The 144,179-nt window shown below is 39.6% G+C and overlaps 1 protein-coding gene and 1 long non-coding RNA gene across 3 annotated transcripts; one reads left to right on the top strand and one right to left on the bottom strand.

Annotated features, from left to right (window-relative positions):
• Positions 1-34,120: 34,120 nt before the first annotated feature.
• On the bottom strand, positions 34,121-35,242 carry LOC132510876 (uncharacterized). Its single transcript, XR_009537452.1, has 2 exons — positions 35,051-35,242; positions 34,121-34,912 (listed from the first exon to the last, which is right to left on the bottom strand). It is a non-coding gene; the product is annotated as an uncharacterized LOC132510876 (long non-coding RNA).
• Positions 35,243-36,146: 904 nt separating this feature from the next.
• PRRX1 (paired related homeobox 1) lies at positions 36,147-110,509 on the top strand. 2 transcript variants are annotated; one of them, XM_060133335.1, is made up of 5 exons: positions 36,150-37,411; positions 92,531-92,706; positions 97,421-97,602; positions 101,374-101,445; positions 107,171-107,308. In XM_060133335.1, the coding sequence occupies exons 1-4, from the start codon at positions 37,171-37,173 to the stop codon at positions 101,426-101,428; spliced, it is 654 nt and encodes a 217-aa protein (XP_059989318.1). In that variant the 5' UTR covers positions 36,150-37,170; the 3' UTR covers positions 101,429-101,445; positions 107,171-107,308. The 2 variants fall into 2 exon arrangements, with proteins under 2 accessions (XP_059989309.1, XP_059989318.1); XM_060133326.1 differs by lacking the exon at positions 101,374-101,445 and having other exon boundaries at positions 36,147-37,411; positions 107,171-110,509.
• Positions 110,510-144,179: the final 33,670 nt, after the last annotated feature.

Below are 144,179 nucleotides of genomic sequence, written 5' to 3'. Positions count from 1 at the left end.
TTTGGGTATATTTCTGCATAATATAAAATATTTAATATTAAACCATATGATATATGATATTTTGTCATTCAAATATTTAAAGTTTAAATTAAAATTTTAATTTTAAATTAAAAATAAAAGTTTAATTTTCATATTACCAAAATGTCTTTTATACTGCTGAGTCTCTTCTGCTCCTTGATTGTACTTGTTGTGTACTAGATTTTCTTGCCATATTTTATTTTTTTTTACTTATTTAAGGTTTTAATCCATATGGAATTAATTTTTTCATAAAATAGATTTCAGTTTTATTTTTTTTAAATGGGTAGCTTTCTGTGCCAGCACTATTTATTAAATAATTCAGTATTTTTCTTCTTTTCATATATCAAATCATGTATTTTCTGGGACTCTTTATTTTGTTCTATTGATATATTTGTTTCTTCCTATGCCTATAACAATACTAATGCAATTTCAACTGTTTACTAATATATTCTGATAGTAAGGCAAGTCCCTATTCACTATTCACCTTTATCAAAATTTGCTTGGCTATTCTCAAAAATGTTTGCTTCCTTATAAACTTTAAAGTCTTTTTATCCATTTTCCCCAAGCCTCTGCAAGGATTAAAACCGAGATTATTTTAAATTTAAACAATAATTTTTGGAAAATTGACACTTTTATTATATCAGATCTTTCCATCAAGGAATGTGGAAAACTTTCTAAAAATGGCTAGTTAAAAGTTAGTTATGGGGCTTCCTTGGTGGCGCAGTGGTTGAGAGTCCGCCTGCCGAGGCAGGGGACACGGGTTCGTTCCCTGGTCCGGGAAGATCCCACATGCCGCGGAGCGGCTGGCCCCGTGAGCCATGACCGCTGAGCCTGTGCGTCTGGAGCCTGTGTTCCGCAACAGGAGAGGCCACAACAGTGAGAGGCCCGCGTACCGCAAAAAAAAAAAGAAAAAAAAAGTTAGTTATGAATCCATCTGTTCCTGGTACTGTTTTTAATGGTTAAGTCTTTAATCTTTCGACAATCTCTTCTGTGATAATTGATCCATTGCAGTTTTCCTGGATCTTCTTTGATAATTTTGTTAGGAAATTCTTCTTTTCCTGACTTCAAATTTGTTGTTAAAAGTTTTATGTAATATTCTTTTATAAGTTTTTCATCTTTTATGAACCTGTGATGTCTCTTTTTAAATTCCTGCAGTTTTGTGAGAAATTTTAATCACATTACTATTTTTTTTCTTTTTAAAAATCCTATCGGGTTTATGTCTTTTCTCATCAGTCCTTTTAATTGAAGATTAGACCTTTATTTGAACTTGAGGGAAATCTAATATTTGTTTCATTGCTTCACCTCCTTTTGCGATTTCTTCTTCTAGAACTTCTTTCATATATGGGGTTCCTGCTCTATCCTCCAAGTTTCTGTGTGTGTGTTTTCCATATTTATGAAATATTATGTTGTGCTTTAAGATATTACTTTTATTTGACATCTCAGGCCACTAATTTGAGTCTAGGTGGTAGCCAACAATTCCATCAACTCATTTACTGAATTGATTAGCTCAGAAATTATGATTTCACATACAGGAAGTATTTCGGAACTGCATTTGAATCTTTATGAATTGTCATCTGTCTCCTTCAGCAGCTGTGTGAGTGTTTTGTGCATTATGATCTATCTTCTTTTTGTAGATTGTTGGGCTGTCCTCAACTGATCACTTTTCATTATGAGCTCATATGAGCTCATTGTCTAGTTATTGGATTATCTCAAGTTGTCTATAGGTTCTTGCATTGTGGAAGGTGAAGCAGACTTTACAAACAAGAGGCTGACTCTTATTGAAGGACTGTATAAAAATCTTCCTGCTTCCAGCTATCCTCTCTCTCTTCTAATCCCAGGTATAAAGAGATTTCAACCTTTTCTTTGCTTCTCCTTAGCTCTTCAAGGCCAGAAGACCAGGCACATTCACTGATACTAATGCCAAACTTCTTCCAAGGATCCATACTGTTTTAGAAACAGGTGCTTTCCAGGTTTCTCAGTCTTCATCCTGGAGATCTCCAGGCTTTCCAAGACCATATAGAAAAAGCCCTATACAACATTTCTCCTCTGGGTGTCCCATAGAGTTTGAGTTTCACTGGAACATGAGTATATACTAATCAGCTTCAGTGGTCTGGAGGCTCAGAAAGCAGACCAGACAAAGTTGAAATAACAGGGAAAAAAGATACGTTCAGGGGGACTTCCCTGGTGGTCCAGTGGTTAAGACTCCATGCTTCTGGGCTTCCCTGGTGGCGCAGTGGTTGAGAATCTGCCTGCCAATGCAGGGGACACGGGTTCGAGCCCTGGTCTGGGAGGATCCCACATGCCACGGAGCAACTGGGCCCGCGAGCCACAACTACTGAGCTCCGCAACAAGAGAGGCCGCGATAATGAGAGGCCCACGCACCGCGATGAAGAGTGGCCCCCGCTTGCCACAACTAGAGAAAGCCCTCACACAGAAGCGAAGATCCAACACAGCCATAAATAAATAAATAAATAAATAAAAAGACTCCATGCTTCCACTGCAGGGGGACACGGGTTCAATCTCTGGTCTGGGAACTAAGATCCTGCATGCCACAAGATCCCTCATGCTGCATGGCATGGCCAGAAAAAAAAAAAAAAAAAAAAGATACATTCAGGTTACCACCTTCCTAGAAACTTCCCACTATTTTCTATAGAAATTATGGAAATTGAGAGAACACAGTGACAGAGTGATGAGGACTGTGAAAAACTGGGCACTCCACTCAATTATTGCCAACTAGGAAAGAAAACCCTGTGTTGCCAAATCTCCCCATTTTTTTTCAAAAGCAGTCATAAATCCAGAATTTTATGTAATATCTTCCCATTTCAAAATATCAATGACTTGTTAAAATTTATTTTGTAAATACTTTGTGAGCCAAAACAAGTATGTCTGTAAGTTGAATTTAGCCTATAGGCTCTGAGGTTAGGATCTCTGGAGTAGATGGTACTCTGGACAACAGATGGGTATCTCTGACTTTGAAGTTCTGCATCATGGAGGGAAACTGTCATGCCTTCTCTTGAGGCAAGCTCCTTGAGGCAGATCCACATTCTCTACTTAGTTTTGCATCCCCCAAGGTTCCAAGTACAGCATAAGGTATGCACAGGACATTTCATACATGTTTATGGAATGAAGAAAGACAACTCTCGATGCCATCGTCAGAGACTAATGGATCATTGCTCTGGCTTTTGTAAAAATAAACAGTACTGCAGTTACGGAAGCTGCTAATGTGACAACTGAAAACGTAAAAGGGATGAGGCATGGGGTCATGAAAAACAAATTCCCTGAAATTCCTTTTCAGGTAAGTTGGATGTACAATGACAAGTTTTATACAAGACCAGAATATTTTCAACTGTCCAACTTTTCCATGTCAAAGAGTTAGCTGGGCAATGCTTAATGAATGAGGAAGACAGAAAGTTTTGTCCCAACCATGTGGATGTGAAGATTTCATACAATCACCTTAATGCAAAGCTTTGTCTAGTAAGGCAGTCTGAGGATGAATTCGGAACACGGATTTTCATTATTTTTCTATTTGCCATGCTTCTCTATGAGACCTTTGTAAGGAAAGGAAAACAAGAAAATCATTGTTCTATATTATACAAGCATGGAGTCTGAATATATATATTATATAATGCTGAATTATATAATGCTGAAGCAATGGTTGTCTGAGATGAGAACTCAAACATGATTTTAAACTTGGAGGGAGAAAGACCCAAAATCCAAGTTTTGAATTGCAAATCTACTTAATCTTTGATTGGGCTCTGATGGTCCACTCACAATAGTGCTTCTTCTATTAACCTGAGACCTATTCCCAATTACAACCTGCTTTTGGTGTTCCTGGATGACATCAAGATGTGTGGGATTAATAGACAGTAACAGGCACACTGCGGAACAATTGTAGCAAAACACCACATTCCCTCAAGAGCATGGAGGGTGATTTCCTGGGTCAAAATATTAATGTCTAGACTTCCAAGGCTGTTATTATTATTCTGGAAAAAAAATAAAAAGCATCATTCTACTGAGTCAACAGACCATCCTGGATTTATCATTGAACTCATCTCATTTTACTCTCTAATTTAAAATTTCTTTGTTTCTCTCTGACAGTTTGAAAACATACTATTAACCTCAAAGAGTATTGGGTCCACTTATACATGATAGAAATATACTGTGTATAATAATATTACACATTTATTTATAATCTGTCTACTTTCAAAGAAAGGATTTGAGGTGGGCTATTCAGAGTAAATGAAAGAGATTCAATCAGCCCTTTCTGTCTGGGAATTTGAGAATCTAAGTGTACCCCCAAAATGCCAAATATGGCAATTTTCTCCAGGACTGTCACATTGCCCTACTTCCAAAGATATGACACCCAAAGAGTTCACAGCTGCGCTGTCACCACAAGTTTAAATTTGACACTGGTGATATCAAAACCATGGAAAATAATTTTTAAAAAATATCACAGCTGAGTTTATGGATTACTTAAGTTGTCATTAAGAAATAAGCTCCACGGAGTTTGATAGAGACTACTGACATTAAAGGATGCTCAGGGCTTCCCTGGTGGTGCAGTGGTTGAGAGTCCACCTGCTGATGCAGGGGACACGGGTTCGTGCCCCGGTCCGGGAAGATCCCACATACCGCGAAGCAACTGCGCCCGTGAGCCATGGCCGCTGAGCCTGCGCGTCTGGAGCCTGTGCTCCGCAACGGGAGAGGCCACAACAGTGAGAGGCCCGCGTAACGCAAAAAAAAAAAAAAAAAAAAGGTTTTCAGTGAAGGAAATTTATTAAAGAATCAGCTGTGTAAAATGCTGTGCTAGGCCTTCCACATCCATTATCTCATTTAACTTCAAAATAACCCCAATCAACTAAGTATTATTATTTTTCTTATTCGGTATATCAGCAACAAATTTCAAAGAGGTTAAATACCTTCCCCAACAGCTGGTAAGTGACAGAATGAGGAAGCTTACTCATGTCTACCTGATTCCAACGCTTCATGTGCTCTTTCCATTACAACTGGAATGTTTGGAATTCAGATTAAATTCCATTTTTGGCCTGGATTAAAGATCTGCTCTGTGGCATCTCTCAGGAGTCAAATATAATAGAGGCTAATGAAAACAGCTGATTCACCTAACAAAGCATAACACACCACAGAAGCAAGGGACAGGGTCTTACTCTTGGAACAAAATCATGGCAAGACTGAAAGCCTTCTCAGCCATTCCCTCTCAGAGAAGCCACGATAGCTAAAAGTCTACTATGAGTGTTTCTTCCTTATGCCCTTTTTTTTTTTTTAAAAGAAACTATTTCTCTGGAATACAGGAAAGGTTTATACATGAAATAAATTCATATCCAGGTATTTTGTGACTAATCGGATATGCCTTCTTATGAGAGGAGAGAAAAGGCAGTCAACACATTTTTGGTGTGTGGAAGGCAGCAGGGCTGAAAAAAAGAATGGAAATCTGGAAATGAGAGAATGCTCCCTATTTTGTCTCCTGCTTAGGTCAAATGCTAGACATAGTACTTGGGAAAAAAGGAGAAAATAAGATTCTGGTGTATCTTTCTTGCATAATCTAGAAGCTTGCAATGGGCCTGAAATTTGTAGCCATGTTCTTAAAGTGAAGGAAGTCTGCCTGAAGATATTCATAACTTTTTATTCTATTTTAGTGACCCCTGATTATGTGTATCATTTTACAGGTCAAGAACTGGCATCAAGGTCTTTTCTGAACTATTTGCTTTTATAATTTTCATAATCCTATACATGAAAGGTACACTTTGAAAAAGTTAGGAAGAGATTTCTTTACCTTATCTTTGTGAATTTGACCTTTGATTATCATTAAGTTTGAACCACAAATTATGGATTTGACTAAGACCAGTCCTAGTTAGCAAATTGTGCAAAACCATAGAGAAAAAAAAAAAACTTAGTGATTTATTCTGTCTCATTGACTTTCCTGCTTGACTGAATATTAGAAAGTATAATGCAACTAAATATAGAATGTACCTCAGAACATAAGGGTTGAAAGACAAGAGCCAAACTCCAAGCACCGCCTATAGTTGGCAACACACAAAGTTCCGTTTTTAAACAACTTTTTTCAAAGCTTCTAAAAAATTATTCTGCTCTTCAGAAAACACTGCCTAGCCCTGTCACATTGAGACAAGCCTGTGGAGTTGGCAGCCATCTTGTGCAGTGAAAGACAAAGTATCTGGCTCTGAGCCAAGGAAAGCCAAAGTGATCAATATTACATTCTGAAAGCACCAATGGACCCTTTGTCCCAGGACTAACTCTTCCGGGAGATGTGCCAGAAGATTCACGTGTGCACATATGTGCACACATGCAGTAACATGATGATTCAGGAAATCTAGTCATATGGGAAGATCAAAAGCACAGCAGGATATTCCTGTGACTCTGGCATTGGTCAGCAATACTTCAATGTCCACATCCAAATATGAAGGCAGCTTAAAGAGTCTACAGATGGAAGATTAACAGAAACTTGAAAAAATGTACTAAGGCAGCTTATTTTTTTTCCCGTTGTCCTTCCACCTACCATGAGCAGCCCTGGTACATTGTCAATCACTCCCTCACACCACTTTGAAGTATGACTCTGTCCCTGAATCCTACAGAGTAGATGCCAGCCTGGCCTCATCTCACCTCTTTAAGCCTCTGCCCTTCAGCACACTCACAAGTGTTTGGAACATATATTGGGGATGGAAAGGAATATGATCCCAGCCCCAAGTCCAGACGGCTACTAGAACACGTCATGTGTCTGGCACTGAAAAAGATCACATTGCCAATTTAAAACTAGAGAAATGATCTCAGTTTTGAGGGGAAAGAAAAAAGAAAGTCCATGTGGCTGATGAGAGAACAATGAAAAGATACCTCACACACACAAAGATCATTTATCTAAAAATCAAGGCCATATTTGGGATCAGAAAAAAATAGACTTAGTGGATAACATTAATACAAGGGCCTAATGAGGCACTCTTGCTACTGTTGTCCTTACAAATAAATTTTAAGAACACATTGAGCCAGGGAGGAAATTGGTATTCAATTTAGAACTTTTTCATACGTTTAATATCTGCCTCTCTCATCATGTTTGCAATTTTTACAGTCTTTGTTATGAATAGCTTCTCATCACATTTCTATGAGGGAGATCATCATAATTACAACCTTATGTTACGGGAGAGCAGAAAGAAGTGACTTGGCAAAGGTCATGTGGCAACGCAGTGTCCTAGACAGGAAGGGAACTGATATATCTGGAAACCATTGTGAGCTGTGCATTCCAGTGTGCCTGGCAGAAAACAAGGCTCAGGTTGCCCTAGCCAAAGCCCTGAGCTTATTCAGAGACATGCGTGCTTGATGTGGATGTGATGTCTCTAAGAAGAAGAAATCAAGCTTTACTAGTAATAAATTGAGCAAAATCATGTTGGAAGCAATTTCCAAAATTACTGTTACTGCTAGGAGCGCTGGGAGTAAGATAGGGAAAGAATGAGCTGCCTTTTACTACTGGAGCATTTGATTTGGCATTTAAATTGCTACAAAATATGCTCTTAGCTAACAACCTATCATTTGCAAAAGCATATTAATTCTTTTAAGGATGGTATCTCTTTCACGAGATGCTCCAGGAGGCTACGTCCTTGTGTTCTTGGATGGTATTGTATAGCCCACGTGGCGATGGGACAAACCAACACTTCTATCCTAGGATGCTGCTTTGCAGTAGGAACTAGGTGTTTAAATAATTTTAGAAATAAAATATCATGAAGTTCATAATTTCTGAACACTGAATGAGCCTTCTTTCAGAACTTTTCCAAACTGATCACTGTTCTTTTTCCACCAGAGTTAAAAAAAACACTCTATCTCCCATTACAACATAGAAGAGAGTAAGACTGAAAACTCAAATGAGAGAAATGACGGAGTGTTGTAGTCAGTATTTTTCAGAAACTGCCTGTTACCAGGTAAGCAAATATCCTTCTGTAGTTGTTTTTAAAACACTGTACTTACTATGTGCACTTTGAAATAAATGGAGAAATTGAGAATTTTCTGTAATTAATATTGAAATTCTGATGTATAGAAGTAAACATTTAAATCATAAGGTAAAGGACTAAAACTTCATTGGATACAGAAGAAGTCTATTAAATGAGAATATGACCCAAACTGGACAAGGACAGACACATATCCCACAGCCATATTTGAACAAGTGGCTTTCCCCAATTATTCCACAGAGAAATTAAATGTTAATATACCATATAGTTTATGTTTCAAATGTTTTAAAGTGATTATTAAATATTTCAAACAGCACAGATGAAATGGTGTATTATCACCAGCTACATTTTTCAAACCTTACTCTCTTGTCATATTTGCTCCAGATCTAATTTTTTTACAAGGAGACATGGCAGGTACATTTGAAGCTCACAACGGAACACCACTCTCCACCCTCACCACTGCATTTAATTTCCTCTCCTCTGTCTGCACCAGTAATTGGAAACTGGTGTGTATTTGTGTTTGTTGTTGTTGTTTTCATACTGCATTATATGTGGTTATATCAAAACCCATTATGCAGCATAATTTTGCACATTTAAAATTTTTACCCGAATGGTATAATGTTGTTCACATTCTTTTCTACTTGTTTTCACCTTCCACATTGTTTTCACCTTCCACATTGTTTTCAACATTTATTCAAGTTGATGTATATATATGTGTGTGTGTGTGTGTGTGTGTGTGTGTATATAGTTTAATCATTATAATCACTAAAGTTGGTCTACCTGTGTGTGTAAGTTGGGGAGAATACTATTTAATAACAGTTCACTTCATTGATTTTCATTTTTATTGTACTTTTTTTTTTTTTTTTTTTTTTGCGGTACGCGGGCCTCTCACTGCTGTGGCCTCTCCCATTGCGGGGCACAGGCTCCGGGCGCGCAGGCCCAGCGGCCATTGCTCACGGGCCCAGCCACTCCCCGGCATGTGGGATCTTCCCAGACTGGGGCACGAACCCGTGTCCCCTGCATCAGCAGGCGGACTCTCAACCACTGCGCCACCAGGGAAGCCCTGTTGTTTTATTTTACATTTCCTCGGTTATAGTGAGATTGATCTCATTTTCTGTGGTATTCCTATTCATAGCCTTTGCTCATTTTCCCAGTGGGTTCTTTGACTTTTTAAATTAATTTGTAAGAGTTCTTAAAATGTTATAGATACTAATTCTTTGACAATTATATGCCTTGCAAATAATTTATATTATGCCTCTTTCTACAACTATTTATGTATTTCTGTATTTAATGTCAAGCCCCATCTCTATTCTTTGACAGCTCCATTCACCATACACAGTTAATGACCCCAAAGAAATTTTACAGTAACTTCACTTTGCTTGCCTATCAACCCCATTCTTGTTCAATTCCAGATACAGTTTGCTTCTGACGCTTGACTCCGTTTCCTTTCATTGGCCCCAAATCTGATCTTTCGTATGACATTTAAACTTAGAGGTTTTGATACTCTGTGCTCCCTTAAACTCTTGCCAAGCACTCAGCCTTGGTCATCTCAGCTCTTTTCTTCCTGATGCAGATTTTCTGGATTTGTATAACTCATGTACCATGTTCTCATGATGGTAGATCCTTTGGTCTAGCATTAAATTTCCTAACAAATGCTAAATCTTCATCAACCTGATTTGTTTTCTTCAGGCATATATCACTGTCCTAAATCATCTTGTCCATGTCCAGAATCAAAGCAATACCACTGCTTCTTTATTATCTGTTTCATGCTCTCTACCCTCCTACCACTATGTAAGCTCCATGAGATCAAGGATTTCATCTTTTCACCATAGTATTCTCAATACTTTTAGAATGAATGAATGAATCCAGGTGTTCTTTGCACAACCTCTGAACTTTGGAAAGCTAATTCTAGCACAAGTCTTTCTAATTAAAGTTCTATACCATTCTCACACCATAATATACAACTGAAGAGATGAATAAATGAATAGAAGAATGAATGAAGTAATTTCAAAACTGCTTTCCTCCCAATATTCCCTATTTTCAGAATGGAGTCATCATCTCCTTTTATTTTTCTAGTCCAAGAACCTCAGAGTCATCCTAAATCTTTCTCTTCTCCTTGCTCTAGCATACCCAATTCTGTCAGTTCTACTTTCTGAATATTTGCCCTTCCTCCCCATCTCCATGACCATTGCCCTAGTTTATCTCCATCCTCTTCATCTTCTACATGTCTATCAGAGGGATAATTCTAAACACAAGTGCTATTATGTTATACTTCTGCCCAGCTCTGCCACTGAGCTGCACGACCTTGGGCAAGTAACTTAACCATGCTGTACCTTACAGAGGATTGTTGTGGGGCTTAAATGAATTAATATAATGAATAATAATAACATTTAGAACAGAGCCTGGGATATGGTGACAGTCAATATATGTTACTAAGTATTATTTTATTAGAACTTAGTATTCTTCAATGAACTTGCATTGCTTATAGGAAAACAAAAATATGTCACAGCACAAAACAACATTTTTGCCAGGCATGTAAGACCTTTACTATTTGACCCTGCCCACTGCTCTCTATTCACTTCCCTCTCTTCTCACTCTAAATTCTAGTAATACCAAATCACTTTGCATTCTCTATACATAACATGCTTCTTTATAACATTGCACACACTGGTGTCATCCTTTTCAAAGTTCTCTTACCATTTAAGTCTCAGCTTTAATGCTGTGTCCTCTGATGAACCTTGCCAGACATATCTTGATAAAAGTCAGGTGCTTCCCTGGAAGTACCACTTAACATTGTGTATATGCCACTTACAGCTATTATCTTACTGTATTATTAAATTTTAAGTAGTATTTCTGAATCTTCAGTAAACTGTATACTTCTTTGGGGCATAAATAGTTCATTTAATCTTTTTTTCCTTTTTCCTAGTACCAGGGTCTGGCATTTAGTACATATCCAGCAATTATTTATTGAACAGATATATGAATTACCTGGAATGGCCTATATTATTGATAGGGGAATAACATTTTGAATAAAGGAAAACCCCACCATTATTATTCATGAGTCTCTGCTGAGAAAAACTCCAATTCTGCATATTTAGTGATTTAAGTATGTAAGCTCATCCTTTGAAGAATCTCATAGCTTGTGATCTATTTTACCTTCATATATTCCTTCTCTAACACTCTTCCTTTCTTTATGTAGATACAAGTTTCTGACCTGCATCATTTTCCTTCTTTCTGAAGAATTTCTTTAATATTTCTTGCAGTGCAGGTGTCCTGACAACAAATTCCCTCAATTTTTGTTTGTCTGAGAAAATCTTTATTTGTCTTTCACTTTTGAAGGATAATTTCACTGAATAAAGAATTCTATTTTGGTGGATTTTTCTTTCAACACATTAAGTATTTCACTCTACTCTTTTGCTTACATGACTTCTGAAAGTAAGTCTGATGCAGTTTCTATCCTTGCTGTTCTGTAGGTAAGGTGTTTAAACTCTGGTTTCTTTCAAGATTTTTCTCTTTGTCTTTGATTGTCTGCCATTTCAATATTGTGTACCTATGTGTAGATTTTTTATTTTATCCTACTTGGTATTTTATGAGCTTTCTGGATCTGTGTTTGGTGTCTATCACTAATTTTAGACAATTCCCAGTCATTATTGCTCCAAATATTTCATCTGTTCCTTTCTCTTTATTTTCTTTCTGATAGTCTCATTGTATGCATATTATACCTTTTGTAACTGTCCCGAAGTTCTTGAGTATTCTGTTTGGTATCATTCCATTCTTTTCATTCCTTTTTCTCTTTGCATTTCAGTTTAGAAGTTTCTATTAATGTTTCTTCAAGCTCTCTGATTCTTTCTTCAGTTGTGTCCAGTCTATTGAGGAGCCCATCAGAGGCACCTTTCATTCCTGCTACAGTGTTTTTGATTTCTGGTATGTCCTTTTGATTCTTTCCTAGAATTTCCACCTCCCTGATTACATCACCCATCTGTTCTTGCAATCACCCACCTTTTTCTTTAGGGCATTTTTCTTAGCACATTAATCATAGTTGTTTTAAAGTTTCAGCCTAATAATTCCAACATTCATGTCATACGTGACTCCGGTTCTGATGCTTGCTCTGTCTCTTCAAACTGTACTTTTTGTCTTTTAGTATGCCTTATAACTTTTTATTGAAAGCTAGAAATGGTGTACTGGGTAAAAGAAACTGAGGAAAGTAGGCCTTTTTGTGAGGTTTTATGTTTATCACACTAGGAGTTAGGCTGTGTTTACTGTTTGCTGTAGCTGTAGATGTCAGAGGCTAAAATTTCCTATGGTGGACTTACAGTTGTCTTCCCTGTTGTCTTTGGGTTTCCTTAGAGATATCAATTTTTTTTTTTAATGTCTACTGCTTCTCAGTAGAACTACAGGGGATACGCTGATACTTCCAAGAAGAAATGGCTGAGTGGTGCTCAGGAAGATAGAAGCACAGGTAATCTCACCAAGAAAGGGTTCCATGCTCCAAATATGTATGGCAGGAATCTACTGGTATTGAAAGGGTCATGCAGGCAGCAGACATTTAAATGGCTATCAATGTGGCAGAAAGACTGAAGACCACATGCCCCCTACCCAATATCTTCACCCTATGTAAAATCTACAAACTGTGACATAACCCAGGATGGAGAAGTCCAGGAAAGCCTAATGCTTATGTTTTCTGCCTTATGGGTTGAAGGCTTAAAATATTAATTATGTTAATTTATGATTGGGAAAACCCATTTATGATTAAAAACTCTCCAGAAAGTGGATAGAGAGGGAACATACCTCAACATAATAAGAGTCATATATGACAAACCCACAGCTAATGTTATAGTCAATGGTGAAAAGCTGAAAGCATATCCTCTAAGATCAGGAAAAAGACAAGGATGTGCACTCTTGCCATTATTATTTAACATAGTTTTGGAAGTCCTAGCCATGGCAATCAGAGGAGAAAAAGAAATAAAAGGAATCCAAATTGGAAAAGAAGTAAAACTGTCACTGTTTGCAGATGAAATAATACTATACATAGAAAATCCTAAAGATGGTACCAGAAAACAACTAGACTTCATCAGTGAATTCAGTAAAGTTGCAGGATACAAAATTAATACACAGAAATATGTTGCATTTCTATACACTAATCATGAAAGATCAGAGAGAGAAATTAAGGAAACAATCCCATTTACCATTGCATCAGAAAGAATAAAATACCTAGAAATAAACCTGGGAGGCAAAAGACCTGTACTCCAAAAACTATAAGATGCTGATGAAAGAAATAGAAGATGACACAAACAGAAGGAAGGATATACCATGTTCATGGACTGGAAGAATCAATTGTCAAAGTGACTATACTACCCAAGGTAATCTACGGATTCAATGAAATCCTTATCAAATTACCAATGGCATTTTTTGCAGATGTAGAACAAAAAAAAAATCTTAAAATTTGTATGGAAATACAAAAGATCCTGAATAGCCAAAGCAATCTTGAGGAAAAAAAAAAAAAAAGGAGCTGGGGGAGTAAGGCTCCCTGACTTCAGATTATACTTTAAAGCTATAGTAATCAAAGCAGTATGGTACTGGCACAAAGACAGACTTATAGATCAATGAAACAGGATAGAAAGCCCAGAAATAAACCCATACATGTATGGCCAATTAATCTATGACAAAGGAGGCAAGAATATACAGTGGAGAAAAGACAGTGTCTTCAATAAATGGTGCTGGGAAAAATGGACAGCCATATGTAAAAGAATGAAATTAGAACATTCTCTAACACCATACACAAAAATAAACTCAAAATGGATTAAAGACCTCAATGTAAGACCAGATACTATAAAATTCTTAGAGAAAAACATAGAACACTCTTTGACATAAATTGCAGCAATACTTTTTTGGATCCACCTCCTAGAGTAATGAAAACAAAAATAAACAAATGGGACCTAATTAAACTTAAAAGCTTTTGCACAGCAAAGGAAACTATAAACAACAAAAAGACAACCCACAGAATGGGGGAAAATATTTGTGAACAATACGACCAACAAGGGATTAATCTCCAAAATATACAAACAGCTCATGCAGCTCAATATCAAAAAACAAACAACCCAATCAAACAATGGGCAGATCTAAATAGACATTTCTCCAAAGAAGACATACAGAAGGCCAAGAGGCACATGAAAAGATGCTCAACATCACTAATTATTAGAGAAATGCAAATCAAAACTACAATGAGGTATCACCTCACACCAGTCAGAATGGCTATCATCAAAAAGTCTACAAACAATAAATGCTGTAGAGGGTGTGGAGAAAAGAGAACCCTCCTACATTGTTGGTAGGAATGTAAATTGGCATAGCTACTATGGAGAACAGTATGGAGTTTCCTTAAAAAAACTAAAAATAGAGCTACTGTATAATCCAGCAATCCCACTCCTGGGCACATATGTGGAGAAAACCATAACTCAAAAAGATACATGCACCCCATGTTCATTGCAGTGCTATTTACAATAGCCAAGACATGGAAGCAACTTAAATGTTCATTGACAAAGGAATGGATAAAGAAGATGTGGTACATATATACAATGGAATATTACTCAGCCATTAAAAAGAATAAAATAATGCCAGTTGCAGCAAAATGGATGGACCTAGAGATTATCATACTAAGTGATGTAAATCAGACAAAGACAAATATCATATGATATCACTTACATGTGGAATCTAAAAAATGATACAAATGAACTTATTTACAAAAAAGAAACAGACTCACAGACTTAAAAAACAAACTTATGGTTACCAAAGCAGAAAGATTGGGGGGGGAGAGATAAATTAGGAGGTTGGAATTAACATATACATACTACTGTATATAAAATAGATAATCAATAAGGATCTACTGTATAGCACAGGGAACTCTACTCAATACTCTATAATAATCTATATGGGAAAAGAATCTGAAAAAGAATAGATATGTATATGTAAAATTGAATCACTCTGCTGTATACCTGAAACTAACACAACATTGTAAATCAACTATACTCCAATATGAAATGAAAATTAAATTTTAAAACTTTTTTTAAAATTACAATGGGGGGGCTTCCCTGGTGGCGCAGTGGTTGAGGGTCCGCCTGCCGATGCAGGGGACACGGGTTCATGCCCCGGTCCGGGAGGATCCCACATGCCGCGGAGCAGCTGGGCCCGTGGGCCATGGCCGCTGAGCCTGCATGTCCGGAGCCTGTGCTCCGCAACGGGAGGGGCCACAGCAGTGAGAGGCCTGCGTACCGCAAAAAAAAAAAAAAAAAAAAAGTTAACAATGGAGAAAACATTTCTTTCCAACCTGAATTTGTAGACATATTCACATTTTTATTAGATCCCTATGCTCTTCTTTAAAACAGAGGGTACATACCTACATTCAAATGATTTCAGAAAGTTTCTCCAATTCTCTTTTAATAGGATTCATCTTCCAGAAAATTAATAAATATGGAACACAGAAGACTTAGGCAAACTAGACTTTATTGTTGTAAAAACCACTTTGGATTAAACCCAATCTAAATAACTCAGTATGAAACTAAACAGGAACAAGATAGAACAACAAAATTACAACAAATAAGAAACTCAGAAGGGTCAAAAATGCTAATATTTACCAGTATTATGAGCTCCTAATTATTAATTGTGTCACAACTTAGCCTTGTGACACCTCATTACTACTGTAGTCCTCTTACTGTCCAATGTTCCTGCCCCTTCAAATTCTCTTGTCCCAAACATTACAGCTGCTATGGGCATCACATAAAAATTTGCTGCAATCATTGGCACTTCAGTTTAGTAATTATTCTAACTTTTTTCTATCATCCTGGACTCTTTGAACTCCCTCACAAATTGGTTCTCTTAAATCTCCAGTCTCCCTTGCCTTTGGATCTGGGATTGCTCATCTGTTGATAACCCAACCTCAGACCATCCTGATTGTTATGGGTTAATTTTATTTCTCTGCTTCCCCTCCCCACCAAAGATATGTTGGAGTCCTATCCCCCAGTACCTCAGACTATGACCTTATTTGGAGATAGAGTCTTAACAGAGGTAATCAAGTCAAAATGACTGGTGTTCAATGTGACTGGTGTCCCTATAAAAAAGGGAGATCTGGATGCAGAGACAGAAACATACAGAAAGATGATGTGAAGAGACACAGGGAGAAGATGGCCATCTCTAAGCCAAAGAGAAAGCCCTGGAACAGATCCTTCCTCACAGCCCTTGAAAGGAATCAATCATGATGACACCTTGAGTTCAGACCTCTAGCCTCTAGAACTGCGAGATGACAAATTTCTGTTGTTTAAGCCACCCAATTTGTGGTACTTTATTATGGCAGCCCTAGCAAACTGATACACTGATCCTCATCTGACATCACCTTGGATGCTGCTTCTGATCATTGTTCTTTGGCTCCAGGCACAGAAACCAAATGCAGGATGTCCCACCGCATAAAACACAGCAGCAAAACAATATTCCTTATGCTCCCTATCAGGAGAAGTAAACATAGCCACACCTTGAGCTTCAAGAACATTTTTCTTTATGCCTATATATGAGTAATAATTATCAGTCTCTTTCAAAACACATAATTCACTGTTGTATTTACTAGCCAATGTTGTTAAAGATATTGTTCACCACATCACCCATATCCTTACATGGAATCCTGTGTGAGAAACTTGTTCTGAAATTCAGTGTTTCACAATTTGGCAATGTCTATGAAAATTAGAAATGTAATGATAATCTATGACTAAGAAATTCCACAAGGCCCTGAAGGTGGTTACAAGCTTGGATTGTCTAAAGATCAGGAAAAAGGCCAGTCTTAATCTTTAGGTGCTTCAAGATGTGGATCTTTCTGAGACAGTTTGTTCTTCAACTTAGTGAATAATCAAGAGTAGAATAGAGTGAGAAATATCCCTAAAACATCAAATATTTTCTGTTTGACCCTCCTGGATCCTTGGAATTTGGGACATTTAGAATGAGGATTTCAGTTCATCATAGATCTTGCCCATACCATGTAGCTGTGACTGTTCACTTTGTGGATCCTCAGACACAGATCCTCAGAGTAAGAATAATGATATTGATATGAATCAGGTTACAGGGCCACAATACCCATCAGGTGTGTCTTTTAAAGTAGCTCTATAGTGTAGCTAAGACAGCACTCAAACTGTACATAAAACAGTAATGATAGACTGCTTATAAAGTATTAATACAAAAGCTTAGAAACCTTATATGCTCAGAAGAAACAAACACTTTGCACCTGCTCCTGTAATCCTTACATAAGGGAAGGAAGAGCTGTAATTTAGACTGTTTTGTGGTTTCTTTGTCTTCTCTCTGCCCCAAAGAAAACAAATACACACACAGCTGTTATAGCACTTGCTTTCTGCTCCAGAAGAGCATAAGTATGGAGTAGAAATCTTGACTGCTTGCAGACATTGCCTAATAACTAAAAAGTGACAAACACAGCAGGTCTCTCCTGGTTCCAGTAAGGAGGCAGTAATTCATTATAAAAGCAACTCTGCAGCTGCAGTGATGGCTGTTTTATGCTCATTTGTGCACCAGAGTCGGTCCACGCATAACTGTGTAAGTTTAAAGCTGAGGAAGTAACATCACTACTGTGGGCCTGGAGGTAGAAAGCACTATGATGATCCCAAATCAAAAGAGGAAAGTGACCAGTCCTACTGAGACAGAACCAGTTTCCCAAGCTTGGTCCCATCAAGGCCAAGAATGACTCCAGTTGAGAGGTAGTGACCCGAGATTAGGTCAGTGCAGTTTTTAAAAATATATATTTTATTTTTTACATTTCACAAACAAAAAATTTGTGAATTCCAGACCATGTACAATTTAAACCTTTTCAAAGGGCCATGAAGTTGCAATACAGTAAGGTGCTTGACTGAGGTTGGTGATGTCAGTGAATTTAACCCTTATTTTTGACTATTATTTCCTGTAGTAGTTATCGGTGGTATTGGTCAAAGATGTTATTTTTTAAAATCCCATTGATTATAGAGAGATGGAATGTCCTTCAAATTTCCCTTTGGAAAGCTCTTACTTTTTCTTCCTACTATAAAGTAAATAATCTTGTGATAATTTTTAAGAAGAATCATTTGGCATAATATGAAGATATCAATCACAAGTGCTATGAAGCATTTCAGAAAAGCTCACTCATTCATTCATTCATCCAACCAGCTCTGATTAATTGCTGAGGTGACTTTGAAACTGACAGCTGAAGAAAGAGCAAAAGCTAATCTTAAGCAAAGTAGGTGTGATGACCATTAGAGACAAGGAAATGGCCTAGGTGAAGAGAGGGGTAGGAGGTAAAGTTAATCCATTTAATGAAGGGAAGTGTGCTAAACCTTGGGAGAATAGAGATAAGGACAAATCCCAGTGGGAGCTTACATTCCAGTAGAGGGAAATAGATATGTGAACTAATAAAAGTAATAGAACGTGATCAATTTTATGATGAGGTGAACGATGGTTCAGCAGGGTCCAAAGATAAGAGTGGTTAACTCTACCAGGCTTTCTGTAATGCTTGAGCTGAGTCATGAAATATGGCGATATACTCCCCAGACTTTTCAGAGAATGACAAATGCTCTAGACAGAGAAAACTGAAAATGTGAAGGCAGAAGTTGAAATAGCTTGATACATTCAGGTTGCTGAAGCTTGCTCCATTTGGAATAAGGGTTCATTCATATACTCATTCGTTAAACAAGTTCCTTAGAATAGTGAACGAGATGTGTTCAGCCTACGCCTGCATGGAGACTACTTTATAGTGATGGAGGCAGATTTTTTAAGTACGAGGGAAATAAATATATAATTACAAATTTTAAGTGTTTGTAAAGAAAAAAGTGAGAGCTAAGATAGATATAGAGAAAGAGACATGAGGAGGAATAGAAATATTCTTTAAAGTCTAGGAAGTGCTCTTGTGAGAGGTGACTTTTAAAATGACATTGAAGAATGAACAAAAGCTAATCTTAAGTAAAGTAAGTGTGATGACCATTAGAGACAAGTAAACGGCATAGGTCCCGATATGTGAAGAGAAGGGTGGGAGGTAAGGTTAATCTAGTTAATGGAAGGAAGTGCATGCCATCACTATGCTAAGGTGTTTAATCTCGCTCTTGTAGGCAATACAGAACCACTGGATAATGTTGAAAGAGACAAATACCATCATATTTGCATTTTAAGAAATCTACTTTCTTGGCAGGGTAGACAGGTATTGTCCATAAAGTAACCAGTTAGGAAATTGCTACAGTGGTCCAGTCAACGGAAGAAGGATTGCTGGAAGTGAAGTTAAGGAAGGAAAATAGAAGGTGCATATAAAACAAGCCCACATTTACACAAATAGTAGTGAAATTCAGGAAATTTAAGGCAAAGGGAAGATCAAAAAACCAGAGGAAAACTCAGTGGATGTTGCTTTTCATGAGACTTCTTTAGGGCCTCCTTTCTGACTCCAAGTATTCTTTCTCCTTGGTATCGAGTTTGCCTACTCAGCCTGCCTTGTTTACCAGAAGTCTATATAATTTTCTAAATATTTTGAAGTTATAGTTTTAATTATGCCTAGATTATATATTTTAACAAATTTAAAATTTTAATTTTCTATTAGTTGTAGTTTATTTTTATACTTTTCAAAAGGTAGTTTCTAACTTTATTATATTATTGTCATAAAAGACTTGTTTTATTTCTGCTTTTCTGTGGCATTCTTTTTGTCATAAACTACAGTAATAATCGGCACTTGATTGTGATAACCGCAATCAGTTCAACTCTTCTTTGTTTAATCAATCACAGAGGCCAATCTTTGACTGCCTAAGATTTATGTCTTCTGTTAACAGAATCCTGTACACTCGTTAACAAGTTAGTTCACTCCTGCCTGAGATACAGAGGCAACTAAATTCAAAAAATATAATATCAGGCAACATTGTGTCTGCCTTCAGTGTCTGTAAGTTTCAGCAAGTATATTTTGGGTACTCGAAGTTTTATCACTACCATCAAAGAGAATTAAGAATTGTAACCTGACTCTATTCATTCAACAATGTTCGACCGTTAAACTTTATTAGTCAAACTTCTTTCAGTATACTATATAGTTGAGTTTCTTCCCACTTGGGAAAAGGGAGAACAGTGTCAGCTGGGCATAGGGTGAAATGTACAGGGTATCAATGACTGAATGGATCACCAAGCACTACCTGAAATATGCTTCTCTAGGCCTGTGTATGTGTGCATGTATTTGTGTGCACTTCCAAATATATTCCAAAGTATTCAGTGTTAGTAATACTATTTAATTTGTACTGATTTTAAGGATGATAAAGCAACATTGTCCTACAGCCTCTAAAGATTCTTCTTTAATTCATAAATTGTATTATAGTTCCCCATCTGGTTTTCCTTCAGTCTGAATGGCTTATTGGAATAGACTCTACATTTTAGACATGTCCTTGGAAAACCTATGTTCTATCAGTGAAAATCCTGAGAAGTAATAATAGCAAGAAACTTGATTGTATCTCTTGCTTCAGTTTTCCAAAAGAAAGCCAATTATATCAATTTAATTATCTTTCTTGTTCTTTTACCCTAACATGTCTACAGTTGTGTGTTCCTTCTTGGTGTTTCCATTGTAGCTTATGCATCTAAAATAGGGATAATGAATTTTTAAATATTATGTAATAGTTTTATAATATGTTATAAAACTACAAATATATAATCTATTTTAAATGTCATAAGAAAATAAATACACATAATATATAATAAACATTAAAATATAAACCTTTTTCCCCCTATTTCCATTAACTTTCTATTTATTTGGAAATATCCATCTGCTGGAAATGGCAAATAGAAATGGAAAATAAAAGAGTAGTGGATATTCAACTACTGACTACCAAAATGGGATTTTTGAGTCATTTTTTTATGACAGTATTCTTAGAAGCCAAGCATTGTGGAAAGAAAAAATAAATCTCTAATTTTTTTCTACTCTTTTTAAAACATCAAGAAGCAGGACAGGCTGACCTGAATATCAAATTCCAATGGGTAGAGAGAATTCAGAAGACATATATCCTTTCCATACAGGAAAGTGAGCAAATTCTACTTCTTCTAGCCTAAAAGTTATGGGAAGAAAAGTTTAAAAGACATGGGAGGAGGTTCAGTTCCTCAGTCATTCTCCCCCACAAAGTACTCCCCTCCATTTCCCACCAACTCCAAGAGATTTTCCCCCTTCTTCCTATTTGCAACTCTTGAAAGAGATGATCTCACAGGGTGCTGTCTTGTACCAAAACAAAAACAAAAATAAAGAACAAACAAACCACACACACAAAAACAAAAAACAATGGAAAGGCTTGGTTTGCTTATAAGACTTGAGCTAGCCCTCTAAATACTCCATCAACTCCTTTAGTGTGTGAAAAAGATCCAGAAATTTGCATGCAAGGGGAGGGGAGGTAAGGAAAGCAGTTGAGCCATTGGGCTTATATGGTATTGCTGTGACAAGGGATGAGAGGACTTAACCAAAAGGATCCTAATCCTAGGAAGCTGAACACAGTGAGCTAAAACCGAGAGGGTTGTGCAATGCTAGAGTCAAACTGGAGCTGAATGAGCCAGGGTGGACCACTGCGGCCTAACCAGCTATGAGAAGCAAAAGCACACCTTCATCAATAATACCTGTGAAAGGGAGGCCAGGAATAAATTCCAACCAGAAGCTTTGTCATACAGGACCTAGAAATCAACACAGGGCCATAGATCTTATTTGTGGATCTTAGACTCTCTCTTTCCAGCCTCTTTGAGACTTGAAACCCCTTCCTAACATTCTCAGATGCTAACCTAGAAGAAAGCCAGGGGAATGGAAAACAAGCTGAAAGATTGAGCATTAACATCCTCAAGGATAACGAATTATCTTTGAGAAACTATTAAATCCCCAAGAGTCTGAGATACCATTACTTATTGAATTTAAGCTTTTCTTTTGGTCCTACTGGATGAAGGACTAGGGGAATAGATCAATTTTAGAAATTAAAGAAATTACTTTTTTCAGTTTGAAAAATATAGTGTTCAATCATCAACTCTGCCACACAAAACATTTTCTTAATATCTGTTTATCTCCCCTCTTAGATAGTGAGTGTATTGTGGGAAGACCTGTTTTGTTGTTTGGTCTTTTTAAATCTTCAGGGTTAGTAGGCACTCAGCGCATGTTAAGTGAGTAAATTAGTGAATGAATGAGTATCTAGTGCAGAAAGGCCTGGGGGATTGTTTTACAAGTACCCATTTTCCTGGTTAGGATTTGAGGTAAACAGGCATGAAAAGTGCAATGAAGACAGACATCTTGTTGAGAAGTGAAGTTCTGGACGAAGAGATGAATCTTCAAATATAGAAAATCAAGCCTTACAAGGGTTACTGTGTTGAATTCTATTTGACCTTTAATCCCAAATGCCATTGAAAGCAACATAAGCAAAAAAAGAATGTTGGAATCTTCACTTCATGTGCTGTCTGACTCACTATTTATACTTTTTATTTGATCTTCAATAAGGCTCCCCTTACCTCATACATGAGTTATGGGTTCAAGGTTTTTATTAGTCTTCTTGCTGCAGCAGGGTGCAGTAGCTGAAATTCTTCTTCAACCTGTACAAGTACAGATTCATTTTTCAATTGAAGCTGTTATCTCCAGAAAGAACATATTTCACCAACACAATCCAAGGGCAGAGTCATAATAACAAGTCTTCCCTATGGTCTAAGAATAGGAATCTGGCTCCTGGCAGCTGAAGAGCATGCTGATGACAATATACACCCTGATGTGACATGGCAAAGGAATCTTTCACTGCAAACAAAAACATGGCACCTTTCAAAAATGGGGTGGGTGTGAATGTAGAGAAAAAATAATCTAAGTATGACTATCCTTTGATTTATAGGATATCTAAGCATACATTTCATAATTCTTTCTTTTCCATTGTTCTGCCAAGCCTGAATGCTACAATACAACTTCTCTCTTAACTCCATCCCCAGAAAAAAAAAGCAAAGACAGGGCCCTAAACATTCAGTGGTATCTTATTTGGGAATATGGACACTTTGGTGAGACAGGCAAAGGGACTGGCAAAGACTTTCTCTTCTTCTTCATGATATTTCTAGTTTTTCAGTTGCCACTGTGGTGTAGGGCGACTCAGGAGGGTAAATTGAAGGCTAAAGGTAGGGAAACAGAGGGAGTCTTGGAACTAACTTTATACTAAATCTTACATTTACAGTTTCAGACCATTGAACTGGCATTTCTTTATGTCACTGATGCACACCTGCACAACACACCATTTAGCAAGGTAGTTAAGGGCACATGCCTGACTGTCAGAGAGAACCAGATACTAATCATGTCTGGGTGACTCTCCTGGGAAAATTACTTAATTTTGGTTTCCTTATCTGTAAAAGGAGAGAGTAAAACCTAACTTCCAGGGTTATTATAAAGATTAAATGAGATAATGGGTACAAAACACTTTGCACAGTGTTTGGCACATAGTAAATATTCATGAAATAGTAGCAGTTATTACTATTATTACAGTTCTGAGGTTATGAAGTTGAGATCATCATGAACACCTGTAGAGCTAGGAGAAAATTGTCATGTCCTTATATACTTCAGACATCTGTTTTCAGTGCTATATACTTGGTATATCATTTAATTGAACACGTAAAAGCATAGTTAAGATTTTGCTAAATATCAGAAGGCAATTTGTGAAAATATTTAATGCTTCTTAGACCAAGTGATATTTTAAGCATTTTTTTCTCATGCTGCTACTTATTCTTACAGAAATTCTCTGTGGAAGACAAATGGTAAATGAGTGGCAAGAAATGGGCCTCCAATCCCTTGCTTGAATTATAGTTTCTGTAAGAAACGTAATATGATATGTCTTCAGCTTGTGACATGGAAATGGAGGGAACCAACTTTTTAAAAAATGTATGGAACAAACTAAATGTGCTCTTTGTGGCTGGCATTTTTCCATCAACATTATATTTGTGGACCCATCCATATTGTTGCATGAAGTATTTAATTCTATAAATATAGCAATTTATTTATCCATGATATTGTTGTTGAGTATTTGGGTTATTTGCTCTCTGAGTCTGTCATAAATAGTACTGTTATACTTTTTAAAAATATTTCTTTGGGTACATGTTCATATGTTGAACCATCCTTGCATTCTAGGAATAAATCCCACTTGGTCCTCATGTACAATCCTTTTGATATGCTGCTGAATTTGATTTGCTAGTATTTTATTGAGAATTGTTTATTCATGTTCATAAGATATATTTGTCTGTAGTTTTCTCTTCTCATAGTATCTTTGTCTGGCTTTTGGTATGTTGTGTTTTCACTTTCATTCATCTCTATTTTCTAATTTCCTTTGTGGTTTTGTCTTTGATCCACTGTTTGTGATTCAAAGAGTGTGTTGTTTAATTTCCACAAATTTGTGAATTTTCAAGTCTTACTTCTGCTGTTGATTTCATCCTGTAGTAGTGAGAGAATATAATTTAAATAATATTTGTCTTTTTAAATCGATTGAAACTAACCTGAAAAATGCCCCAGGTGCACTTGAGGAGAATGCATATGCTGTTATAGTTAAGTAGAGTGTTCTGTATGTCTGTCAGATCTTGTTGGTTTATTGTGATAAGTCCTCTATTTCCTTTCTTATCTTCTCTCTGGTTGTTCTATCTATTATTGAGAGTGGAGTACTGAAGTCTCCTCCTATTATTGTACAGCTGTCTGTTTCTCCCTTCAATTCCATCAGTTATTGCTTCATATATTTTGCATGTCTGTAATTAGGTATGCAAATGTTTATAATATTTACATATTCTTGGTGTACTGAAACTTTCATTAATATATAGTGTTCTTCTTTGTCTCTTTTAACTTATTTTGATTTAAAGTCTATTTTTTCTGATATTAGTACAGCTACCCTTGCTGTCTTTTGGTTACTATTTGCATGGAATGTCCTTTTCCTTCCTTTCACTTTCAACCTATTTGTGTCTTTGGAAAGTGAGTCTCTTATAGATGGCATATAGCTGGATCATGTAGTTTTATCCTTTCTGTCAATCTCTGTCTTTTTATTAGAGTGTTTAGTACATTTACATTTAAAGTAGTTGCTGATAAGGAGGGGCTTACTTCTGTCACTTTGCTATTTGTTTTCTGTATTCCTTACAGCTTTTTTGTTCCTCATTTCCTGCATTACTGTTTTCTTTTGTGTTTAGTTGATATTTTGTAGTGAGACATTTAAATTTCTTTCTCATTTCCTTTTGTGTATATTCTATAGTTATTTTCTCTGTGGTGACCATGGGGATTGTATTTAACATCCTAAAGTTACAACACCTTAATTTGAATTTATACCAGCTTAAATTTGATAACATACAAAAACTCTGCTGTTTACAGCTCTGTCACTACCTGTTCCAGTTGCTGATGTCACGAAATTACATCTTTCATATTATATGCTCCAAAGCCTAAACTAATAATTCTTTCAAATGCATTCATCTCTTAAATTATGGATAAGGCAACATGTAGATTTACAAACCAAAGTTACAATAATACTAACTATTAGACAATAGTTAAAAATATATTAGTCTCTTAAATCATGTGGAATAGAGAGTGGAGTTACAAACCATTGTTATAATACTACCTTTTATAATCACCATGTATTTAACTTTATCAAGATCTTTATTTCTTCACATGGCTTCAATTTATTGTCTAATTTCCTTTCATTTCACTTTTCCTTTGAGCATTTCTTACAGGGAAGTTCCAGTGGTAAAGACATTTCTTAATTTTTATTTATCTGGGAATGTCTTAATGTATCCCTCACTATGAAGGACAGTTTTGCTGGATATAGGATTCTTGGTCGATAGTTCATTTTTCCTTTGAGTGCTTTGAATATATTGTCTTCTGGCCCCCAAAATTTCTTATGAGAAAATCTTCTGATCATCTTATTGAGTATCCCTTGTATATAATGAATCTCTTCTTGTTGTTTTCAATATTCTCTGTTTATCTTTGGCTTTCAAAAGTTTGATTATAATGTGCCTCAGTGTGGATCTCTTTGAGTTTATCTTACTTGGAGTTTGTTGAATTTCTTGGATGTTTATATTCATGTCTTCCCTCAGATTCGGGAAGCTCTTTGCCATTATTTCTTCCAATATCCTCTTTGCCCATTTCTTTCTCTTCTCTTTCTGAAACTCTAACACTGAATAAATGGTCTGCTTGGTAGTGTCACTTAGGCTCTATTCAGTTTTCTTCAATCTTTTTTCTTTCTATTCCTCACATTTGGTAATTTCCATTGTCCTGTCTTTAAGTTTGCTGATTCTTTCTTCTGCCTGCTCAAATATGCCTTTGAATCCTTCTAGTGAATTTTTCATTTCAGTTATTATACTTTTCAGCTCCAGGATTTCTTTTTGGTTTCTTTTTATGTTTTCTATCTCTTTATTGGTATTTTCATTTTGTTTATACATCATTTTCTTGAGCATATCTAAGACAGTTATTTTAATTTCTTTACCCAGGTAATCTTCCATCAGGTATTTTAAAGGAACACTTTCTGATTATTTATCTTTTACTTTGAATAGGCCATACTTTCTTGTTTCTTTGTTTGCCTTATGACTTTTTGTTGAAAACTTGATGTTTGAATCTAATAAGGTGAAAACTCTGGAAATCAGATTCTCCCTTTTCCCTAGGGTTTGCTGGTTTTCATGATTGTATGTATGTATATGTTTCTTTGTTCGTTTATTTATTTATTTGGGGCAATCTCTGTTCTAAGGATCAGCCTGAGGTGTAAACCTAAAATCTCCTCAGGTCTTTTCTGAGCCTTCACCTTTCCCATGCATGGTCACTTTCTAATTTTCCCTGTATGTGCACTTGCTTGTGAATGCCTTAGGCTTTAGTGTTTGTCTCCCAAAAGGGAAAAAAGAAAAAATGAAGTGGGGAGAAAGGGCACTGGCCATTTAATTCCCTTAGAATCACTTTCACTTGAGGGGAGGAGCTTGAACAATGGGGGAAATGTTACAACAATTACCATCCTCCTTTTTGCACTTCTGAGATCAGAATCAGTGATCAGCAATTAGAGCGCTGATTCCTGATATTTGGAGAGTAGGGTCCTTTTTGCCTACCCTGGCTTCCACAAGTTGTGTGTTGTGTGTAGCTGCTCCAGCAATGTGTGCACAGCTGCGTGCCACAGGGCTGAGGCTAAGGTATGAGTAGTAGTTGCTACTGTGCTAAGAGCTAAAATTGACTGAAATCAACCTCAATTTACTGTCCAAACCTTCCCCTGAAACTTGCAAGCCTTCAATATACTCCAGAGTTTTAAATTAATTATATTAGACAGATTCTGCCAGCAAAATTGTTGTCAAGGTGGAGAGACAGTTTCTTGGTGCTTTCTACTCCCCCATTTCCCCAGAATTCTCTCTACTTCTCATTATTTTTCTCCTCCATACTTAAGTCTGGATATTTTCTTCTGATCTATTTTTCAGCTATTTCTCTCTTAAGCTGTATCAAATATCCAGTTAAACTCATCCACTGAATTTTTTAGTTCACCTGTTGCATTTTTTAGTTCTATAAATTCCACTTGATTCTTATAGTTTCAGTAGTGGAATATTATATTGTTTATTGTTAATTTTAAGTCCATGTCTGCTATGTCCAATACCCGGGACACCTATTTCTGTTGTGCATGTTTTCTCTTGGTCTTGTTTCTTAATATGTCTGGGTTTTTTTTTTTGTTTTTGCAGTATGCGGGCCTCTCACTGTTGTGGCCTCTCCCGTTGCGGAGCACAGGCTCCGGACGCACAGACCCAGCAGCCATGGCTCATGGGCCCAGCCGCTCCGTGGCATGTGGGATCTTCCCGGACCGGGGCACGAACCTGTGTCCCCTGCATCGGCAGGCGGACTCTCATCCACTGTGCCACCAGGGAAGCCCTGTTTTTTTTTTTAACTAAAATGCTGGGCATTTTATATGAAAATTATAGTGACTCTGGGTGTTATATTCCTCCAGAGAGGATTCAACCTATTTTAAAAGGCAAGAGAGAGGCAAATCAGCTCAATTTAATCTAGGACTGAAGTCAGTCTTTGGTAAGGTTCAGTCTTCATCTAAGTTTCTTGCATTCTTAGGGATGTAGCTTTCTATGTTTCCTAACACAGGGCCCGAAGTGTTCTTGTGGATTCTCCTCCTTGATATGTCATAGACTTCAATTTTGGTCTTCCTGGCCCTTTTGGGTTGCCAAAACTGCTGATCTGCTTTTTATTCACATTATGTTATACTGAGCCTTTTGCCTTGTGCAACTTAATTAGCAAACACCTTGAGGGAAAAATGGTATTACTGTTCTTATTTGTCTCAGCCTCACTTTTCTATGAAATCTCAGTTGCCCCAAACTCTAATTTGTCTTTCTCCATGGCCATACAAATGCATAAAGCTCTGCTGGATTATCTGTTTCTTAGCAGGTACATTTTTTTCCTTTTCTTTTCTTTTCTTTTCAAGTCTCTTGGTCCAGTCCAAAATGTGGCAGAAAGTGGCAGACTACCCAACAATTAAGGAGGAATAGAGAAAGTTTGATTTACTTCCAAAAGCATTCTTCTCTGGAACACGATTTTCAAGTCCTGACTGCCTTGGAAGCTCTTTGATATTTGGGGTGAGGAGGATATAAATATTTCAGATTTTCTAGTTGCTCTTAGAGGGAGCATTGCTGTTCTGCTACAAGCTACTATATAATAAACAAAAGTGGAAATTTTGAACTTTTATTGAGTATTTACTATTTGCCAAGCACTCTATTAGATCCTTACTATGTTATGCTACTTTTTTCTTTTCAGCAGTACCTTAGATGCTGAGACTCAGATATTGAGACTCAAAGGGACTGCATAACTTGCTCAAAGTTTCTAAGAGGCAGAATCAAGAAATATACTTCCAAGGTTTTTAAAGCTTCTACTCTTTCCATCATACTAAACTCAACATGGAATATAATAGACTATCTGGTAATGGTTACAGGTTAATGGTAGACTCCTGCTTTATGCCATTTGGTCCAAAATAACATAAAATTGGATATCTGAAATCCTGTATCATAATTTTCATAAGGAAAGCAAGACACCCAACAGTAATGAAAATTAGAGAGATCACTAAATCTTACCCTTCAAATTTTGAAGGAAATAATTCAAACTTCTGGCTTAAAGGAGCAGAAGATGCTCAAAAGAAAAATTACAAAAAGAGGAAAAGATAAAAGGTGAGTGGCAAAAGGAAGTTTTGTTTTGTTTTTAAATCATGTTTGTTGGTGAAAAGTGGTTCTGGTGTTTTAAATGCAGAGCTGGACACCAGGTTTATGAAAAGCAAAGCTGTATTTGTATAAAAGAGGTGAATGGTGACTTAACAAAGTGTTGAAGTATTAGGTTCATGATCTGCAAAGTGTTGAAACACTACATTATTTTAGACTTTAAAAAAATCAGTTTTCTAACTTCCGTTATGTAAATACTTCCTTCTTATCTGTAGTGATGAAAAGCAAGAAAAGAATGACAGGAAAATGTGACAACTGGAGGTAATAATCACTGCAACTGGTATTATACATACACATTATCTCACAGCATCCTTTTGAGACAGGCAAGAAAAAAATGTCACTGAAATTTGTTACCACTATTTACTGTGGAGCAAAACTTGAAGTAAGGTATATCTGGATGTGTTCAACATGACAGATAAAAAATTTTTATCTAACCAAACAATAATATACCTAACCAAACAAGTGTAAATAGACAATAGAAGGTGCAACCAGCTTAGTTTTTGACCTATGAGCTAGTACTATAGGAAAAGTGGAGAACTGGGGGACAAGAAGTGAGAGACCTGTTTAGAAAATTAGAGATTTATGGAAGGACTCAGGAGAGGAAAGCAGGTGGAGAATTGGTTGTGCTTGGCTCCAGATTTATGAGAGCAGCAAGTCCAAAAAGGTAATCTTAAGTGTCATGCCCACTGGGTAAGCACTAAAGTCAGCTGAAGAGCCTCATAAGTTTTAAATTGGCCAAATTTACCCAGGCCCAAGGCGTATTGTATCTATCCTGTAAGATTCCACCCCACTTTTGCTTGGCTTAGAAACAGAGCTCTAGGGCCCCAACGTTTAGGAACTTGCAGAGGCAATAAGCCAGCCTGGGACCTCAGCTCTGGTGTCTTACATAGGGCCAAGAATCCAATGAGCATGCAGGTTCTCTAACTATCAGAGTGTGGTAAAAAAAAAAAAAAAAAAAAAAAAAATCCACCAGGCTTGAGCATTTCCAGCACAGTATTGAAGGGTCAGCAATGGTTTCCCTGGCAGTGCTGTGTGCTGCTGTTTGCCTAGAACCACTCCCAGTTTTATGCTTCTCAGTCACATGCATTTGCCCAGGAGTTTTCTAAAATAGGAAAACAGCAAGAATTTAACATCCTATTTTTCCATGGAACTCAAAGGAATCTGTAACCAGGGCCATCTGAAGAAGGGAATTAACAGAGTAGAGGAAGGGAATTTACATTTGTTAAATGATGATTATGATAAGGCAATTTTTATGTTTTTGTTTTTTTTCTTTCTTAATCCTCCCAACAGCCATTTGTGGTTTGTCTGAATCTGCCTGGTGAGTAAGGCTTGAGTTCCTCAGGACAGAGAAGGTATGGCGTCTGCACATTCATATTTCCTCTGAGGGCGTTTGGCAAGTCATCCTGACTACTAATTGTTATTATGTTAATATAATGTGAACACACTCTAATATTATAGCTACACACTCCCACGTAATGTTGCCTATTCATTTGCTCCAGTGTTAATTAATCTTCAGTTGCAATTCAACAAGCACTTATTGACTTAGTGACAGGATTGATGCTAGTTAGATAACACAGGCAGAATTTAGTGGTTACCTGGATAAGCTGGAGGTCACGTCAAAGAGGGAGGAATTTGGGGTAACTCCTAGGTTTCCTACTGGGGAAAAAGGCGGAGCATGGGAAGATTAGGTTGAGTTCAGTTTTGGACATGCTGAGTTTAAGGTTCCTTAATGAAGTGCATGTCCATCAAGAAAATAGCTATTTTTTTTCCAGGGTTTACTGTACGGTAAGCACTGTGTTAATGGCTTGCATGCATTCTCATTTAGTTCTCATGAATATATGTGGTAGGAGCATGGTTTATCTCATTGGAAAGATGAGTAAACTGAGGCATAGGGAGGTAAGTAACTTGCCCAGTTTGCCCAAGGTGACAGTGAGTAGGTGGTAAAGCTTAAGATTTAGATATTAGACTCATTGATGAACAAGTGGTAGTTGACCCATGAAAGTATATGAGATCTTTTAGTAACGACCTGTTTACTGGAAAGGACAGTGAGGATGAGGGACAGAACTCTGGATAATATCAATATTTAAGGAGTAAGCTGATGAAAAGGAACACTCTACGAAGGCCAAGAAGAAGTGGTCATTGAAACAGAGAACCAGGAGAAGAAATTTCAAAAAGAGAGTGCTCAATACTGTCAATTAGAGCGAAGGCACTTGGCAAAGGAAAGTCTGAGAGTACTCATTGCATTTGCCAATGTGCAGGTCCCCGGTGTCTTCAGTAGCACGTGCAAAGTCAGTGTCCAGTGGTTTGAGGAGGAGACAGCTCTAAGTGAAACTGCACTAGGTCCTACGTGAATATGTTGGCCCTCCCAAACTGCAACAAAATGAACCTATTACCAGCTTGCTACCTGGAAATGTGTTTTTAGTCCTACTTCCTTTGATTACTGCAAAATGCCAAAATAATCCAATAGGGCTATTGGATGGAGGTGGGCGTGGGTAGAGAGCATTCACCCATGCATAGGAGAAATGTTCCTGAGATGCCACTTATGATAAGAAGAACCAGAACGGGGAGGGCAAAGGAGAGTTTTTCTCAAGTCTGGCATAAAATCTCCTCGGAAACACTAAAATATGAGAACCCTGAAGAATCTATCTTGCATTTTACTCTTTTCCCCTTTTTTATTGCTAATGAATATATACTAGAATGTCAACCATGAGCAGGAAAGCATTTCCACCCCTATAGCATGTTATTTGCATGAGGGTGGTATTGTCTTGTTTACATGTCATGGAACCTACGACCTGTCACACGTGATTATCATGTCAGCTTATTAACATGTCAGAGAGTACAACTCCTGGCTTCCACCTCAGAGGGGAAACTGCTTAGGGTGTGTGGGGGGGGGCATTCTGCTAGCCAGATGAGGCAGAGTTCTGCTAGCTTCCAGTGCCAGGGAAATCCTGGACAATAATCAATACCAAACCTAACTATGAATAGGACCACACAAGGGCACATAACTGGGAACCAAACCTCCTTCCTACTTTGGTCTGATCTCTTGGCAAGTTTCCTTGCTAGTCCGAGCTTTGCTCCCACTTACTTGGGGAGGAATCTAGACACAGGAGTTATTTTTAAAAAGGATAGGGCAGAAGGAAGGGTTGGAAAGCCACTCGCAGATCCTGGAGGGATCATGAAGAAGAGGGTTCTGGTTAATTACATGATCCAGGGCTTCACATTTTAATAATCATTGATTGATGGATGGAAGTCAAAGAAAAAGCCAGGGAAAGATCTACACACGTTTAGAGATTTTGAGTTAGAAATGCTCTCCTTCTAACTTTTCCCAAAAGGAAGTCACATGGTGAAAACAAAGTAGTGATTAGGTAACTAAACAGGCCACAGCATTCTCTGAGGACTTCTAAGTTCCCAGGCCAGGCCTGCCGCTTGCCTGGGAGATGAGCATGTGCTCCCGGCCACAGCTTCTCCTCCCCTGACATCTTTCTGCCAGATGGTCATTCTCTAATTCTAGAGGTGCTTGGCCCTCCTGGTTCCTGCAACCTGAGCCGAGAGAACTTTGATCCACCAATTTCCCCCTCCCTCCACCCCTCTGGCGAGCAGGGCCTGGCGCCTGGACGCAGGGAGAGGCCAGGCGTGGAGACCCTTGGCACTCTGCGAAGGAGCTCCGTGGCCCGCCTCTGTGTGCCCGAGGTACAGCGTCTGCGCTGGCTCCGAGGGTTCCGCGTCAGCCTTCTCCCGCCTGGCCAGCTGGCAGCACGAACCGACGCCTTTCACCATTTACCGGGTGAATGCGCTCCTTGCTCATGAATCTCCCTGTAGGGTTATCCGGCTGGTTTTTAATTACAGTCCAGAATCTCAACAAATTACAAATGTTTTGTGTAAACATAATAAGGGTGTGGATCCAATCCACTAGCAATTGTTAATAGAAAAAAATAAAAACTAAAAAACTCCACAAAGACCTAAACAAGAAAAAATATCAATTCTGCAGGGTCTATGCCTCCAGGATTTGCTTTCTTGGGGACCCTCCCAGAGCGTCCTCCCAACTCACCCCGCCGCCCCAGCTCCCTGCGGTGAGAACTACGGATACCCTGGGAAGGAATGGCCTTCTGGAGCGGTGAAGAGTCCCCGGAGCCTTTTCCGCAGGATTCCAAAATAAGCATGCCGGGACTGCCAGAGGGGCCCTGCCGCCTGTCTCCAGACCCTGTCTCAAGCTGGCATCTCCCTTCCCTTGGACACCCCGGGAGTCTGCCCCCTAGTTCCAACTTCTTCTGGGCTTGGAGGACACTCTGTCAGCCCTTCTCCTGCCACGTAGTCCTCAAATGCCACCCCTGGAGGGGGACTCCGGGGCCTCAGGACTCTAGCGCAGCGCCGAGAGCTGCGCTGTGGCAGCTGGGCCAACCCCACACAGTCTGCTGGTATTTGCACTCTCACTCCAGAAGACATTTTGGGAAAATATTGTGCATAGAAATTTATAGATGTATATATGTGTACATATACACACATATATATGCATGTATATGTAATTTGGTCGACAAATGCTAAGCAAATGTGCCCGGTGTTTTTGTTGAAACCGTTAGCATCTTAGTTGGTATTGGTATAATTGATATTATTATGAGTATGACAAGTGGATGATGTAAAGGGAGCGCCCGATCCCCTTGGAAAACACAGCGGAACACAAGTGGAGACATCTGATTGTTTCCAACTGCCCGTAACTCCCCTGTCACTACCTCTCAGTCACTAACCAGGCTGACGGCACACTCTGGACAAGGCAACTTCCTCCGAAGGGCGATCTCCCCTCATATGACTGAGATCAATGTGTCTTCAGGGGAAGCGGCAAGTCCTGGGGGTGTCAGAAGCCCCTAGTCCCTTATCCAGACCTTTGTCACAAAAGGCAGTTCGGTTGGTATCAAGGACGAAAAGAAACATTAAAATACAACTGTGTAATGAGGGTGGAGAAGGAGGGAAAGGCTAGGGCCTGCTCCATTTCTGGGAAGATTCGAAGAGGCTGACTCGGCAGCGGGGACATTCCCAGCCGTGCCTCGCGGGGCGTGGAGAGAAGGGAGAAACGGCCGGCCCCTCAGCCCTTTCACCTAAGCTCATGCAGCGGGACGCCGGCTGAAAACCTCTCTATGCGATTAAGTCACGTCCATTCCAGCCGGTGGCACTGACACATGTGCGCTCGGCTTAGGCGCGCGCAACCAACGGTTTTGGAAATCTCCGCGCAAGGCACCCGCCTGCAACGCTCCCACTCCGGCGGGCCCACCTGGGAGCTCGGCCGTCTCCCACCGGCATCCCGCTAGCCCTGCCGCGCAGCTCGCCCCAGCCCAGACGCGGACAGATGTTTACTGCTTAGAGCCCCGACCACTGGGGAGACGGAGCGACGGGCTCTGCGCACCACGCGGCGCTGGCTGGGCTCTGGGGCTCCCGGTCCGGGTGCGAGCGGGCCGCGGGGGAGGGCGAAGGGATGGAAAGAGGAGGGAGGGAGTGGGTGGGCTAATGATGAAAAAGTCTCCTCCATCCCGGCTCCTTAATTAAATGCATGGAAAGAACCGAGGCGAGCACATCTGGTTTCAATCTGCAGCCCTTTGATGGCATCAAATGTTCTTTTCCTAGATCAGGGCTGGAAGTTCTGGGCTAACTGTGGCCGTTTGGAGCCCAGAAACCATTTACACACACTCGGACCCTTCTTTCTCTCCAGTCGAGCCTCTGGGCTATAGGAGAAAAAGGGGAAAAAAGAAAAAAGAAAAAAAAAAGTTTAGTAATCAAGGGAGTGAGGGAATATGTGTGTATGTGTGTGTGTGTTTAACGAACATAAAACGCCACAAATAAACACTTAATATTTTACTTACTAGTCATATAGTAACTCATTTCTAATGAGACTATTAAAGCTGTACCAAATTCCAACAGGTCATGAAAAAATCGCTCAGCACCTCTCTGTCCTCTGTCAAGTTAGGGCTCAGCATTAGAACGACAAAGCATTATCCGTAGACTTAGATGGGGGTTCGTCCACCCCTCTCCGTCCTTCCTCCCTCCTCCACCCCCAGGGCAGCCGGACTGTACCCTGAACCTCCGCTGGAGCCTCCGCCCGCAGCTGGCTCTAGGAGTGCCCCTGCTTCCTCCGCATCTGGGCAGCGCGACCCTCTCGGCTTAGCGTCGTAGCCTGGGGAAGCGACCTTGGCCGCACCAAAGAGGTTACGAAATTGGCCAGCGTGGGGGGAAGGGGAGCAATTATGACAAACTCCTAGAGTCCTTTCTTCCAGCTAAATAAATATGTAAATTTCCTACTGCCTGGCCCCGGGATTCCTAGCGGCGCGGAAAGACTCGAATCGATTCAGTGCCTTCTAGATCTCCCCCAACCTGCCTTCAGTCCACGGAGGAAGCGTGGGAGAGCCTTCCATTATGATCACTCCTGTCATTTTATTACATTATTTAATAGGCTGCCTCTACAGGGCCAAATGCAGCCTTAATATGCTTGCTGTCTCCCTTGTTCTCAGACGCTCTTCCAGCCCCACCACCCAAAAATTGTTAGAACAGCAGGAAACGTAAAAAAAAAAAAAAAAAAGGCAGAGGGAGAAGAAAATTTGATTGAGATAGTTGTGGATTTTTTCCAACAAGTTTCCCCGCAGCTGTTATCAAAACATGCAAATGAGATTTTCCAACAGGATCTTAAACAAATCTGGAGGAGTTAATGCCGAAGCAAAATAATCAGCCCGTTTGAAGTGACTATGGGTTTCAGTTTGTCTTTTCTCCCCGTGATACTATTGCAGGGGAATGATAATTAGACCTTTACTTAAAAAATCTGAAGGGGCTCTCGCGCTTTCTTTTCCCTCCCTTTTCTCCCCCTCCTCCCTCTCTCCCTCTCTCGCTCCCTCCCTCTCTCCTTCTCTCTTGCTCAGAAGTTGGCAAAGGGGGTTTTCTTAATCAGACTGTTTTTTTGGTCCGAGGGAAAGGAGGAAGAAGGAGATTGTGATGGAGAAAAGGGGTCTGTAAAACGTCAGGCACCACACAAAGGCTTTGCCACGTAATTACAGGCTCCTATTAAGTCGAGATCTGCCCTCCCAGGGGTCTCCAATTTTCTTGTATTCCCTACAAAGCCTCCTCTGCATGCCAGTTTGTGCCTTTTGAAGTGCCAGAGAGCTTCTTGATCCAACTGAGAAGGAAAAAGGAGCTCAGCAAGAAGAGGGGGAGAGGGAGAAGGGAACGGGGAAACCCACCACCACCCTCCTTCGGACTCTTGGAGCCCTTTTTTTTTTTTTTTTTCCTTACGAAAAGTAAAGTGAGAATCCTGCTCTCCAATACATCTGCAAGACATCACCCTCTCCTCCTGAAACTTTAGTCACTCCTGAGAATCCACAGGAGTGCAGAGAGGGGGAACACGTTTTCTTGAAGATGTTTTAAAGCTGGAACAAGCCTTCTTCTGTTGGTGCTTGAACTCTTGCCTGGGAATAACTTTTTTAACCTTAAAAAAAAAACCCACTTTGATTCTTCTCTCCCACCCCTTCTTCTCTGTTCTTCTGTTTGCCTAACTCCCCCGCCCTGCTGGCCTCCCCTTTCCTCTCTCCCCCTTATTATTATTTTTAGTGTGTGCGCGTGGACGCTTTTGGAGAGCTGGAAGGGATTTTTTTCTCCTGACTTGAACATAGGGTGACTTTTAATTTTATTTTTTGGTGTGGATTATCTCTTTGGACCCCGCCGGACTTGGCCTCAGGAAGGCAACCGAGGCTGTCGAAGGCTGCTGGTGCAGAACGCTCTGCTCTACACAAGGGGGTCCCCCGCCCTCCTTCCACTTTTTTTTTGTTCTTCCCCTCCTTCTCTCTCTCTCTCTCTCTCTCTCTCTCTCTCTCTCTCTCTCTCTCTCTCCACTCCCCCCCTCTCTTCCCCACTCTTCTCCTCTCCCCCCTCGCGCCCACAGCGTTTGGTGTTGATTCGAGCGGGAAGAGGGGGGTGGGTGGGATCGGAGGGGGAGACCATGACCTCCAGCTACGGGCACGTTCTGGAGCGGCAACCGGCGCTGGGCGGCCGCTTGGACAGCCCGGGCAACCTCGACACCCTGCAGGCGAAAAAGAACTTCTCCGTTAGTCACCTGCTAGACCTGGAGGAAGCCGGGGACATGGTGGCGGCGCAGGCGGACGAGAGCGTGGGCGAGGCCGGCCGGAGCCTACTGGAGTCGCCGGGACTCACCAGCGGCAGCGACACCCCGCAACAGGACAGTGAGTGAGGGGCGCATGCCCGCGGGGGTGTGTGTCCCGGGTCGAGGGCGGGGGTCCGGGCTGGGCGGCTGGAGCCCGCCTGGGGCCAGGGAGAGAAAGTCAGGAACCAGGAGGGGTTGGTGGCAGTGGCCGGAGGAATGGCCGGTCACAGACAGAGGGAAAAGGATGAGAAAAGGAGGGCTCCGCGGAGGACGGAGCCAGGGCGGACGCTGGAGGGAGGCCCTGCGATTGGGGTCAGGGACTCTGCCCGCCGCAGACTCTCGCCGAAGCCGACTGCGCTGCCTCTCCGTCCCGAACGAGTGCGGCTGCCAGATCTTCCCGCTTGCGGGGCGACGGGGCTGGGCTGGAAAAGGGTCCCAGAGCGGTGCAAATTCGGGGAGCCCGCCCTGTTTGGGAAAGCATTGGGTTAAAGATGCTCAGTCGAGTTCGGAGGGCTTCTTCCGGGTGGCGTAAGCGGGTTGGAGGGCAGACGGGACAGAGGTGGCAGAGGGCACCGTGTAAATCGAGCTAGACCCGCGCTGCTCTGGCTGGGCACCGCGCGCGGGCTCCGAAGGTCGGGTGTGCCGGAGAGGCGGCGCCGGAGCGCCCGGCTAGAAAGCTGGATCCGCTCTCTGTCCCCGGAGCCACTCTCTTTCCCCGGCTGTTGCGGACACCTGCATAAGGGTTTGAGACCCCCGGTAGAATGAAAGGCCTGAATGACACGGGAAGACTCAGGCGAAGCAAAGGTAGTGTCCTTTAGGGGTGAAACCCGAGCTGCCGCCCCGCATGAGCCCGCACGGGAGAGATGCGCTGGGGAAGCGCGGAGCACTGTGTAGCATTGAAGGAGCTCTCCCTACTGGCCCCAAAATTTCCAGAAAAGTCCATGTATAATCTCCCTTCCGCAACCTACCTGATTGGTATCGTGCCCCCAAGGAAATCTCACCTCGCGTTATTAGCTGTACCTCAAAAAACGTGACTCCAAGTGTATCCATACGTCCTGGAGTCTATAACAGACCTGTCACCTGGCTCATCACAGGTGCCATGGGGTTGGATATTTCCTAAACAAGGTTGTTAGAGTCAGAACTTGGCTGGAAGGTTTTAAATGCGGCCGATCCCTTTCCATGCCATTATTTGCTGACTGCTGTTTCGTCTTGGAACCTGGAGCCTGTGCAACCAGGGGGTCCACTGGAATTCTGTGCTTTTCCAAAAACAGTGCCAAGGTCAGATTCTCAGAAAACAGATAGCAAAGCAAACGGGACTTAGAAACAGCTGGAAGCAAGGCCTGTGAAAAATGGTGGGAGGGCCAAGCTGAAACAGGCCGCAGGGAGAGCCCATCTCTACCGCAGGCTGCCTGCTGTTCGCCCTGCATCCTTGGTCCAGGCCTGGGCTCCCCTTATAGTTTTTTAGCCAAAAGCAAACTGGGGCCCATCCACCCTACGACGCGCAGAGGGAGAGGGTGATGGGGAGTCTGACCTGGCCTGACACTAGGGAAAAACTTGGCAACTCTGAGGAGTGAAGACCCCGTGTCCCCAAGTCCCGGATAATGCCTGGGTGCAGAGGCCTCCTTGTTGAGGTTACTGGTTTCTGGGGAGCTTTCTGGGGAGCTGCTCAGGCCCAGCACAGCCAGGCAGCATGACTCAACCACCGAAGGCGTAGGCATTTGTAGCTCAAGAAAATGCACTGCAAAATAATATTATTTGAAAACACTTTACTAGGGAATATTTAAACATACAAAGAGTAGGGCGAATAGTATTACGAATTTCCATGTGCCTATTACCCAGCTTCACTAATTCTGCAAATTCCGCCGTTTTTTTGTTTTGCCATGGCTAATTATTAATCACAACGTTTGTCACTATTCGGAGAACTGAAGGCTGGAGGCACAACAGAAAACAACGTTGTGAAGAAACTGCTGTATAGAAAATCAGGGTGCGGCAAGGGAGATCAGCCAGGGCTGCTTTGCCCCAAAAGCAAGCGGAGGGCTGTGTAAATCAGGCCCAGGGTCAGTGGCCGCAGCAAGCCCAGGGCCCACGCAGGCCAGGGCTGGAGAGATGCTGACGGTTCCTGTCGTTTGACTTTAAGTGGACACAAAGAGAGGGGAGTTCGAGTTCATGGTGGCCTTCTAGTGGGTACAGAGCAAGACTGGGCTGAGGAGGCCAGCTGGGAAGCACCCCCAAGCTGAGGCGGTGGTGGGGAGGCAGCCCAGGGATGGCTCTTTCAAGACCCAGGCCTGGCGCAGCTAAGGCTGCGTTGAGCACGTGACAACCGCGGGATGGTTGGGGACAGGCAAAGGGCAGCAGGCAGAGTTGGGGACCGTTTGTCCTGAGGGAAAGGGATGACACCTGTGGGAACCTGCCTGCTTGATACTTGAGCACATCACAGAGTTTCTAGTAGTAAGGAGGCCTAGTGGGGAGTGACCCCAGAAAGGAAGCAGATTCTGGGGGAGAGGGTGTTTGAGGAAGAATGGTAGACAAACAGTTCCAGAGGGAGGTCGCAGAATGCAGAGCGAGGTGATGGGAATGAGCTGATGGACAGACACCTGGGGCTGAGAAAGTAGCCGAGAAAACACACACATCCAACCCCCCCCCCACACACACACACACGCCACAGGCCTTGCTTTCTGGAGATGACCAGGGCCTATCCTAACAAATAGTAGTTGCTTTTAGAAGCAATGTTTCCTCAACCTCCTTCCCCATCTCTGGGATGAGAATAAGAGGGTTTGGTAAGTTGAGTGATAGCAAGTGTCCAGGAGGACCTTTGTCCTTAGTCTTGGGCCCCAACCAGGAGATGCCAAGGAACCTGTCATGAGCTACCTAGAAGTCAGGACCAGTGGAGCCCTGCTGGGCCTCCAGTCCACTGTGGACAGTGAGGGTCAGACTGTGAATCAGAGAAGAGAGGAGTCTCCAGGCAGGGTGTTAGAGCTAGGCTGCCAGCTGCAAGACACAGAGGAGGGCACCGAGAGTCAGGCGCTTTGAGCAGCCTGCTGGGAGTCTGCTCCAGAGTGAGAAATCATAATCTCCTTTGCAGAGATGAGGAACATTTAAAAGACACCTTTTCCTCTTAGAGCTATATAGAAACAGGTCCTTCCTAAATTTTCTGTTCAGCTGAAATAAGTAAAACAGACTCTACTTACACTTGCAATGTTAGATGATTAATACTGCAAATTTTTCTGAATTACAAACTGGACCCATCTTAGCAAAGAGGAGCCACGTACTGTCCAAAGTGAAGGCTTCCCGCTGATCTCCTGCACTCCACACCACAATTCTGTCCCCCCCTTTTTTATTCACTTCACTTTCCTCTCTGTTGAAGGATTTCTTTCTCCTTTTACTGATACTCCCAGCCTAGTAAATTTCTCAAACTTCTCGGTTCAAATATCTTAAGTGTTTAAAGAAACGGTTCTTTAACACGGTTAGAAATCCAGTGGCTAATGGGGGAGTGTGGAGTGAGAAGGGGGTGGTGGTAGAACAGGGGTAGTCAGGGAGAGGAAAGAGAAACAGGTCATAAAAATAGGCAGACCTACTTCTAGGAGGACGGTGCATCCCGCTGTCATTTCTTAATCTGAACTTCTGAAAACTCTTAAAAAAAAAAAAAAAGCGCCTGCCTTCCACGTTCCCAACCTCTAAATTAGTGAAACCAGATTGTCCTAATAAGACCTTTCGTTGGAAACACATGTAGTCATAAAAAGGTAGACGGAAAGTCAATTAGACACGCGTGCACACTAGCACACATTCACAAGGCTGTTCTAAGTGTGCACCGGGCGCAGCTGGACCGCGGGCCACGGCGGGATGCAAATGCAGAACAGCGGCGCGGGGAAATCGATTTGTCACAAAGGGAGAGGTGTAAACGCGGCGCGAAGGAATCACCCGCCCAATGCGCCTGCCACATTCCCGGGGGCCCATCTCTGCCGACTCTTCTAGGCCAGAGAAACGCCCAGGAGAGCGGGACCGTTCTCCAGGGCGCTCCCTGCTTGGAATTCACAGCGGAACATCAATTCCACTGGAGTCTCAATATTTGCAACACCTACAGCGCCAAGAAATTTTCCTATGCGGCACCACCCTGGGGCCCTGGAGCCGGTGCCGCCACTCTGAATTTGGGCCTCAGTTATCTCAATTCAGGGGAGGGAGCGAACGAAATATACCGTTTTAAGCGTAGCCTGGAATTTTTTTCTCTTTAGAGGAGGCAGTGAAATCCAGGATCAAGGGAGGTCACTGAGTCCCCAAGGTTGAATGTCAAGTCCAGAAAAGAGGTTGAGAATCCTGTTTACCTTACATGCAGAAGCAAGGGGCTTAATGGCCTCCTCTTACCGTTTCGGAGAAATTGACCGCCTAGTGACTCCCTCCCGCTTTGGAGCGAAGGGCGCTTGGAGTTTGAAGCTTCGGGGAGGGGAGCCTCTAAAGTCCGAGGCCCCGGCTGCCAATACTCCCTGGGGCTCCAGATCCCCCAGGTCTAGAAGACAGTGAGTCACTGGCTCCACCGTTCACTTCACTGAGGAGGCCCTGCCCAAGACTCCGGAGCGCCTTTCCCGCACCTTGGGCGTCGCGCAAACCTGCATTTTTGCTCGGCGACCTTAACCTTCCCCGGGCAAGCTCAGGTCAGAGCGTAGGGGCGTCAGACGGGGAGCAGTAGGTCACTCGGGTCCCTGCAGTTCCTTCGTCTTCCCAGGGGCGTCATTTTAGATTTTACAACACGAGTAAATAAATCATCTCCAAACCAACAAGATGTCACCCCCCTCCAGCCCCCTGCGAAAAAACCCCAGCAATTTCAGAGCCAAGGAGATCTTCCTATTCCACTGGCTCAGATCAGCTCAGATCCGAATTTTGAAGCCGATCTGGTCAGCAGACACCTCCGGGAACCTTTTTCAGTTTTAAATAACATCTATAGATTTTCAACGATGAGGATCCCTAGACCCATTTGAATTTTCTTTTAAAAGATGTGTTTCTTTTACAGTTCCTCTCCCATATCCTGTTTACCTGCTCCCTCCTTCAGCAGGGCCGACAGTCAAATCAGACCTCCACCTCCTGGAGAACCCCTCTCCTTCGCGGGGGCGCCAGGGACGCGGGTACGAGGAAGTTGCAAATCCGTGCGCGCCTGTGCGTGCGCGGCGAACCCCGCGTTCCTCTCGCTCCTGGCGGTGCGGACTTTCAATGGCTCTGAGAATATATATTTATTTTTTACCCTTTAGGAGAGATGGAGTCAGCAAAAGCCATAAGAAGTACAATTTTTAGGAATCGGGGGAGTGTATTTGTAGAAAAGGATATAAGGCTTCCTTTTTTCTTTTTTTCTTTTGTCCCCCTGAGGGTGGATAAGGGGCCAACTCCCTGTTGCCACTTCGTGTCCAAACATTTACAGAACTACCTGTGATTGCGCGCCATTGTAATCCGATTGGAAGCTCTTTGTCGAATTCTGGGTTTTAATTTGAAGCGGGGCGAATGCCACTCATAGTTTTGGTACACTTTTAACTCCCTGTTCGACAATTCAAAGAAGATGCATATGTCAACAGCATTATTATTTATCCACAAGAATTTGGATTCTTGTAAAATCCAATAGTTTGGTGAGCAGGCTAACAACACTCAGTTAAAAACCAACCACCTCAAAAAGTAATAATAATATCAACAAACTGCCACGAACTCCTTTTCTCGAAATGCTGCTTGTTATTAAATCAGTAAATGCGGAGAAACATTGCTGAGACGTCTGAGGAGGGACAGTCATCGGTGTTTCAGGGTCAGTGGGTTTGTTTTCCAAACACACGTACGTTTTTGAGTAAGGAACCTCCACCGTGGTCTGGATATTAGTAGATTCTTGGCATTGTCATTTGTCTAATTTAGTGAGGCAGCCTCAGGGAAGTAGTCGTACAGAGAATTATGGCCTATCAATTTTAGGTTTAAGACAAAAAAGAAAAATCACTACATTTCACTTGTCCTGGAAGCACTTTTCTTGGTGAAAAAAATATCTGGGAAGCCGATTACAGGGGCAAGCCACTTTAGGGGAGGGGAGGGGAACAAAGGCACAAATGGTGGAGGGTTAGGGAAATTTTATGAAAGAAAATAAAGAAAACACGTCAGAACAAATCAATCACAAACACAAGTGACTTCTCAGAAGAGTCTGAGTACAACTAGAATCAAGGATTCTGCTGTTCCCGGAGTTCTCAAATACAGGAATTTATATAGGTCTGAGTTAGGACCAGAATGCAGTTCTCGGGCACTGGATAGCCTAGTCGCTTTGCTGCACCCCGTAATGAGGGAGCTCTAATTCCCAAGAACTTTGGTCCTCATTTTTGCCATTATTGATTTCCCCAGACTCAGCTCCAAATGAGGAATGCATTTGAAAAATGTGTATTAATTTGAATCCCCAAGGCCCGAGTTATGAGAAAGAACAAGGACAGGTCCTCTGGTTCCTATTTTGTCTGCTTTCAAGGAGTTATTTGCAAGCGATTGGAAATGCTCTTAACTGCCGCATGAGGAGAGACTACACCGAAACTCTCTTGCAGGAATGGCGGTCGCACCCGGCCGGAACCACAGGCTCTCTTCGACGCTCATCTATTTGGGGGAAGAGGGGCGGAAGACGTGGGGCGAGGGAGAATTAATTCAGTAATTCAGTGAAGAATTTTAACTTGTAAAATAAAGACACAGTATCTTAGATTTTAATGTTCTCCATCTCTGCCGGCCGGGACGAAGATGCGAAAACCGCCACCCCACCTCCGCCCTTTTCCTTCCAGTTCCAGGGGCACTGGGGCGCAGCGCTCGGCGAGGTGGAACAGACTCGCGAGCCTTACCAGACGCGCCTCTCCTTGCTCTCTCTCGCCGAAAGGGGGCGCATTCCTCCCAGGTCGGGGCTGGAACTTAACCCCGGCCTTCAAAAACCCTTGGACTCCCGCAGGAGAGAGAGATGTGCTGGAAGACCCCTCTACACAAGTAGCAAAAGATGGGAAATATCAATAGCGTGAAGTCACTGCGGGGCCTGCGTAAATATATGCTACACATAAGTTTTAACGGAAACATGGTAACAGCTGGTAGGCTTTGTGCCTTCCTCTATTTTGAAACGAGGGTGGTCAGTATTCCAGGGTTAGCAGGAAGGGACAGGAGAAGAGTGGGACTAGATGAGCCTGGATAGGTGGGTGCTAGGGCTGATGCCTCGGTTCCAGTGGGAAGGAGAATGTTTGTCCTTGTGGAGGTGGGTGAGACATTTCTGTAGATGAACTCCAAGTATTTAAAGAAAGAGGGGCAGTTCTGAGAGACGGAGAGCTGGCAGTAGTAGTGAGATGCTGCAAAACTGCCACAGAAACCCTCAGTACCTGAAGTCCTTGGATAGGGCAGAACATTGGCCACCTTAGAGTTAGGCCCTAGGGTTAGGGTAAGCCTCTTCCCCTCAAAGGAAGAACAGTAGCTGCCCCCGCCGTCTTTTATGTGCCTGCAGCTTGGGCACTCACAACCATTTCCAACCCCTGAATCTGACTCCTGGCCTCCACTGGTCCTCCCTCTTTGGGCAAGAGTTTCAAGAGACTTACAGGACAGATGAGGATACACCCTTGTACAACTTGGGATCTTCTACTTCTCTCTTGGTCTGTTTCTCACCCTGACATTGGAGGGTCAACAGGATAAGGCAATGCTGGGAACAACAAACTGACAGAAGGAATATTTTGTCTTCGTAGCTTCGATGGTAGTTTATACGCACCTTCCAAGATAATCTTGAGCTTGGGCGTTCACTAGAAACAGAAGCATGAGGCCAGAACTGGAAGGGAAATGGCTTTCCCTCAAACGTTTGTCTGAGAGAACATTCACCCCATTCACTTAATTTCTCGTCATCAGTATGTCATTATATTTTAAAGGACCTCACAGTGCTGGAAGGTGGTGTAGTTATAAATAAGCATAAAAACAGATGGGTACTCTTCCAGTACTCTGAATATACATGCGGAGGCCAAATCTATTCAAAGACGATTGAGATATACAACTTAAAGGCCAAGGGGCTCAACTCAATCAATTTTTGAGCCAGGATATGCTAAGTTCAATCAGCTTGACTATAGGCAAAGTGAAAGGCCTAGCCAGCACTTCAGATATATACAGAGAACATGTTTTCTCAAGTTTCCGTTGTATTTATCCACACAAATTCATGGTAGTCTGCAAAGGTCTCGGTAGAATTGGCTTGGGTCTGTTGAGTGATAGGGAGTCAGTGCCCCGGCCTCCTGAGCTTGTCCACCATCCTTTTCTTCTTTGCATTCATTCCCTGTGCCCCAACTGGCTGTCCAAGATCTGTCTGCTGTGGAGAAAACTGATGCTAGAGGCCACAGAAGCCTCTTAAATGCTGTTCTAGGACCCTCAGAAAAGGAGAGGGCTTTTGAGCAAAATATGTAATGTACTAGGTATTTTCATGTATTTGTCCTCTCTGATGATTCATTTTGTAATAGCCAGTTAGAGACTTCTTAGGGATTGAGGTTTGGGAAACTGGTTACTATTCTGCTTCTTTTCCAAGTAACTCATAAATATATGAAGTTGAAAGTTCTAGTGGGAACAAGCATTGAATCTAAATCTTTATACCTGGACATTGACATACATCACCATTAATCCAAACTGGGAGGTGACACTAAATAATTATGTACATTGTGACTTTTCTTTCCATTTTCTACCAGTGCTACTTCCCTAAATACTGGTCTGGATTACAGCAGTCACATACCACTGGGACAGGGGCCAGACTGTTGTCTGTGCTCAGTAAATGCTTATTAAGTGACAGAATGAGCTCCCTAAGTTTAGTGGATCCCCTTTCTAACCTAGCATAAGTACTAGGCCCCCTCCCCTCCTCTTCCCACTCTAAACCCTTTGCCTTGGAGATCTCCTCTAGGCTCACCATTTTAGTAACCATCTATATACTAATGACTCCCAGGATATAGCTTCAAGGCCCCCCCCCTTGGAGCTGCAGATCTATATATGCATCTACCTATTGGACATTTCCATTTGAACAGCACAAAATGCTTCAACCTCAAAAACCACCTAACCATGGCACTAATGAGCTCCTTTTCCCAGTCTGATCCTCTTATAACTTTTTCTATTTTCCTGTATCAAAACTTGTGGGTGCAACACTCAGAAACTTCAGACTCATCCTTGACTCCTTCCTTTATGCCTCTGTCCAATCCAACTCCAAATCCCAACAATTTTACCTTCTAAAATCCCTTGAATTCATCTCCTTTTTAAATCTTTACAATACCTCACCTGCACTGCTAAGCCAGCCTCCTAACTAAATGGGTCTGTCTGCATCCATGCTTGTCCTCCTCTATGTGTACATGATGGCAGAGTGGATATAATAGATCTTCAAAGAATATTAGTTGCATGAATGAGTGAATGCTAGTGCATTTTTTACAAATATATTTTTTAAAAAATCATGGCTCTCCTCTTCTTTAGAATTCACAATTGCTTTTCATTCTTTTCTATCTGAAGACCAAATTTTTGTCCTGTTCTTTTTTTAAAATCACTCTTTACTATATATATATATATATATATATATTTTTTTTTTTTTTTTTCGGTACGCGGGCCTCTCACTGTTGTGGCCTCTCCCGTTGCGGAGCACAGGCTCCGGACGCGCCGGCTCAGCGGCCATGGCTCACGGGCCCAGCCGCTCCGCGGCATGTGGGATCTTCCCGGACCGGGGCACGAACCCCTGTCCCCTGCTTCGGCAGGCGGACTCTCAACCACTGCGCCACCAGGGAAGCCCTACAATCTATATTTTTATCTCTGCCCCAGCAACCTGCTCATTCACACACAAATGCTGATTCGAACCACTCCCCTGCTTTTCCCTAGTATGCCAGTTAAGCTAGTACGTGTGCTCTAGTCTCTTTTCTGCTTCTTTGATTCTGATCTGAAATGTCCTTGCTCCATGCCTCTTTTTTACAAACCTACCCATGCTACCTTTCAAGGTTCTGCTTCCATCATCTCCTTGTGACATCTTCTTTGTCTGCTTCTTTTAGACCAAGCAAATCCCTTTTCTCAATGCTTACTGTAGAAATAATCAGTTCCTCTACAAGTACTGCTTAATTCTTTTCTAAATATTTTAAATTGTTAATTTACCTTGAGAATTTTCTTAAGATTAGAGACTTTTTTGGGCAGGGTTTATTCCACAGTTGTAGTAAGCAAATAAATCAAATAGATAATTTTAGGGAGGTATTGTATGATTCTTCTGTTTATGCAATCTCTAATGCAAGTAATTTTTAAAATATGAGTAATACCAAAGTGCAATACATGCTTATTTTAGAGAGTGTATTATTTTGCATTAAAAAGTTTAAATGGGAAAGTCAACTAAATTTCACCACCCTGAGGTAGACACAGGTAACAGTTAGATGTTAAAGTATTTCTTCTTTATTTTTTACACAATGTTTGTATTAATATTCTTTTTTTAATATAAATTTATTTATTTTTATTTTTGGCTGCGTTGGGTCTTCTTTGCTGTGCGCGGGCTTTCTCTAGTTGAGGCGAGCAGGGGCTACTCTTCGTTGCAGTGTGCAGGCTTCTCATTGAGGTGGCTTCTCTTGTGGAGCGTGGGCTTCAGTAGTTGTGACGCATGGGCTCAGTAGTTGTGGCTCGCGGGCTCTAGAGCGCAAACTCAGTAGTTGTGGCACACGGACTTAGTTGCTCTGCGGCATTTGGGATCTTCCCAGACCAGGGTTCGTACCTGTGTCCCCTGCATTGGTAGGCAGATTCTTAACCACTGTGCCACCAGGCAAACCCATGTACAACATTCTTGATGGCTGATTTTTCTTAATTTTTCAAAGACTGTGTTTCCCCCAAATTAAGAAAACACACACATGTTGAACCCACTTGCTCTCGTCAGAAAAGTTAAACAAACGCACAAACAACAAACAAAAGTTCTCCAAGAATGATGAGAGCTGTGACATCACAGTTATTTCCCAGTGTTCTCAAGTTCCAGTGGGTACATTTCCAGCAGTAAAGACCTTCAGAGTAAACAGTTTCTTTTTCTTTTCTGCTTGTTCTAGCTGGGAACCTTCCCTAGACATGAGCACATGTCTCCTTTTGAAATTGGAAAAGCCTGCATAATACCTAAAGGACATTCCAAGACCACAGTTGGAGAGCTACTGCTCAAAAAAAATCATTTTTACATGATTTAGTAAGAAAAGTGCCACAAAGCAAGTTGGGAAGAAAATATCTTAAGGGACTGAAATTTTTCTATTATTGTAGATCCCTGGATCTTGAATTTTCTTTTATTAAATATTTTAAGACGCATACATGCTTTTGTAGAAAAAAGAGGAGGAAAATGATATATATTTCTCTGTACCCTGTAGAATGATGATCAGGTTGGATAGCAACATATTCCAGGACACGGTAGTGTTTTTTGGCAGAAGAAGAAGCACTTAGAAAAATCAAAGACAATGCATTTATCCAGATATGAAAGTCTGCAGTCCCCCAGCCCTTATTTAAAGTGATAATTGCAGAGAAAATATAAATTGTTATTATGAAGTCTATGTAAAAATCATTCCCAGGCAAAATGATGTTGAAACATTTGCCTGATGAATGCAAATATTTTCTTTAGGGAAAGTATTAACAAATGATATAACATCATGCAGAACAAAATTTTAAAATTATAAATTAGATATAGCTAATAATTAATCTTTCTCTTTCTCATGAAAAAGGGGGAACAGGGAGAGTAATCATCATTTTTGAGGATTAAAAATCACTCTTCCCCAATAAAAGTTTCTGCAGTTTCCCACATTGCCTAGTTTTAAAGGAGAAAAGAAGGAGAACCACCCAGAGAGCTCTTTGCCTATAACCAGATGTGCTGTTCAGCTGCTCTAATCCTCAAGTTCGAGGGAAGAACACAGGATGAATCCTTAATACATTTAAGAAATAAAATGTAATTTGGTTCATTAATCACGAAACTGAAATCTGCAGTTTCGCTACATATATTTCAAAGGCTGAATCCCTTTTGACAAGAGAAGAAGAAAATAATATCACTGCACGTTTGACTGTTATGCGTCTGTTCTAGCTTCCCTCAGGGAAGAAGAGGTTTTTCCGTGCGTGATCATTTTTTACTCAGAATATATGAAGTGTTATTTAAATTTATATCTTTTTTTCCTTTACTCTAACATTCTCCTTTCTCAGGGTGATGAGAATATCTGTTGTCTGCACTGTTTTGGATTTTTCTTTTGTGTGTGTGTGTGTTTGAAGATTCAGGGCTACCTTGCACAGCCAGGAAATTCCAGCTGTGCTTGGGTAAAGCCTTAAAAGTACAATTGTTTAAACTGAATTAATATACTCAGGCTGCTGGTTTGCTTAATTCTTTTCCCTTATTACTTGTATACATTGATGCCTTACTTGTCTTAAAGGATTAATAACATTAATAATAGGAATGATAAAGTGAGATAAAATATGAAACTGCTTCACAAACTCTAAGAACATGTACCAGTGCTATTATGTTTTATAAAGGCAGTTCTAAGAAGTAGGTAGGGGTAGCATAATTATTTTTGTTTTACAGATAAGAAAACTGTGGCTTGGAGAATTTTAGTGAGCTACTGTTGAGTGACTTGAATCTTGATCAGGAATCTCTCCTGATCCCATTTTAATTTTTTTCATTGTATCCCACCACCTTTGATGTCAACCAGATTCTTTTAGATACATTATTATCTAGAGAAACAACGCTGAGTTAGGAAGAGGGACCCCAGCATGCCACTTCATGACACACTGCCGTGCTGCACAAATCTCTTTTAATTCCTCTGGTTCTTATTCTTCGTTATAAACTGGGCATATAACTTCATTATAAACTGCCCATCTTCCTCATGGGAATGTAGCAGGCCAAAAAGACATTGCATTTGTGAAAATATTTGAGAAATAAAGGGCTAAATTTATGTACATTAGTATACCATAAGGAATCAAATGAAGGCTTTTCTAAATTAAGTTATCAAATAAAGATAAAAAACAAGAATGTATTTCAATACATTTATATCCAATTCTCAAAAGCAAGAATACTTAATTTAGATTTAGGGGCACTAGGAGGTTCAAAGCATTTTACTTTGTTTTTAGACAAATCCATGTTAAATGATGGGTCTGCAATTTACTTACTGGTTGACTTTAGACACGTCTCTGGGTCTTGATTTTCTCATCTAAAAACCTGACACATTAATATCTATCACACAGGTTTATTGTTTGGAATGATGAGATGATGTAAACAAAGACCCTGAATGCTTGCCCTTTCCCTGTTCTCTAATTCTACAACCTCTCTGACAAGTTCAGGCTCAGTTATGTATTCAATACGGTTTCCCAATCCATGCTGGAGGTCATTTAATGTCACTGAAATTAGGAATATTCCCATCCTCCAAAGTCACAGTCTTACAGCATGTCACTTACCGAGTGACTAGGGAGACATCCGTTTTTGATCAACAGTTCAGAGCTGATGCCTCAGGATTTTTAGTGACACTCCTAAGACCACACCATAAGTTCCTGGCAGAGCCAGGAGTCTGGCTCAGATGTTCCTGACTACGGTCACCTCTTTCAGGCCACCCTCCCCTTCTTTAGCATGGAACAGTATTGCACATCTTTTTAAACTTTGAGATGGGACCAACCTTTCATATTTCCACGTGCTTCATCCATCACTGAAGACTTTATCGTGACTGAAGCAGACAAACACCCATCCCCAATTTAGACACTGAATTGAATGGAGAATATATGACATATGCTTAGGCTACCAGCTGTCAAGACTTCTTATCCCAGACCTGACACAGCCAGTAAGTTTCCAGGAGACCAATCACGTTAAATTTTCTCTGTAGTATAATATCTCTAACATAGCACTGTCATACCACTCCTCTGAGATTTCTGTGGGGTTTACTTAATTTTTTTGTACATGAATAATACTAAGTTAAATGTGATTATATATAAAGTTGCCATTCTTTTGCCAACTTAGATTTCCTAACCAGTTGAGTAAGATAAACATTCTGTTCTCAGTTTGATATGTGACCTGCTTTCATATGTATGGCTTTGAAATCTGATGAACCTGGAAGACATACAGACTGCATTTCTATATCATGAAGCATCCAGGACTCTTTATTTATTTTTTGCCAAGCAATTAACGATGAAATCTTCCTGGCATTTTTCTGTAATAGAACAGCATGGCTAATGCTTGTGGTGCATGTGGAGAAAATGGGTCACTGTGGGTGAGGCACTTTGAAGACGGTTTATTGCAAGACGTGTGCTAGCCGTCTAGAGAAGCAGGGTACCATGTACCTTCTGCACATGATACATGAGAGGCAGATCATCTCTTAAACACGTTCAGTGGGTATTAGTCAGATTAGGAGCACAGCTTTGTTGGGAATATCAGTTCCGACATATGGAAAAGTGTTTGCGTGTTTGTTAAAAATGCTTTGTGTGCTTTACAGTGTTATGTAGTCTCTAATTGGGGGTGTCGATAACTGGGTTACTGCTTTCCTTTAGGGAGCATGGAGTCCTTCCTCATCCAGGAAAATTATCCTTTGGTCCTTACATTCTTCCTTTCTTTCTCCTATATATGTCTCTCCCATGTGCAGTTCATTTCTAATGATTTAGAGAAAAAGGATAAAGAGAAATAACAGGTAATCGGATTCTTTCTCTAATGCACTTGCAATCTAATCCTGTGTATCTTAAAGTGTGATCCCTAACTCACCCGCATGCATCAGAAAGAAGAACCTTAAAATGCAGATTCCAAGGCCCCACCCACACCCAGTGAATCAGAATCTACCAATCATGTGCATTCTAAATATCCTGGATGATTTTTATATACCGCAAAGTTTGAAAACACTGACGTACACCACTTTCTCTCCTAGTAATTGGTATTGAATGATGTTTCTTTGTGACATCCACTGTGTTTTATGTGTTCCATTGTTATTTAACTCTCCCTAAGTGTCAATCTTATCTTTTCAACCAGGTGTATAAAGTTTTGAAGACAAGGGCAGAGAGGCAGGTATTTTCTAACTTCAGAGTGCTTCTCATGGTGCTTTTCATGTTGTAGATGGCTTAATAAAAAGCATTTATTAAATAAATGAATGCACGAACAAAGTGGGAGATAAAAAGAGCACACATAAAGCACTCACTAGGTGCCTGGCACTGTTTTAAATGCTTCACATAAAACAAAGAAAAACAGTTTGAGGCAATTATTGGGGGTTGTAAAAATCCTATGATAAATTTTCAGTGATTGTTATCTCAGCTCTTCTTCTAGAAGAAAAATGTTAAAGAAGGGGCAACCTATCACACAGATACTAATATTTGCAATTTCACTTTAGTTTTAAGTAAGTTTTCAGATGAAAGCATGCCACATTTAGAAAGTTATAGTTCAGTATTTTGTATCTTTTTTTTTTTACAAAGTCCTTCCTTTCTGATGGTTGATAAAGTACAGTTTTTCTAATATTTATGCAATTTTGTGTACTTATCTTCTACATGGTCTGAGAAAGCCAAGTTTTAATTTACCCTTTTTTCAGACATTGACTGTGGGAAGGTTGTATTTTGAAATTTCAACGTAACTTTTCCAAGTTTGCCATGTTTAGAGACAAATTTATTCCATTAGTGGGCACATACATTAGCTTGGCACATACTAAAGTTACATCTCAAATATCTCCTTTTAAGGTGTGTTCCAGGGCTTTTGCCCTAAATGGATTTTTCTGCTAAATATCAGGCTTAGCTTTTTTCTACTGAAGTATATCTAATTCATAGCTTGCCATTCAAAGAGTGTGGAGGAGATGTGGATAGCTCTTAAATGACAGACCATTCAGTTAAAAAGGAACTGCATTTAGAAAGTCAGGGTTAGTGTGATTTTAGAAAGCTCAGAGGAAGAGAACAAGAAAGGAGGACCTTTGCAGAGATGAGAAGGGGCAAAAAACAAGGAGAAAGGCTTTCCTGGAGTCATATCTGCAGCAGAGACCACTGCTGAGTTACAGGCCTCTAAGCTCATCTGGGATCCTTTGGTGACCTAAACTTTGCTCTAGTGGTTTACGACATCACTGGCACCCCCTTAGTGGAATTACAACTTCATAATTTACAGTTAGCTGTTGTTTATTTTATATTTAATCATTTGTGGAGCATACTGGCAGTATACTCAGGGGAACTATGTGGTTGTGCTCCTGCAAATCTTGTTGCATAATTAAGTACGTAAGAAGTAATTCACCCAGTGTCATAACATCCCATATTTCAGGTCTTGCAGATGCTGGCCTTGGTTGTGATTGTCCTGAAAGTTAGCCCTGCTGACTCACCTTCTCCATGAGTTTTTCTTTGGGCTGAACAGTTACCAAAGACAGCTGGGCTTCCTGGTTTAAATACAGTTTTCTAAGTAGCAAGCATAATGCTTCCATAGAAAGATAATCCTCTATGTGATATTAACTTCTATGATGTAACTGTATAATGTGTTTCTATTCCTATTAACCCAAAAGAATGTTAAATGTATCAATGATATAACAAAGAAGGTTCTTGAGTTAGCAAAGGGAATTTGGATTAGTCTCTATATTTCTCTGTGTTTGGCCCTGCGGCTCAGAGATGCTACCACTTATCTAATGTCTTTGGATCTTTCAACGGAGGAAGGGAGCTAAGGGAAAGAAATTAGGATTTATTGAGCACTCATCATGACCAGGTACTGTGCTGGGTGATTTATACTACTTAATACTGTTTAAATTTTCACAATAATGCTGAGTGGTAGATATTGTCATGCCCACTTTACAAATAGGGTTTTGAGACTCAGAAGGGGCAGAGCAACTTGCCTAAAGCCTCAAAGTTAATCCTGACAAAACCAGAACCTGTCTTGACACCTCTGGTAACCCATATTCTGTTATCCTATCACTTATCCTCCAGTGGCTAGAAAAGTGGAAGAAGATGATTGAGTTGAATGGCTTTTCTGTGACGTTTAGTCCGTGGAACACAGGACTCCTGTAACTGGGGTACTGGACTGTTCACTGGGCTTACAAGTTAAAAAATGCAAATAGTCCTTTAGAAAATTATAGTTTTGCAAAGAAAACCCCTCGTGTCACTGGATACTTCAATGACAGTTAAGCAGCAAAGTTGAGGTTAATTACGGGGCTCAGTGAACTTGACTGAAAGGGTGAGCTGAAGATAGTACCAGAGAAGAGATTAGGAGAGCCAGAGAGCTTTCCTCAAGATAAGGACTTGATTTTGATCATGGCTCTGACCTTGAACATGCCACCCAGCCCCTCTGAGCTATAATCCTCTCAAATAGAAAGCATATCGGTATAGTTTTTACAAGTCCATTGAAGATTAAATCAGGTATATATGGATCTTCTTTACCTTATCTCACGAGTGGTACACATCTTTTCAATTGTGTCAGGTCTAATACTGGATTAAATACTGGATTAAAATATTGAAACAAAATGACAGGTCCAAAATTTCTGGTTATATTCTTTCCTGCTATGGAAATGATTTTTTTTTATAGCAAAGAATAGGGTTTTATTTGAAAGAGTCAGTCTGATTTGGTTGTTTGGAATTGGAAATTCATTTTTCCAGATGCAATCTTATAAGTGGTGATTAGGGTCCCTGGAAGCCTCCAACAGACTAGTAAAAGTATGATATAGATGAACAGTAGTGATGATAGAGGCATCCAGAGGGTTGTGTCCTGGAAGGAATTGTCTCAGGGGCTCAATAGTGAGGAGGAAAGGGCTGTCTTTCCCTCTTTACTGGTATAGACCAGTGCTGGGAAAAGTTTAGAACTGGATGAATTTTATCTCTAGCAGCCTTCTTTAGCACTTACCCTCTGACCACCAATGTATGAATTCAGCCCTTCTCTCCTGGTGCTCTCATGTCATTTATGGTGTGGTCTCTTTGCCCGGTTTCTTTAAGAATGCGACTGAGGTTTTGGTGCCTCAATCATCCTTCCTGCTCACCCCTCTTCTTTCTTAGTTCCCAGTGATAAACACACAGAACAGTAGTTTAATGGGAAATGATATACTGAATTTTCATCATCTGGACCAACACTCAATAAACCCCGGGCAGCCCAAGGCCCCATCTTCTGAGATTTGCTGATGAAACAAAGTTGGAGGCCTAAGTTTAAGTCTGTCATGATTGTGGAACAGACTCCCATTCCATTGTCTTTTCTGTTCCTCTCACTCATTTCCTCATGTTTGACAACTATGTTTTGAGTACCTGCTGTGTACCAGTCACTATTCTAGGTTTTGGGGATGAAGCAGTGAAAAAGACAAATTGTTTCTTCTCATAAACCTTACATTCTCCTGGGAAAGAAAGGTGATAAACCTGTACATAAACGAACAACTAGATAAATGATTCAATTACACATGATGCTAAGTCCTATAAAGGAAATGAACAGGATTATACGAGCAAGGATATAATGAAAGGAAGGAGCTAACCATGAGGAGATGAGAGTAAAGAGCCTCTCAGGCAGTGGGAGTAAACAGCAAGTGCAAAGGCCCTATGACAGGTACAAACTTTTTTTTTTTTTTTTTTTTTTTTTTTTGCGGTACGCGGGCCTCTCACCGTTGTAGCGTCTCCCATTGCGGAGCACAGGCTCCGGATGCGCAGGCTCCGGACGCGCAGGCTCCGGACGCGCAGGCTCAGCGGCCATGGCTCACGGGCCCAGCCGCTCCGCGGCATGTGGGATCTTCCCGGACCGGGGCACAAACCCGCGTCCCCTGCATCGGCAGGCGGACTCTCAACCACTGCGCCGCCAGGGAAACCCAGGCAGGGATGTTTTTTTTTTAATTTTTTTTTTGGCTGTACGCGGGCCTCTCACTGTTGTGGCCTCTCCCGCTGCGGAGCACAGGCTCTGGACGCGCAGGCTCAGCGGCCATGGCTCACAGGCCCAGCCGCTCCGCGGCATGTGGAATCTTCCTGGACCGGGGCACAAACCCGCGTCCCCTGCATCGGCAGGCGGACTCTCAACCACTGCGCCACCAGGGAAGCCCAACAGGTACAAACTTGATGGGTCCAAGGAACAGAAAGAAGGTCAGTGTGACTGGAAGATAGCAAATGATAGGAGTTTGGCAGATGAGATCATAGACATAAGTAGGGGCCAGGTGATAGAGACCTTGTCGGTCACAGTGAGGAGCTGGGCTTATATTCTACGTGTGATGGCAGTGGGAAGCCCGTGGAGAGATTTAAGCTGGGGAGTTTTGTAATCTGATTGATGAATTTAAGAGAACAATATGACTGCTATATGGAAAATAGATATTAGAGGGGAAAGGAGAAGCAATTAGGAGGTTATTGCAACAGGCCAGGTCGGGGGCGATGGTGTTTTGAACCAGCTGTATGGATGAAGAGCTGAGCATCGGTGGCATTCACCCAGACTGCGCTTACTATAGGGGCGTAGGAGGCTGATGGGAGCCAGCTGGCTTAGTAGATAAAAGAGGCCTTGCCTGGAGGACTGACCCCAGGTGCTTACTTTTCTTAGCCTCATCCTTTCTGTATTTCCTTAACCAGGTTTTCTTTCGAACTTGCAAGCCTTTTCTCAGGGAGCTCCCTGGAATCAGTTGACAAAGAAGAGGGAGTGGTTGGGTGCAGTGCAGTGTGAAATGTGGGCAATTTTTTTCTCGAGTTTGTGATTTGAAAAGTTTGAGCCTGTAATTCAGGTACTGCCTGTAATTTTCCCAGAAAGGAAGGATTCTGTTTTAAGTTTAAGTTCAAAAGCAGCCTCTTTGTAATTTAACAAAACATCAGAAGGTAGTGTTACTAACAACCACAATTCAGATACGTGATAACTGAAATGCCTTGAGACGTTCTTTGTATTTCCTCGGTTGGAGTTCCTCCCCTTTAGTGTGTGTGCATTAATGCAGTCAAAGGTCAGAAGCCAGTGAGGTCTTTTTTCCAAACAATGAAATAGTACGCAGAGTTCAGATGAGCTCAAATCAGAACATTTTACCTACCACTGGTCATCCAGCTAACAAGTATTTATTGTGTTCTGCACCATGTCAAGCACTTTGGAGGATACTAAAGCTGCATATGACATAAGCTTTTGCCAAAAAAAGCCAATCATCTAATTGGTGAGATGAATCTACTACTGGCCCTCACATAGCTCACCTTCAGTGTAATTTTAACACATCCAATCCTGAGATCACCAGTCCTCCATACCTTTCCTCCTCTTTTCCCCATCACTCAAGGGTACCTCAGGCTACCAGGTGGTGCCAGCTCAAACTTTCAACAGCAACTGCAACTCCTTCCTGTCTTCTGTTCTACATGCCTGTTTCTCGGGGCAGACATCTTGTCTCACAGGGGCTTGATCAGATCTTTCCTTCCAGTTCTCTACAGATGGAATTTTCTATGACCTGGAAGTGATTCTAAACTGGAGGAAGAATTTCAAACATGTAAGAAATCACTAGTTGGAAAGAAGACACTTTGAATAGATACATCTTGCTCTTATTTATTTTTAAAAATTTTTATTGGAGTATAGTTGATTTACAATGTTGTGTTAGTTTCAGATGTACAGCAAAGTGAATCAGTTATACATATATCTACTCTTTTTTAGATTCTTTTCCCATATAGGCCATTACAGAGTGTTGAGCAGAGTTCCCTGTGCTATACAGTAGGTCCCTATTAATTATCTATTTTATATATAGCAGGGTGTATATGTCAATCCTAATCTTCCAATTTATCCTCCCCCCCCTTACCCCCTGGTAACTACAAATATGTTTTCAATATCTCCTCTTGCTTTTAAAGAATATTTTGAACCTCCAGTACTTTAAGCATTGTGCAGCTTATAGTACCACGAGAGTTAAGAAATGCCTCATCTCATCTTCCTCAGCATTCTAAACCTTCTAACACTTCTCGTGATTTTCAAGTTATTTGGCAAATGATGTTATAGTCAGCATAAATGTACAAGTATGCGATCAATTAAACAGACCACACAGAAAAGTTCAGTAGTTGGAAAGAAAAACTGGACTTCATATAAACTGAACCTTGGAACAAGATGACAGTCCCCTAACTTTGAGACTAGAATTCAGAGACAGTTTATTAATTTCTTAACACAGGGAATTTAGACAATATTTTTCCTGAGGCTGAAATATTGGCTTTGCAACGGGGCTTATTTGAGGTTTTATTAGGCTTCTCATTTCTTCTGAGCTTCCACTAATGTCTTTATTAATGATCTGAAAAAAGCAGCAGAGGAAATTGGGTCAGCATAAATCATTTTACACCAGTGGTGGCTGGAACTAGCCGTGCACATCTCCTGATGCAGGGGGACACAGAGGACAGTGTGAGGTGGGGAAGCCCTGCAGCCTGACAAGGCTGGTCATAGTCAGCTCAGACCTGGGAAGGCTGGTCAAAGGGTAATTCAAGTCCTGACTAGTAGCTGACTAGGGAACAACTCAGCAGTTCTTAGAAGGCTGATTCCAAGCCAGAGGATTTATGGAGGCAATCTGCAAGACACGGTTAAGAGGGAAGATGATATGGGAATTACAGTGCTTTCATCCAGACTAGGAAGTTTAAAAAATACTTGTTTTGGTAGGTGAAGAATATGGAATTTGAAATCAGAACATCTAGATTTCAGTCCTGCCTATGTGTGCCACTCTTGGCCTCTATTACCTATCTGTAAAATGGAATGATAATGCATGCTTGATTTTTCTTTTCTTTTTTTTTTATGGAGTCTTGAAGGGGGCACAACATGGAAGAAAAGATGTATATGAGAAGAAACTAACACAACATTGTAAACGAACTATACCCTACTAAAAATTAAAAGAAAAAAGATGTATGTGGTTTGAGGTCTGATCAACACTACTATAAAACTCTAGTATAACAGAAGGGTAGCAAACTGCTAGGGAATCAGACGGTGGATTTTTCAAACTAGCAGGGATACATGAGGAAAGGCTTCTTGGAAAAAGCAGCATTTGAACGGGACTTGGGTGTAGTAGAATTTTTTTACAAGTTGGAACATTGTGAGTTAAGAACAATATAAACACTAAGCAAGCAAATTTCAAATGGACATGGACCTGTTCAATCCCACAAGGACGCTTGCAAGCAGAAGGGTGAGGCCTGTGAATTTCCTTGGCAGTAGCTGACATTGTTTCACTCTGTTATAGTTAAAAATATAGACCCTTCGCCTCCAGGCTGTCAATCTAGGCACCTTTCACCAGCATTAAACTCACTTAAAAATGATTTGAAACAACATTACATCTAAAAAAAAAAAAAAACCTGGTAGATTTTTAGTCAAGGGTACAAAAAACAAGTTGCTGTTTGTGTTCCAGATACTTTTTAAAAAATATGGTCTGGTGAGTGGAGAATGGCAGCTTGGAAAACATGCTGGCTTTTAGAGGACCAGAAAACCTAAGAGGGCAAAAGCGGGCAGCTCTGCATTTTATAACCCAGCTTTTCTTTAAAAGGAGCTATTGGAGACCCTGGAAAGGGGGGAAGGAGAGAAGTGGGGAAGAGAACTCATTCAAATAATCCCATGGTTTTCAGCAAGGTCAAAAGTCTGAGAGTTCTGTGGGGCCTTGGGGAGTGGGACTAAGGAAAATGTGACTTGGCAAGGTCAGCAATTTCTGACACTCATTCAAATTCTAGCCTTAGGAGGGTAGCTATTTGATGAGAACGGGAAGAAGTGGCATGAATAGATGACATTTAACATCGGTAAGAGACAGGCAGCTGCAGCAGCTTGTGCGCTCAATTCCAGGAGAGACATTTCCAGAGCAAACAGCGTCACCTCTTAATCGCCTGCATATGGATTTCCCACTTGGTGGATTCTTTTAATGTCGATGGTTGCTGTCTCGAACTTGCACACTCCAGAGGTACTTCATTTCATTATCCCAGAGACTGCACGTTGAGAACCCAAAATCATCTGGAAACTAAACCTAGGCAAAACTTGTTAGAAATGTACACCTCCTAGGTAAACGAAAACAAAGAAACTATATAATATTTTTCAGGGGTAAATACAGAAGGCTTCTGGATTACCTTTTGTTTTGGGGAGTGGAACTAACATTCTTTGAGTACCTTGTAAATGGTCATGGCTTGCTTCTCTCCATTAGTTAGAACAATCAATAATTGATTGGACACTTCCTCATCCCCACCCCAAATACAAGTCATTTAAGCGTTTTTTAATTAATACTAGGCTCTTTCCAGAGTAACACAAAGTTAAACAAAAAGCATAGTTTCTATGATATTAAGAGCTTCTTTTAGAAAGCTCACCTTGACCACTTAGGATTCTTTTTTTTACAGGTCAGAATATTGTGAGTGAAGAACAATATAAACACTAAACAGGCAAATTTCAAACTCCATACGTGAAAGCTGGTTTTTATTTTTATTTATTTATTTTTTAATAAATTTATTTATTTTATCTTATTTATTGTTTCTGGCCGTGTTGGGTCTTCGTTGCTGCGCATGGGCTTTCTCTTGTTGCGGTGAAGGGGGAGCGACTCTTCGTTGCAGTGCGTGGGCTTCTCATTGTGGTGTCTTCTCTAGTTGCAGAGCGCGGGCTCTAGGTGCACGGGCTTCAGTAATTGTGGCACGTGGGCTCAGTAGTTGTGGCTCACGGGCTTAGCTGCTCCGCGGCATGTGGGATCTTCCCGGACCAGGGTTCGAACCCGTGTCCCCTGCATTGGCAGGCAGATTCTTAACCACTGTGCAACCAGGGAAGCCCTGGTTTTTAAATAGTGAGAAAGTGTTGGCGTCATACATTTACAGTCTGTTGCTATATTTGGTGAACAAGTCTGTGGGAAGTACTCATGGATGTTAAACAAGGAGGACTCTTGGTCTACAAACCTTCCTCTCTCACCTCTTAAAGGAAATTTATTTGGATGTTCAGGGATGCTCCACAACTTCTGTGAATTCTTTCCTCTGTATGATCCTGTGCTAAGCCAACAGGAGAAGAGCTTTGCTCTGAGAGAGAGGCAGGGCCCACCGGCTAAGAATGTGGACTTAGTATAGCAGCCCATTCCCTCACTTCATGTTCTGTGGTTACTCTCTGAGCCCCACCTTCCTCTTCTCCAAAACGAGGAGTACAAAACCTCCCATATAGGGCTATTGTGAGCATCCAGTGAGATAATGTATTGAGCGTGGTTAGCGCTGTGCCTGGCATGTAGCAAATACTTGCAGAATGGAAGTTATTTTATAATAAGCACTTGATCCTTATTTTACAATTGAGCAGACACTGTGGAGTCCTTTATCACTCAGCCATAAAAACTGTGTGAATATTTCCTTGAAATATTTGTAAACATCTGGAAACAATTTAGTCCGAGGACACTTTAGGTAACTAAAGGGACTCATTCTTAAAATGAATATATAGTCTCAGGAGACTCTGGGGTCAGAGAGCAAGTGACCAAATACTTCTACTCAATCCAGAAAGCTTTGTGGTGAGAGAGAGGGAAAAAGAAGGAGGGAGAGAGAGAACGGGTGGGAGAGAAATAGATTTTGCTTAAAGCTAAGGATCAAGCATATTTTGTTTGAGAAGCAACATGTTGCTTATTCTGTGATTTAAAAGTCAAAGCATCTAGGCTATGTATCTATTTATTTGCTGAGTGACCTCTAAATCCAGTGGAGTACCTCTCTAAAAATTATTATTGTTATTATTATTATTAAATCTATTAACCTAGAGATCTTGGGAGATAAAGCCTAGAACTGCCTGCTGAATTTGGACCTCGAAGCGGTGTAAAAATCACTCAAGGGAAACATTAGCACTCAGAGTACAACGTGGATCAGAAAAATGTAATGTTACACAGTGTAAAGAGATATCTGTGGAATTGGGCTATACTTGCAAAAATGGAGGTATTTGGGTTTTTTCTACTTTTCTTAGACATTGCCTTTTTTTTTTAACCAATCCATTTGAAAAAGCAATTGGCTTTTTAAATTTTGCTCTTAAAGATAACACAAAGCCAGGTGTGTTTTGAGGGTTCCCAACTTTTAGCCCTTCAAAATTAATTTCAGATTCATGCTCGGGATAATCTAGACTTTAGAAATTTATTTAGTTGTAAAATTTTATTCAGAAAATTCTGGGCATTCTTATTTAGCCACATAAGGACATTTATATAAACTTCCTACTCTTTTCTGACTATATCGTTTCATAAAGAAAAGGATACTATAACACCAAAATAATAAAATGACTATAATCTCAGAATAAAACATATGGGTGCACTTAACTTATGAAGAAACTCGCTGCTTTCTACTTATTTCCTTCCCATTTTATATTGGAACCTTGAAAGCTTTGTTCTGAGGACTGTTGACTAGGAATCTCTGATCTAGGTATTTTTTGCCTCCTATATCTTCACTATATAATTGCTGATTTTGTTATTGAAACTCATTTGATGATTTCGTGATGACCCTAGTTCAAGTAAAATTCATATTCTTTAGCTATGCATTTTCAGTTCTTAGTTCTGTGACAATAAAATTATCATCAATATGCCTTGACAACCAATTAGATATTTAAAACCAGATGAAAGAAAATCTGAATAAAAAGTAGACATTTGAGACTTTTTTTCAGGGATTATTGATTTGAAGCTGTACTCAATCCATCAGGATCTAGTTTTTCCTTATCCACTGGTACCCAAGTTCAGATTCCCCAGCTTCTTAGGGACAGTGATAGGAAAACTTGACTAATTTTCAGTTATTTCAAAACACCTAATGAAAATATATGTTTACTCTCTACAGACAAAGAAAAAACTTTACGATTTCTTGATTGGATTGATATTAAGTTACTGTCACTCTGTGGAACATTGTATAGCTCTTAGAATACAGTAGGGACTTATTAAAGAGCTGATTGAACACATAATGAATGATGATATTCCTGGCTATCACAGGCTAAACGACACCTTAGACTGACAATTTTGTGTTTACTTAATGAAAATAACAAATGATAGTTTATTTTCCGGTAAGGTTTTTAAAACATGGAATCTATGGTGGGGGGAAGGTAGTCCATGGAACTGAAAAGATTGACAGCATTCTTTTCTTGTGTGAAGATGTGAGTGGAAACAGGCTGTGCTTTGAGGGAGTTTTGTGCACTTAATCTTTATGTTTGTGACCAGAAGTCTATGCCAAGAAGCATGTGATTTTTTTAAACTTTCAGTATATGCTTCTAAGGTCCTGATATTTATCAGCTCAAAAAAAATCCTTTTCATTTCTTAGATATTTTTCTTGCTTTCGGACACCAGGTGGCGATATGAGGTGACATGTGGGGAGCTTGGGGCCCTGAGGCTGGATTATGTCACAAGACAGATAAATTTGAAAAGGGAAGGCATTTTAACGATTTGGCTGTATTTTGGCTGAGAAAGGCTAGGTTGGCATTCATCATCTGTATGAAACACTTTTCTCACCAGATTTCAGGCAATATTTCACTTGGAAAATTCAGGAGCTACCAGAAAGTCTGTAGCTTCTGCTAGCCTTTTTTTTTTTTTTTTTTTGCGGTACGCGGGCCTCTCACTGCTGTGGCCTCTCCCGTTGCGGAGCACAGGCTCCGGACGCGCAGGCTCAGCGGCCATGGCTCACGGGACCAGCCGCTCTGCGGTATGTGGGATCTTCCCAGACCGGGGCACGAACCCGTGTCCCCTGCATCGGCAGGCAGACTCTCAACCACTGCGCCACCAGGGAAGTCCTCTGCTAGCCATTTTTGATTAGTATTTCATAATATACAAGACCTGCCCTCCTCCCATCTCTCACATTCATTTAACATTTACAGAGTACCTGCAGTGTTGCACGCACTGTTATAAGCACTAGAAATATTGTGTTGTATAATAAGGTCTGGGCCCTGCCCCCTAGGGCCGCATAGTTTAGAAGAGGCAGACATATGAATCCTAAATCAGCAACATGTCATGGATTCTAGGATGGAGTCAGGATCAAGGCAGGATAAAGAAGAGTCACAAAGGATGAAGTTGTCAACCAAATAAATGGCTAAGGAAGAACTACATGGAAGATGCGAACTTTGGGCTGAATAATGAAAGATGAACAGATGTTAATCACTTAGAACGGATTGGGGGAAGGGAATTCCCTTTATACATAACAGTCCATTTTGCCACCACAGACAGTTCAAGTATGTGTGGTATGTGCAAGAAAAGTTGGTTGGGTCTTAGCAGTTAATCATAGTCATACCCAAAAGCAAACTTGGTAGTTAACATTAGTAACCTAGTTTTTGGATTTGAAAATGTGAGAGAATACACTGTTGGCAAAACCCGCCACCTCCTCCTATATATGAGAATTTTTGTGATAAGAGTAATTGTAATATAAATTGGGTTTAAACATTCAAATGTTTTTACGGGGTCAGGATGGTTTAAATATGGGCCACCTGGATTTTGTGTCAGAAAGGTCTGGACGTGTGATTCTTGGAAGAGTTTGAATAAAAAAAATTTAGAAACTATTCAGAGAGTCGGAAATTTCAGAAGATGTAAGAGCCTGGAGAGAGAATAGTAAGTTGGCTTGGTGCAAGCACTGCCATTGGGGTCAGAACCAGGGACTGCAGGGATTGATCAGAGATAGTCCATTAGAAAAGGTTTGATTGCAGGGAGAAGGTACCAATGGTTTTGTCTGGGCAGACAGAAAGAATTTAGAGAGGATAATGTGATGAAAAAGATGCCTGCTTGACAAAATTTGGGGATGGATAATAGCACTAGTTTGGGTTTCAGATGGCTGTGGAGAGAGTCAGATAATCCGTTCAAGTGAGAGACATGTTTTGTTCGCCACTATTTTTCCAATGCCCATCACAGACCTGGGAAATTGTTCCTCAAAAAACATTTGTTGAATAAATGAAATAAAGCAGATGGGTTGGGTGACAGCAAGCAGACTCAGATTGGGTTAAAAAATGTTTATTAGCCAATTTAGGCATGAAATATAAAGTAATGTCTTAGACATTGCCAATGGATTTAATCAGGTCAAATTTAACCCAAGTAATGAGAACCAACTTGTTTTTATAGAGTTGCCATTCAAATGAATTCTGACTTCGAGAAGAAATTACATTCATTTCTTCCTTCTTTCTTCTTCCCTTCCTCCCTCTTTCCTTCCCTCCTTCCGTCCCTCCCTCCCTTCTTTCCTTTTTTTTTTTCTCATGTTTTTGCTATTATTTCAGGTACATTGAATTATTTTGTTTTCCCCAGTTCCCATCTTTTCTTCCTCTCTCCTACTTTTTCTCTCCCTTTTCTTCTTTTTCTCCCCCCTTTCTTCTGCATTCCCTCCCCCACCCTTCCTTTTCTCCTCCTCTCCTTCCTCCTTCTCCCTTCTCCTTCCTCTCCCCCTTTTTCCTCCCCTATTCTTGTGTGAGTGACAGACATAGAATTGAAAATAAATAAACTAAAGGAGCACAGCCCCAAGGGTTTAATGTAAAATGGAAATATTTTAACCCTTGTGCTCTGGTGGCCGACAGAGTTCTAGCTGCAGGTTTCAGCAGACCACTCCACCTTCTTTTGGGGTGGGGGAAGCAATGCCTTATTACAGCACTTAAACCTACCTTATTGCAACATTAATTCAAGAAATATTTAATGCGCCAACATATGTACATGGTACTGTGTTAAGCACTCTGAGAACACAAAGTTCTTTATCCCTCAAGAAACTTGAGTTGAGGGATGGGTCTAGAATCTAGGCTCTAGATTAGATAAACACAAAATAAATATAATATTAAATGGAAAGTGATGTTACAAGAGAGGAACAAATTATTTGATACAGGAGTTATTTTTATCTTGGAAGTCCAAAATTGGAGTAGGATTTATATTTCTGGGAAAGAATATGCATTTATATTAATGCTTGTCCAAGATCAGGCAGTTCTTCCTAATAACTGACAATCTTTATGGGTTAAAAATCTAATTATTCTTCCATAGTTTCAATATTTCTGATTAAATTCTTAATTTGAAGGGTTTAACTCAAGAGAAGAGCCTTAAAAATCCCAGTAAATGGTGTTAGTAAGACTGTTGGAATATTCTTCCTTGATTCATTGTTGAATTATATATTAGAATGTAGCTAACTTTCTAGAATGTAGTTAAAAGATAACCTTACATTATTATTATAACCCTACATTATAATGAGCATTATAACCTTATTATTATTATTAAGTTATGCATTACATGCATCTGATGAAAAATCAAAGCTGATTTTATTTCAGGTTGCTAGTATTCTCTTATTATTTAAGAATTAGATTTGTCCTAGTTGTGGAATCATTGTTTTTCAAGATAAAAAATGATAGTCTGTGACAAGGATTGAGGATTTAAATGGGTTCAGTAGAGAACTTTCATGGAAATAAGTTAAAGGAATCTTTAACTAATTAATTCCCCACCACCACCCAACACACACTCACCCCTACCTCTCTTACATTTTTCTGCATTTGGGGCTTTTGGAATTTGTATATCATCAAAAAGCCTTCTGCAGAAAGCCCTTGACCTTGAGGTACCTCGGGAAACTTTAGGAGCTTGCTTAATCCTATATGTATTCCAGGCAAATTTTGACAGCCTTATTGCTTTTCATCATTAAGTGATCCTGGAACTTTTCCTAAATAGTTGGGCATATTAACACCAGCATCTTGATTCATTTCCAACCCAACCTTCAATTTATTCCACTTAGGCTAGTCATAGCATTCTTCCCTGCTCCTTCCGTGACCTAAGCCATTTGGGAGAACAGTGTGTGCTGTTAATATGTGTAGAGTTCTCAGGAGACAGAAGCAATAGAAAAGCCAAATAGCATGGTTTTGTTATTATTACTAATCACGGGGCTCTACCTCAAAGGAACGAGGGTGAGAAAAGATGAAATAGCATTGATAAATGACTTGCACAATAAAATATGCTGTAGAAAAGTTCTAAATATTACTATAAAGAGTGGAGACAGCATGCAAATGTGATTAAGGAGGTGGGGCCAGAGGGCAAAAGCTGGAATATGGGTGCACTTAGGGTCAACAAGACTGATTTCTGCTATGATGTAACTTCCCGCACATACCAATCTCAGAGTCATGTTTTCAGGAAACAGGATATTTGATATGACAGCAGTGCCTTACTTACGAAGGGGACCAGGAAAGAACAACAGTTAACTTTCTTGCTGGGCTGTGATCCCCCTCTTCCCCTACCCCTAACCCCCACTAAATTCAACAATTACCATTGTAAATAATTTAAAAATTGGTGTTGCTAGGTAGAACTTGCTCAGCCAGACTCTTAAAAGGAGAACTTTTAGGAATGAGACGTTTGATAGTACAGTTGGTATGATGGAGGATGGGTAATGGGGTTGATGGGGCCATTTATTACCTGGAATTTTTTGGAAATTGAATTAAAAAGACGAGAAGATCAGACCTTGAATTGGACTAAATTTTGGGATGAGACAATCAGAAATCTGATCTGATTGGAGGAAAGTGAGATGTATCAGTAGTAGCAAAGAAACAAGTCTACATAGTATAAATTGCAGGTGAGTTTTTGTCTACAAAATAAAATGGTTGAGAGTAATAATTCCATTTTATTTCAAACATTTGATTCCTAATTTCCATGTTTTCTGCCTGTGAGAAGCGGGAATAGTATTGTTCACCACACATAGATACCATAGAGTTTTAGTTTTATATAGCACTTTGCAGTTTTTTTGGAAGAAGGTTGCTGCCACAAAGGATGTTACTACCACATACTTTGGTTTCTAGGTGCAAATGTGTCCAAAATCCCAGGTGCAAATGTATCCAGATTTCAGCACCACAAGGTTTTAGTTTCTCACTTGTGTTTGTTGTAGTCCCTGCCAACAAATGAAACACAGTAAAGAGGTTGGGTCAATTTCTAAAATGAATTAAGGAGAAAACGGTAACTTACAGAATCTCTGAACTCACAGTTGAAAGAGAGTTTATAAGTGACTGAATCAAACCTATTCTGGGATCTGGAATTCCTCCTCTGGTATTCCTGGATTAAAAAAAATCCAGGGCTTGTTTAGTGGTTTTCACAGCTAAGGAGTGCACTATCTCAACAGCTGTTTTCTTTGTAGGGTGGAAATTATCTTTATAAAATTTATATGAAAATTTTGTACATGTACATGCTTGTGTGCATGTATTATACATATGCCCATTTAGAAGAGGCATATTCCCTATATAACTTCATTTTCTTATTCAAAAGCTAGTCACATGGGCTAAAAAGTGTGAGCATATTTATGGGGAAAATAAGAGAACTGGAATAGTGCTTAAGAACTGGGAAATGTGCCCACAGTATTTACCACTCTTTTAAGAAAGCATATTTAGGCTTTTAGTACCAAGCACATCTTTTTATTAACTCAGGAACTTCTACTATTTCACAATGAAAGCAGACTGTAAATAAAACGTTACTGATTTTCTTTTTTCCTTTTCCTGTAGTAACCAAATGCTTTCAGCCACTGGAGTCTAATGAATAACAGCTGTGCTTGAAGTGTTTCTATAGATAAAAAATTTTAAGTATGATAACATCTAAGGATTTTTTGTTGTTGTCAGAATAACAATAGATGCGGGAAACTAAGTGGTGACTAAGGGCATCAGTTCTTCTAATTTGTCATTCAGCCTCTTCGTGAAGTAAATTAGGAACTGGCAGAGTCTAAGAATGCAGTGCATTGGGAGAGAGGCCGGGGCTCTCTGAACCTGCATGTAGTTGCAAGAACTTGCGATGGAAGAGTCTAGTTCACCCACTGGGATGTCTTTGGTGGCCTGATTTACAAGATATCTGATATTAGAATGGCTAAATGCAATAACTCTACCCCCATGGACGGTTAGAGCTACAAGGGTCTGGAGAGGGCGTCCTTCCAAACCTCTTATTTGCAAAATGAGGAATCTGAGGTGATTTACACAAGATCAGGTCGCTGGTGGCAGAACTGTGTCTGCAACTGGAGCGCCTGTTTAATGCCCATTAGGTTCCACCAGTGGCTTTTCCAAAGCTGCCTTCTGGTTGTAACCACTCAAAATAAGATGCTATATAAATACTACATACCTAAATATTCAATCAATTGTCCCCCCCCACCGCCACCTTTTAGCGAAACCTTTCTGGAATATATTTGACGCTAGTGTCATGTGTCTGTTCACATACGCTTAGTGAAGGAATATTTGTCTTTGGGTGGAAAGGTCATTCTTTCATGCTGGGAATGTGTACATGCATGAGATTCTCAGCCACAGTTAGATAGAGGAGAATATTTCCTTCTTCAGAGTCAGGATCAGAAGCCTTTATACTGCCAGCTGTGCTTGAGTTCTTTTCACTTGGACATATCAACTCCCAGTCAATTATATTTCCTATTAGTTCAAATCATTTCCTATCATAATATTGTAATACTTATATTCAATACTACATAATATTGTAATACTTCAATTAAAAAATAAATAAAAATAAAAAACTCAAAAAGGAAAGTAGAGACTATTGCCACCAACATTTTTGGATTTGTATGCTGGCAAGAGTCAAACATCAAAGAAATTTTGCTGCAAAGCTTTTAGATTTGGATTGTGTTTAAAAAAAGAGAGCCACTAAAGTAGTGCTGGTTCGTTATTTTAAAATATTAAATCTGCAACACATAATCAGTGATTTGATTAATAGTGGCTAATAATTATGGATGTGCTTTTTTGCTCTATTCAGTGAGGAATCATTTTTAAAGTCTTTATGTGTGAACTTATAGGCTTATATTGGCATTAGATATTATAAGAATAATCGTTACTGATAAATAATAAAAAGAAAACATAAAACTAGATGTATTTAAGGTCCTGAAACTTCTATTTATTTGTTTACTTGATCTTTTTTTTTAAATAAAATGCATATATATTCAAGGTAAAAAAAAAATCACTTCCTGTTAGTTCCCGTTAGAAAGTCACACCTCCAGTCAACAAGAAATCTATAAGAGGTATGAAATCACACCTTTCCCTCCAGCTATCCTAACTGCGTCTTCTCTTTTCACTTCTTTTCCTGGATATGCTCTTTTTTGCTCTATTCTCTGGGCCCTTATCTGGAACCCCAGTTGATGTAATGTAGCATAGGCTTAGAGCGATTTAGGATGATTTTTCTGGGACCTTCCAGATGTTCAGTGTGGAGAAATAAAATATAGACGTGCTTCCCTCTAGACTTCAACATAAAAGGCTTGAGCTTTTAGCTTCCTCTCCCTGTAGTGGTACGTGTCCAAAATCCAGCACAAAAGAGAGACAGAGAGCATCCACACCTCACATCTGCACGGGTCACTCATGCAAGGTGCCAGCTAGGCAGGAGCAAAGGAGAGAGTGACACATGAAAAGTCCCAGGGCCACATGACAGTAAGACCAGCCTGGCATGCTTTTCTAGAGCGATTTGGAAACTCAGCGGGAAGGGTGCTAAATGCATTATTAGTCATGGCCAGCGGTGACCTGTCTGTATTAGAGAAAAAGAGGCAAACTTGGCTCTCAATATCATATTTTTTGTCTTACTTTGCCTGTTCCCTAGTGTGCAGTTCTCAGAGAGGAATGTGCCCTAGTATTCCAATGGTTATGAAAAGATAGCATAAGTACAGCTGGCAGTCCGGAAAGGATGTGGTTAAGATATAAGCCACTTGAAGTTCTTTATAAGTAAAAATACCTCACTTAATGGCTCTTTTTTTGTTTTTTTAACATCTTTATTGGAGTATAATTGCTTTACAATGGTGTGTTAGTTTCTGCTTTATAACAAAGTGAATCAGTTATACATATACATATGTTCCCATATCTCTTCCCTCTTGCGTCTCCCTCCCTCCCACCCTCCCTATCCCACCCCTCCAGGAGGTCACAAAGCACCGAGTTGATCCCCCTGTGCTATGAGGCTGCTTCCCACTAGCTATCTGTTTTACGTTCGGTAGTGTATATATGTCCACACCACTCTCTCACTTTGTCACAGCTTACCCTTCCCCCTCCCCATATCCTCAAGTCCATTCTCTAGTAGGTCTGTGTCTTTATTCCTGTCTTGCCCCTAGTTTCTTCAGAACCTTTTTTTTTTCTTTTTAGATACCATATACATGGGTTAGCACACAATATTTGTTTTTGTTTTTCTCACTTCACTCTGTATGACACACTCTAGGTCCATCCACCTCACTACAAATAACTCAATTTTATTTCTTTTTATGGCTGAGTAATATTCCATTGTATATATGTGCCACATCTTCTTTATCCATTCATCTGTTGATGGACACTTAGGTTGCTTCCATGTCCTGGCTATTGTAAATAGAGCTGCAATGAACATTTTGGTACATGACTCTTTTTGAATTTTGGTTTTCTCAGGGTCTATGCCCAGTAGTGGGATTCCTGGGTCATGTGGTAGTTCTATTTTTAGTTTTTTAAGGAACCTCCATACTGTTCTCCATAGTGGCTGTATCAATTTACATTCCCACCAACAGTGCAAGAGTGTTCCCTTTTCTCCACACCCTCTCCAGCATATATTGTTTCTAGATTTTTTGATGATGGCCATTCTGACTGGTGTGAGATGATATCTCATTGTAATTTTGATTTGCATTTCTCTAATGATTAATGATGTTGAGTATTCTTTCATGTGTTTGTTGGCAATCTGTATATCTTCTTTGGAGAAATGTCTGTTTAAGTCTTCTGCCCATTTTTGGATTGGGTTTTTTGTTTTTTTGATATTGAGCTGCTCTTATGATTCAATTTTCCAGTTAAAAAAGGGCAAAGAACACATTTTGCCATTTGTGCTAGAGATTAGTATATCTTTATTTACATGCAAATTACTTTAAAAACTAGGAAAACCTATAAAATCTTAAATATTCCACACCGGGGACTCAAACTAAGAGTCTTTGTCAAATAAAATGAATTCTCTGAGATCTGCTTTGAGCAACTTTCTTTGCATCTAAGCACAGCCTCTCTTAGAGGAAGGAAATAGTAAAGTTCTCACAGGGAGAGAAAACGTTTACCACTCAGTAAAAATCCTGGGGCCTCGCTGTATGAAAGCTTTAATTTAGCTCGGCTCACTCCTCCATGAGTTAATTTAGAGCACTAATAAAAGGAGATTATTTTTGGACTGAGAATCTGCCTGGTACATTCTTTGAACCTAATAGAGCTAAATAAAGCCATCCAAACTCCTGTGATTTTTGGAGGAGGTCACCCACAAGTGATAGCCCTGTGATAGTTTTTATGAACATAGCAGACCAAATGTGAAGGAACACGCTCTAATCTGGAGAGATTAGGAGCCTCATATATGAATAGACCTGCTTCTTAAACCCACATTAACTGGGAAAGATATGGAATGTGAATGTGCAAGTGTGCCTGAGTGTGCACGCACACACACACACACACACATCAGTGCAGGAGGCAGCAAGGAGAAAGGGAAAGCACATAGGCCTAGAAGTAGAATAAACCGTGTCTCAGCTTTGGCTGTGGTACCTACCCGGTTTCCATTGGGCAAATCACTTAATCTCTTTAAGACTCAGTTACTTTATTGTAAAAATGGGAACAGTCAAAAGGTTATCATATTGGATGTGAAAAGTATATACATTCACAATCACCTTGCAAGCCGAATATTTTAGTTTTGATTTTTTTCCTTGCCTGTACCTTTTCTGTTTTTTTCTCATAATAAATGTAAGACAAGCTCATCATAGAAAATTAAAGAAGAGTATAGAAAAAAACAATATGAGAAAAATATCTATTATTGCATCACTCAGAGGTAAATACTCTTAACACTTTGATTTATCTCCTTCCAGTCTTTTTTTGCTGAATATTGTTTCACACAGTTAAGAATATACCAGATGTATAACTTGCATTCGTATATGTATGGATATATATGTTCACAAGTGTTCTTTCATAACATTAAAAAGGCTTTATAAACGCAAATCTTAATACTGCATATTCCCCCTCCTCATCTTTATGAGCATTATTGCCAACAGCATCATTATCTTCATTTACTGATCACTATATACTAAACAAAAAATAAGTGGTTTACATATATTCTGTTATTTTACTTCCTTCTGCTAGAATACCGATGTTTGTATACTGAGACAAATATAGTCAATAAAAGCAAAATATTGGAGGGAATAATAATATCAATCTGTAAGCCTCTGAGAGAAACTCCAGGACCATTGAAATGAAATTAACTGGCAACAAGGTGATAGTAATACTGACAATGACCTCATACTTCTCTGGAAAGTTAAATCTAAATAAAGATATACACATATGTTTCTTGAAAAAGAGATGTCGTACCACATATATGCACTTGAGACTAAATTTTTTTCTAATTTTAAAGTCTGGAAAACAAAGCATCTCTTTGTTTTTCTGTTCCTAAGGAATGAAATCATTTAAAGATGGTTTAATGCCTCAGTGAAATGCAAAAAGGCTTCTTCCGAGAATACATAGGCACCATTCAGGGTTTGGGAGGGTGTTTTAGAATCACAGTAGAGGCCTTCTGCTTATTAAAATTCACTATTTTTCTGACCAGTTAGCCTCTAAATGAAGCAGCTGAGAGGAATAAGACCATATTATTTCTTTAGTTTTCAGAAACCAATCTTGTCATTTCCATTTTTATCAACAGAGCTCATTCAGAGCAGAATTGGAGCAAAGTTGCTGCTGACTTGATTTGGCCAAAGGTTCTTAAGTAAGGCCTTTCACAACCATTGCATCTTTTTGCTGAAAGCTTGCTGGTGAAGGGAGAGAGTGCAAGAGATGGGAGAGTCAGCCTTTAAAAGTGAAGAGGGTGGGCGAGGAAGGGTCGAGGGGGGTCTCTGGGGAAGGGGCTCTTGGTGTTTAATGTTCTAATCCTCCCTTCAGAGTGGCCCACTGGCCGCCAAGGCTGGTGTTATCCTGTGTTCAGTGTTGATGGTCTGTAATCCTTTGTCAGAGTAATTGATGAAGTCTGCACTTTTGCAGCTAATGATAAATAGGGCTTTTAAAGGTTATAATTTCTTGTTTAACTGATGCCAGTTGCAAATACTTTGTGCTGAGGAATAATTTCTCTCTGCCAAATAAAATATAGTGGAAGTCTGGGGCGTGTTTTTCAGCTTATTGTTAATCACAGCTTGCCTGACAGAGCACTTTCTATGCAGGAGATAAATGCTCAGGCCGTCTGGCTGCCAATTTCAGTACAGAAAGGACTTTTCTTGTGGAAAAAGCTTTTCTGTTTCTCCAGCAAACATTAATAAGGCTTGTTTATTTTCATTTTTTTTACTTCTGATTTTTATTCTTGTATAAAACACTTTCAGAGGGCTACATGTTTAGTTCCTTGAAAAGAGAGGGATTCTTTGAGTTTCTGAATGTGTCTCACTTCTTTCTCTGTCCCATTCTGGAGCCGTGGTGCGCACATAGCTCCGCCAGATAAATGGCAAGAAGGCAACTTTCTCAATTCACAGAAAACTGAATTATGAGCAATGGGGTTGGGGGTGAGGATCTTGAGGGGGTCTGCCCATTCCAAGACTGAAGGAAAAGTTAGAGTAAAAAGGGCTGGAGAATGGCAAAGAGAAGAGAAATAAGGGTTCCTGTGGGCTCAGAAGGAGACAGGCTTGCTTGGATTTGAATTGCACAAAGCAACACACAAATACGATGAGAAATGCCAGTTTGCCTCAAAGTACAAATGCATGCACTTCTGGGGTTTTCATATATATATAATTATACATAAAATATACCGATAGAGTTAGCAATTTTAAAATACCCTGTGGTCAATATTTTGTCATATCTGATATTATATTTTTGGAAATTTTCTTTCTTTTCTTTAATAAATCAAGTTGCTTAAAGTGAGACTCCTCAGGAGCCTGGGAAGTTCAGTAGGTCTCAGGTGGAATGTTGGAGGGTGGAGGCAATACCAGGTAGTATAGAGCCTTTGATGGGTTGTGTTACTGCAGGTTCCTAGTGGAGGGGTGCGTGGACTTTTTGGATATACATTTGGACCATTTGGAAAGTCCTTCAGAGTTCTGCCATGCAGTAAAAAATTTCACTTCTTCATGTCCTGAATTTGTACTTTGAATCTTTTGTAACTCAGATACACATATACTTAATAGATTGAAAGAAAGATCAGCAGGGAAGTTAAAAACAGGTACATACCAGAGAGATAGAGAGAGATGATGGACAGAGATATTATGGTAGAATTTTAAGAATCAGAGATGCCTAAAGCATCCTGAGCATTAAAAGCAGCAGGATGGGCCACATTATTAGTACTGACTTTTTGAATATATAAAGTGTCGATGTTTGCCTCACGCCCAGCCAAAACCACACTCTATGCAATTAGCAGGATGCTATCTGAAAGGCAAAACTGCTCCTGTCACCCACTCCCCTGCTGAAAAATTCATTACTGACTCCCCTGCGCTAAAGGATGAAGTCCAAATGCATGTTTTAGGAGGCCCTCCACCATCTGGCCCTGCTTTCCCTACAGCTCCATCTTTCTCCTCTTCTCAAAGATCCCAGTGCTCAGCTTCAGCAACACAGGAAGGTCAAGATAATATCACTTGCCAGCCCTGCCTTCTTGAGATGTCTACTTTTCCGAAACTCTGAAATTAGGACAATGACATGCTCCTTCATGGGGCTGGAATGAGGAATAAATGAAGTGAAAATTCTCTATTAGGAATGAGTAATACTGCTTTCTATAACTTTGCTCCATCCATTACAAGCAGTCATCCCCCCCGGTCAAAGTGTAATTTTTTTCCTTGAAAATCCAGTGCAATTTGTTTCTCCTTTTCTGTGACTCTTTTTTTTTTTTTTTTTTTTTGCGGTACGCGGGCCTCTCACTGCTGTGGCCTCTCCCGTTGCGGAGCACAGGCTCCGGACACGCAGGCTCAGCGGCCATGGCTCACGAGCCCAGCTGCTCCGCGGCATGTGGGATCTTCCCGGACCGGGGCACGAACCCGTGTCCCCTGCATCGGCAGGCAGACTCTCAACCACTGCGCCACCAGGGAAGCCCTGTGACTCTTGTTTTTCATCTGTTAAGATGCAGTTGATCCCTCCTTTGTTCCACAGCTTTGCAGTGTATGCCTCCGTTATTTTACTTAGATCATTTTTTTTGAAGTTACCTATTTAGAGATCTGTTTTTCTCACTAACCTGTGAGCTCCTTGTGGGGGTGAAGGCCATTGACTTTTCATACTCACCAGCCCCTAGATGTTCAGTAAACACATGTCACATTGAATAGAAAGAAAACACAAGATAGGAAACCTGAACTGATTCATCATTGCAACTTTATTTCAATTCCATGGTTTAAAGGCTCGTATACACCTTGGGCATGAACTCAGTTTAATTTGTGGGCTACTGATCATTCCATCTCTACTCAGGCCAAATGCTTTGCTTGCTTTGTTCAAGAATCGCTCATTTGTCAGACTCCCCCTGTGGAGTTGGTCTGTGTGTGAGGTGCGTGTGAGGGAAAAGCAGAGGCACATTTCTGCTAACAAATGTAGTTTCCATCACAAAAGAACTAAAAAGAGAACTACCCAACTTAATTTCTTAGTGGGGCTCACCGGATCCTTAAATTGAGGTGCTTATCTACGTTCACATCAGATGATACTGAATTTTGCTGTTTTTTCTCATGTTTTGCGTTGTTCTATCTCATGAGCACCCTCTGAAGGATAAACACTTAAATTTTTAATTTTATTTTGATAGCACTTAAGGCAAAGACATTATAATATGGTTCTTCCATAAATGGCAATAGTAGAGTATTTCAAACAACGTGGGGATTCCAGAAAGCTGAGGTCGCGGCACTTCAATGATTGATGATGCTGAGTGTAACGGATGGGTACTAGGTCTATGCAATTATCTTGTTCCCACTGGCCTTGTGCATAATCGGATTTATGCTCCCATGATTCTGGGAAGAATTTGTAACGAGTTGATCAGGAGAAGAATAGAAACATCTTGTAGGCTGTAACTTCAGTGTTTAACGTTTTGCCAAGTCAAATGCTCAGAAGTGTTTCTCTGAAAGAAACACCTCTTATACAAATCATATGATTGCAACCCAATCACATATATATCAAGAAGTTGGTGTATTTATTTATTTCAAATTCTGAGTTAAAATTATATCCAACATATGCTCACAAATTCCTATGCACTTCTTAAAAGTTCTTCCATTTTTTGATAGTTTTAGGAAGGACATTTTATAACCTCTGCATTCTTTCAGGAAAGAATGCTGGTTCTATGAAAGACAAACAGAGTAAAGAGTTTCAGAACTTGGGCTCTGTAGCCAAACTACTAAGAGTCAAGTGTCAGCTATGTGCCCCTGGTCAGGCTGCTCAATCCCTCTCAGCCTTGGCTTCTTCATTTGCAACATGAGCATAATAATAACATGACCTATTAAGGTAATGAAATATAAAATATTCCACGTAAAGTACTTAACAGTGATTCTTGGAAAATAGTAAGTACTCAGTAATTGTTCGTTATTAAGAAATATTAATTAAGTACTTACTTGGGAAATCATATTAACACAACATCACATTAGATCCTGGAAAGTAGGTAAGACAGTTACAAAATATTGTGTCTGCCTTCACAGAGTTTACAATAATAATGTCTTATTTGTATGCATAGTAGTTTTTAGAAAAAAAATCTTATTTGAACCTCACAACAGTCCTTTAAGATTTTTTTTCATTTGTTAGTAAAGAAACTGGGGCATAGTAAGGCTGAGAGTTTGTTGAATGACAGTGAGGGGCAGACACAGGTCGGGCACTCAAGGCTCTTGTCTTGAGTTAGTGTCATTTCCAATACACACCAGTCTCTCCCTTTGAGTAGCTATTGAGACTAAAATACATAGAAAACAAAGAAGACAATGTAACAGTGTATAACAATGTGCTAAATTGTGTGAATCAAGCACTTAGTGCAATTAGAGTTAAGAAAAGAGAATAACTCATATGATCTTGAGAAGTCAGGAAAAGTAAAATAAAATTTTTAATTAGAAATAAAAACAGTGAACTCACCCACTAACCATTTTTAATTCTGAATGTTACTGAACATTGGTTTCTCTTGTACATTAAATTAAGTAAACGTTACTTTACTTAGTTTTGCTAAATTGTATTAAATTATTAATATATTTTTCCTTAAAATTGTATTAAGTGCTCTTTTCTTATACTGTAAACACATTTGGAATATAAATGAAATAGCATATGTGAGGTGTTTTATGATCTTTGGAAGAAAGGCATCATAAAAATGCAACCTCTCAACCCTCAGAAGTTATGAATACAATTACATTGTCTCTCTCTAATGGAATTCTATTCTCTCCAACTGCACTGAGAATAAAGTGGGGAACATAGATTTCTAGTTCTATTCCTGAGGTTTAAAAATCTCTAGGCTGTGGTTAACTTTTGGCTTGAGACCACAAAAAACACACTCCAAATATTTGTCATATCCAAAGGTTAAGTAGGGTACAAAGATGTAATTGATTTATTGGCCATTGGTCACTGGAGTCATTGTATAGGACTGTATGCAAACTTGCCTTCTTAGCTGTACTATATTCTTAAAGGCACCTTGAGAAGCAAGCTAGACTTGGGAAAGCCAGTGACATACATCTTCCTGTCTCCTGTCCTGAGCTCCCACAAGGGATGATCTTGGAGGAACTCGCCATCATGATAGTCTTTGTTGAAACAAATAAAACGGTAGACAGATTTGCCCCAACAGATCTGCACCCTGTGTATAATAGACTATACACCAAACTCTTCTTAATCCTAAATGTCAGAGTTTTTCTCTCAGCCTGGGAAGTAAATTGTTTTTCTGAATGCTCTCCTTTTGGAAGAGGCATCAACTTGGAATCTAACTAACAGGCCTAAATTCTGTTGTTACTGGATCCTTTGCAACATTATTTTTCCAGCCCTGACAAGAAACTGCTTTTCTGGAGGGACCCATAAAGTCTACCTAGTGGCTTTGGTCTGGATTTTGAAACATATACTGCAAATGGTTCCAAAGGTTTGCGTATTACCTGGGTCCTAGTGGGATGGTGTTAATGTATAAACACTCACAGTTTAATGGAAGAGCATCCTTAGTGATTCATCTTTAATGCACTCCTACTCCTTTTGTGCCACTTCCCCTCCTCTATGTCTGCATTATGCAACAATTTAAGACCCCATTGATATAGCACTTGGTTGTACCAACCAGCACAACTTGGCAATTGACTTACTTGGAACCTTACACACTCTGCCTTGGTTTATTTAAATTTTAAACATCTGAAATATCTATTTAAGATTTTTTTTTGTTTACAGCTGAGTCCAGCTGGCACTGATATCACATGAGCCATTGTCGGGGAGCTCCTACCTAGAAACTAATATGTCAAAGTGAGTTACCAGATATAGCTGACATGAGACTAGGCAATGATGATAGGTCTTAACAGTTTTAGTGGGCTACACAGAAAGCCCAAACAAGTAAAATCTTTCACAATGCCAAAGGTTGGTCCTGTCCACTGTGGGCAGTTGGATCTGCTTCTGGTTCTCATGTTTATAGCACTGTTGCAGTTCAACCCAGGATTCTCTGAGCTGAGTCACACACACACTCACGCAGACACACACACCCACGCACATGCACACAGACTTTTTATAAAAAAAATGTCCCCCACCTCTAAATGTCAGATTATTTTAAAATTCCAGAACTTTATAAAATGTTTTTTCATCTTTGCTCTCTTCTCAACTGTTTGAATACTTGCTAAATCTGAACACTTTCTTTAAAGTTTATCTAAAAGAAAATAAGCATCTATGCAATGCTGAAATAACCCTGATATCCACAAAGGTCATCAGTAATGTTATTTAAAACATCAAGAACACTGCAGATTTGACTGCAAAAATGTGTATCCGTGGAGTTATATAATATCTAGTTAGTCATAGATTCCAAAATTGGAGATAATTAGTAAGTAAATATATTATTCTTTACTATATACCTCTTTGAGGGCACAGATTTATTCATTGGTCAAGTATTTGAAGAAGAATTTATAATTTAAAATCAGGAAAAGATATTAAAAAATCTAATAACATGCCACATTTGATAACAATAGAAATGGAAACCCAGCTTGGCAAAGTTACACGCTTAAGATTACATGACTGGGAAAAAAATCACATGATTTTTAGTACCAGACAGGTCAAGAACCCAGGTTGTCTGACTTTTAATCCACTGGAGTACCTCCCCCACCCTTGCCCCCACCAATTATATAAAACTGTCTTTATAATAAAATTCTATGAAGACATAAATATTGGATTTCTGGGGAAAGGTATAAAATCACTATCGTGAAAATCTGATCTGGGGCTATGACTAATTAGAGATAAAGTTTGATATAAAACTAGACTCTCTCAAGTCAAGAAGTTAATTATACTGATGTCATTCGGTGACCACCTAGGCTTAGTGGCAAACAAAGTTAGTGCCCTTTTGGTTTTTGGGAAGATCTGAGACTGGTGCTAAAACTAGAAGTCTCCAGGAAAGAAAATCATGATAATCCTCTAGCCAAGGAGCTTTACTTCCAAACTGACAGACCTGTAGTAAAGAAGGAAGTTTAATTATGCTCTCAAGGGAGGTATGACCACTACTGGAAAACCTTAGTATGAAAACAACCAAACAGAACAAAGTGAAGGAGCCCAGCAGGGGTCTGCAAAACACAACTGAAGAGCAAGAAGGAAGTTGATTTCCTTGTAGGTAACTCCCTCTTTGGCTAGATAAAAATGTATAAAACTGCAGCTTAGGATGGTCTCACTTTCCCAGATCAGTTACTGTATGCACACTTCCTTCAACCAATTTATGGCAAACATTATGTTTATAAAATCTTATTTTCTAAAATCTCTTCTCCCACCTATACACCTAATCCATATTATGTTTTTTTTGTGAGTCACCTGAGTTCATAAAATCTTCCAGTTTATTCCTAAGATGCTTTATTTTAAAGGTGCTGCCTTCCCAGTAAGCTAACCACATCGTCAAACCCTGTGCCATTTTATCAACATTGCAGAGGAATAGAGAAGAAATAAGAAGAAAGCCAGCAAATGAAAGTTGAAGAATGGTTTTGTAGTGGAATTAAGCACTAGTTTTGTAGTGGAATTAAACACTAGTTTGTCCTGGTTTATCCTTCCTCTTGGTTCAACATATTGCTATCAGAGTCCTTTCTTGAAAATAACTTAAAGGTTGGAAAAAGATCTAAAGGTAGGGAAAATCTGTAAAAAGACGCAAGGATGTGGGAGGAAGAATGGCTGTATTGGCAATGCATGCACATTGGGAACAGGTGTCAAAGAAGAGAATGATTTAGGTGGTGACTAAAAAGCCATTGTTCTTACCCTTGGTTATCCTCCTTTTCTAGTTACCTTCTTTTTAATCAATACAACTTGTTATTAGGTCTTTCCTCCATCCTGGCTTCTTCCTGTTATGAGCTGAGCAGTATAAAGTCTTCTTGCCAACTTTCAGATGATGCGGAGTTGGAAGTGGTGGCCATGACATGACTCACAGTGACACATAGATTACTCATAGGTTTCCACTCTAGGCAAACAGAATCACCTACTCGCAAGGGGTTCTTTAGGGCTGTTCAACAGCAGGGGACATGATTCAGTGGAATAAGATTATCCCACATGGATTTTTGAGTGCTTTGCCCAAAACCTTTTTTCTCTCATATGACCTTAGTGCATCAGCTTTCTTACCGGTTAAAAGTCACATATCCCTGGAGAGGAAATCGCCATATAATTAAGGTTTAGGTGTGGTTGACAGACAGTAATGTTCTTGTATGTTGGCAAATGAATTAGTCATGCTTTTGCCCAAGCTCCTTTACCAGTGAAAAGGAACAGAAAACACAGAAATAACTAACTAGAAGAGAATACAACCTAAAGCTAAAAATATATGTTTTTGGAACAGAAATAACTGTATCAGGTCACCACTAACATGTTCAATAATTCCATAATGTGTCATCATTACCAAAGTCAAAGATTTAATGAGTGTTACTGAGATATATAGGGCTCTGTTCTACACACTTATTCACCTGCCTCAAGGCTCTCTTCTAACTGGGGTGATAATTACTGATGCAAAGTCATGTGCAAAGGAAGTGCATGAAAGACCTGGGTAACGCATGCTCCTGGAATTTATGTGCCTTGTAGAGATTGCAGTAACCCTTCATAACAGGAAAGTTTCTGTGCCAAGACTTTATAGAAACTCAGCCCTGAAAGGGCTGTCAGGTTTGGTGGCTGGGTGTGAATCAACCAGGTGTACAGAATAGGCGTTTTCACCAAGCACAGTTAACATATTCATTAGTCATTCAAAGAAAAGAGCCTAAAGTATGCCAGGCACTAATGCTAGAGGCTGGGATACTACAGTTAACAAGTCAGAAAAGGTTCCTGCCCCCACGAAACTCATATTCTAGTGTGTGAGCCAATCAACAGCAATAATTATTTGTCATAATTATTAGTTTGTCATAAGTTGCAAAGCCAATGGTTCATTCCGATTCTGGAAGGGGAATAGTTATAGGAAGGCTACTTCTGCTTGGTGATCAAAGAGGGTCCCTATGGAGAGCTGACAGGAGGAGGTTAACTATGGAGGTTGACTGAGACTTGGAGGAGGAGAAGGTACCATCAATACAGTCAGTGGATAGGGGAAAGGCCTAGTATGTGTGGTTAGGCAAAGACAGACGAGGTCAAAGAAGAGTATGGATGACACACGAGGAAGGCATGATTTGTCACCATCATCAGCTGAACAACCAGAGTGGGGTGAATGGAATGACAAGTCATAATGCAGCTGAAAAAAGGATGCTGAACTTCACATGTGACAGAGGGAGGCTCATGCTGACTGTGTCTTCTTACTTGCCACCCACTTTGGTGTCTCTGTCCTCCTCCCTCGCCCATTACTGGCTCTGATGGCCACCACCTCTACTGGAATCTCTTTTCTCTGTTTTTACTTTACTTTTCAAGTGCTCATGGCTTCATTTCCCAAATCGATTATAAAGTTCCTTGAAGGTGGACTACATGTAATATTTGTCTATTTCTCAGAGCACCTACTTGCCTGGTGTGTAGTAGATGCACACTTAATATTTGTTCAAATGAATGAATAAGGTGATAGAGACAGGATGTGAAGGTCAAGAATAAGTGTGACCATTGTTAGTGGCACCAGTTTTGGGATTCGTCTAAAGTGGTTGACATAGACAGTGTTTTCAGCAAGTGTACTGTCACCCAACCCACAGTTAGGTGGTCAAAGCTAGTAGAAGTAATAACAGAAATAGCAGTTATTCTCATTTCTGTTAAGTAAATTTAAATGTTAGAATAACTGTTTCTTAGAAACCTCTCAGGTTTCCTCTTTTTCTTGACTGCGATTATAGGTGAACTAATTTCTTTTAGAATAAAGATTCACATAAATTTCAGTTTGGAGACATATCTGCAGAGTACTCTGGACATAGAGGAATGGGTCAATCACTTCAGCTTCCTCCAGGCATAAGTAATTACAGAATAGTCTTCATCCAATATGTCATCTAGCCAAAGGTTTTCCAAAACATAGACAAGAACGAAACAAAGCAAAACCAAACACATAACAACAAAAACCAAAGGACATGATTCAGTCATTGCCTTAAACAAACAATTATTAAAAGTTTTCTATTGGGCTAGATACCGAAAATATAAAAACAATCCGAAAAACCCACAGTGCTGGATTTGAAAGAGATCTCAGTTGCCTAGTCCAACCTATAATTTTTCCAGTAAGAACACTAAGGCCAAACATCACATATTTGGTCAGCAATCCTGCTGAATTAGGATCTGAACCTCCTGATTGCCAATCTAACACCCTAATTGCCAATTTCCACAATTGCTCCATAACAGAATTTAAAGCAAAATAGAAGGAAATGTGTATATACCTAGTTGTTATAATTTTGAAAAAACATGTATTGTTTATGTCTTAAAGCAACCCCATTTTACAGATAAGAAAGTTGAAATCCAGAGATGTTACAGTGTGATACATTTCTCAGAATATGTCAAGCTTTAAACCACCGTTTACACTTTGGCTTTTCTAATTCTTGAAAGAGAATTTTAATTTCCTTTCACTTAAACATTGTTTGAAGATACCAGGCTTCTTATGTTGACCATTTTGGCGTATTTTAGTCTTTATATTAGTTTGATGTCAGAGGCCAGAGTAACACCTGAGAGGGGCTTTAATCTCCTCTTTAGCCCTCTTCATTTACTCTATACAGTGTTAACAGAGTTATCCTTGGCTCCATCTTTATTGTGATGAAAAGCTAATTCTCTGTTCTCTGTGGCTTTCTCTGCTATAGGCATCTGTCCTTTTAACTTGAGATGAAAAAGCATAAGGAAAGACTAGTCATGCTTCTATTCTCAAGTGTTCAAGCCTCAAAATTGTCTTTTTATCCAAGTAAAAGAGCCTTGTTCCACCACTACTGTCCTTTCAAGAGCTGAGCTGACTCATTAATCATGTACATCTCCTTCATTACTGTCTGCTGCCAGCTATGTTTGTTTGTTTGTTTTTTTAAAAAATGTATTTTTTACCATATTTTTCTTGAGGACATTAAAATTTATTACCCGAAAAATGAATCATTAAAAAAAAATGACTTATAGCGGTTGCCTCCCATGGAGACACCAATTTCCACTGCTAACGTTAAGACTGATGTTGTATCTTTTACAAAATAACAACAAGTCTTACTAGAAAGGGAAAATGCTATCCAAAGAAGACAGGAGCTTATAACTCCTCTAGAGCTTTGTTTGTAATCCTACTGAAATACACGGCACTTCCAAGGGGACCACACACCTGGAATACTGCAAGTTTAGGAAGCTTTTAAAATCTCCATCAGAACTCACTCTTTTCCCAGAATTCGCTTTCCTTGGTTTCTTTTTATCCCTTTGGAATTCACCAAAATGCTCAGACATTTAGGAAAAAAAAAAGTCACTGAATAAATATTGAGTAGTATGACCCAACTTTTGTGTTTTTAGACATGTGGCAACCAAATTAGTCAACCCGAGGCAAACAGGCTGCGAAATCATTGACTTTTCATAGCCTGGGTTTAGCCCTTGGTTGTCTTCTTCCTTTCTCCTGTATTTTTTTTTTTTTTTAATTTGTTTCTAGTGAGATTACTTGTTAAAGGAGAAGGTTGCTGTCTTTGAGTCTTAGAATCTGCCTGCTTTCTGAAAGTTTCTTTTCAAAATTTTAATTGAGAGAGGAAAATCGATTGCCTTGTTAGAAAGCTAGGAATTGACTAGCAGTAGAAAAGTGACCCAAACTGCACTGATTTCCATGTGCAATTTTGGGTCTATTGTCATGTTTCAGTTCTTTTTTAATTTATAAAGTTTTTACTCATTTTTCATGCTCCCTAGATCTCAACTATGCCCTCCATCAAACCTAACTAAGCCAGATCAACATATTTGAATGTTCTTCTCACTATCTCCCCAGTTATGCTGTGATAGAGATCTTAGTGAATAGTTAGATACCAACAAACAGTAAGCAGAAGAAAAAAGGAAGAACAGCAGTGGTTTTGACAATCCACCTCCAAGGAGAAATTGCAGCAGCAGTGGTAGCTGTTAAAATACACCACTTACAAAACAACTGCTATGTGCCAGACTGTCTGCCTGCTCTGTGCTCATTGTATTTTCAAGTGACCCTAGGAAGTAGGTAGTCTTACTTACATTTTATTGTTTTGAAAATTGAGGCTCAGAGAAGTGAAGTGTCTTACTCAAGGCCACACAGCTACTAAAGTAGCAGGGCCTATAGGAGAACACAGGTCATTCTGATCGCCAAGCCAGTGAACTTTCCTCTCTACTCCACTGCACTCCCTCCTGATTATAGTGTAGTTGGCTCTGAGTAAAACATTCTCATTTTCCACTATTTTCGACATCCAGAAATGAATTGAAAAATGAGTAAATAAGTGATTCATCTGTAGAGAATTGGGAGTAGGTTACATATCTGAAGCTGAAATTTTATGTCTTTATCGAAGAGAAGGTATTTTGTGCAGTAACTGAACTCCTATGATAATAATTCCAATATATGAATATTTTATGTCTGACTGTTAATTTGTATTCACTGAGCATTGATAAGAGCTTCAATTAAATACACATGTAAACTTTGTATTCTGAAGTTATAGTCTAAAATAGACCCAGAGTCCCATGGAAAAATGATAGCATGGGGAAAATTGTCAATATAGTCCCAGAAGAAAGCTAGGGTTCCAATATAGGGCTGCATCGGAAGGCTTGCTTTGTATCGGATATCCTCAAGGTTCTGGTCAGGAACCCTTTCAGAAAAATGTCTTAAGAGAGTTAAAGTAGATAAGATGATATGGATTGTGTTGATATTTTTGACTGTATGGAAATGTATTGGTCCTACAGAGGTGAAAGCAAATATGTGAGATGAAGAAGTGAAAAGCAGTACAAACTGTATTATGATACCTCATATTCTCCAGTATTTTCTATTTCAAATGAGAGTTGGTTATACTCAGAGAGCTCAACTTTGAGCTGTATCTGCTTGAAACCACTGTAGCTTTACACAGAGCCATTGATCCATCTTTTGGGTGAAAACCATTCAAAATAACATTATTTCAAACTTTTTAGAGCATTTTATTCTCCAAAGAACATATATTCCCCCAAATGTTTAAGGTGTTTTAATGCTATTTTCTAAGGTTTAAGACTCATACTTGACCAAAAATAAACCATGTCTATGCCAAGTTGACAGTAAGGGAAAAAATATACTCATCAAAGACCATCACGCAAAGTTCAGGTTCTGGCAGCCATGACCCTAAGGTGAGTAAGAGCTGTACAGTTGGGCATTTGTATTGGCTGAAACCTGGTCACTCTTGACAGTTGCTGGGATTCAGCAGTGGAGGATACCAGGTATGCTGCAGAGAAGATGCGGATGTGCTGCTGAACTTGGCTTTGGTCAGTGGGATGTGCTAAACTCAGTCTACACTCATCCCGGTGAGGACCTATGTGCCACTGATCGGAGCACTTATTGAAAGGATGCTGTCCTAATTACAATTGGAGCTTAGTGTAACCAAAGAAACTCAAATGAATGCCATAGCTGTATTTCACTGCTTTTCATAAGCCTTGCAATAAAAGCTAAACAGTTTTTAGTGGCTTTTACAATTATACTTCCCTTCAATTTTCCAAAGGTTACAGGGCCTGAACCACACAAATCCCATTAAAGTAAGTAGTTGTGCAATATAAGTTCCTTTGAAAACATTCTTCAATGCCCATAAAATGATCAGCCGGCTGCTCTTTAGATCCGCTTGCCTGCCATGTTTTCAGCCAAAAGGCAGATGACAAGCTTTGATGTGATGGTTGGTTTCTGCTACTGAAGCTGACGTTTTATCTTCTTGCATCAGATTTCTTCTCAAATTGATGTGACCCAGGCATACGAAACACATTTTTTTCTTCAGATTTTATTCCTAAAATATGTTTTTGCTGTACCTTTAAATTACATTTGGCTGACTGATTTTGGAATCTCAAGTGTCCCACAAGGTACAGAGCAGGAGAGCGTAAGGGCCTTTGGGAGTTAACTGGAGCCTGCACAGTGAGTGCAAACCTTAGTGAGGAGGAACCGCGGTGTGCTGCGTTGCCCTCACGCTTGAGGATGGCGCTCCTCCCTGTCTTCTCCACCCTCCCTTCAGTGCAACTTCAGCAGCCGCGAGTGAAGTTCACAGTGAATTTCAAGCTAGAGCCAAGGACAGAGCTATTGTTCTCTTTAACTTCTACTTGAAAGCGTGAGGGGTCTCCTCCCTAGAATTTACGGCTTTCTTTCCTAAAGAAGTGCTTGATAAGTATTCTAACATCCTGTTCCATAGGAAACACCATTCTCTTTAGCAGCTCTTCCCCCTGCGTGTTCCTGTTTGTTGAAATCATTCATTTATCTTAGATCTGCTTTTCTTGTAGGGAATAAAAAAGAAGGACCAGCTCCTTCATTTACGGAAGAGTCAGACCCACCCAGCTTTCTCCCATCTCTCTAAATCTGGTGGTGAACCTGTTTGAAAAAGAAACATGGTAAAAAGATTTTTTTCCTCCACAGGTAAAATTATCCAGGGACAAAAGATAATGTTAATCTAATTATTTACTATGCACTGTTAAAAATAATAATTGGAATCAGAAGTTATTCAGCCCTCCAAAACCTTACGTAAATCACCAAGGTTCTAATTTTCTGGGACTACTTCTGTACCACAATACTACTATAACTCTTTCAAATTTTATTGTCATTTAACGTATCAAAAGACCTTATGTCTTTTATATAGGAATACTTGAGCGCAGCGAGGTGACAAAACATTTACATAAAAAGACATGAACCATAATTTTAAAAAAGTATTTGATTATGTACCAAAATATGTTTAGGAATTTAGATATGGAGAAATCAATATGGACTGGCATTATCAGCAAAGTTATATAGAGAAAGTAGGATTAAGATGTGTCATAGGAGACAGAGATTTTGAACTGTGTCCTAAAATGAAAGAAAGGGAAGGACTAATATGAATGTGAGGAGAAGATGGAAGGTGAGGGTTTACTACTGTGCTAAAGGAACCCTGCACACACTTAATTGATGAAGCAAGCACTTACAGAGGCCTTTGAAAAGTGAAATCCAAGGACGTCTGGATCAAAGTTGCTGTCCTAGATGAGAATGGTTGCATTTTTGTAATGGCTCTTCTGGCAGGAATAACAGCTTGTGATACACGTGGACCCTCTTCCTGAGACCCTCTTTATACAGCTAGTTTGGTTAAACCTACCTTTCCCATAAAATTTTTTCCTGGGGTAGTGGTTTTTTATTTATATCTGTGGTGAGTCATTGCCCCTCTCCTGCACAGGGTGTATATTGTCATTGGCCTTAAAAGTAGAGTGGAATTAGAAGTCCTGGCTTCCACACTACTATATATAAAATAGGTAACAAACAAGGACCTACTGTATAGCACAGGGAACTATACTCAATATTTTGTAATAACCTATAAGGCAAAAGAATCTGAAAAAGAATAAATATATATTCTTTTATATATTATATATATATATAAAATATATATTCTTTTATATTTTATATATATATATATAAAATATATATCTGAATCACTTCACTGTTCACCTGAAACTAACACAACATTATAAATCAACTATACCTTAAATTAAAAAAAAAAAGAAGTCCTGGCTTCTAGCTCTGGCTCAGTCACAGCTTGTATTGTGATTTGAGGCAAATCACTTCATTCTTCTAAGCCTCATTTACCTCATCTGTAAAATAAAAGGGTTGAATTAGATAATTTCTCTGGTTTCATGGGGTGCCAATATTTTATGACTCATGAATCCAAGTGAAAATTAACCTGCTAATAAGATCATTTTTCTTATTTTTATTAGAAAGCATGGCAGTAACTGCATACTTACAATTTACTCAATCATTCATAACATACATAATCATCCATAAAATCTGTAAACACCTTGGATTTGAAACATGATTTTGATAAAAATGTATCCATGTACCCTGTGGTTATCCTGCAGTTTGGTGAGTCCTACCCATTTCAGAATTCCAAAGAATTAGCTATTTCCTGATGGCCAATTGGCTGTCAGCATCCTTGGACAGCATCTTTCAAAATCAACCTTTACAGTAGCTGTTTTTATAAGAAAGATGATATTCCAGCAATGATAAAAATACACTACTTTCTCTACCCTGTATTCAACCAGAGTTCAGAATCTGATAACAGTCCTTATCCCAGGTGTTTCAAATACCCCACATTTGGAAACCCGTACGATGTTCACATTTTCTCTCACGCTGCTGATGAGATTGTACTGATCCTGTTCTGTGTTCTTGGGGGAAAACAGGGAGCTCACAGTTGGTGATTAGTGAGCAAAGACAGACGAGCCGAAGGGCTGCCGCTCAAGCTGTCTCTGTTGCCCCCTCACTGTCTCTTTCTGTTATACTTGTGCTCTGAAGGACGTTTGCCAGATACACTCCTTGGACCCCTGTTATTTGTGTGTCTTTTCTCACCTTCAACATGATCTGGACTGGTGTTTTCATTTGTTAAAAACAACAAGAACATTCACTGGGAAACTTTTGCTGGAATCATTTCAGGTCATCATAGCTATTTATTCTCTGTCATAAACTATAATTCTCCATTTCCCTTGCTCCCATGTCAGGGGAGTTGGTGGTTTATGGTGGACAGGCAGTGGAATTTGAGTGAAGAGTGGAAGATTTCAAAGAACTACTGAAAGGCTATGGAGCAGGTTGTAGTACTAGCAACAAAACATAAAAAATTCTTGTTCTCCATCATAGTTTGGCAGTACAAGAAGAAATGGGCTTACCAAACAGCGTAAAGGATTTATAATTTGTGGTTATACCTGAGAAAGCATTTTCTTTGAGGAAAGAAAGCAAATCATGGGATTGGCTTAACAAGGGATTTCCTTTATATGATTAAAATAGCCTAGGGTCTAATTGATCTCAGTCTAGGGTTGGTATGGAAGCTAAATATTTTTTGCAGACTTCTGTTTAATAGGAGCATGAAATACAGGTGTGGTGCTGTCAAAAGGCCTGAATGACTGAGAGAGACCTCAAGTGCAAGACATAGAACTGTAAAAAGATTTAGAAAGAGAATGGGAGCAACAGGAATGCCTTCAAATATTCAAATAGGAAGGAGCATACAAATGCAAGGCAACAGCTGAAAGATGTATGGTCCTAGGTGTTTGAACTCTAGTGTCGACATTATTATAAACTAATTTTGCTAATAGCTAAATAGTGGTAAAATCAGGGTTGTTGGATGGAATATTCCAGGCGTTGATAGATCCCAGAAATCATGATAATTAAATTGGCTCCATTCTCAAGATGCCACTGATCTGACCTCCTTATTGAGAGTGTCACAAAACTGCCTTCAAAGCAGGGCTCCTTGTTGAGGTACCACAGTGGAAGAAACTAGAGAGGTGGTCAACTCTGAACACAGCCATAAAGCTGAGAGAATGGGTGTCAGCAGCTTCTTAGCTGGGGGAATGTGGTTGACATCATACGGCTTTTTTTTTTTTTTCCTACAGAAACAATTTTCTAAAGACAGGAAAAGTTTCACATTTTCCCTGGACACAAATTCAACAAGCACTTACTATATCTAGGTGCTTTAACTATCAGGAAGGAATGAGCAGTCTCTCTTCTGAGCTCCAAGGGCTTCATCCTCCACTGATGAAGCAGCACTCATGAAGAAGGGTCTCTCATCAAAAAGTCTTGGAGGCCTTAGTTAGGCACTGAGAGATCTGAGCTAGGAACTCCTAGATTGAAGCTGCACTTTGAATCCCCACCCAAATCTGGAACATGCCCTCAGTTTGTAATAATACTACTATAGCTCAGGGGTGGGTCACTCTCCTCCGGGCATTAGAATTCATGTTAGTAATTTTCTGAGTATTTTGTGTGTTTATAGTCAGAAAGGATCAGGAGACTTTACATGTTGGAAAAAATGGCTGAGAGCTACTTTCTGTTGAATGTGGAGCTAGCAGCCATGCTCCTCTTTCTCTCCATCCTCACTCTCACTCCTCATATTTTTCTTTGAGCTGAGTGGGGAAAGTGATTGGAAGTGTGAGTTCAGTTCACCAGGCTGAGCATGTGACTTGGGCCTGAGCAGCTTGAGCTGTAAATCTCTGAGTGCTACACGGGCTCTGCAGTGGCTTGGGCGTCAGGGTGAGGGCTTGATGGTGGTGTTAGCACAACTGGTATTCCGCTCAGCTTCACACATCCATCATTCCTGTCTGGGCTGAAGGAGGGTGGCAGGACAGGAGCACACTACTCTCTGACTGCCATGGGCAACCTGGATGATCAGCTTGCCAGGGTGCCTTTGGGGGCACTCAGAGAAAACCAAGGAGGAATCTTGACAGGTGAAAACATGGGGAAATGATTCTCCAAAGGTTCCCAAGAGCTCAAAGCCTTAGAACTCAAATTTGGAGTGAAACTGTTTCAGAGATGTTTCAGGACTGTTATTGAGTTCTTAGGGGGTGAGTCTCAGGTCAGTGTCAGCTTTTGATGGTGTTATAGCACTAGCTCTGATGTAGGCTGAGGCCCCTGAAGCCTGCCTCAGCAACAGCATGGAGCCTTGAGCAAATACAGTTATGAGTTACTTGCTGTTTCCAGGAAAATGCATGGTAAAACAGAGATCCTTCTAATATTGCCTAAGACAAGTGAGGTACAAAGCAATCTACTCTCCTTCCCCCATCTCCAGAGAATATGGAGAGGAGTTAAATTTTCCTTTAGCCCTCTTTGACAAAACAGGCTTCAAAAAAATTTTTTTTTTCAGCATACAAAAAATATCCCTCTGACAGTTCAGGTCTGGTCCCAGATTTAGAAGCAACAACCAAGCATGAGGACTGCTGCGGGCTCTTGGCATATGAACCTGATTGCACCAACGCCTGCATGTGCACACTGAAAGTGGCATTTGGCTATAGCACTTTGATAAGCATGTGAGCCAAGGAAACAGTCTCACTGTAGGTACACCGTAAAGAAGTGTAAACCGGGACCTCCAACGTGACTTTTTAGCTCCTTATCATCAATTTCTTCTATTCCAGATGATCAACTGAACTCAGAGGAAAAGAAAAAGAGAAAGCAGCGGAGGAACAGGACAACCTTCAACAGCAGCCAGCTGCAGGCTTTGGAGCGTGTCTTTGAGCGGACACACTACCCGGATGCTTTTGTGCGAGAAGACCTCGCCCGCCGGGTGAACCTCACTGAGGCCAGAGTGCAGGTAACCGGAGTATTTCCCCTCCTTAGAGGCACATCTCTGAAGACTGTTGAAAAACACAACTTGTAGGTTTCAGACCAGAGCTGATCCTAAAAAGAATTATAAATGGACAGCATGAGAACAGAGTCCGTTTCTAATTGTGTTTCTTTTGGCAGCAGAGTATTTTTAAAAATTGAAGTGAATGCCTTTCAGTAGGGCAGAAAATGCCTTGCTGGAGGTCTCATTCCTCCCAATGTTTCTCACCCTTCCAGATCCATGTTATAAACATTGTCCATTGGAGGATTTGACTCTGCACCCTCCCTCGTCCACATCCCAGATTTCGACTTGAGTTGTAGGGTGGCCGGAGAGATGAACTCTCTGTCCTCCATCTCAGTTTTCCTCCCCAGACTTTGGGAATAGCTAAATCTTCAGGAAAGGTATTATAAATACACACAATTATGGACATGGATGGGAGTGAGAAATGAACACACCAAAGACCTTGCCCATAGGAACTGCATTAAGAGCACATTCAAATAGATGATTTTGTGTTTCTATGAAGTAAAGAAGGATAAGGGCATGTAAGACAGGGGAAAGAGAATCACATGTGTTTCTAATATGAATGCCATGAGACATCACCTACAAGCCAGACATCTAGAAATAATACCACCTGTGATTAGGAATAATAATGATGATAATCATAACTAACACTAGTTGAGCCCTTACATGCCAACTAGTGTTTGTAGTTACATAAACTAATCTGTCTAATCCTCGCAACAATTCACTGAGGTGGATAACATTATTCATCTTGCAGATGAGGAAACTGAGACTCAGAGGTTAAAGTAGTTTCCCCAGTGTCACACAGCTAGGAAGTGGCTGAACTAGGATTTGAAGACAGATATGCAGATTCAGAGTTCATGATTTTAAGCACTACAGTAAATTTTAAATAAGTAAGAGTCTTCTGGCTAAATGCTTTTTCAAGCAGTGCTTTGCTGTCTTTGCTGAGAGTCAAGATTTTATTATTTTCCATATTGCCAGTGGTAGGCTGCTCTTTTTTTTTTTTTTTTTTTTGTGGTACGCGGGCCTCTCACTGTTGTGGCCTCTCCCATTGCGGAGCACAGGCTCCGGACGCGCAGGCTCAGCGGCCATGGCTCATGGGCCCAGCCGCTCCGTGGCATGTGGGATCTTCCCGGACCGGGGCACGAACCCGTGTCCCCTGCATCGGCAGGTGGACCCTCAACCACTGCGCCACCAGGGAAGCCCAAGTAGGCTGCTCTTTTGATAAAGAGGGGTTGTGGGCCAAATCTGTCTTGTCTTCCCGAATGAGTTATTGTTTGCATATCTGTGTTCAGTCTGGGCTTAAAGGGTTTCTTTCTGCAAATAATAACCCTCTTGATGGGGACTAGAGCTAGACTCAAAGAGTGTGGAGGGTAGGAACTGTATATAGTACCCTATGCTATGAGAGACATTCGTTGAGTTGAGGGAGAGGGTCCTAGAGGTCCCTTCAACCTGAAGAGAGTGTGCAAGAGTTTTCCCCATGGGAAACAGGGACTTCACCTAGAAGTGTTCCCCAGGAGAAAAAAAAATGTCATTGACAAAAGGGGAAAGTTGCCGGGGCACTGTGGTGCCCCCGAGGATAGGTGAGGAGAAGGCATACGTGAGGATGCGTATGTTACTGCGTGGCAGTCTCTCAGGGCTCAGATGAGAGTGGCCCACGGGCACAAACTCAGTTCTGCTCTCTCCGTCCTGCAGTCCAAAGCAGAACTCGGAGGTCTGCCTTCCAACATCCTCTTCCCCCATGCTGCTCACCACAGTTCTCCAAACACGTTCTCTGTTTCTACTCTTAAATCTCTTCCTCTCCTTCAAAAACCCCATATGTTTTATACCCCAGGCTTGGCCTGCAGTGGCCTAATAAATAATTTTAGGCCAATAACCCACAATTCCTGAAAGTACCATTTTTGCCATGGCGATCTGAATTTTAAATAAGGAAACCTGGACACGGCAATGCTGGAAATTTTTAAAAAAATGTGAAAGAACAATTTTGGGTTGAGAGCTATTTTGGCCCCATCACAACAATGAGCAAATGACGTTCTTATATGCTGAAACTATTTTATCTTCCACCTTTTCCATCCTACTACGTTCTAATGTCTTTTAGAGCTGTGAACATTTCCCACGTGAGCAGGACAGAATTCTCCCTCTGTGACTTTATTCTTGCTCCGTGAAGTCTTACCTTTTGCCAGTGTGAACCACTCCCTCTGACTCTGGCCTTCTTTATATTTATGGCTTTTATCGCAACATGACATGTATTATATTGAGTTGTATGTGGGCCAACTTCCCCAACTAGACTGTGAAGCCCTCTTGGATGGAAGCCATATCTTATCATCTTTGCAAAATTCACTTTTTTCCCTCAAATATTTATCGAGCATCTGTTATTCGCTTGGAACTGGTTTTGGTTTGCAGGGCATAAATAATACACTGGCCTCTCTCCTTAAAGTTGTTACAGACTGGGGGCAGAGAAGACAGATGTGCATATCATACTATTATCATAGAGTAAGATGATTCCTACACTACAGGAATGTTCAAGAATGAGTGATAGACCAGAGGAGGGAATGATTAAATCTTCCTGGGGAAAAAGAGAATACATGAACATTAAGCAGCCATTCTGAGCCAAGTCTCACAACAACCTGTGAGTAGGTATAATTATCTTCGTTTGATTGGGGGACAAGGAATCAGAGAAATTAAATAACTATCCAAGGACAAACCTTTAAAGTCATGGAGCCAGTGTTTTTATCCAACTCTGTTAGACTTTAAAGTTATGTTCTTTCCACTACAACATTTCACAAAGAAGGTGATATTAAAGTTAAATCTTAAAAAACATGTCCTTGGCATGTGGACAAAAGGGAAGAATATCACAGGCAGAGAGAACATTCAGTGTGAATACACGTAGGTGGGAAAATAACCAAATATATTTGGGAGCCTTAAGCCCAGGTAGGATTGGAAATGATGAAGGGCCAGTGCATGAGATTCAAGTGATACAGGATGTGGCTGACTTGGTGGACAGTGTGCTAATTCTTGAACAGTCTTTGTTCTATGGTAATACATTTTGATTTTAATCTGTGGGTGATGGAGAGTCAGAGGATGATATAAAGCTAAAGCGAAGCCCTGATACAATTATATTTGCATTTAAAACGATAACTCTAATAGCAATATGAAAGACACATTAGAAACAAAAGAGGTGAAGCCAGAAAAGATTCTGCCTCTACTGATTTGCACCCTGGTCTTCCATGGGGCACCAATCACATGGTATTTTATGTGAATGTTACCAACTAGAACTGTGAAATTGTCCCACTCCTCACCATAGGATTTCTTTCTCCCACACCTGGTCATGCGTTTCCATAATTGCACTTAAAATTCTTGTAATTTTTCAAATTTACATGTCTATCTTCTTTTAATAGATTGTGAGCTGCTTATGAGCAGAGAATAAGTCTCACCTCTCCATTCCCGGTATTTAGGCCAGGGTCTAGAACACAGTCGCCATAAAGACTTCTTGAATGAGTAAATGAATGAATAAAATACCACGGCAGTCTGGAAGAGTTGTAGTATCATGAGTCAGATGTTCTTAAGCTCAAAAACTCAGCCATTTATTACTTGCGAGAACTTTAACAGATTACTTAATCTCATTGAAACGGTTTCCTCAACTCTGAAATAGAAATAATAACACCTAATTGTGGAATTGTCATGATAACTAGAAATAATGTAGGTAATGTGCTTATATAAGTTCCTAGCCCTAATAGCACTTAATAAGTGGTAGGTTTATTATTAGCTGTAGTCGATGATATCAGTACTGCCCATTTCCTTGGAACCCTACAATTAAATATACTCCAGCCAACTTCCGATTTTCAGTATCTGCATTTCTGTTTCACAAGTTTCTTTCTAGAACTTCGGGAGACACGCCAGAAGTGTTGGAACATTTATGATCAATGACTGACAGGAGCCAGTGTACAAATCCACAGTTCTCTCACCCCTCCAGTGGGAGGTGTGTGCCCTGCATCAGTCCTTAGAGCCCCTTAAGGACTGAGCTCCCACAGAGGAAGCTGGTTCAGTAGCACAGTTAGAGGTTGCTTTTCTTCTGTTACTTCCTCCCTCTCTTACTGATATTCCTTGCACCTCCCAGATAAACTATTTGCTTCTTAAATCCTTGTCACAGGGTCTACTTTTGGGAAGATGGAGAGTTTTCTTTCCATATCCAATAAGTATTATGAAAGCAGTTGAAGTTTTTGCCTTTTGAAGAACTTTGAAAAAACTTTTAAAATGCCATTGTATCTGTGCAGAAATCTAACGAGATTTTTCTGTTTTTGAAAGAACTTTTAAGATGCCATTGTATCTGTGCAGAAGTCTAATGAGATTTTTCTTTTTTTATTACAATTACAACAAGGAATATAATCCATATTTTGCTGTCACGTGGGTTAGTCATGGACCGCATCTCCGGTGGCTTGATTATTGGAAGTACCTCATGGTCCTGTTCTAATAGTCTTTGTGCTTAAGAGCCCTGGAACATGGCCCACCAGGGAAGGATTATGGCATGTTTTCTGTTGTTCTGGGAAGAATTCCATACTTAGCCTAGGTCTTCCATGGGAAGGTATTGCATGGTAAAAATCAACCAGGACTTTATTCATGGAACCTCTTCTTTGTTTTTTTCTCTCCCTCCTCATGCTCTTCTCTCCTCCCGACAATCTTCCAGGTGTGGTTTCAGAACCGAAGAGCCAAATTCCGCAGGAATGAGAGAGCCATGCTGGCCAATAAAAACGCTTCCCTCCTCAAATCCTACTCAGGAGATGTGACTGCTGTGGAGCAGCCCATCGTACCTCGTCCTGCCCCAAGACCCACTGATTATCTCTCCTGGGGGACGGCCTCTCCGTACAGGTGAATGACTGGCCCACTCTCCCTTGCTCCGCTTCCACACGTTTCTCAGCGGTTGGTCACGTTTAAAGCTGCTTGTGCAGCTGGCTGACATTTCTTACTGGGTTAACCTCTTCAGAGACATTCAACTTGCTGACATCCCCAGATTTTCACAGGAGATTACTAGTTGCCCCAGGAGCAGGGTTTGGGGCAGAAGAGAGAGGGGCAGGCCATCAGCAATCTCCTCTTGGACTCAGGAACTCTTGCAAAGGTTTCAAAGATGGGGAAGAATCTCAAAGAAAAGATCATTAAGCTATGCCCAGAGTCCCTCTTGTAATCATTCTGGAACAAAACTTCACTCCATTTCCAAATCTGATAGATTGGTTTGATTATATGCAAGTAGGAATTGAACATGTAAGGCTCTAAGTGTAGGACCAAAGGCAAACTTCACAATAAAACTGATTTTGAATGAAAAGAAAAGAAGTAAGGAAGGGAAAAAAGAAGGAGAGAGACAGAGAAAGAGAGAGAAGGGGAAAAAACCCAAGATCATTCAGATAACTTTCATGGCCATAGTTCTTTGTTAGTAGGTGGGGATGTCTTATGATCCAAGATGCCTTCCTAATCTATTGCTAATTCTTGTCTACTTATCTGAAGTTCTTTGAGGGGTTAGTTTGTGTGTGTGTGTTTTTTTTTTAAATATATAAAAACAATGTATAATTTACACTAAATTTTTATATTTAAAAGGTGAAAAATATTAAGGAAGCAAATAACAGAGTATTATTTCAATGGCTTGGAAAGGCTTTTAACCTCCATTTATTATGCTGTCCAGAAAATACAGATTAACGCCAGAGGGAAGCTGAGACACATGTGCCTAATGCATTGTCATCAGTCTAAAGTGTCTTTATTTGAACCTAAACCTGAGTATTCTTAGAAACCAGATCAAGGCTATGTGTTCTCTGGCTGATTGCAGTGGAGGAGGAAGTATTTACAAATTCATTTATTATGCTTCTGTTTACCTTTTTATTGCTAAGGTTAATTAAAAGTTTAAAGAGAGGTTTTAAACTAATTATAAGATTATCTCCCAGTTGATGCTGAGCTACTGATGTGAAATGCAACATTAGTGAAATGCAAATACTTGCAAAAGTTGATCACTCTAATCAAAGCAAAAAAACCTCAACTAAATATTCTCTCTGTTCCAAATCAGTTCCTTGAAAGAAACAGCATAAATGGATTTGAAAATTTCTTTTAAATTCCCCATTGTGAAATTAGCCTGAATTGCTTTGGTCTTAGTACATGGAGATTCTATGCATAGGAAACTGGAAATTTCTATTGCTCTCAGACATAGTATGCTTTGCTGATTTCAGAAGATTAGTCCTATCTGTGTGTCCTATTTAAAATTTAGACTCCTCTCCCATAGGATTTACTAAAAACATATTTTGAAGACCATCGTGAAATCATATATTCTTTAATATTTTAAAAAAGTGGAAGACTGCTTTGTTTTTCAGATAAATATTGATAGTTCATAGACTCATTAAATGGCTTGGGAAATGGATGTGGATCAGAGCTTGATGTTTCAAGGTCTCTGGTTTGAATTTGGTCACAACCAGGGAGTTCAGCTCCTTTTTCTTCCTGGATCCTAGTGAGGAAGTTTTCATACCAGCTGTAATAACCCAGATGGCTGTCACGTGGTCCTTACCAGTGAGAGGCGGAGGGCAGTACACTGCATGAGTGGGGATGAAATCTTCCCTGAATTAATGGCTAGATTACCTGGACCTCAGCAGAAGTTCAAATCCTGTGCCTGCATTATACATACTATGTATATGGGCATCTAATTGAAATTATTATGCAATTTATGTGTGCTATTTGGGGAAGTGTTCTATTTTATTTTGAATGAGTATGTAGAAATACTAGATACACTTTAAAAAAACACTCATAATTCCACCATCTTGAGATAATTAGTGTTTATTTTTGCAATTAGAGTTCAGTATTTCATATAGTATAGACTTAGTATAAATACTATTTTGTATTCTGCTCCTTTCACTTAAAAATCATATAACCTAGTACTTCTTACTCAATTCATGGTATACTTTTATATCATTTCTCTCTTAGACACAGAGTTTGTAAAAAATAATTAAAAATTTCATAGACTCTGATTGTTCATATTCTGTATGAAGAATCTCCAGATTTAAGTAGAAAAATGATGGTTTAAGCAGTAATTTAAGCAATAGTAATGTTTTTTGACCCAATGTTGACTGAAGTGTTTATATTTTGATTAATTTCTAAAAGTGGCACAAAGCTATTTTGTTTCTTAGAGATTTTTCTGCTATGTTTAGAACCAAAATACATTATGATTTCACATTTTGAAGCTTGGTAGGAAATATAAGTCTTGTTAAGGAAATATAAAAGAAAACCAAGTGATGAAAAGCAGAGGAAATGATAGACCTTTTGTGTTATGGAAAATTAACTTGCTATTTCTGTTGGTACTATTATGTCAAATTAGTTATCTCACATGTGACATTCATTAAAAGGCATTTCTCTTGGTTAATCCTTGGACGCACCTGTGTGGCAGCTCTGTCCTTGATCTGGTTCCAAAGAACAGACCCAACACCTGCCCAAGTTTAAGCCTTCAGCAAGCAGAATTAGAGCGAGGGCTCATGATCCCTGTTTCTGTCCAAAGTATTAGGCCACATAACCATATTTTCATTCAAATTAAATCTTACATGATACTGAAAATAGTAAATAGTATAAGACTAGGAAACTACGTAAACATGCCTGTTTGATTCAGGGTTTGTCTCAGATCTGTGAAGCATGCCTGCGACTGAGGTCCACCTTCTGGGGTGTGTGGGTAACCCCTGGGATGAGTGAGGCAGCTTGGTCATGCAACCCAGGGACAGCGGAGCAGACAGTTTTGCCAAAGAGGACAGTTTGCTCACTTCCACAGCAAACTGTGGAAGACAGGAGGAAAGCAAGACTCAAAGCAGAGAGCATGCGTATGGTCAGAATTATGGGATGGGAAACAGCCAACATATTTTTTTCTGGGTGTCTTTTATATCTAGAGTGGTGGCTGTATAATTTATCATCCAAACTGGGACACTTTTCAAGTAAAAGGGGAGTGCTATTCATAATGACACTAGGACAACAGGCATAAACTGGGATTGTCCCTGGCAAACTGAGACTTATGGTTCACTCTATTTATAGCATGTCATGACCTCCTTCATTCCCTCGAGGGTGTTAGAGGTGATGATATCAGGTAGGAAACTGAGTCACCAGAAGGAACAAAGCATTCCTTAACAGGACACTACTGTCCTGGGAGGTGTCTTCTTTATCTACGCCTAGACAGTTGAAAGAAGCTTGTCTTTGGCACACGTGCTCACTGCTTAGCTAAGAACTGTTTCCTTATGCAAATGAAAGCACACACAAGCACTAGAGTTATTTAAGACTCATTAGCTTGTACTGCTTTGCCTTTCGGGTGGCAGTGATTTACCAAGTCCTGGACTTTTGACTGTTGTTTTAGATGAAGTAGTTAAGAAACCTTTCTGCAGAGACGTCCCTTCCTATGAAAGATAGATAAAGAATGGCCTAGCTCTGCAGTGTTGGTCTGGAGTGCCATTTCCAGAGGGAGGGCTGGGCTTCAAAGAAAACTAATGACAAGTGAAAGAGAGGCCAGCGATCCTTATCCACAATTTCCCTCCCCCCACCTTCTCCTCCTCCCCTCATTTGATCGTGGTCACGGTGCTGCCTGACATCTGCTGAACGCATTTGGCTCATTTCTCCCTTTCACACTTTCAAAAATAGATCCTCGTCCCTCCCAAGATGTTGTTTACACGAGGGGCTTCATAACGGATTCTAACGGAAGACACTGAAAAGGTAACTTGTCAGAGGGGGAAGAGGGCGGCTGCTGGGGGTAGGGTTTAAATGGGAATTAAGTATATTCAAGAAAGTGGGGCTTACCAGTCCTAGAAATGAAAGCAGTGAGGTCCTCAAGTGGGGAACACCATTGGAAACCAAAACTGCAAGAAAATACGTCCATAGAGTTAAGGGTAGTCTGATAGCCTAGAGCACGGCTCTGCAAAGATTACTGGGCGTATGAATCACCTGGAATCACGGTACGATGCAGAATGAGATTCAGTAAGTCTGGGGCAGGACCTGGGAAATGTACCTCTAACTTGCTCCCATGTGATGCCCATGCTGTTGACACTTGGTACATACTTTGAATAGTGAGGTTTTAGAGGAGATGGGACAGAGGTCAGAAGAACTATGTTCTTGTCCTGGCTCTTGTTGTTCTTCAGGCCAGTTGGGTCGTGAATCTACGTAACCTTGTATCTAAGCTTGAGCTAGTAATAGTTTCCCTCTTATATATCACACAGGGGCATTTGGAACCTACGTTAAGCAATGTGCATTTCAAAAAGAGAAACAAATATCATTGAGACAACAGAAAGATGCAAGTCTTCATATATAAAACATTTCTAGAAAGAAAAGTTTAAAATGGTGGAAGCATCACTGAACATGCAGTGCAAACTGAAGGCTTAGTAGTGAAATATGGCCCAAATGTGTCCACTTTAAGAGCTAAATGTACATTTAAAAAAATCAACTTCTGAGTTTTAAAAACAGAAGTTGGAAATGATTATTTAAATCACGAAAAGATCATTTCCAAAAGGATTTATCGGGTCTCTCTTTAAAAGTAAATTTTCCCTAGGAAAACTCATATTGAATTTTCTTAGATGAAGCGAGTATACCTCTGCTGTTCTTGCATTGACAAAAGAACAAACCAAAGAGATGATCTCCAACCTCTACACGTCACTGACAGAGTCATGAAAACCTCAAGCTCTACAGCCTTTCGAAAAATCCCAAGCTGGGAAGCCTTAGGATCTCAGGAAGACACATAGACTTCTTGGGCTGACAGATCTGTCTTTGGGGTGAAATTTTCCATAGCTTGTCATCATTTGTCCAAAAGGGCCAAATAGAAAACAAAGTTAGAGTTGAAAACTGAGTCAGGTAGTATTTTTCCCCCAGCTCTCCTCAATTGTTTCGTGATTTGTGGGATTTACACTCCAGGTGATTAGAAAGCAGAGGGGGAGACGGTCATAAGTTTCCTGGCTTTAAAACCATACCATGTATAGTATTTTCCATACTTCCTTGGTGTTTGGCAGTCATTTTAACACACTATCCCTCACGACAACCTCTCAAGGTAGGTTGAAATTATCAAAAATGATTTGTCCCCAGTGAAAACAGAACTCTAACCCTGCTGGTGGTTAGCATTCTGCTGTCTGTGGCTGGGCTCCAACTGTTAGGAATCTCCAAATAAGGAGAGGGAAAAATTTCAAGCTTACTTAAATGTGTCAGCTCTGAGCAAGTCCCAGAGCAGATTTGCTGAATCAACAGATAGGATACAAGTATTTCTTTTTCATCTCTAATTCCTCAATGCCCTGTACACGGCAATGTCGTTTCTTGGTCACAGACACAGAGAATTTTACATTCTTCAAAACTAAATAGAAATATTGCTTTGGCCAAACCCTATAAGCCCAGTCTTAGTACTCATCTCATGTCTGCATCCTGTTAGAGGAATAGGCAGAAGGCAAGACCAATGGGCAGGATCTCTACGTGTTGGAAAGCAGGCTCTTGGTGTTATCATGTGCTTAATAAATTACCTAGTTTCAACCTCATCTTTTTAGCCCAGGAAGCTTAATCCTGTTTAGGAAGGAGAGGTCATTTTACATGGTGCGAATGGCCCCATTAATTTGGTTGAAAACAGCTTATTAACCTCACTGGTTTCTGTCTTGTGAGAAAACATTTCAGGGTTCTCGTTCTTTTCCTAACACAGAGCTTTAGAAGTTTTGGTGACATGGAAAACAGGTGGTCATGAACAATCTTTCAGATTGACAGCCACTCAAGGCTCTCTTGCATCTGTTGTCACTTTTGGAAGTGGGTCCTCTCCATCATACTTCTAATGCCTTTTTAAAGCATGACTAAGCTGCTCTTGGATTAATTTTGTCTTTTCTGACCTGTAACACGTCTTGCTTATTACTGGTATGTCAAAGGACTGGTCCCTACTTGCCTAAATGGTAGTTTTAGTTTAAGTTGAGAAACTAGATTCATGTCAAACTACTGGAGGGAAAACATACTCGTTTTCTTTAGTGTGTGCACACAATATCCCTTTAGCCTCTACCTATAAAGTTAGGTACTCTAAATGTTTGTTTAGAGGCTGTGAATTAAGATGGTCTCTGTTCTTTTATCCTATTTCTTATGGCTATGCGATACTGAAATAAGTTAGACCGATTTTTGAAAGTTTATAGCTTTCCTAAACGTTTATAGAGTGAAAAGCTTATCACTTATCAAGTGTATAGGAGATTGCAAAACTCATTCATTAATATCAACTGCTTTTTTATTCTCACATCCCTCTAACTTGAGAGCTACATATGAGTCATTGTCATGGTCTCGCTAACACAGTGGTGTCCTTTAACAGCACCACAGTACAATTAGACAAGGGTGTTGTTCTCAACTCTGCAAACACAGGTTGCTATTTAAGGAAAAATGTCTCAGTGAAAATCCAATCTCCTGTGTAAAATATAACTCTAATTCCATTAATTTGGTTTTGAGATGGGAAGTGGATCAACATTCATCTCATCTGGGATATTAACATCTGGCCTGCGTTAGAAAATCTCAGTGTTTCCAAGATATGTGTTACCATACTAAGTCTTCAGACTAGAAAACCAGATGATACTAGCGAATTATGAAGTAACTGCAGCAAAATGGTTATATAATAGATAAAACTGAAATCGCAAATACAGTAGACATTTCTAGAAAACAGTAACAGCATCTTCAGTAAACTAATTCTCCATGGTTCTAATTCCCTTTGTCTGCTAAGGCAAGTGGCCACACCTTTGATCATCACAAAAAGAGAGAATCTCTATTAAATAGGACTTTGCTTGTCCAGGATCTCAAAGGAGGCAAAACATATCCCCCGAGAAGTTGGGCCAAATACGTAAAAGCACAATACTCTATGACAATCTACAGTTTGCCATCAGAGAATTTTTTTTTTTCTTTCTGCTCTCTCATGAAGTTTTAGCCTCCTGTTTTCAGAAGCCATTTAATTTTATTCTCAGTACTTAAATAATACAGATAACTCAAAATCTCAGCTTCTTTCCTATGCATTTAAAATTATACTATGTACCATCTTTAGGACTTAATTCTCTCACAGAAATCTGGCTGAGAAAGGCTGATTCGGTTGATGTCATAATCTATAACTTAGGTACATTTTCCAAATCCAATTATCTTTTTTTCTCAGCTACTTAGATCTTTTATTTCTTTGAAATCTTAGATTTCAGTATATCCTAGAAATTTCTTGAGTATGGGATTTATGGATTTGCATATATTTCTGGTAGGGTCTTGAATGGAAGCATGTAATTCATACAGAACTTAAATGATAATATGTATATGGGTTTTGGAAATAAATGAGACTTCTTGGTATATTGTAACAAAGAAAAAAACTTGTCCCATTTTAACAGGTTGTTCTGAGTATTTATCTCACTCCTAATTGAAACCTACATGAATTGGGACTCTTTCTATCTTTGTCTTTTGGTAGACAGTAGTAGAAGTAATAGTCTATTCTATAAGTCTAACCTGCACCAATATTTGTTCACTTTTTACTGTTAAAAGCTATTTATGGTGGATTAAGAATATGCAATCATCAGTCTTGCCTTTGTCATGTCCCTTTTGATTTGGCACATTCGATTAAGATAGCAAAATTAACGGGAAGGACTGGTTCCTTAAAATAAAAGCATGTTGGTAAAATATTTTTAGAAATCATTACTCACAGAAGGATGACAGAGATCACTGATATTGAGCAGTAATCAGTTTAATCATACAGTATCTAGATATTTGTCAGTTACTTATCTATTCATTAAATACTTTCTTGAATGCCAAATATGTGCTGGATATGGTGGTAGTTCTATCTGGGGACACGGTGGTGAACAAGGCAGATGTGGTATCTCATCTATGGGGCTTATAGTATGAGGAATTAAAATAAGTCCTAAAAGGAAAAGTACAGGGTGCTATAGATAAATCTAACTTTGTGTAGACAGTTAAGATCATACACCCAGAGATGAGTAAGAGTGAAACACACAACAATGAAATAGAAGAGTGTAGGGTTATTTTGGAACCCTTCTGAGTCTTCCCCCTGCCATAGGACACAACCATAGACACTCACACTCATACACATACCAGTGTTATAAGGGTCTTAAATTAAGGATTATATTTCTGGAAAGACCTAATATACTTTTTAACCCAATTTTCCTGGGTTAATTGCTAGTAACTGAGCTGATATAGGCTATTGTGAGTCTTGACTATAAGTCTTGACGTAAATCTTGACTATGTGGTGTCCCAAATAAGTATTAATGATACAGTCTCTCTATTTGTAGAGTAGCTTTAGTTTTTTCTTTCTGGTCTGTCACTTGATCCCCAGAACCACAAACTCCTGTGTGGCTGACAAAATTGCATAGGAATGCAGGCACCAGAAGAGCACATGTCATTCCATTTATAAGTCTATCTCATTTCAGCCCTCAGTTGAAAGGTATTTTGTTAATCTTAGAAACAACTAGGAACATTTTCATTGAATTAAAATGAGTTCCCTTAGAGCTGTTTAGTATCAAGTAATGGATAATTTGCATCCAAGTCTAAGAAACCTTTACTTTTCCTTTAAAAGAAATTCATGGATACAATTAACAGAAAACCACCAATTACAAATTTCTGCCCAGTGGTATTCCTAGGTCTTAATTACAGTCTCTGACAATGAAAAACAACTTTGGGTTTTTCTCAGCAATAAGAACAGTCAGAAACAGTTACCTCTGAGGTCAGGAATACTGAAACTGGAGCATTTGCTAGTTTATCTAAGAGATTTAAACATTTCCAAAATAACTGACCCAAAAGACAGTGTAAGCTGCTCAAGTACTTTTGAATAAGTTATAAAATCAAGGCCAATTGGAGTGGAAACCTCTTGATTTGGCAGTGCTTGGTACTATCAACCAGTGGATCAACAAAGGCAGAGAAGTCATCTTAGATTATTTAACTGGTTCTCCAAGTACACTATTTACTATGGTAGTCAGTGATTATCTAAAATATGTTAGGATTAATGTCAGCTACCTAGAATGAGGAATGAAAAATGCCCCGTAGTTTCTTTTCAAATGCCTCCTTCTCTTCCTCCTCACTCCCACAAGCTGGTGATGTAGGCAGGACAAGATTAAACACTGTTTTAACTGGTCAACTGATGAAACACCTGTTATCCACCATAAGCAGCTTTCTTCTCTCACCCCAGAAATAAATCATTACTCACTGTATCCAATACAGAAAATACTTTTCCCCTCGTCTTGTTCCACGCTCCACTGCTTTTCCCTGCCCTTCAAAACACTGCCACCCTTTTCCAAGGGCCTTAGACTAATGGAATCTGGGGCTGTAAGGGACCTCAGAGGTCATGTAGTCCAACCCACCTGCCCCTACCTGCCCCCATCCTGAGACTTGTACCCATCTGGGGCACAGACTTGCAGCTTTATGAAACTAATGCCTGTTATTCTCCCTGCTCTCTCCTTTGTCCCTACAGCGCCATGGCTACTTATTCTGCCACATGTGCCAACAATAGCCCTGCACAGGGCATCAACATGGCCAACAGCATTGCCAACCTGAGACTGAAGGCCAAGGAATATAGTTTACAGAGGAACCAGGTGCCAACAGTCAACTGAGGAAAAACATAATTAAACAGGCCTAAGAAGAAATCAAAAACCATAAGACACCTATCCTGCTCTGTCATTTCTACATCTGCTGGAAAAAAATAAAAACAAACAAACAAACACAGAAATAAACTATTGGGACCATGGCAGAGAAAAGCAGGAGAGGAGCAAAATGAAAATTAGTTAACAAATGTTCCTCCTCCCTCTGGGATACCACCACCACTTGTTTCTGTGTGTGTTAATTTTGTTTTTCCTTCTATTCATATGCTTTGCTTGATATACTCTGAGCTTCTTCAGTTAAGTTCAGCCCACCCACCCCCATGATTGTATGGGTTTTAAAAGAATCTACAGCAGCCAAAGAAACCATATATGTATATATATTCAGAATAATTGCCTATAGTCTCCTCATTGACCTGTTTGAACCTCAGTGTCTTACACTATCCTTCTTCCTAGTTCTCTGTACAGAAGCTCTAGGAACTTCTGAAAAGCCAAAGTCTTTCTGAAGAATCTGTGCCAGACATAATTCCCTTTCTCATTGTCTCCATCTCTGTTGGTCATGGTAAGCTTGTTCCATCAGCTACTGGAAAGAAAAAGCAATTGTATACAACATCTGGTCACTGGCCTGTCTGATCCAGTGTGATTGGCTATGTCTGGCTAATTCTAAGCTCTAAGTTCTAGATCTAAGCTCTAGATTTAAGCTCTAAACTATAGAGGATAATATTACCATCACTACCACCCCTCACTCCTATCCAATCAATCAGCCATCCTAAGTTAAAGATATTTGTTGTTTCTTGAATGATTTGCTGTCATAGGCTATTTGATAGAAGATACATTTTTCACTTGAGAGAGGGAGACACATTTCTCTAGGAAAACAAAGACTAAGTTGTGAAAGGCATGGCCTATATCTCTTTGGTGCCTTAAGGGTAGTCAGATGCACACTTATATATATACTGTATATATTTATATATTATATATATATAAAATATTCTTGCAAGCTTGAGTTTGCAGTTTCTCAAACACTACAAAGAGCAAATTTCACACCATCACCAGTGTCTTTATTTCTACGGTGATAAGACTTTTTATTAGGGATCTCATTTCCTTTCTTTCTCTACACAAAATTCTCATTACGGCCACAGAGCAACTGATAGGGCAGCTGTTTGAAAACAGGTCTAATTTTCACATTAGGGTTTTAAATAAATTAGAAACTATTTGAGGCTATGAAAATGTCCTTGAGTTTGGCACCTGAACTCTGGTGGAATGCTGATACATTCTGATCTATCACGTGAATTACACTTAGAAGAGGGAAAGCCGTTTCGTCATCTGTCCTTTTTCCACTCAACAGAAATCTGAAAGATACGCCTTTAAGTGGAATACTTAAAGGTTTATCTAAATTCTAAAAATTTAAAAGGCAATTGTGGGCTATTTTTATCTTCTAATATATTGAAATAAAGTTTCGTGTCTAGGGCTGGGAGCCAGGACTGACCTTTTCTTTGTTTCTCTTTGTTTCCACCCGTGCTTTTGTAACTTGTCAGGTAAACTTGACCAAACCATGTTACCATGCTGTGCCTTGGTTTACCTTTTTTGTAAAATGGGTTTAACAATACTTACCTACCTCACAGGGGTGTTGTGAGGCTCTAATCATTTGCTTTTTCATTCTTTCCTGTATTCTCTGTACGTCCAGCGCTTTGTAGCCATGGGAGGAAAGGGAATATAAAAGTATACCATGTTAATAGAAGGCTGCTGTACCCAGAAGCCTTGTTTTCTAGCAAGGAAATGCTACCTTGCTGTAAATACTTATAACCTTGTATTTGGAAATGAGAAATAGGTTTATATTTGCAGACCTCTCAAAAAATCACATCATTTGACCAAAGAATAATTTAAGACACACAGAACAGACATATCTTTGACTTACGTTTTCATCCTGACCAACTTGGATTTCTAATAATTTTTATCAGTAATTTGAAAAGATTTAGATTGATTTTGGCCAAATATGCCAACTCTGAGTGACAGGCAAGGATTTGGGATTTAAGATGCACTTTTAGTACAGATTTTTTATTTTCCCTGGCATATCAGATTAAGCTAATGGTGGTATTTTTTCAGTCAAACAGCCACCAATCTGAAAATGTATTTCCTATGTTGATTTTGAACTTCTTTTATTAAGAAGGAAGCCCATCTTATGCATTTTGCTTTCATCAGCTGATTCTCTCTTAACATACTATTAAAACATTTCTTACTGAATGGTTTATGTAGGCTGGCTGAACAACACACATTACTTGCTTCCTAAAGTATTCTTCAACTAATTCTTTTGTCCCACTAGTTGCTGCAGATTATCAAGTTTCAAAGGAACAGTGTATCCTAACAGATTAAAACGTTCTTTGTGAAATGAGTGCAGTCCAAGAAATTGGTGAACTTTTGGAGTTTGGGGAGAACAGCTAAAAAAGGATTTGGGTTATATAGTGCAGGGAAGAGACATCATAGGTGAAAAGATTTTGCTAAAAAGGGGGAAATCTTAGAAGAGGGAGTAAAGAGATAGAGGATCATGTAAAACAAGGTCATTTGAAACTTGCATCCTGACATTCATTTCCAGTGGTGAAGAGAAAAGCCTGAACCCATAACCCCAGTGCTGGATGAAATTAGGCAATTTTACCCAACACCTGGGCAAGTGCTGTCCAGGAATATCATAGAGTAACCAATGCTGTCTGCCACAGGAGCTTTTATTGCTAGTGAATCAATACCACAGACACCTATTATGTAAGCATCTGATGGAGAAATGTACACAGGGTACAAGCACTCAATTTTGTTCATTCGTTATTGATTAAAAAAATAGAAGTTTGATATGTGATTTGGAGGAGTAGCCTTCTGGCTCCTAAACCAGGTGTCAACAGAGGGCCTCAGGGACACAAAATTCAAAGGCATATCCCTGTTCCTTATCATCTATACCCAGATAACAGATGAATACATACAAACTATCTGTCTGTGTCCCCAGTCCCCCCCACCACCAAAATAAGGCGCTGATTTGTAGGGTACTTGGCAGTTTAAATCAAGCAGGAAGAAGTGACCGGATAAAAAAGGGAATGACATTTAGGGTATAAAGATCTCATAAGAAATGTAATATGTAAATTATATCTTGCTTTATGATGTAAAATATACATTGTTTGCGCTAGAATAGAAATGATTCCTTTTCAATAAAAAGAAAGAAGGATACTACTATGTCTGCTGAGTCTGCTGGTTCTTTTCTCTTTGACCTTCAAAAACACATCTGCTAAGATCTAAGATTGCACTCAGAAAAGAGTGAAGGTAAGAGGGATTTATGAACAAGAGAACTTTTATCAGAGTGTAATAATATTTTCTAAAAAAGGGAAATAATCTGTTGTTCTCACAAACAAAGACAAATGGTGGGAGAAAGAGGGGACTTTTTTTTAGTATAATGGATAAGTGTAAAGTGGATCTTTTAGGAGAGTTTTGCTATTTTTCATCCACATCTTTAGTATCCACAATAACAGATATCATTAGACAAAACAGATTTTATATAAAGCACAGCCTTTTCTTTTAGAAAAAAGAAGTAACAAAGTAACATTTTTTAAGCACCTATTGTTATAGCATTGTGTGTGGTAACTGGTGGAGGCGTGACATAGAAAAACGAAATAGGAATCGAGTTTTTTCATACAAATTAAAATATGATTTAAAAGGCAACTACAGCATGAACAAATTTATGCAGTAGTTCAAGACAATAAATTAATGTGTCAAAGAAATAGAGCAGATGGGAGTTCAGAAGAGGAAGCAAGAAAACACTGTGAACTGGAATGGGAGAGGGTTTCACGGAGGAACTAGGACTTGAGTTTCATCAGCAAGGATTTGGTCAGGAGAAGGGAAAGTGATGGCTTTCAGGTAGGGGGAATGGTATGCGTAAGAAAGGATGAAGGTAGGGATACGGGAATGAGGAATTTGTTTCAGGAGCACGGCAAGATGGGCCTTGTGACCGCCTGGAGGGGTGGGATAGGGAGGGTGGGAGGGAGACGCAAGAGGGAAGAGATATGGGAACATATGTATATGTATAACTGATTCACTTTGTTATAAAGCAGAAACTAACACACCATTGTAAAGCAATTATACCCCAATAAAGATGTTAAAAAAAAAAAAAAGATGGGCCTAGATGGGATGGAGAGTTTATTTTCAAGTGGAGTAGAAGAAAACACTGAAGATTGAAGCTGAGTCTTCATCTTGCAAGGTATTATGTGTCAGACAAAGGAGTGTGGACTTTTCCTCAGGCCATAGAGATTCATTGAAAATTATAAAGCAGGAAAAAAAAATGCCATGCAAAAAGTACTTCTTTAGCAGGACTGTTGTGGTAAAAGAATAAAGGTAAACTAGCGCAGAACAGAAACCGGAAGCAGAACAGAGAGAAGGGGAACAAAAAACAAAGGATGGATAGGAAATATCTTGCAAGGAAAGAATCAATAGGACTTTATGATGGGAGAAAGAGAATGGATAAATCAAAGACAACCCTGATTTGAAACCTGGGGACTAGGGGGATGAATCACTGACAAAACTGACAAAAAGCAACAAAAATGGGAGAGACCCAATTACAGGAGAAGATAATTGCAGTTTTAGATGTATTATATTATTGTACCATTTGAAAACTGAAATGTAGGGACTTCCCTGGCAGTCTGGTGGTTAAGACTCCACGCTTTCACTGCAGCGGGCATGGGTTTGGTCCCTACTCAGGGAACTAAGATCCCACATGCTGAGTGGCATGGACAAAAATACAAAACAAAAAACTGAAATATAAGTGTCCAGTAAGTGAAGAAGTAAGGCTTGGAACCAAGATCAAGGATGATAGAAGTTTGGGATTCATCTGTAAGGAGGTGACACCTTGAGGTACAAGTGTGAATAAGTTCTTCGAGAAGAGAAAGTGTCATTGTGACTCAAATAAATATTTTAATAAGTGGCTTTTGGAAGTAGTTTAGTCCAGGGAGAAAGACAGGACTTTGAAGAACATCTCCAATTAGGGAGAGAGTTACTGAAAGCAATTTACAAGGAGCTTTTTGAGAAATAGGAGAGAGGTCAGCTTGTTTGTTATCCCAGAGTTAAGGAAAGAGAAGTTTTCAAAAAGAAGGGAATGCTTAATATACTCAAATGCTGTAGAGCAGACCAGCTAACTGGGGGTGGGGACAAGGCCATTGGATTAGTGATTTTCTAGAGTACAGTGTACTAGAGTGCTGAAAGAAGAAGATACATTTTGGCAAGTTATGGTAAGAAGAAGTGCTTTAAAAAATGGAAGCAGTGGCTATAGACCACTTGCTTGAGACTTTTGGCATTGAAAGTGTATTAATAAGGATCCTTTCAGTGGCAGGTGGCAGAAACCTATCGCACTAGTTCAAATTACAAAGAGCTTTACTTAAAGGACACGAGGGTTGCCCACTGAACCCAGAAAACTACTGCTGGAGCCAGAGTAGCCCTTGGGATCCCAGACACTGTAATGAGGCCCATACCCTTAGACCTGGCAAAGTCCACACACCCTGCCTTGGGTCTCACTAGCACTCCTCTGACTGTGCAAATAGTCTAGGGGGCCAGATGGATGTGCCCACCTGGAATCTGCACCGTTCATTGTAGACCATCCTTCAGGCACTTGGGATTTGGAATTTCCTGTCAGAATGATCTGGAACCTGCTTTCAGGGTTTCCATAGGCCTCTTTTCCTGGGACCACTGTTTTTGGGGGATGGGGTTTGTACGTTGTCCTAGGATATGTGTGCTGCATTTGCCACCTGTGTGCGCATGTCTGCTTTTGGTGTGGGATGGGGCTGAGGTGAGAAGGGAAGTGGGTAGGCCACAGGCTGGGGGCTAGGTCCTGGCCCTTCCCTACACTGCCATGCTCTGAAAGAAAGTACAAAGCAAACAGTCTGAGAATTCTGGATGTGAACCTGGCTTTTCTGGTCATTATGGAGGGATTCATTAATGGAGGAGAGTGGAGCATAATTGTTTAGCGGTTTGTTAGCCTGATTTATAATATAAGCGTGTGGACGTAACTATGCGGACCTTCATTTGTACTCTTGCCTGGGTATGGCTCTAGCACCCCCATGGATGAGAGACCTGGCTTGGCTGCCTTTTGATTTAATTTCTGGAGACTCCATTAACTAGAAATCAGTGCCAGAAAGCTTTTTGCGTCATAAATTTTGAATCTGAACCCATCCTGACCCCACTTTTTTTTTTCTCTTAGAAATAGGACTCAGAGTTCTATGCATCTGTAGGACTTCAGTTTGAAGTCTTCTTTCAAATCTTCCTTGGGACAGGGTCACAGGAGAGTTCTGAACAGAGCTAATCTGCCCCCTATCAACCAACATCCCAATTTATTGTGATTTACATGGGTTGGGGTTTGATACCTTACATCAGGTCTATGGGGAGAGAAAACAGCAGAGAGCTTTGAGAAAGGGCCGAGAAGGGAGATTTCAGTTATCGCTTTAGCTCCTCTTAAGCCCATGTACTTTCCACTGTGTTTCAAACTTCCTGACTTTGCTTAAAAAGGGGACATTTCTGTTACAGTTCACAGAGTTTGCTATGGTCTGACCCTCGGGAGTCTTGGAGATCTGGCAATGGGTTGAGATCCTCCTGGTTGTACAGAATACCTCAGGTCATGTAGTTCTAGATTTGAGGGCCTCTAATAAATGACACTCCTTTTACTTACCCATTTCTATATTGTTAGGTACATTTCTGTTGCAAGTGGCAGAAACCCAACTGAAATTAGGTTGAGGCAGTTTAATTAGGGTGTTTATTAGATGGATGGGAGGTAGGCCAGAGGAAGAAAAGAGGAGCCATGAGAATCAGGGTAGCTCTGAGAAGCTCAGCTACCAGAAGAGACTTGACATCACCAGAACCCTCTGTCTCTCATCTCTGCAGGCAAATTTTCTCCATGGAGTAAGGAAAGTGACTGCTGGCAGAGGCAGACTTACATCCCTTAAGCTTTAGCAGAAAGATCTGAGAACCAGCTCCTGTTATAAATGTCCTGGGAGAGGACTTTAGTGTCCTGGCTTGATTTACGCACACTCATGACCCAATCATTGTGCCCTGGGGGTGGAGGTGTACTGAGCCTCCAGACCAGGGATGTCTGCCTTTTTCAGGTACCACTTGAGCATCAGTGCAACTCCTCTTGTCCTCACTTCTACCTCTAGTCACTACTGAAACACTCGGTCCCCAGCATATTTCCAGAGTCTTGTAGACAGAACATAAACTAAGCCAATGTATAAATGCTCCCCACTTTCATTTTCAGGCATACAATTATTGGACATCAGTCCCCATAGCAGTGGTGGCCACCTTGATAACGGATCCTTGTGTTGGTTTCCCTTTTTTCCTTTTTATTCCCTAAGCTCCTCAATCCTGCTACCTGGGATCATTTTCCAAATAAAATACCTGCATGTCAGCCATTACCTCCATCTGTGCTTTTTGGGGGGTGGGGTGGGGGGAGGGCTCTGACTAATACGAAGCTCTATTCTCTTTTGCTAGGGGTATCCTCCCAAAAACTATGTGGATTGAGTATTGGGGACCTGCTGTTACCAGATGAAAGAGAAGGAAATGAAATGTAGGCAGATAAAGATAACACAGACAGGTTGTCCCGAGCAAGGAAGGAGAGAGAAACATTTTTGACTGTAAATTGCTTTCCATTTCAATTGGTATTAACTCTTTCTTCTCACTAATGTTGGCAAATGTTTGCTGCAAATACTTCAGTTAAAATCATACCAATTCCTTTCCTCATTCTTGTAGAAGAGACAGCTAGCATTTCAACAAAGTCCATTTACTCTTCTTTCTGTGCACATGGGTAGGTCTCATTCCCCAGCATCCCTTGCAGTAAGGTGTGGTCTTGTGACTAATTTTCAGACAATGGAATGAGAGAAGTGGTATTTGACAACTTCAGTCCTGGCTCATAGCTCCCATCTATGCTTTCCTTTGCTCTTCTTCCCTCTGGCTGCCTGATATGACAGCCTCTGATCAACATTGGGAACCACATTTTAAGGATGGTAAAGCAACAGTCAACCTGGGACTTGGAAAAGTGACTTCAGGAAGCAACGCTGCAACTCTCGCTGACCTGGAAACATTCTGGAGTGTTATATGGTGGGGAAATAAAGTTTTGTTCTGTCAATCTATTACATGACAAGGTTTATTTGTTAACTGCAACTCAGCCCAACCTAATACCTCCTCCCCCTTTCTCCTCCCTTTCCATTCTTCCTTCCTTCAATATCACATGCATTTCAAGATCCTTGTAACTCACTGACTTACTGTTTTCCATGAGCACACATTCTTATTCTCCCATACTGGATATTTGAATATTATAATATATAGTTTTATAGCATCTTGTACCCTTTGGATAATATCTAATTAATTGAATATTGTAGTAAATGAGTACACTAAATATCACTTTCAATAAATTAGTGCCGGACACTCTGGAGTTCCTGGAAAATATCTCAAAATGTTATTCTAGTTATAAAAAGGCAGCATTCTTGAAGGTAAGATAGCCAGGTCATCTACAAATTGAAGACATCTGAAAACTATTTCTTAGAGTCACATATTTATTTGCTTAGTGTCACTCAGTTACTCAGAGGTAAAATAAGGCTAGCGATCCTGGACAGCTAGAGAAACTCACACATGTGCACAGAAAGATGTGAACAGAAATGTCCATTATAGCACGGTTTGCAATAATAAAATATTGGAAACAAATAAAATGTCCATCAAAGAGAGAATAAACAAAACTGTGATATATTCAGACAATGGAATATTATTCAGAAATAAAAAATGAATAAATGAGAAATGGCTACACATATCTACTTGGGGACCTCTCTGAAACATAACTGTGAGAAGAAAAAATAAAAGTTGCAGAAGGATATATGACACTTTCTATAAAGTTTAAAAATGCACACAAATCATATATTGTTTATAAACACAGATGCATGTGGTAAAAATACACATACATATAAATAAATAAAAAGATGAAATGAAAAACAATTTCAGAATACTATTTCAGAAAAGGCAATTTCTGAGTAAGGAGGTAAGGCATAGGATTGGAAGGGGCACACTGAGTGCTTCAAGTAAATCAGAACTACTTCATTTCTTAAAAAATATGAAGGTGTCTGCTCTTCTGGTGAGATGGGGCCGGGAGACGCTCTGCTCACCTTCTTGCCTGGGTTGGCATTCAGGCTCTAGGGCCGACAGAAAATCTTGTTTGAGGGTCCCACTGAGTTCCCCGATCAGAGTGTTGTAGCTGAGGAGAGCGGCTGCTTGGGAATACTGTTCAGGCACTGCAGAAAGCCTTCTTGGAATCTGACATGTTATCACTTTGGGATCATTGGCCTGCTGCTCCTGCCTTGGCCACATGAAGGCTCAGACTGTCCCAGTCTCTGAACTGAAGAGAACCAACACTATTAGCATATCTCTCACCACCAAGAATGCAAGGTATTTCAATGAAGAGTATCAGGAGGACATCTGCAAATCCTAGACTGGCATGTACAAGTTCTGAGGAATGGTAGAATAACCCAATGTATCTGGGTGACATTTGGAGACATCTGGGACAGAGCTACAACAGGGCAAGGGCTGACACCCAACTCATAGCCCACCTTCTCCAGCCATGTGGCTGTCAGGGTCTTGGTGCTCTGGCTGGCTGTCAGGCCTGAGCCTCTGAGGTGGGAGAGCTGAAATAAGGACATTATCCACCACAGACCTCCAAGCCCCACATAATATCAATGGGAGAGAGCTCTCCCAGAGATCTCTGTCTCAACGCTAAGACCCAGCTCCACTCAATGACCAGCAAGCTCCAGTGCTGGACATCCCATGCCAAATAACTAGCACGACAGGAACACAAACCCACCCATTAGCAGAGAGGCTGCCTAAAATCATACTAAGTTCATAGACACCCCAAAACACACCACAAGAAGTGGTCCTGCCCACCAGAAAGACAAGATCCAGCCTCATCCACCAGAACACAGGCACCAGTAACCTCGACCAGGAGGCCTACAAAACCCACTGAACCAAACTTACCCACTGGGGGCAGACACGAAAAACAATGGGAGCTATGAACTAGCAGCCTGCAAAAAGGAGACGCCAAACACAGTAAGTTAAGCAAAATGAGAAGACAGAGAAATACACAGCAGAAGAAGGAACAAGGAAAAACTCACCAGACCAAACAAATGAAGAGGAAATAGGTAGTCTACCTGAAAAAGAATTCAGAGTAATGATAGCAAAGATAATCCCAAATCCTGGAAATAGAATAGAGAAAATAAAAGAAATGTTTAACAAGGACCTAGAAGAACTAAAGTGCAAACAAACAATGATGACAACACAATAAATGAAATTAAAAATTCTCTAGAAGGAATCAATAGCAGAATAACTGAGGCAGAAGAATGGATAAGTGACCTAGAAGATAAAATAATGGAAATCACTACCACAGACCAGAATAAAGAAAAAAGAATGAAAAGAATTGAGGACAGCCTCAGAAACCTCTGGGACAACATTAAACACACCAACATTCAAATTACAGAGGTCCCAGAAGAAGAAGAGAAAAAGAAAGGGACTGAGAAAATATTTGAAGAGATTATACTTGAAAACTTCTTTAATATGGGAAAAGAAATAGTCATTCAAGTCCAGGAAGCACAGAAAGTCCCATACAGGATATATCTAAGGAGAAACACACCAAGACACATATTAATCAAACTATCAAAAATTAAATAAAAAGAAAAAACATTAAAAGCAGCAAGGGAAAAACAACAAATAACATACAAGGGAATCCCCATAAGGTTAGCAGCTGATCTTTCAGCATAAACTCTGCAAGCCAGAAGGGAGTGGTAGGACATATTTAAAGTGATGAAAGGGAAAAACCTACAACCAAGATTACCCTACCCAGCAATGATCTCATTCAGATTCGATGGAGAAATTACAATTTTCACAGACAAGCGAAAGCTAAGAGAATTCAGCACCACCAAACCAGGGTTACAACAAATGCTAAAGGAACTTCTCTAGGCAGGAAACACAAGACAAGGAAAAGACCTACAATAACAAACCCAAAAATTAAGAAAATGGTAATAGGAACGTACATATAGAAAATTACATTAAATGTAAATAGATTAAATGCTCCAACCACAACACATAGCCTGGCTGAATGTTGACAAAAACAAGACCGTATATATGCTATCTACAAGAGACCAACTTCAGACCTAGGGACATATACAGACTGAAAGTGAGGGGATGAAAACAGATATTCCATGCAAAAGGAAATCAAAAGAAAGCTGGAGCAGCAATTCTCATATTGGACAAAATAGACCTTAACACAAAGACTATTACAAGAAACAAAGAAGGACACTACATAATGATCAAGGGATCAATCCAAGAAGATATAACAATTGTAAATATATAGGCACCCAAAATAGGAGCACCTCAATATATAAGGCAAATGCTAACAGCCAAAAAAGGGGAAATCGACAGTAACACAATCATAGTAGGGGACTTTCCACTTTCAGCAATGGACAGATCATCCAAAATGAAAATACATAAGGAAACATAAGCTTTAATTGACACATTAAACAAGACGGACTTAATTGATATTTATAGAATATTCCATCTAAAACAACAGAATACACTTTCTTCTCAAGTGTTCATGGAACATTCTCCAGGATAGATCATATCTTGGGTCACAAATCAAGCCTTGGTAAATTTAAGAAAGTTGAAATAGTATCAAGTATCTTTTCTGACCACAATGCTATAAGACTAGATATCAATTACAGGAAAAAATCTGTAAAAATACAAACACATGGAGGCTAAACAATACACTATTAATAACAAAGATATTACTGAAGAAATCAAAGAGGCAATCAAAAAATACCTAGAAACAAATGACAATGAAAACATGATAACCCAAAACCTATGGGATGCAGCAAAATCCATTTTAAGACGGAAGTTTATAGCAATAAAATCCTACCTCAGGAAACAAGAAAAATCTCAAATGAACAACCTAAACTTACACCTAAGCAATTAGGGAAGGAAGAACAAAAAAACCCCAAAGTTAGTAGAAGGGAAGAAATCATGAAGATCAGATCAGAAATCAATGAAAAAGAAAAGAAGGAAATGATAGCAAAGATCAAGAAAATTAAAAGCTAGTTCTTTGGGAAGATAAACAAAATTGATAAACCTTTAGCCAGACTCATCAAGAAATAAAGGGAGAAGATTCAAATCAATAGAAATAGAAATGTAAAAGGAGAAGTAACAACTGACACTGAAGAAATACAAAGGATCATGAAAGATTACTCCAAGCAACTATATGCCAATAAAATGGACACCCTGGAGGAAATGGAAAAATTCTTAGAAAAGCACAACCTACCGAGACTGAACTGGGAAGAAATAGAAAATATAACCAGACAAATCACAGGCACTGAAATGGAAACTGTGATTAAAAGTCTTCCAAGAAACGAAAGCCTAGGGCCAGATACCTTCGCAGGCGAATTCTATCAAACATTTAGAGAACAATTAACACCTATCCTTCTCAAACTCTTCCAAAATATAGCAGAGGGATGAACACTCCCAATTTCATTCTACAAGGACACCAGCACCCTGATACTAAAACCAGAAAAAGATGTCACAAAAAAAGAAAACTAGAGGTCAATATCACTGATGAACATTGACACAAAAATCCTCAACAAAATACTAGCAAACAGAATCCAACAGCACATTAAAAGGATCATACACCATGATCAAGTGGGGTTTATCTCAGGAATACATGGATTCTTGAATATATGCAATTCAATCAATGTGATACACCAAATTAACAAATTGAAGGATAAAAACCATATGATCATCTCAATAGATTTAGAAAAAATTTTGACAAAATTCAACACCCATTTATGATAAAAATCCTCCAGAAAGTAGGCATAGAGTGAACTTACCTCAACATAATAAAGGCCATATATGACAAACCCACAGCCAACATCATTCTCAATGGTAAAAAACTACAACCATTTTCACTAAGATCAGGAGCAAAACAAGGTTGCCCGCTCTCACCACTATTATTCCACATAGTTTTGGAAGTTTTAGCCACAGCAATCAGAGACGAAAAAGAAATAAAAGGAATCCAAATCAGAAAAGAAGAAGTTAAGCTATCACTGTTTGCAGATGACATGATACTATACATAGAGAATCCTAAAGATGCCATCAGAAAACTACTAGAGCTAATCAATGAATTTGGTAAAGTAGCAGGATACAAAATTAATGCACAGAAATCTCTGGCATTCCTATACACTAATGATGAAAAATCTGAAAGAGAAATTCAGGACACACTCATATGTACCGTTGCAACAAAAAGAATAAAATACCAAAGAATAAACCTACCTAAGGAGACAAAACACCTGCATGCAGAAAACTATAAGACACTGATGAAAGAAATTAAAGATGATACAAACAGATGGAGAGATATACCATGCTCCTTGATTGGAAGAATCAACATTGTGAAAATGACTATACTACCCAAAGCAATCTACAGATTCAGTGCAATCCCTATCAAACTACCAATGGCATTTTTCACAGAACTAGAAGCAAAAATTTAACAATTTATATGGAAACAAAACAGACCCCAAATGGCCAAAGCAATCTTGAGAAAGAAAAACAGAGCTGGAGGAATCAGGCTCCCTGACTTCAGACTATACTACAAAGCTACAGTAATCAAGAAGTATGGTACAGAAATATAGATCAATGGAACAAGGAAGAAAGCACAGGGATAAACCCACGCACATATGGTCACCTTATTTTTGAAAAAGGAGGCAAGAATATACAATGGAGAAAAGTCAGCCTCTTCAGTAAGTGGTGCTGGGAAAACTGGACAGCTATATGTAAAAGAATGAAATTAGAACACTCCCTAACATCATACCCAAAAATAAACTCAAAATGGGTGAAAGACCTAAATGTAAGGCCAGACACTATAAAACTCTTAGAGGAAAACATAAGCAGAACACTCTATGACATAAATCACAGGGAAATAAAAAACCACAGGGAAATAAAAGTAAACAACTGGGACCTAATGAAGCTTAAAAGCTTTTGCACAGCACAGAAACTATAACCAAGACTAAAAGACAACCCTCAGAATGGGAGAAAATATTTGCAAACGAATCAATGGACAAATCATTAATCTCCAAAATATACAAGGAGCTCATGCTGCTCAATATCAAAAAACCAAACAACCTAATCAAAAAATGGGCAGAAGACCTAAATAGACATTTCTCCAAAGAATATATACAGATTGTCAACAAACACATGAAAGGATGCTCAACTTCACAAATCATTAGAGAAATGCAAATCAAAACTACAATGAGATATCACCTCACACCAGTCACAATGGACATCATCAAAAAATCTACAAACAATAAATGCTGGAGAGGGTGTGGAGAAAAGGGAACCCTCTTGCACTGTTGGTGGGAATGTAAATTGATACAGCCACTATGGAGAACAGTATGGAGGTTACTTAAAAACTAAAAATAGAACTACTATAGGACCCAGCAATCCCACAACTGGGCATATATCCTGAGAAAACCATAATTCAAAAAGAGACATGGGGCTTCCCTGGTGGCACAGTGGTTGAGAGTCCGCCTGCCGATGCAGGGGACACGGGTTTGTGCCCCAGTCCGGGAAGATCCCACATGCCGCGGAGCGGCTGTGCCCGTGAGCCATGGCCGCTGAGCCTGCGCATCCGGAGCCTGTTGCTCCGCAACGGGAGAGGCCACAACAGTGAGAGGCCCGGGTACAGAAAAAAAAAAAAAAAAAAAAAAAAAAGACATACCACAATGCTCATTGCAGCACTATTTACAATAGGCAGGACATGGAAGTAACCTAAGTGTCCATCAATAGATGAATGGGTAAAGAAGATGTGGCAGGTATATACAATGGAATATTACTCAGCCATAGAAAGAAACGAAATTGAGTTATTTGTAGTGAGGCGGATGGACCTAGCATGTGTCATACAGAGTGAAGTGAGAAAAACAAAAACAAATATTGTGTGCTAACCCATGTATATGGTATCTAAAAAAAAAAAAAAAAAAGGTTCTGAAGAACCTAGGGGCAAGACAGGAATAAAGAGGCATAGGTGGAGAGTGGACTTGAGGACACAGGGAGGGAGAGGGTTGGGCTGGGATGAGGTGAGAGAGTCGCATGGACATATATACACTACCAAATATAGAATGGATCGCAGGTGGGAAGCAGCTGCATAGCACAGGGAGATCAGCTGGCTGATTTTTTTTTTAACATCTTTATTGAAGTATAATTACTTTACAGTGGTGTGTTAGTTTCTGCTTTATAACAAAGTGAATCAGCTATGAATAAAGATATATCCCCATGTCTCCTTCCTCTTGTGTCTCCCTCCCACCCTCCCTATCCCACCCCTCTAGGTGGTCACAAAACACCAAGCTGATTTCCCTGTGCTATGCGGCTGCTTCCCACTAGCTATATATTTTACATCTGGTAGAATACATAAGTCCAGGCCACTCTCTCACTTCATCCCAGCTTACCCTTGCCCCCCCAACCCCAGTCCTCAAGTCCATTCTCTACATCTCCAACTTTATTCCTGTCCTGACCTTAGGCTCTTCGTAAGCTTTTTTTTTTTTTAATTCCATATGTATATGTTAGCATATAGTATTTGTTTTTCTCTTTCTGACTTCACTCTGTATGACAGACTCTATGTCCACCCAACTCACTACAAATAATTCAATTTCTTTTCTTTTTATGGCTGAGTAATTTGTATATAATTGTATATATGTGCCATATCTTCTTAGTCCATTCATCTGTCGATGGACACTTAGGTTGCTTCCATGTCCTGGCTATTGTAAATAGAGCTGCAATGAACATTGTGGTACACGACTCTCTTTAAATTATGGTTTTCTCAGGGTATATGCCCAGTAGTGGGATTGCTGGGTCCTATAGTAGTTCTACTTTTAGTTTTTAAGTAACCTCCATACTGTTCTCCATAGTGGCTGTATCAATTTACATTCCCACCAACAGTGCAAGAGGGTTCCCTTTTCTCCACACCCTCTCCAGCATTTATTGTTTGTAGATTTTTTGATCATGGCCATTGTGACTGGTGTGTGGTGATAGCTCATTGTAGTTTTGATTTGCATTTCTCTAATGATTTGTGAAGTTGATCATCCTTTCATGTGTTTGTTGACAATCTGTATATCTTCTTCGGAGAAATGTCTATTTAGGTCTTCTGCCCGTTTTTGGTTTGGGCTGTTTGTTTTTTTGATATTGAGCTGCATGAGCTGCTTGTATATTTTGGAGATTAATCCTTTGTCAGTTGCTTCATCAGAAAATATTTTCTCCCATTCTGAGGGCTGTCTTTTACTCTTGTTTATGGCTTCCTTCGCTGTGCAAAAGCTTTTAAGTTTCATTAGGTCCCATTTGTTTATCTTTGTTTTTATTTCCCTTTCTCTAGGAGGTGGGTCAAAAAGGATGTTGCTGTGATTTATGTCATAGAGTGTTCTGCCTATGTTTTCCTTTAAGAGTTTTATAGTGTCTGGCCTTACATTTAGGTCTTTAATCCATTTTGAGTTTATTTTTGTGTACAGTGTTCTAATTTCATCCTTTGATGTTTAGCTGTCCAGTTTTCCCCGTACCACTTATTGAAGAGGCTGTCTTTTCTCCATTGTATATTCTTGCCTCCTTTGTCAAAAATAAGGTGACCATATGTGTGTGGGTTTATCCCTGGGTTTATCTATTCTGTTCCATTGATCTATATTTCTGTTTTTGTGCCTGTACCATACTGTCTTGATTACTGTAGCTTTGTAGCATTGTATGAAGTCATGGATCCCGATTCCTCCAGCTCCGTTTTTCTTTCTCAAGATTGCTTTGGCCATTTGGGGTCTTTGGTGTTTCTACACAAATTGTGAAAACTTTTGTTCTACTTCTGTGAAAATGCCATTGGTAGTTTGATAGGGATTGCACTGAATCTGTAGATTGCTTTGGGTAGTATAGTCATTTTCACAATGTTGATTCTTGCAATCCAAGAACATGGTATATCTCTCCATCTGTTTGTATCATCTTTAATTTCTTTCATCAGTGTCTTATAGTTTTCTGCATGCAGGTGTTTTGTCTCCTTAGGTAGGTTTATTCTTTGGTATTTTATTCTTTTTGTTGCAACGGTACATATGAGTGTGTCCTGAATTTCTCTTTCAGATTTTTCATCATTAGTGTATAGGAATGCCAGAGATTTCTGTGCATTAATTTTGTATCCAGCCACTTTACTAAATTCACTGATTAACTCTAGTAGTTTTCTGGTAGTGTCTTTAGGATTCTCTATGTATAGTATCAAGTCATCTGCAAACAGTGATAGCTTAACTTCTTCTTTTCTGATTTGGATTCCTTTTATTTCATTTTCTTCTCTGATTGCTGTGCTTAAAACTTCCAAAATTATGTTGAATAACAGTGGTGAGAGTAGGCAACCTTGTCTTGTTCCTGAACTTAGTGGAAATGATTTCAGTTTTTCACCACTGAGAACGATGTTGCCTATGGGTTTGTAATATATGGCCTTTATTATGTTGAGGTAAGTTCCCTCTATGCCTACTTTCTCTAGGGTTTTTATCATAAATGGGTGTTGAATTTTGTCGAAGGCTTTTTCTGCATCTTTTTTAGATGATCATTTGTTTTTTATTCTTCACTTTGTTAATATGGTGTATCACATTGATTGATTTATATATATTGAAGAATCCTTGCATTCCTGGGATAAACCCCATTTGATCATGGTGTATGATGCTTTTAATGTGCTGTTGGATTCTGTTTGCTAGTATTTTGTTGAGGATTTTTGCATCTATGTTCATCAGTGATATTGACCTCTAGTTTTCTCTCTTTGTGACATCTTTGTCTGGTTTTGGTATCGGGTGATGGTGTCCTCGTAGAATGAGATTGGGAATGTTCCTCCCTCTGCTATATTTTGGAACAGTTTGAGAAGGGTAGGTGTTAACTCTTCTCTTAATGTTTTTTACAATTCTCCTGTGAAGCCATATGGTCCCGGGCTTTTGTTTGTTGGAAAATTTTTAAACAGATTCAATTTCAGTGCTTGTTTTTGGTCTGTTTATTATTTTCTATTTCTTCCTGATTCAGTCTCCGAAAGTTGTGCTTTTCTAAGAATTTGTCCATTTCTTCCAGGTTTTCCATAATATTGGCATATGGTTGCTTGTAGTAGTCTCTCTGATCCTTTGTATTTCTGCAGGGTCAGTTGTTATTTCTCTTTTTTCACTTCTAATTCTATTGATTTGAGTCTTCTCCCTTTTTTTCTCATGAGTCTGGCTAATGTTTTATCAATTTTGTTTATCTTCTCAAAGAACCAGCTTTTACTTTTATTGATCTTTGCTCTTGTTTCCTTCATTCTTTTTTCCATTTATTTCTGCTCTGATCTTTATGATTTTTTTTCCTTCTTCTTACTTTGGGTTTTTTTTTTGTTCTTCTTTCTGTAATTGCTTTAGGTGTAACATTATGTTATTTATTTGAGGTGTTTCTTGTTTCTTGAGGTAGGATTGTATTGCTATAAACTTCCCTCTTAGAACTGCTTTTGCTGCGTCCCATAGGTTTTGGGTCGTCGTGTTTTCATTGTCTTTTGTTTCTAGGTATTTTTTGATTTCCTCTTTGATTTCCTCAGTGATGTTTGGTTATTAAATAGTGTGTTGTTTAACTTCCATGTGTTTGTATTTTTACAGATTACTTTCCTGCAATTGATATGTAGTCTAGCATTGTGGTCAGAAAAAATATTTGATACAATTTCAATTTTCTTAAATTTACCAAGGCTTGGTTTTTTAACCATGATATGATCTATCCTGGAGAATGTTCCATGAGCACTTGAGAAGAAAGTGTATTCTGTTGTTTTTGGATGGAATGTCCTTTAACTATCAATTAAGTCATCTTGTTTAATGTGTCATTTAACCTTGTGTTTCCTTATTAATGTTCTGTTTGGATTATCTGTCCATTGGTGAAAGTGGTGTTTCAAAGTCCCCTACTACGATTTTGTTACTGTCAGTTTCCCCTTTTATAGCCGTTAGCATGTACTTTATTTACTGAGGTGCTCCTATGTTGGGTGCATAAATATTTAGAATTGTTATATCTTCTTTTGGGATTGATCCCTTGATCATTATGTAGTGTCCTGGTTTGTCTCTTGTAATATTCTTTATTTTAAAGTCTATTTTGTCTGATATGAGAATTGCTACTCCAGCTTTCTTTTGATTTCCATTTGCATGGAATATTTTTTTCTATCCCCTCACTTTCAGTCTGTATGTGTCCCTAGGTCTGAAGTGGGGTCTTGTAGACAACATATATATGGGACTTGTTTTTGTATCCATTCAGCCAGTCTATGTCTTTTGGTTGGAGCATTTAATCCATTTACACTTAAGGTAATTATCAATATGTATGTTCCTATTACCGTTTTCTTAATTGTTTTGGGTTTGTTTTGTGAGTCTTTTTCTTCTCGTGTTTCCCACCTAGAGAAGTTTTTTAGCATTTTTTCTAAAGCTGGCTTTGTGGTGCTGAATTCTGTTAGCTTTCACTTGTCTGTAAAGATAATAATTTCTCTGTCTAATCTGAATGGGATCCTTGCTGGGTATAGTAATCTTGGTTTTAGGTTTTTCCCTTTCATCACTTTAAATATGTCCTGCCATTCCCTTCTGTCTTGCAGAGTTTCTGCTGAAAGATTAGCTGTTAACCTTACGGGGATTCCCTTGTATGTTTTTTGTTGCTTTTCCCTTGCTGTTTTTAATATTTTTCTTTGTATTTAATTTTTGATAGTTTGATTAATATGTGTCTTGGCATGTTTCTCCTTGGATTTATCCTGTATGGGAATCTCTGTGCTTTCTGGACTTGATTATTTCCTTTTCCGTAATAGGTAAGTTTTCAAGTATAATCTCTTCAAATATTTTCTCAGTCCCTTTCTTTTTCTATTCTTCTTTTGGGACCCCTCTAATTCGAATGTTGGTGTCTTTAATGTTGTCCCAGAGGTCTCTGAGACTGTGCTCAATTCTTTTCATTCTTTTTTCTTTATTCTGCTCTGCGGTAGTTATTTCCAGTATTTCATCTTCCACGTCACTTATCCGTTCTTCTGACTCAGTTATTGTGCTATTGATTCCTTCTAGAGAATTTTTAATTTCATTTATTGTGTTGTTCATCATTGTTTGTTTGCAGTTTAGTTCTTCTAGGTCCTTGTTAAACGTTTCTTGTGTTTTCTCCATTCTATTTCCAAAATTTTGGATCATCTTTACTGTCATTACTCTGAATTCTTTTCCAGGTAGGCTGCCTATTTCCTCTTCATTTGTTTGGTCTGATGGGTTTTTACCTTGCTCCTTCATCTGCTGTGTGTTTCTCTGTCGTCTCATTTTGCTTAACTTACTGTGTTTGGGGTCTCCTTTTAGCAGGCTGCAGGTTCTTAGTTCCTGTTGTTTTTTGTGTCTGCCTCTAGTGGCTAAGGTTGGTTCTGTGGGTGGCATAGGCTTCCTGGTGGAGGGGACTGGTGCCTGTGTTCTGGTGGATGAGGCTGGAACTTGTCTTTCTGGTGGGCAGGACAGTGTCTGGTGGTGTGTTTTGGGGTGTCTGTGACCTTAATATGATTTCAGGCAGCCTCTCTGCTAATGGGTGTGGTTGTGTTCCTGTCTTGCTAGTTGTTTCGCATAGGGTGTCCATCACTGTTGCTTGCTGGTCATTGAGTGGAGCTGGGTCTTGACGTTTAGATGGAGATCTCTAGGAGTGCTTTTGCCATTTGACACTACGTGGAGCTCTGAGGTCTCTGGTAAACCAATGTCCTGAACTCAGCTTTCCCACCTCAAAGACACAGGACTGACACCTGGCCGGAGCACCAAGACCCTATCAGCCACATGGTTCAGAAGAAAAGGAGAAAAATAAATAAATAAAATAAATAAAGTTATTAAAATAAAATAATAAAATATAATTATTGAAAAGAAAAAAAATTAAAAATAGAAAAAAGAAAAAGGAAGAGAGCAACCAAACCAAAAAACCAATCCATGAATGATAACAAGTGCTAAAATTATACCAAAACAAACAAACAAACAAAAAAAACAATAAAAGAAATGGACAGACAGAACCCGAGGACAAATGGTTAAAACAAAACTATACAGACAAAATCACACAAAGAAGCATACACATACACACTCACAAAAAAGAAAAAAGAAAAAAATATGTATATGTCATTGCTCTCAAAGTCCACTTCCTCAATTTTGGGATGATTTGTTGTCTATTCAGGTATTCCACTGATGCAGCGTTTATTGTGGAGATTCAATCCAGGGCTCCTTAGGCTGCTGGGAGAAATTTCCCTTTCTCTTCCTTGTTCGCACAGCTCCTGGGGTTCAGCTTTGGATTTGGCCCTGCCTCTGTGTGTAGGTTGCCTGAGGGCTTCTGTTCTTCGCCCAGACATGACGGGGTTTAAGGAGCAGCTCATCTGGGGGCTCTGGCTCACTCAGGCTGGGGGGGCCAGGTGGAATACCGAATGCAGAGCGAGCCTGTGGCAGCAGAGGCCGGTGTGACGTTGCAACAGCCTGAGGCACGCTGTGTGTGCTCTCAGCTCTGTGCTTTGTGACCACCTAGACGGGTGGGTTAGGGAGGGTGAGAGGGAGACGCAAGAGGGAGGGGATATGGGGATATGTGTATACGTGTGGCTGATTCACTTTGTTATACAGCAGAAGCTAATGCACCATTGTAGAGCAATTATACTCCAACAAAGATGTTGAAAAAATATGAGATGCAAATATGACAAATATTAAAGTTTGACAAAAGCTGGGTGGCAAGCACAGTATGTTCAAGATACTGATCTCTGTAGTTTTCTGTGCTTATTATATTTCAAAATTTGTTAAATGTGGGAAAAAATAATGGGCATGTATATCTTACAACCTCATCAGGGGGACATGCAAGATTGTGGTGGGTGTGTTTGTGTAATCCTAGACTTTGCTCTAGCCAAGAGGGGAGGAAAGATGCTATAATACATTTTAAAGAAGACTTTAAAAAAAATCCTACATAGATCTCACCCAATCAAGCTTCTAAGCATGGAAGAGGCAATGCCCCTTAAAGATTTATATCAAAAATATTTTCCTTGGTTTCTTACTGTAAACCTAAATTTCTGCCTTTATTGTTTGGGTTTCCAGGAGTCTCCCATTATCTGGGCTGTATGAAGTAACCCATACCTTGAAGTTATTATTAGCCATTATAACTCCTGCATGGTGTTGAAAGCATAGGGCATAGTTTTGATGTATGTGATGGGGGCAGTGGAGAAGTATGTGTGTGGGGTATGGGAATCCTGTTGCAGAATAGCAAACATTGATGGGAACTCTACAGAGGGGAATTTTAGGGGATAACATGATGTAATGGGAAAAGCATGGACCTTGTTTCCAGTCTCTACTAACTTATTTTCAGTGTAATCTTGGGAAGTTATTTATCCCCTATGAGCCTTTTCTCTTTGTTTGTAAAGTGATACCTACACCATTGGTTGGTGGAGGGATTAAACAAGGCAACACACATGAAGGATTAACATACTACTTGAATCACATTATAGATTTCCTTTTTCTTCCATACTTCCAAGGGACAGCTCAGATTCAATGGAGAGAGTCATGATTTGTAGGCTAGGAGGCCCAGACTCTCTGTGTGGCAACATAGCAGAAGGAATTCAAAGATGAGAGAAGTGTGGTAACCAATGAGAGAAGGAAAAACATGGAGAGGAAAGGAGGGAGTGTACAGAATGTGTGTGACTGCCCTACTTTTCCCAGAAGTATATGCAAGACGTTTCTCCTGATGTCTAGCTACTCTTAAAATTGAAGTTGGCTTCCCCCACCTCCTTTGGCTACAAAAATGAAACTCAAAGTTTAGAAGCCTCAAAAAAAAAAAAAAAAAGAAAAAGGAAAGTTTAGAAGCCTCTTTTCCCCACCCCTTTGGAAATTCTACAGAACAGTGAGTGAGGAGAGTTCTGATGAATTTTTTTCTCTTTTGTAACACAAAATAGTGCAGCTCCAAAGTAGTAGTACACAGAGCTAATTTTTGAGTGAAGACAAAGTCCCCAAAGTATTTTTCTTCCATCCCCTTTCCCTACTGCTGCTTGTCTGTGCAATGCCCCTTTTTGTCAGGACTGGAGTGTTTGATCCCGGTTAGCTATGAACAACTTGTCTCATCCTGGACAGCACTCCCTATTCCTCCTGACTCCCAAACTTTCCATTCTTATTTCCAGGTGAGTTTTCAAAGAGTTTTCTTGAAGTTAACTATTTTTGTGTCAGTGAGGAAAACAGCAGTCACCGTGGATGCCTAAGAATGATTACAAAATTGTCCTTCTTCAAGCTTCAAAAAAATGAAGTCTGGAGCTTTCTCCCAAGTGCCCCTGCTGTCTCTGTCGCTAGGTACCTAACTCAGCCCCTGCCCTTCTAGGGAAAGAATGAAACTCCTTCCCTCACCCCAACACAATATAAATTGCTGATGGTCAGGTGGGATTAAAAATATACTGCAAATGCGCTGTTGACAAGAGATGCACAAAACACAAGGATGGAATTTTGAAGAAAATATAAATCAGTTGAATACTAGGCCAAAGAAACCTGGTGTATACATATTAATGACAGATAATACAGACTTTGAGGCCAAGAGCTCTATTAGGGATAGGGAGAATCATCACATCATGGTAAAAGAACAACATGAAACTTTAACAATGTAAAATAACACTTAACACTTAATGACACAGCCTTAAAATTTATAATTCATACATTGACAGAATTACAAAAAGTAATTTAGAAATTCACAATACCAATTGGAAATTTTAACATACTTCTCTCAGTAAATGATAAAGACTGAAAATTAGAAAGCTTATAGAAGAGTTGAACAAGAACAAGCTTCATCTTTATACATATTGATAATATAAGATAGATTTTAAATATCAAAGAACTCATCTAAACTACCTTTTTATTGTAAATTAATTAAATGCTATATCATTAGCAAAAGAAATATAATGGGGAAAACATTATAGGCCATTTTTGAAATTCATAGACAGCAGACAGTATTCCAGAAGAGTAGGCTCAGGAAGATATTTCAACATTTTAAGGAAGGGAGATAACAGGCATTATACCTATATGGGTATAGGGGATAAGCCCTACAACCAGTCAAAGGTCCTGTTAGTTGGGCTCCTGGAGACATCAGAGCAATTGATCCTTGTACTGATCCCACTGTACTGAGTTCAGGGACATACCTGGACTAAACTCATGTTGGCCTACAGGGGTTGAGGGAGATGCTTGAATATACTATATTGAACTGCTGTCAGTAATAATATTATATATTATATAACAATAAGTTTGATGATCTCAGGCATATATTCCGACTAGCCTACGCTCAGACTTCCTCTGGCCTGTATAAGACAGAATGCTGGGTTTCCTGAACAGTGATATTACCCTCATTCACTTAGACATTATAATCCATAACTGCAGGATGTTAGGGTGTAGAAATTTGCCCTTCCATCTGTCCTGGAAAATGTGCTGTGTATCCTGACATCGCTAACTTCCTTAAGGATCCTTTAGAAAAATGAATCCAGCTTGATTTCCTAGAGCAATGTCTGTGTTTGATATTTTGTCAGTTTAAGCCCCCTAATAAGACTTATTAAGTCCTGTTTGACTTTGCTTCCCAGAAAACTACTGAGTGAATGCTTTTTGAGAAAAAGAAAAAAAGAGAGAGTATGGCCACAAGAGGACAGGATGTAATCATGTACTATATGCTTCTTTAAATAGGCAGGATTTGTAGACTGGTAGTTTGGGATATTCCAAAGTACTTGTTCATCTTCATTTCTGGAAGCCTTTTAAAAATTAGGAAACTTATTATGGCAGGGCTTCTATACCTTTCACCTAATGACTTTATCCTCAGACTGGTAGCTAGAAAGTTGAAAATGTCCCAGAGAATTTTTGAGTAAGTTTCTCATTTTTCAACAGAAAAAATATAAAGAAATAAGAGATAGATAATGATATAGTACAGTTGGATATAATTTTTGACTGGCTGAATAATTGTATCCAAAGATTGTGTTTTTTTCATTAGCACACTTCAGAAATTTGTTGTGGGTTCACCTTTGCTCAATATATTAAACAATTGCTAGTATAAAGGCAAGAAAAATGTTATGCTGATCAAAATTTCAAATGACCTAAGCCTTGAAAGAATAGCTAATACACTTGAGTCACAGGATTAATTTCAAGATGGATTCATTTCAATATTAGATAATGGATTAGTAGGCTCCTAATTTCAAGAAAAAAAACCCTACCTAAAGCAACGTCTTTCTTTAGTCTGATTTCCACTACACACCCCTTAGAATGGCTAAAATTAAAGAGATTGTCAATATCAACTGTTGGTGAGGATGTGGAGCAACTGGAAATCTTACACATTTTGCTGGTGGAAGTGAAAAATGATACAATCACTTTAGAGAACAGTTTGTCAGTTTCTTATCAAGATGAAAATATAATTACCATAAGACCAAAAAATTCCACTCCTAGATATTTATCCAGGAGAAAAGAAATATATGTAAAGACCTATACACAAATGTTTATAACTGTTTTGTTCATAGTAACCCCAAATGGAAATAACTTAAATGCTCACAATAAATGGATAAACAAACATATGTGTGGTATATTTATAAAATTAAGTACTACTCAGTGATGACAAGAAACAAACTATTGATTCATGCAACAACATGGATGAATACCAAAAACATTACGTTGAGTACAAGAAGATGGAGACAAAGTATATATGTATGAATTCATTAAATGACACTCTAGAAAAGACAAATCTAATCTATAGGAATAGAAATTCAGTGGGTTGCCTAGGGCTGGGTTTGGGAGGACTGATTGCAAAGGTTACAAGGGATCTTCCTGAGGGATGGAACAGTCCTCTACCCTGACTGGAGTGATGGCTCCATGACGGCACACATTTGTTAAAACTCATCAAACCATAGTCATAAACTATGTAGTTGTACGTAAATTATGCTTCAAAAAAGATTAAAAAATAGTATGATTGTAGAACTCTAAGAAAATGTTGGAGATATCAATAAATCATGCAGCAGTAGAAGCTCCTTGAATGACTGTGTGATGAAAAGTTTAAGTTGCAGGAAGGGGGATCTAAGAACAGTTGTTAATCAATGGCTTGAGCTGCAGAGCAATGAACAAACTTTTGGTATGTGTTAGTTAATTCAATTAATTGGGCATCCATACCAAAAAAAAAATTCCCATTGTGACTTCAGAGAATATTATGTATTCAGAATTGCTCTGAAGGCATAAAGAACTAGGGTCTGCAAACAAGCAATGACAACTATCATCATGATCTTAATTATTATTATTATTATTATTATTTGCAGTACGCGGGCCTCTCACTGTTGTGGCCTCTCCCGTTGCGGAGCACAGGCTCTGGACGCGCAGGCTCAGCGCCCATGGCTCACGGGCCCAGCCGCTCTGCGGCATGTGGGATCCTCCCGGACCGGGGCACGAACCCGTGTCCCCTGCATCGGCAGGCTGACTCTCAACCACGGCGCCACCAGGGAAGCCCCTTAATTATTATTTTTGATTATATTTGTACTTCCCTTGGTGAATAATATATCTATACATTCACATGAAACTTTCCTGAAATTTAAACACAATCTACTGTTGGAAGATAATAATGTTGGTACCAAATACAAACTGAACATGATTTTCCAATATGAGATAGTGTGCTTCCATTTCACATGAATGTAAATCATTTTGTAACTCACAGAAGGACGATAAGGAAAACTTAAGGTGTTACTTTAAAAAATCAAAATTCAAAGATGAACATCAAACTATGAATATGAAAGCCCTGACAGTAACTTAGGTAAAACCACAGACTGATCCTTAATGCTAAAATTTTCTCTGCTGAGACACAGTCAGGTTGGTTCTAGGATCAAAAGCCTAAATCAAGAATTATATATTGTACTCTCTCCAGATGGAGGCTTACCAATTTGGGTAATGGAAAAGTGACTTCTACATTTCATTCCAATTTTGAATTAGGTATCTATATGATGATAATATTAAAATACACTTTTTAATAGTATTATGACGTATTTTCAATGCCTGAGTGGCATGGCACAAATATGAGTAAGATGCCAGCAAGATGCCAGCTTCTGGTTAGCTAGCTGTTCTTTGGGTACACTGTGGAGTATGCCAGCTCTCAAGTTTGTTTGAGTTTCCAAACCTTTTGTGGCAAAGTTAGACTCAAAAAGGAGAAAAAACAACCCTCACATATTTTGCTTCTATCACATAGATTCAGAATAAGATCATTAGTGTTGATGAATTTTCCTAGTTATGCTTGAGAACTTAACACACAGTTTTGAGAGTTGCTTCATGTTGCACTGTCTAGCTTGAACTCTAAAAATTGTTCAGTTGCTAAACCAAACATGCCCCAGGTTTGCCAAGGAAAATAATCTCTTTTCCTATTTCCCGTGCTCCATCAGGGTACAAAACACAGAATAAGCCAAAATTTCTCCACAGTAGGCTTGCAGTCTTAAGGAGACCGTTATTTTCAACGCAGAAAGTCAAATATTTTTTCCAGAACCAATTTTCTTGCTGACCACACTGAGCATTGAGAAATCAGTGAGTGCCTTCTTGGGAAAAATTGAATTGAAGAAGGAATTTGGCTTTAGAAAACAGGAAGTGGGTTTCTATCACTGTATAAGGCCAAGATAGAAGGACTTCTAGACCACATTGTCAAAGGTGTGTGAATAATCTCTAGAGGCAGTGACTATTCCTTTTGATGCTTATCTAAACCAAAGCAAGGTTTATCCATTACTCCTCATTTAATGACAAAGCTAGGATAATACTGATGGACTTTTCTTTCCTTTCAAGGAGGAGGAGATCAAGTTGGGAAAGTCCAATTCAACACTTTTAAGAAGTCTTTAGTACAAACATATTTCATCCATTAGCTTAATGTTTTTCTCAGGCTTGTCCAGGAATAAATCCCAATTTTCTCCCCTTAACATCCCAAAGGCACAGCTGATTTGTTTTTAGTTGGGGCAATGAAATGTTTAAATGGGAAACACATGTCCATTTGGTCTGGAGAGGACAAGCTAGGAGCTTCTTGTTTACGAGGCCCCCACTCAGCAATAATCTGACAGCCACAGAAAGACTAAACAAGCAACTAGCAATTAACTCCTAAATAATAGTTCTTCCTGGGAAGATAGTGGATTTTAAATCCATGTAGAACACTCAGTACCTAATTTAAGGTTTAAAAGGCTCTTTATTTCAAAAAGGAGGAAGTTCTGTTATAAATCTTACTTCATTGTTGCCCTTCTCTTTCTCGCAACACAAATAATTTGATCTAACTCTTCCACCCTAACGCTCATGATCCCGATCCCTGTGTCCTAGGTAGTGTTTCCAAGTGGATATTTCTTTCCAGCCTCTCTTTTACCTTTATATTCTTTTCTAACTTCTGTATCCCAAGCAGAATCTGGGAAATGGGAAGAAAAATATTATCTCCTGAAAGAATTACACTGAATAAACAACATAGAGAAGTTGCTGAATCAAAGGAATCTCGGGAGATTGTGACATGCAGAGTGGAATTGAAGGTCAGCATTTTGGGTACCAGGACAGTAACACGTAGGAGAGATCACAGTCTAATCAGTCTTCCTTGTAGCTGTTACCGTGGCCCTGTGTGCTGCTAAGAGTGAGTCTTTCTTGTAAATAAAATAAATATAGTAAGTTTAATCACATGGAATATTTTATACAACTGCTATGAGTAGTGTTTCTGGAAATAACAGGTTTTAGAAACAAAATAAGTCCTTAAATTGATAACGTTGACATGTGATTTTGTATACTGCCATTAACCTTGTTAGAAGATGTAAATGTTACATTATTTCAATCCCACCCGATAATGTTTTCTGGTGTTTTCCAGTGTTTGCATATTTGTTATAGACTGTAGTTTATTTTAGTACTATTAAACTTAATATCTATGATTTATTAATAATGAAGTCATAATTAATAATTAATGTATTTATAAACAAATGTGTTTTAGATATCCATAATAAGAAGTAAAGAGCGTACAGAGTACTGAAAGTGTTTTAAGAATAACTTATGACTTTGCCAAGTCTCAAGAATTCCCAGGAATTCTAATTTCTTGTTCCCAAATCCTAAGATTAATACTAGCCGGGAATTTGAAGCACTAGTCCTTGGTGAACCTAGGAGGAAACATCATTCGTGAATAGAATACCGAATTCCAGTATTCAGTGCCTTAGCAAAGAGTGGTGAGAATGTTTTGAACTTGGGAATTAGAAGAGCTAGATTAAAAACCTGTCTTTCAGAGACTTGTCCTCTAGACAGCCTTGGGCAAGCCACTGGCAATATGGAAATACTAACGCTTTACTGGGTCGTTGATGAGCTCAAATAAGATTAAGAATTTCACTTTGTACCCTTTTACGCACTTCAGATAAATTCAGGCAATTATCTCAAATAATCTTGCCAAAATTTGCGTGCTCCCTATAAAATTGGGAAGACCCAAAACTGGACTGCAAGACTGACTGGGAAATTGGTAGAAAGAGCTTTGTGGCTAGTTCCAAGTATTCTGCTCCTAATAATTTTCCCTATCTGCAAAATAGGATCAGGAATGGGTGTGGTGAACGGCTGATGGATTCTGAGATACTGGGGATTTCTGCTGACTGCCTCCAGCAAGGCTCCAGATTCAGTGTCCTTCCTTTTTCAATACTAGAAAAAGTCTAATGGGAAAAACACAAAAAAGGAATCAGCCAGAACAAAAATATCAAAGATCAAATGTGACCCAAGAGACTGACAGGTACACACTGCTATATTTAAAATAGATAACCAATAGGGACCTACTGTAGAGCACAGGGAACTCTGTATTCTGTAATAACGTTTAAAAATAAAGAAAAAAAATGTGACCCAAGAATGCTACCCAAATATTTAAGGTCATTAGGACACCTTAATCAACCAGTTTTTCCACTGTTTCCAACTTCAATCATTTAAGTACTATATTATACTTTCTACAACATCTGCATACCATCCGTACTCATTTCTTTAATATTTTTCTTTAATTTGGTCCATTTTTAACTTAGTCTTGTCCCAAACAATAATAAACATGAAATTATTGATTGATGTGCAAATGTTATTTCCCTAAAACACATTTGCATAACTATTACATATATCATAACACATTGGTACATAACTATTATGGTAAACAAATGTCCATCTGTGTACCATTTCAAATCATACTGCCTACCACTGGACCACAATTTGGGAAAGAGTTCTACAGACCATTTTCACTAAGTTTACTAACAAAGCCTAAGGAAAGGCATTTTGTCTTAAATGAGTAAATGGAAACAGGCCTGTGAAGTCACACAGGACCCCACGCTCAGAAGGGTCTCATGTTTGGTTTAATACTCTGCTGTCACCCTCCTAAAACTCTTAATAATTTTTTAAAAATTATTTATTTATTTATTTTTGGCTGTTTTGGGCCTTCGTTGCTGCACGTGGGCTTTCTCTAGTTGTGGCTAATGGGGGCTACTCTTCATTGCAGTGTGAGGGCTTCTCACTGCGGTGGCTTCTCTTGTTGCACAGCATGGGTCCTAGGCACAGACTCAGTAGTTGCAGCATGTGGGCTCAGTAGTTGTGGCTCGCAGGCTGTAGAGCACAGGCTTGGTAGTTGTGGCGCACGGGCTTAGTTGTTCCGCGGCAAGGGGGATCTTCCCAGACCAGGGCTGAAACCCGTGTCCCCCTGCATTAGCAGGCGGATTCTTAACTACTGTGCCACCAGAGAAGTCTCCTCTGAATAATTTTTAAACAAGAAGACCCACATTTTCAGTTTGTACCACGTGCTGCAATTTATATAGTCAGTTCCAAAGGGATAGAGGAATAAAAAAGGATTGGCATCAGAACACAGCTCAAATGTGACATTGAAATTTCATTAATTTCATTCATAATGTTTTTCATTAACAACTTTTTGCAATCAATCATTAAGTAGTTATTCACCCTAAAATTATGCAAGACATCCATGGAAGATTTTTAAAAGAAGCAAGATATTTGTTACCTTATAGTAGAGCCTGTAGTCAGGTTGGGGAGTTAAGATGATATTCATTAATCAATTAGCTACTCCATAATGAAGAGCTAAGTTGAATATTGTGTATAATTGTAATAGTAGTTTAGAAAAGAAAGATATCTCAAAGTAGGAACAGTTGGAGAAGATGTGAAAGGGAAAGATTTGAGCCACTTATCATCTCAAATATCTAGTTTTAGAAATGTCTATGCTAAACTGTCATGTAAAATCCTCTACAGTCTAGTCCCAACCTTTCTTTCCAGCTTCTTCTCTAACCTGTTTCCCCAAATACAGATCTGTCCCTAAAACTTAAAAAAACCCAGGTCAAAAGTATTAATGGAGGCCCACATACCATGTATTCAGATGTTTAAAATTTATAAGCCAAAGTAGTAAACTGTTAAATAATACCTGTCATAGTATCCTGCACTGATTATCCTATCTTTATGGCAATCTGGAAGGCTAGGTTCTAATTTAGGTTTCCTGGACTCCTGGGAGTTTCACTCTTGAGCTTGGTGGGGTGGGAATAGCTGGCTCCTAGCCTCAGGCTTGCAGCCTACTCCCCTTCTGTTACTGTATCCCATTTCCAGCCCACAATGTGAGGGGCCTCATACATACCATGTGGCCTCTAGCTCATACACCTAGGCTCATCCACACCTCCCCCCAGATACCTGCCTGCTGTCCTCACTTCAGTGTAGGTGAGTTCACATCAGCAGCATGATCTGCCTTGGGAAGATGAATTTGGGAAAAAGTCTATGCAGGCCCTCAAGCAGGTTTGGGGCCATTTGGGCAAGGAATTCTGGATTCCAGGAAACCAGAGTGGGGCCTACAAAGGGCAGGGGTGGGAAGGAGGGTTATAGGGGGTGGGCATGGGCTCTGGGTGGGCATATCTTCTTGCTCATGGTCTTCTTGTTTCATGGAAGGTTTGTAGTTGAGGAGGGCTGAAGCCTGGTCCTGCAATACACAGAACCTCAGGAAGGTACAGCCAATATACCCTATGTGCTACCCACTGCCTAATTTCTCCTCTTCCCTAAAAAGTGTTTTTAAGTATCTCTTTGTCTTTATACATACCACTCTGCCTTTCTTTTTCACCTAAAATACCCACACCCACTCTGTTGAGTATCATAAGAACTTGTTCATATGCCACCTCATCTTTGAAGCTCTGCAAACTCTGTTAGGCACAGATAGTTCGTTTCTGCTTTGTGGTCCCTTGACATTTTATTTGTGCCTCTATGATGGCCTTTATTATCTTGCACTGTAATCACTATCTTCCTCCACTGGACTGTGAGTGCTTTGTCCATGTTTAGTCTCTGTACCAAAAGAGGAACTAGTGACACACAGTACTCTCTCTTACAAACATATTTACTGAGAGAATGAATGAATGAAATATACTCTTGTGGCCCCCAAATGTGCCATGCTATGTGAAAGTTTGTTTATCTTGGAGCATTACTGGTCTCTAAGAGTAGACTTGAGCAATCTACATGGCACCATCCTGGTGAAAACTGGAAACATTCAGTCATCCAGATGTTAGGTGTCATACGGATAAATCCCCAGACGATTGACTGAACTTTTCCATTTTCATTGGAATGATTGGCATTGTGTATATAGGGCCTTGAGTTATCAGCCCTTGTACTCCCACCACAGTGGGTTCAAAAAGTTACTATTACAGATACAAATGCTCAGCAAGCTATTAATGGGATGCAGCATTCTTCATCATGTGCTACTCACGTGAAAGCTGACAAGTTCGGTGCCAAAGTGATTTCAGTTCATCAGTCCTCATTGTCATTAGCAGCTAGCATTTATTAGGCAGTCGCATGTGCAGAGCACATTTTCAAATGAAAGACATCATGACAAACATTAGCTGATGAGAGGTTTTTTTTCAAGCCACAGAAACAGCTTTCCTGCCGCCTACCAAGCTATTTTATAAAAATTCTGCCTAAAGGATTCAGAGCATGTACTACGTTTTGATTTTTAAAATCACGCTCATGTCATGGAAGTCCTCTGTTTCCCCAATTCCCTGCCCTTTGTTATGCCCTTGTCCTTGTCTTTTATCCCAAACTCTAATAATTGAGCATGCATTTGTTTGTTATATTCTGCCTCTTAGCGTGGATAGACGAGGTACAGTGGAAACGCAACATATTAAGAATCAGAAGCCCGACTTTTACCTTGCCTCTGTCATTTGGGGATTTGAGGAAAATCACTGAACCTCTCAGAAGTTCAGTTTCCTGATTTGTAGTTAGTAATACCTGCCTTAGAGAGCTGCTGTGAGGGTGAATAAAATAATGTATGAGAAAGCACTTTGAAAATTCCCAAGTAATATAAAAGTATTCAGGGTTATTATTCGTTGCCTTAAGTACACCTTTCTATTTGATTTGAGGTTTTTGTCTCTTCAAAAACAAGCTTAGATGGTGTCTGAGCATTGGTCCTTGAGGGTGTCTAGATACAACAGCAAAAAAAAAAAAAAAGTCAAATGAAGCGTAATAAACAGTAATGATAGTGATAGTGATGGGTAGGACGGATAATCTTTTAAGCACAGATGGGAAATTCAAGGCCTGGAATTTTCCAGAAGTTTCCAAAGAGATTCCATGACTTCTGATGCAAATTCCAAAGCTCAGTGTGCTCCTTCTACTGTACTGTCCTCCCCCAGCCATAGTTCTCCCTTAGGGAGTTATAAAGTGAGACCTAATTTTTCATGTGCTTTTATGTGGCTCTCATGATGGAAGAGCTGCAGAGCGTCAAAGAACTAGTTCTATCCAGTATGTCCAAGTGGTGCTATCTGTGCACAGGCCATGGGGGTCTCTCACAATGGGGGCCAAGCCCTGCTATTCCGTGTGGTGCTGTGATAAAAGGTGGCAGCCAACAAATATAGAATTGTCGCTCCTCCTAGAAGCAATGACATGAGCAAATGTGCCTGGCAGGTTTTTCTGAACAAACACATTTGGCCACCCATTTCCCTCAGCTTCTAGAGGAATTTCAGAACATAGATATTTGAAAAGTCCTACATCACGGGGAGAATATAAATGCTTATTACAGAACTGACAGATAAGATTCAGGAAACATACTCTTTCGATTAGAACTAGTCCAGGGAAAGGCCAGATTGCTAAAGGCAGCAGTTGTTTTAACTGCACAACGATACCACATGGTGGCTCCGGAAAGAACTGCACTGAGAAGACAAAATGTCTACAACCAGTTTTCCCCCCAGCAGCCTCTTTCTCCAAGGCATTGTGAGAATTTCACAAAACAGATGCAATTAAAAATAGGAAATTTGCTGAATATCAGAAATTGCTTCCTGAATATTTCAAAGAAGTATTTTAAACTATTCTATTTTATGAAAACTTCTCTGATAGTCCCCAGATGGGTAGGAGCCTCACAGCACTGGGTGTGTGATAATCACCTACTTTACTTGTCTTTCTCACCCAGGAGATGGTAAATCCCTTGAGGACAGGGCAGTGTCTTTCATCTCTGAAAGGCAGGCTAGTATAGTGGAGAGAGTTTCTGTGAGACACCAGCCTGTTCCAGGGTTAACTGTGTGACCTTCAGAATATTATACACTTACTAGACTTAGTTTCCTAATTGAAAAAGTGAAGATCAAAATAACTACTTCAAAGAGTCATTGCCAGGAAGATAAGTTCATGGGTGAATACTGCCCAGTATATAGCAGATACTTCATCGATATCTGTTGAATGAATATAAGATGCATCTGTAAAACATCTGCTATTGTATTTTCCATTTTGAAACCCGTATCTTCAGTATTTTTTCATAAATGCAATTTTTAAAAAAGTATTAAAACTTTCTCTTTGTATATGCTTCCTATTCTTTCTTTTGATCTTCTGTCATATCACCTCTTCAGAAAGATACACCTTGCATTGTGCTTATATAATTTTTTCAGCCTGTCCCTTTAATCTCTCCTAACACATATCAATATGTTAATAGATTTATGACTTGAAAATATTCCCTTGACCTGCAACTCCATCAACCTAATCTTTTATCTTTCTCCACTTTACTATTAAAATTGTCAAGTTAACTTTCTCCTTCTAATGCTTCTCTGTGAAGACATACTATGAACTTTCAAAACTGGCTTATTACCATCTATGCTACAGAAAGCAAATATATTCTTGAACATCTCCAATGACTTTGTAATCATTAAATTTATGGACTTTAAAATCTTATTATTATAACAATTTCTTAACAAATTCCCTTTTTAAGAGTAAAAATTCTATGTTTTAGATGCAAAGCCACAGTTTATTAGTTTTATGCTATAAAGTGAGTCTCCTTCAAGGCCTTTGGACCTCAACTTCTAAATATATATACACTTCACCAAGTGGTGAGAATAAAGTGAGACAGGGTCTATGAAAGTTCTTTGAAAATTGTGAAGTGTTGTACTCATATTAAGAATTATTGCTCTTATTACTGTTATCAGGGATACAAGATGAGTTAGAAAAATATCCTGCTCTGGAAGACCCTACTGTCTACTTGTGAAGGAAGACCTATGCAAGATAATTTAGAAATAGACAAATGAGTGCCAAAAGAGCCAGTATAAAAGTTTTTTGGAAAACCTAGAATGGAGTGACTAGGTTGGAGTGGATAAGGAGTAGGCATTTGATTACTGTTGGAGTTGATGAAAGAATGATATTGATACAGAGAATAGATCTTTGAGTAGAATCCTAAAGATGAATAAGAACAATGGTGGGAAGATGGTTCCAGGCAAATTAGCCCTGTAGGATATATATGGTGCAGTAGAAGGTGAGGATTCTGGAAAACTAAGCAAGAGCTATATTTTTCAGAGAACATATACTGTTATTACATGTGCTCATTTCTTACAAATAAAGTTCTAGAATGGCAATAAGGACAATTGTTTGTTGGTACTTCCTTAGCCTTTCCCAAATTATATTTTAATAGTAATTTATCTTTCTTTTAACTTCCTCTAGGACAGTTGTTCTTAACTGGGAATGATTTTGCCACCAGGAGACATTTGGCAAAGTCTGGAGACATTGTTCGTTGTCACAATTGGTGGAATGCTACTGGCATCTAGAGTGTAGAGGTCAGAGATTGTGCTACACATCTTACAATGTATAGAACATTCCCACACAACAAAGAATTATCTGACCCCAAATATCAATCATGTCAATATTATTTTTCTCCAGAATAAAACAGTCTCATGCAGAAGTTAGCCACTTTGTTTCCAGGCTTCTGTCCCATCAACCCCCATGACTGTAAAGTGTTACCTTGGACTCCAGGTTGCTTATTAGAGTACTTTCTTAAACAAAGAAAATTCTTTCTGTAAGAGAAAATCTGGTGCCAGCTTTTAGGATAGTAGACTTTCATATGCTAGCTAGACTCAGAGGAGAAAGATGTTCTACTCATGCTTACTTAGAACACACCAGCCCTGAAACCCTGAAGACGCACAGATTGAGGAGCATGAGGTGACAGCACCATGGATAGCCGGGGGAGCAGCTAAGGAGAACTGTCCCATCCATGGCTTTGTGAGAAGACATCCACTGATAGGGGAGGAGCCAGGGGGAAGGAAAGGAGTTAGGCAGGAAAAACCCAGCAGCTGTGTGACAGTGGCTGTAGTGGAGAGACTGACTTGTGAGCCTATCCAACACTGATTGGAGATTCTTAGACATAATTGGGAGAGAATGGAAGCCAGAGGTCTCCCATGAGTAAGTAGGCGCAAAATACAGGAAAGTTACATCACTATATAATTGTGATACAACTACATCACTATATAATTCCAAATGAGTCTGAAGATATTCATGTGGTATATAAGTGGCCAGAAGTCCAATTCCAGGGAAGCAAATATTCTGGTAGAATTACTTTTGGGGTCATGAAACATTCCTT

This window comes from Lagenorhynchus albirostris, chromosome 2 (assembly GCF_949774975.1).
Source record: "Lagenorhynchus albirostris chromosome 2, mLagAlb1.1, whole genome shotgun sequence".
In the NCBI taxonomy this organism is placed as follows: Eukaryota; Metazoa; Chordata; class Mammalia; order Artiodactyla; family Delphinidae; genus Lagenorhynchus; species Lagenorhynchus albirostris.
Note: the sequence above shows the minus strand (reverse complement) of the source record. Positions and strands in the feature narration are given on the sequence as shown.

Excerpts from the sequence above, each read along its gene's own strand:
- PRRX1 (XM_060133326.1), top strand. The coding sequence starts at position 37,171 with ATGACCTCCAGCTACGGGCACGTTCTGGAGCGGCAACCGGCGCTGGGC. Across the intron at positions 37,412-92,530 it reads CGACACCCCGCAACAGGACA|ATGATCAACTGAACTCAGAG; the intron begins GTGAGTGAGGGG and ends CTTCTATTCCAG. Across the intron at positions 97,603-107,170 it reads GGGACGGCCTCTCCGTACAG|CGCCATGGCTACTTATTCTG; the intron begins GTGAATGACTGG and ends TTGTCCCTACAG.